The sequence below is a fragment of the Amphiura filiformis genome, chromosome 3, assembly GCF_039555335.1.
Source record: "Amphiura filiformis chromosome 3, Afil_fr2py, whole genome shotgun sequence".
Lineage (NCBI taxonomy): Eukaryota > Metazoa > Echinodermata > Ophiuroidea > Amphilepidida > Amphiuridae > Amphiura > Amphiura filiformis.
Window position 1 is genome coordinate 36,002,756 of NC_092630.1, and position 142,120 is coordinate 36,144,875.

General features: G+C 33.3%; 4 protein-coding genes and 6 non-coding genes across 12 annotated transcripts; 5 read left to right on the top strand and 5 right to left on the bottom strand.

The window, feature by feature from the left end:
* Positions 1-6,311: 6,311 nt before the first annotated feature.
* Positions 6,312-36,268, bottom strand: LOC140148432 (kelch repeat and BTB domain-containing protein 2-like). 3 transcript variants are annotated; one of them, XR_011858487.1, is made up of 5 exons: positions 36,091-36,268; positions 31,399-31,449; positions 30,272-30,408; positions 28,726-29,010; positions 19,852-20,231 (listed from the first exon to the last, which is right to left on the bottom strand). XR_011858487.1 is itself a non-coding variant. In XM_072170370.1 (2 exons), exon 2 carries the CDS (start codon positions 8,660-8,662, stop codon positions 6,854-6,856), a length of 1,809 nt encoding a protein of 602 aa, XP_072026471.1. In that variant the 5' UTR covers positions 8,663-9,067; positions 30,272-30,376; the 3' UTR covers positions 6,312-6,853. The 3 variants fall into 3 exon arrangements, 2 of the variants coding, with proteins under 2 accessions (XP_072026471.1, XP_072026470.1); XM_072170370.1 differs by lacking the exons at positions 19,852-20,231; positions 28,726-29,010; positions 31,399-31,449; positions 36,091-36,268 and adding an exon at positions 6,312-9,067 and having other exon boundaries at positions 30,272-30,376; XM_072170369.1 differs by lacking the exons at positions 28,726-29,010; positions 31,399-31,449; positions 36,091-36,268 and having other exon boundaries at positions 17,753-20,231; positions 30,272-30,368.
* On the bottom strand, positions 25,686-28,621 carry LOC140148433 (kelch repeat and BTB domain-containing protein 2-like). Its single transcript, XM_072170371.1, has one exon. It carries the CDS (start codon positions 28,618-28,620, stop codon positions 26,806-26,808), a length of 1,815 nt encoding a protein of 604 aa, XP_072026472.1. The 5' UTR covers position 28,621; the 3' UTR covers positions 25,686-26,805.
* Positions 36,269-36,277: 9 nt separating the features above from the next.
* LOC140148435 (protein UXT homolog) lies at positions 36,278-66,613 on the top strand. The gene is made up of 7 exons (XM_072170373.1): positions 36,278-36,341; positions 38,524-38,671; positions 39,778-39,859; positions 40,484-40,557; positions 41,239-41,346; positions 62,233-62,296; positions 66,487-66,613. The coding sequence occupies exons 2-7, from the start codon at positions 38,598-38,600 to the stop codon at positions 66,550-66,552; spliced, it is 468 nt and encodes a 155-aa protein (XP_072026474.1). The 5' UTR covers positions 36,278-36,341; positions 38,524-38,597; the 3' UTR covers positions 66,553-66,613.
* A 63-nt stretch (positions 66,614-66,676) lies between these two features.
* LOC140148434 (ankyrin repeat domain-containing protein 49-like) lies at positions 66,677-68,746 on the top strand. The gene has a single exon (XM_072170372.1). The coding sequence runs from the start codon at positions 66,678-66,680 to the stop codon at positions 67,299-67,301; it is 624 nt and encodes a 207-aa protein (XP_072026473.1). The 5' UTR covers position 66,677; the 3' UTR covers positions 67,302-68,746.
* Positions 68,747-76,672: 7,926 nt separating this feature from the next.
* Trnai-uau (transfer RNA isoleucine (anticodon UAU)) lies at positions 76,673-76,772 on the bottom strand. The gene is made up of 2 exons: positions 76,735-76,772; positions 76,673-76,708 (listed from the first exon to the last, which is right to left on the bottom strand). It is a non-coding gene; the product is annotated as a tRNA-Ile (tRNA).
* A 407-nt stretch (positions 76,773-77,179) lies between these two features.
* Trnan-guu (transfer RNA asparagine (anticodon GUU)) lies at positions 77,180-77,253 on the top strand. The gene has a single exon. It is a non-coding gene; the product is annotated as a tRNA-Asn (tRNA).
* A 494-nt stretch (positions 77,254-77,747) lies between these two features.
* On the bottom strand, positions 77,748-77,847 carry Trnai-uau (transfer RNA isoleucine (anticodon UAU)). The gene is made up of 2 exons: positions 77,810-77,847; positions 77,748-77,783 (listed from the first exon to the last, which is right to left on the bottom strand). It is a non-coding gene; the product is annotated as a tRNA-Ile (tRNA).
* A 436-nt stretch (positions 77,848-78,283) lies between these two features.
* Positions 78,284-78,357, top strand: Trnan-guu (transfer RNA asparagine (anticodon GUU)). The gene has a single exon. It is a non-coding gene; the product is annotated as a tRNA-Asn (tRNA).
* Positions 78,358-80,225: 1,868 nt separating this feature from the next.
* Trnan-guu (transfer RNA asparagine (anticodon GUU)) lies at positions 80,226-80,299 on the bottom strand. Its single transcript has one exon. It is a non-coding gene; the product is annotated as a tRNA-Asn (tRNA).
* A 428-nt stretch (positions 80,300-80,727) lies between these two features.
* On the top strand, positions 80,728-80,827 carry Trnai-uau (transfer RNA isoleucine (anticodon UAU)). The gene is made up of 2 exons: positions 80,728-80,765; positions 80,792-80,827. It is a non-coding gene; the product is annotated as a tRNA-Ile (tRNA).
* The last annotated feature ends 61,293 nt before the right edge of the window (positions 80,828-142,120 follow it).

Below are 142,120 nucleotides of genomic sequence, written 5' to 3' on the forward strand. Positions count from 1 at the left end.
TAATATCAAATAATTTTTGATTTTTTTAAATTCACGATACAATACAAATTTGATGGCTTTACCTCCCAGCTACACATACCTTATGTATCAAAGAAAATGACTCGCACATGCACAAAGTGTTTATGGGTATGCATGCGCATACACATGTTCATTTTTGATCAAATTCAGAACTGTGTCTGTAAATTTGTCCCTCAACATAGCATTAGATTTATTTCAAAAAAATAAGTATTATTTGATATCATCAGGACATTCCTTATATTCAGAATGCAATTTGGTATGTCTGATATGCTCTCAGGTCCCACAAAAATACTGTGCAAAAGTTGCTATCCAATTAAAAACAAAATATCGCTTTAAATTCCAAGAGGAAGCATGGCTTCATTTGAAAACTGCCAGGGTAAAGTAGCATTAATCAAGATTGCAGTGAATCACCGATCTAGTGAAAATCGGCACAGCTGGTTCCCAACATATCACAGCCTCATCAAAAACAACTTCAAAGCTTTCCAACCAACTTGTAATTCCAAACCACATGCAGAGCTTTGCCCAAACTGGGCAGATTGCGTGGCTGGTTGAACAAATTCATCAGGATCGGTAGAATAAAGTCAATCAAAAGGTTCTTATTTCTGATCCAATAAATTGCACTTACTGTGTATATTTGGATAACCAACTCTGTTGTATCTTTCTCAACACTGAATGAAGATTGCTACTGTGAACTGGTCATCCAATCACCTATTGATTTCTTGGTGATTGATTTGGTATTGCCAGTTGATTTTTTTCCTGTTGGATGTTTTGATGGATTTTTTGACACAGGAAGTAGCAGTTCATCAAAAATGTGAGAAAGTTGATATTGACCTTCATCTCTGTTCATAGTGGTGCCCCTTCTCTTCCTTATCTCTATAGCCTCCTTGACCCAACATATATATCTGTCTTGCTCTGTGCCTATGACCTCTGCCTCCCCCCAACATGCCCAACAATGACATGGTTCCTTCTGGATCAGAAATAAGAACCTTTTGATTGAGATTGCATGGCTGATTTTATGTGTTCTATACATGTACATACACTTAAACTAAACATAGAAAACTGTCTAAACCTCTAAAGAAAAGAGTAACATTAGGCAAAAAATAGTGTCTCAAAGTTTGTGACAATTCTAAAATCTAATGGGGAAGGAATGCTGTGTTCCCCTTTTTTAATATATTATTTTGTCTCTATCTCAAAGTAAGTCAAAATAAGATTGAGACATTTGAAATACACATACACACAGCGTTCGAAATAGTGCCGGTCAGCCGGCCATTGGCCTGTAACTTTTTGGCCTGGCCAGTAACTTTTCTGACTGGCATCTAGTTGCCGGCCGGTAACTTTTTAAAGTCAAGCCCGGCTGGCATGTAACTTTTGAGGCATATTTCGAACACTGATACACAAAATGAAATACTTCCACAAACTCATAGTGTTGATGGCTCAAACCAAAAATTATAGACACGACAAAAATAAACAGGCATAGCAGCTTTGAGACATAAATTTTGAGGGCCTTAACTTGACAATAATATCACCAGTACACATTAAGGCAGTACAATATTAGCAAAAATGTGACCCAATCTGATCCACTCAGGCCAAAGTCGGAAATTTTGAAAATTGAGTTACAACCATTAATACTAACTTGCTCAGTCCATACACTTACACATGTTGAATCCCCAGGTCTCTTGAATTACAATTGGTTGCAAAGTTATGAACCTTTACCATTTTTTTATGATTTTTATTTTTTTTTCTCCTCACTTTTTTCCTATATCTCAGTTTTATTATAACCGCCTTTAGCCTGATTGGATCAGATCTGGTCACAAATAAACTTGTGGTTAGGATTTACCTAAAAAGATAGCAATTCATAAATATATATCCTCTCTATGACAACAAATTTTTACTAATTTGAACACTTATGAAGTTACACAAAAAACCCTTGGGTGCTGTGCAATAATTCCTGGGTCGGGTAAATGAGGGAGGGGGCAAAGATTTTTTACCCAGCCAAGAAGGGGGGCGGGCATTAAATTTTTGGCAAGCCAATGGGAAGGGAGGCAATTTTTGGAACACATTTATGGAGCACATTTTAAATAACACTCTAAAAAGGAAAACAGTACAGACACGTTCAAATACGCACAATTTCCTGCTCGCTATGCGCGCATCACATATCTAGACCATTTAGAGTTTGCAAATTGGGAACCAAAAATTTGGCCTGTGCAAAGGGAAGGGAGTCAGAGAATTTATGGCAGGCTGACAGAGGCTGGCAAATAATTTTTGGCAGGCTGATAGGGGGCAAGCAATTTTTGGCCCACCATTTTGTACTTTACCCCCCCCCTCATAACTATTCCACAGCCCCTTAGCTAGACCAACAAATTGCTTGATTGTCCATGGATCCATCCAAGGGGTATTTTGAAATACTTTTTTAAAGGTCATAGCCAAAACATGTACATAATTATATACACCTAATTAGCTTTAAAAATTGCCCAAATAGGTGTGATTTGGGATATTTCTCTACTGTATCACTTCATGTTTGTTTTAAAACAGTTTAACTTATCAGAATGTTAAAAATTTTGAAAGGAAAAAAATGTAGAAATTCACAACATTAAGGTCAAAGTCTTTTGTACAGTATAAATGTCTAACCCTAATTTCCAGAATACTAGGACAATTGGATGAGGACAATCATATAAGTTTTGCCTTACTGTACAAATCACCAACTGTTATAACAGGAGCACTTACATTATGGTGGTATATAGCTCTGCATAAATTGAGCATTCATATCAAAATTGGCATTATTGGCTCTAAACAGAGCTAATATATATCTAACCTTAGAATATCTTTTGTCTGTACGTTGTGCTTTATCATGTTTATAAATCCTGCAGCATGCTAGTGCAATATAAAACAACTTTTATATTATGCAAGTTACAATGTAACATACAATTTCAGTTACTGACAATTCTCTTTTTCCTCGTGATTATTTCCACCAAGTTTAGTCAAATCACAGCAATTAACAATTTGACCACCAGATGACCTTTGAACTTGGGAGGACTTGGTTGTTTTTGGCGCCCTCTACGGAGGCGCGCCACAATATAGGCATGACTTTGTGAAAAGCTTCTAATTTCACTCTTGCTAGATTGACTTCACAATTGTTTTGCTAAAATTATGCCCAGCTCAGAAATAAAACCACAATTTGCTTGGATTTTATTTAATTATTGTTTTCTGATATGCACGGGATAAAATGGTGAGCGTATATTCTTTGTTTAAAATGCAAAATTAGGATTTATAAAAACACCAAATAAATCCTGACCTTTGTATGCATTCAACCAGTTTACTGTGTGCCTTAGAACCCGATAGACGGTGACATTTGACCATACACTAGGATCCACAACATGCTCATCTATCATGGGAACAGTTCTTAAACCCTAATACATTTGTACATTCATCCTTTGTACACAAACTCATACTCTGCAACTTGAGGTCAAATTTTGCACTATGATTATGTAATTGAGGTTATTGGACTATGCCATTGGGATGAGACTCTTGTGGTCCATAGTGATAAGATCAATTAACAAGGCTTTTGTTTGTTAATTACCATAGAATCTAGCTACTACCTCCATGATTGGATTAAGTAAATAACTAAATCCTGTTATCTACCCGGCCAGCAATGTTTGCTTATCTTAATTATTGTAACAAACTGTAGTATACTAAATAAGACAGAAAAGGCAAACAGACATAAATTTAGAGTTTTAAATTAGAGAGTTGACAGGAAGTTGTAAGAGTTAAATTGTTATGGATATGATTGGTGTAAGCGCCGAAAATGTTGAATGTCAGATCAAAGTCATCCGAGGTGAATTAAGTAATGTCAATCACAAATTGTTACAGGTCATTTGAGGTGGACTAAGTTTATATTTGGATTGTCAGAACACCTTCCCCAATCAAACACATTTCTCTTGCATTTGATCATCTTCTACTCTTCCCTAGAAAAATCATTATAATACCAAATCTACACACCATGGAATTCACCATATCACGTCCAAGTTCACATTGGGCGCCACATTCTTTTTTTAAAGGAATTTTTATTTGATATATCTCTAACACCAAGTTTGATCACTAGCAGATTCGTACTTTTGGAATGGCATCTATCTCACAAAACTTAAGCAAATTATCTCCTACACATTTACACATATATACTCAAAGAAGTTTTTGAGACTGCATAGTCTCTTTCAAAAACAGGAAAAATATATGAAAATGCAGATCAAAAATATCAAAATCACAAAACTTATAAAGCAAGGCTTGATGTTACCGTACTGACGTGAGTATAGTCCCACCTTCGAGTTATTTATTTTTTCGGCTTTGGAGTGTCCCAGGACTTAGACCTAAAAAAAAAAAAATTCAAGATGTTTTGTATTTTTAATATGAAAATTGATAATTTGTATTCATGTCATACTCTATTAATGATTTCAAAATGCATTCAAATTCAATGCATTTCAACTGGGTATATTTATGTATAAGTATAAAACTGGTTTACTTCCTCAATCATTTGATAATTTATTTACAGAATTGGAAAGTATTCACAAATATGATACGAGAAACAAGACTGATTACAGACTCGAAATACACAAAATTAAATCTGTATTAACTTTGGGACCGAAACTTTGGAACTCGTTCCCCCATGATATTAAAGCGGCTCGAAATTTAAATTCTTTTAAAAAGCGCTTGTCGTCTTTTCTCATGGAGAAAAATCTAAGCATATAATATATCTTTGTTGTAAATTATGTATCAGTATTTGGTACATGTATATAATTGGTTTAGGATTTGTTTGAACTATTTTTCTTATCACATCCGTAATTTTGACTTATTGATCAAATGATTTATTTTTGTGAGTTATTTTCCTACATTACCTTGCTTTTGTTGCTTGAGACATCTGTTTGTGTGTGTGTGTAAATGTATGTATCTGTATTTGAGTGTAATTCTTAATTTCTGTAATTCTAGTATTATATTAATTCGCCTAATATTTCTTTTAAGGTGGTGTAACGCTCAATTCAGGCTTTTGCCTTTTGTTACATCTCCGCCATCTTTTTTAAATTCTTTTTTGCCGTTTTGTTAAATTTACTTGCATGTATTTTGATATGATGGAAATAAATAAAATATGTATGTATGTAAAATATGTAAATCATTAATAGAGTATGACATGAATACAAATTATCAATTTTCATATTAAAAATACAAAACATCTTGATTTTTTTAAATTTTTTTTTTTAGGTCAACCATGAATGATCCTAGCATTTAGGTCTAGGTCCAGGGACACTACAAAACCGAAAAAAATAAAAACTTTAAAAAACTTTTTTTTAATTGAGTATAGTCCCACCCCCAATTTTGAAAAATGTTCACCCAAAAACGGGGTGGGACTATACTCACGTCAGTACGGTAATTGTTTTTCCTACTAAAACAATAACCAAAAGAAAATTTACACACCTGAATCAAAGTTCACACTACTAGCTTATATGTGGCAGGTGGTGGATGACATGATCGAGCCGGCAACTTGTGAAACCGCCTGGCCGTATGGCATTTTCAATATACTTGGTTAGTTTTGTGGGGTTCATTATCGAACCCCAACGGTTTTAGCTTGTATTTATATTATTTATTAACATAGGCCCATTTGTTTGTGATATTTCAAGCGTTTTAAAATTTCAAAATAATCCCATTCAATTACACGGTTGACAATGAAAATTTACTGAATTTAGAGAATGCAATGCGGCCACCACCTGATATGTGGGTGTTATTAAAATTAAAGCCATTGTTGCATTACCTGAGATCAATTTTACAAAGATTTTCTAACAAATATTCACCCATTTTTTCAAGCATATTTGATCCATTTTTATACATGCATAATGCATTCAGGCCAAGATTTTGGGTCAAATATAACACCAATTTGTGATGAAACCTGGGCTAAATAAAACTAAGTTGGTTTCCTGTATGCTGCCTGCATTTTGTTTTTGGGATAAACTTTAAAGCAGTTTGGTTTTTTCATTTGAGAAATCTAGATAAAATTATATTTTCAAGCAAAAATTACAACAGATTTTTTCTCATTGAATACATATTGCTTACAAGCAATATGGCATCACTAAATATCCCAAAATATCATAAAACTATCAATGAAGATGTATGTAAGATTTGAATATTGATAGTTTTATGTATATACATGTATTCTGCAAGTAATATGAGGCATTTTGTCATATCCTAACTCTAAACATAAAAAATGCATTTCACATTTATGTTTTCAGACAAACTACAGGAAACACACATTAACAATTATATTTATGAACACAAAGCCAAAATTATACATATGGTGTAGAATTATCATTTTTGCTTTGAAGTACAGTTAAAGTAGAATTGTTTGCAGAACATTATAATTTTCACACTTTTCATGCTCGACACAGCTACAGCTATTTTCCATTCACTTTTAGATGAATTGTTTTAAGTCTCTGAAGTTCCAAATTGCAATAACAATGGGCTTTGTGAAAATTTATAGATAGGTCAGTAACTTCAGAAGTTGTTAGTCAAGTGCTTTTCCACCCAATTGCATGATTTACATTCTAAATTCAGGTTGAAGCACCTAAATATCTTGCATTGGGCGCTTTATTTTTAATCCTTAGCTCCTGGGGAGCTAATTTGCAGCGTCTTGGCAATGACATATTTTGGCAACACTGACCCTACATTCATCTGCCAGAAATGCTTGTGGCAGAGATATGTCAAACTACAAGTAAAATCTTACCAAAAATGTCTGTGTGAAAGACACACAGTAGGAAACCTTACAGAGACATCTCACACACTGCTACCTACATCAACCTTATTTTGGTAGCTTTTGGTGGTCTCCCTTCACATGGGAGTCACACTTGCACGGCATTTCCATCATCCCTAATTTGCGTTTGTCAAATGTAAATTCTTCTGAATTCCAATGTCTCAGTTCTCTTTGGATATTTTTATGAATGTCATCATCTTCTACTGCCTCAGCAACAACTATTGTAGGACTATCACTGTCAAAGTCACTGATACACCTGTGTATTTGATCTGGTTCTTGATCTTCGCCCTTGGTGACTGAATAGCATACATTATTATGCACACTAAAATATGAATCTTCATCCAAATTTCCACTAACAGAAACATCTACCCATTTATTGTTTGCTTGTTTATAAAGTACAACTTTGAAAACCATCATTTTGGTATCGCCAACTTGATGATTGGGGCATTCTACTTCTTCTTCACCATTGATCAATATACATGTATCTCCATCGATGGGAGATGCAGATGTTGGGTAAAGAGACATGTTATCTGCAGCAAGTTCCCATGTTTTGCTGGGTATATGATACCTTTCAATCATGCTTTTTTCTGTAATAAGATTCCAAGTTGAACCAATTACATATATATAGTCATCCAAGTGAAATATGATCGGTTTGTACAATACTTTGGGCATTGGAGGAAGCAAAATCCATTCATTCTTCTCGGAATTGTACCTGAAGAAATTGTTTTCAGCAATCCACTTCATATGGTTTACTTCCTTTACAGGAGGATCATCATCATCAAAATACACATCACTCGCGCCACCAGCAGCATATAGATGACCTTGCTCACAAACCAATAAGTCAATACCATTTTCGGGTTCATCTGATTCCAAGTAAAGAATTCTATTAGGAATATCAGCAAATTTAGTAAGTTTGTAACATGCTCTTTCAGTACTGCATGCTACAGAGAAGCCTGGCTGATCATCGTCATCTACATATAAGTTGTTGGCTGTAATAGTATTTCTAGTACCAAACAAATCTAGATGATTCTTGATTAATGATGCAGTTTCCTTGGCAACACTTAATTTGACAACCTCATCCACCATTTCCTTACACTCTGGTATGGCCATTAACTCATCACCAAGGATATGCTGGAGTCTGTCAACTGGCACCAAACCAAGACGTATCTTCTTCAGGAGATCAACAGCATGGGCCTTACGCTGCTCCCAATCATACTTCAGCCACACCACTGTTCCTTGCAGAATCTGTTCCTCTGCCAGGACATCTGTCTCTATTTCTTCATCACTTAAGATTTCCATCATGACACTTGCAGAGGAAATCTCCAAAAAGTCCTTTGATTTAACACAATTCAGGAAGTTCTGGATAACATGGCTTCTGTACATTTGTGCAACATCTGAAAGACTGTTATAGTTGCTAGAAATTGACCAGATCTCAAAACAGTCTTCTATTGTAAGCAAATCTTTGACATCTTTCAGGTACTCAGCACATAACTCTATAGCTTTCGTCAAAACCATGTAACAAGCCATTTTGAAAATACCTAGCACTGTTCTTACTGAGAGAGTGAAGTGCCCTGTATAAGCAAATTCCAAGATTTGGGCAAAGCTTTCTTTAGTTCCAGGAACATTTACTTCACTCATTGTACTCTCTTGAAACCCTGATGAGAACATTCCTTGAAAGTAGTCACTTGCACAGGTTAGAACTGCTTTATGAGCAGGAAATTTTTGGTGTCCAACAATGATGGTGACATCACAGAAGGCAGCCTGTTGCCTTAACTGGTTAAGTCCTGATGAGAGATGAGACAAGTGGGATGGGTCTCCCATTTGTTTTACACAATGACCTTGCTCCATTCTTGCCATCTTATTATCAGCGAAGACACATGCAAGAAATTATCAAATAAAAATATGGCAAAGAAAGATCACAATGTAGAATGTATGTCATCTACATGTACATTAGCTTACATTTATATGCAACAATACATGAATGTACTTGAATAGGTATGTGTAGTTGTACTAATCACTTTTCTTACGATGATTTTGTTTCAACTACTTCAATGTTCTGCTCTGGTGGAATAATTTCAAAGGCCTTTTCTTTTTGTTAGATGTAGTGGTTTTACACGGCAGTTTAACGTTATCTGTGTTTAGTTCATCTAATAAGCCTGCATCTGTGTCTTCTTCATCTGAACTATCTTCTTTTGATGAGGAGAGTGAATCTTCTGTTTCACTTTCTGATGAGCTATCACTTTGTTCTTGGATGGCAATATTCTGTAAACAAATAGAGAGAAAAGTACAAAATTAGTTAAATGATAGTTTCATGGTCAAAATACTCACGCATATCAAAATGTGTACTCATAACATTGGCGGCACCAGGGGAAAATCATTTGTATTTGATTAATATTGATATATTTTATAGTACAGAGAAGTTTATCCAATGATGGAGACCAACAGACCATATTATTTCATTCAAGATACACCTTTAGGTTGCTATATTAATTATAACTTCAGAATGTGTTTGCCTTGTAATAAGTCTGATGGAATGACCCCAGTGTTCGAAATATGCCTCAAAAAGTTACAGGCCAGCCAGGCTTGACCTTAAAAAGTTATCGGCCAGCTGGGCCGGCAACTAGATGCCAGTCAGAAAAGTTACCAGCCAGGCCAAAAAGTTACAGGCCAATGGCCGGCTGACCGGCCCTATTTCGAACGCTGAATGACCCGCCTTACATTTACATGTAGCAGAGGTTCTTGTTTGCAAAGGGGTATCTTGTTCCCATACAACCTTGTGGACCATTGTTTTGTTGCACAGTTACAAAATTGGTAAATAACAATTGGAGACATGTGAGTAGATGGCTCAAAGTTCTTTATATACTTTAATCAGGGTCTGTGCTTTAATACTCGCAAACTTATAAACCTGCATGTTTTGAAAATATATGAAAATAGACCTGTTGTTAATAGCAGTTGTCAGTGAGTTGTGTGAAACTCATATCAAAGCAATTGAAAGTATAAAGGTTCTAAGCTTAACTTCAAAGTTAAGGAAATACTCGACATGATTTTTCTCATTGTTTATGAGTTTTTTGTATCATATTTTTCTCAATATCATCCTGGTGTTTTTGGAGTTTGTTTGAGCCCAGTGATATGTGTGGTGTGAATTAGGTATGCGAGTGTGTGTGTGAGTATATATTGTGCAGGTGTGAGTGGCTGTTTTCTGTGGTGGTTGGGTGTTGTATGGGTTCAGAGATGAAGGGACCATGTGTGCTGGCATGCCGTTGTGTGTGCATTGGGTACCGGGTGCGTGCGCTCATGCACCCTTCACCTGTGTACCCCTTTTCCACCCACACTGACTCCCGGAGCCGATTCACACCTGCATGCTGATGTTTTAATATGTGGCAATATCCATTTTTGCTTTATATGTGCAATATTTTTTCATCTTTTATCTTGCATTATTTGAATTTAAATTTGTTGTTTATATATTTTGTATTTGTAATTTAGTAATATTTTGATGTCTTTGAATTTTGTAAAAATTGCTCAATTTGGCCTTAGGGCCACGATGCTTTTTCTAATAAAATGAAATGAAATGAAAAATGAAATGAAATTTGACGCTCTAAGTGTATGTATTTCTGATGAAACAGTGAGAAAACAATCCATTTGTGTTACCAAAATGGGAATTGTGGGTACATATACACCAAGAACCGGAAGTTCAGAATGGATATGTTATAAATATATACTCTACTTCCTCACTACCATTCGTGGATTTGATAGCTCAGTAGGATAAAATACACCTTTTAACAAATTTTGTTTTCTTCCTTTTTTATTAGTCCTCAAAAAGAAACAATGTCAAAATAAAACCTTTAAAACAAATTGTCCATATTTCACATAACGTTTTCAACTAAAAAAAAAGCCAAACAACTGCAGACCCCTAACAGAGTTTTTAATATTCTTCAACTTTTTTTAGCTAAAGTAACAAGTTTCTAAAAGAATTAACAAATTAACAAATATTTTGGGGTTTATAACAACAATTTAATTATAATGATGCACCATCTACTGAGCACTTAACTTATTCTCATTCATGACAAGAGCCCATGACATTTTAGATCAAAAAGTTCTCAATGCAAAATTCCAAGAAAAACTTGCTTGTTTTCCATCCAATTTCAGCAATCCAATCTGTTGCCTTTCAGAATGGTGAATGCCAATTGATCCTTTGGGCATGCTGGATGGTATGATGTCATCGGAAGAGGATGATGCTCTCTGGATTAATTGGTCATAAATGTGACTAAGTTGGAATGCTCCCTCATCACCGTTCATGAGACTCTCCTTCTGCATATTAAACCAGAGGGTGTTACTATCTTCCAATGACATCATACCATCCAACAAATATCAATTGGTATTCACCATTGAGAAATGCATCAGATTGGATTGCCGAATTGTCCAGAAAATAAGTGAGTTTTTTTTTGGAATTTTTCTATGAAAAGTATTTAATCTAACTTCGGAATTCTTGATGATATCTCTTGAATAACCTAATACATGTACATTCTTTTCCTAACTTAAGCAAATGTCAGATCTTACAAGTTACATCTTCCAGAACCCCCCTCCCACTCCTTCAAATCTTTTTCGCAATCAAATTTGGAATCACATATTGCAAACATTTCTACAACTTTCTACACAGCTAAATACCAGGGATCTTCTATATGATCCACTGGACATCCCTTTCATTTGTGCTGCAGTGCCAAAGCCACCTGTGACAGAACAAAAATATGTTGGGACCCACCCCAATCAATCAAACTGATGATTTACTGCAAACAGATTAACACAACACGAGTCGAGAGGCATGGGGTTTGGATTAAAAATGTTAAAAAACTTGAGCTTTGCCCCCACACAGGTAAAACAAAAAATCCTGAAAACACATTTAGGGAATGGGTTATCAATGTTTGCACAATATTTTTCTGGGCCCTGAGAGCACATCAGACATATCAAATTGCATTCTGCATACTAGGAATGTCCTTTTAATATCAAATAATTTTTTTAATTTGCGATATAATACAAATTTTATTGCAAACAAATTATTAAAACTTGATATTTTTGTATATTTTAAATATTTAACAGTCCTTTAAGGGAAGGGGTATGAACGTTTGGACAGTATTTATTGTGGGACATTAGAGACATCAGACATATCGAATTGCATTCTGAATACGAAGAATGTCCTTCTGATATCAAATAATTTTGATTTTTTGAAATTCGCAATGTAATACACATTTTATGGCAAATAATTAAAAATTGATATTTTTGGTATTTAACAGTACTTGAAGTAAACTTTATAAATCTGATGATTTATACTTAAAGTGTATGAAGTTGGGATGAAAAGCCGACTGATCAATTGAAAATTTTGACCTTTCGTATTGAAGATTTTCCCAAAACACAAAAAAAAATAGGTCTTTTTGGGAAAAAAATCCATATCTTCAATATTAAAGTTTAACACAGTGCAACAAGTTAAAAAAGGTCAAAATTTTCAATTGATCGTCGGTTTTTCCTCCCAGCTACATACACTTTAAGAATATATCATTAGATTTATAAAATTTATTTCGAGGACTGTTATATATCAAAAATTTGAAAAATATCAAATTTTAATAATTTGTCATAAAATTTGTATTATATCGTGAATTTCAAAAAATGAAAATTATTTGATATCAGAAAGACATGCTTCAGTATTCAGAATGCAATTCGACACGCCTGAGGTGCTCTCATGTCCCACAAAAAATACTGTCGAAACGTCATAAACGCTCATTCTAAATCCCTTAAAAGTAAACTTGATAAATCTAATGAAATGTACTTAAAGTATATATTGTAGGGATGTAAAGCCATCCATCATTTGAAAAAGACCTAAAATTGCTAGATTTATAAAGTTTAAGGGCTGTTAAATATTAAAAAAATAAGAAATATCCAATTTTAATAATTTGCCATAAAATTTGTATTATATTACGAATTTAAAAACAAAATTGATATCACCAGGACATTCCTCATAATTATTTGGAATGCAATTTGGTGTGTCTAATGTGCTCTCAGGTCCTATAAAAATATTTTGCAAAGGTTGCTGTCCGATACGGGCAATCCCTTAAACAAAATATCTCTTTTAATTTCAAGTGCAAGCATGGCTTCGTTTGAAAACCATGCCAAGGTAAAGTACCGTTAATCATGATGAGGGCACGGTGGCTGTGAGGGCACGGTGGCTCAGTGGTTACGGCCTTGGACTCATAATCTGAGAGCTTGCTCGACGTATGCGTGGGTTCGATTCCCGTCCCACCACCGTGTTGCGCCCTTGGGCAAGGCGCTTTGCCTCGCTTGCCTCACCCCACCCAGGTGCAATGGGAAGCTGTTAGGGGTAGTCACAGTCGTTGTACTGATGGACCCTGCGCCACTTGTAGGCTGCAAACGTGGTTCCGACATATTCTAATGACGGCGGAATAAATGTAAAGCGCTTAGAGGCTGTTTACGGCATAAAGCGCTATATAAATGTCTACATTTAATGTCTACATTTATGATTGCATTGAACCACTCATCTTGTGATCTAGTTGTGGACCTTCTAGGACACACTGTATAACTGGTCCGATTGCATGGCTGATTTTATACATTTTATACACGTATATACACATTTTAAACAAAAACATAGAAAACTCTGTCTAAACCTCTAAATACTAGTAGTAACATTAGGCCAAAAATAGTGTCTCAAATCTTACAAAAGTGAACATTTTAAATTCCAATGCAGAATGCAGTTTGTCCCATATGTTATTTTGTCTGCAACTAAAAGTCGGTCAAAATAAGCTTGAGATGCTCATAAACATTTATATACATACCATACACATAATGAAATACTTCCAAGTGTTGATCATACAATTCTTTCAAGAAATTATACATACCACAAAACAAGCTGTAGTAGCTTTGATACATAAGTTTTGGGGGCCTTAAAGCCATGTTATAACATTTCCATGAAAATGGAAAATGTTAGCTTTTACAGAAAATGTTAGCTTTTACTGTCAGATATAACTCCTTTTAATTTTGAGTCGGACAACTGAGGTAAAGCAAAGAAAACTGAAATTTACTACCAGCGCAGATGTCACCAAAGCATGTAACTCCTTCGGTTGTGCTACTGCACGGGCCTTTGATGTGTGTGTACCACCCCGCACGCTGTGTAAGTACTGTGATGTGAACATCGTGTGCGCAAGTTCGACTAGTATTTCCACTGTAATAATAAAACGACGGTTCTGGCGTTTTATTCAAAATCGCAAATATTGACAAAACTAAAGCACCTAAAGTCTTGATCTTGCAGGGCATGTTAGTTTAATAAAGTATAATACAATCGTGTAAAAAACAGAATTTTGAAAAATATTGAGGGCGTCCTGACTCCTGCTCAGCCAATGTTATAATATGGCTTTAACTAGACAATAATATTAGTACACATTATGTGTTTTAAAACAGTAGAAGTGTGAAGAAACTGTTTAACAAACTTATTACCCTAAGACCGAGAAACCGAAGAAGCACAAAGACGCAAAAATTGCAATTCATGTTGGCAATCAAACAAGACAAAACTGCCTTCAAAAGTTAAAATATTAAAATATTTTAACTTTTGAAGGCAGTTGAGTGCTTTGACTTTTAAGGCACTACCTTGCAGAACTGACTGTACCTGAATAAATAACTTTAGCTATTGTCAATTGACATGAGAAATTTTTATACAACACATGATTCTGATTTATCTATTTATTTTGTAACCCTGCCCAATTGCCCCCAATGGGAGCGGTGGGTGGGAAAATCTTTTAGATGTTGTCTTGTTAGATTTCGATGCCCCAAAACCTGTGACATGCAGCGACTCTCATTGGTTCCTGGGTCAATCGCCACAACGCTGGCATGACAACGAATGACCTCTGACCCGGTAAGCAATTGGAATCGTCAATTTCTCAGCAAGGGCAAATTGAGTTTAACTTGTTACAATACAATAAATTAGGGGTTCATTCATAGGATTGAGGGCATGATCGTTGTTTATGCCCGAGGCGTGAGCCGAGGGCATAAATCAACAATCATGCCCGAAATCCTATGAATGCACCCCGTTCATACATACCCAACATTCTGAACATTGTTAGCAATCCAAAACAAATGAAAAAAATAAGGTTTACAAGTTTAAATAACATTTTCATACCGTTTTCCTTCAAAAATTGGGAGAAAATGAGTAGGCCTACTTGCAGGAAGCAGCTCGTGAGGTCAACGGCCGGGAGTCAACGCGTTCATCTCTTGCGCTCCGCGTGTGATGGGCGCGGTGACATGCGCGTGTATGCAACACTAGCAAATCGTGGATCGCGTTAATTGGGTTCCAACGCTGCGTGGCGCAGCTTGTTTATGCCTGCCTACTGGTCATAAACGGTATTTATGACCAGCAAAAAAGGGGGCAAATCCAATCAGAAACGTCGTTATATCGTGAGTATGTATGAACAGAATTTATTGTATTGTAACAAGTTAGCACATCATTAAACTTTATTTGGATGTCAACAATTTTGAAAGGGAAAATAATTCTAGAAAATTCCCAACATTAGGGTCATATTATTTTGTACAGTATAAACTTTTTTCCTGATTTTCCAGAATAGGGTCAGTCAGATGAGAACAATCAAACTATTATTTTGCCTAACTGCACATATCACCAAATGTTATTGGCCCATTGCACAGATCCGTCATCTTGCTATGCGCAAAATGTGCATTTCACACGCTTTACTAGCAATGCGCCAGAAGGTTTTTGCAAAGCGTACGCTGTAATTAAACTTATTAAAGCATGCTTTTGACAGGCGTATTATACACACAGCACACACTTTGCGGGTAGGACCACGTTTTGAGATGACTGTGCGATCAGCAAATAACAAGGGCACTTAAATATACAGTATGGTGCTAAGCCGTGCCTGAATTAAGCATTCACAGGTAAAAATTTATAATATTTGCTCTAAACAGAGCTGTAACATCTAACCTTAAACTATCTCAGTTTTGTCTGTATGTTGTGCTTTATCATGTTTATAAATACTGCAGCATACTTGTGCAATTTAAAACCACTTTTGTATTGTGCAAGTTAACATCAGTCACTGACAATTCTCTTCATCCCAAGGCATAATTAGCCAGAGGGGTATCCAGGTGTCATTTGGACGCCCTGTTTTCAATTTGGACACCCTAAAATTCTGATTTTTATAATGGAGTGAATAGGAAGTGGACACCCTGATTTTGTAGAATAAGGTATTGTTGACCATTTTGAACACCCTAAAGACACCCCTCTGGCTAATGCCTTGCTTCATCCTCCTGTTTATTTCCACCAAGTTAAGTCAAATCGTAGCAATTAACAATTTGATGACTTTTGAAGTTGGAGCACTTGGTTGTTTTCTAACATATCTCCAACACCAAGTTTGAGTTCACTCTACTAGGAATTTCAATTGAATGAACACAGCTTTCAACAGCTATACACGACCCAACCACATATCGCATATTTTAAACTAAAACGCGAATGCACAAATTTGGATAAAATGCAATCTAATCATGAGTGTGTTGGCATGGTTGGATTCACTTCCATGTTACGCATGCAGTCGCACCTAAATTGTTCAGTAAGAGACTATGCAGTCTCAAAAATATCTGTTTGTATGAAATTGTATGTTATAATTTGGTTTAAGTTTTGTACATGTGACTACTAGTGAAAAAAAGTGTCACTACTACACTAGAAATTTCAATTGAATGAACACAGCCTGACATAGTGTGATTATTTTTTTTTGCATACACTGCGCAATGTACGCCAGCATGAATGCAGATCGTTAATATCGAAATGATAATACTTATAAAGCAAAGCTTTGTTATTTTTCATATTTCTATAACCTGAAGAAAGTTTACACACCTGAAAGTTCACACTACATGCAGTACTAGCACCAGTAAGAACATTATTATGAGTGTTAATTTACAGCCCTTGTTGCATTTTAAACAGTTATCCATTTTACAAGATTTCCTTAGGCCCCCCCAAAAAAAGGTTCGTCTCAAAGCTGGCGCGCATTTGTAAAATCGCGCGATTCAAAAAAAAAAAAAAGAAATGCGGAAATTTTTTTTATTTCAAAACTTTTTTTTTTTTTTCCCGAAAAATTCGGCGAAAATCAGATTTTTTTTCTCAAAATAAAAATATCAAAAAACATCGAACATCGCACAGTGCATCTCCTGGATCAAGAATTTAAAACAGCCTAACTAAAAAGTCACCTACGATGACACTGTTGTAGTCTGAACGACACACCTGCATGCGTATTTAAATCATACTATTTTTAAGACCGATCCTACAATAAAAATCTTAATTGTACACCATGTACTCGAGTACTCGCTGAATATTCATCAACATTTTTAATGTTGTCATTTTACGTCTTGAGGCAATATGAATGACTATGACGCACGATGACGTTTGTTTAATTTAAATATTAAATACATGGCGAGTATCAATCCTCCCACCCGAAGTCATCATGGATTCAGCGGCAGCATCATCCGAGTTTGTGATCTTGAAAATCAAATTATCCGGGAAAAATAAAGAGAAAGGATGGTTTTTACACAAAACCAAAACTACGAACACACTAAAAGATGTTGCTTTAGAAATACTTAACGGCGAGAATCCATGTGCTCCGATAGCTTGTGTGTTGGAAATGATGGGTATAGACAACACTGGCACTGCTGAATTCGACAGCCACCACACTAATTTTCAATTTTGACACACCATAAAAATATCAAGTTGGAAAAAAAAAAAAATCGCATTTCGCATTTGTTTTCAGATCACTCGTCAGCTTTGAGACAAACCTTTTTTTTTTTTTGCCTTACAAATATTAACCCATTTTCCTAGCAAATGTCCTTCCCAATTAAGTACCGGAAGTATTGAGTCACATGCTTTTCCACCCAATTGGGTTATTTATAGTGCCGACGACAGCACTATGTTCTAAATTCAGGTAAAAGCACCCAAATATCTAGTATTGGGCTTTTTTTTTTAAATCCTAAAAATTGGGCTACTTGGGAGTCATTCACCGTGGTCTGGTGAGTTAATTCGCAGCGTCTTGGCAATGAAATTTTTGGGTAACACCGACCCTACATTGTTTCACCCCACCCCCAGAAATACTTGCGGCAAGTAACTACAAGTAAAATCTGACCAAAAATTTCTGTGTGAAAGACAATAGGAAACCTTCAGAGAAATCTCACATACTGCTATCTACATCAACATTATTTTGGTTTTTTTCCTTCACATGGGAGTCACACTTGCATGGTATTTCCATCATCCCTAGTTTGCGTTTGTCAAATGTAAATTCAACTGAATATTGGTCTCTTTTATCTCTTTTGTGGCCCAGTTCCCTTTGGATATTCTTATAAATGTCATTTTCTACATGTACTGCCTCGGCAATGTCTATTGCCGGACTATCACTGTCAAAGTCACAGATACACCTGCGGATTTGATCTGGTTTTTGATCTTTGCCTTCGTTGATTATATAGCATACATTATTATGCACACTAAAAGATGAATCTCTATCCATATTTCCATTGACAGAAACATCTAACCATTTATTGTTTGCTGGCTTATAAATACCAACTTTGAAAACTGGCACCGTATCAAACACTTGATGATTGGGGTCTTCTACTTCGTCGTAACCACTGATCAATATACATGTGCATGTATCTCCATTTATGGCAGCTGCATAGGAGGCATAAAGTGACAAGTTATCTACAGTAAGTTCCCATGTGTTGCTGGGTATATGATACCTTTCAATCATGCTTGTGTCAATTACATATATATAGTCATCCAAGTCATACATGATTGGGTAGAACAATACTTTGGGCATTGGAGGAAGCAAAATCCATTCATTTTTCTCAGAATTGTACCTGAAGAAATTGTTTTCAGCAACCCACTTCCGGTGGTGTTCTTCTTCTTCAGGAGTATCATCATCAATAATATACGTATTACTTGAGCCACCGGCAGCATATAGATGACCTTCATCACATACCAGTAAGGCAATACCACTAAATCTGTCAGTTGATTCCAAATAAGGAATTTTATTAGGAATATCAGCAAACTTAGTAAGTTTGTAACATGCTCTTTCAGTACTGCATGCTACAGAGAAGAATGCCGGATCTTCGTCATCTACATATAATTCAGCTGCAATAGTATTTCTAGTACCAAACAAATCTAGATGATTCTTGATTAATGATGCAGTATCCTTGGCAACACTCAACTTGACAACCTCCTCCACCATTTCCTTACAATCTGGCATGGCCATTAACTCATCACCAAGGATATGCTGGAGTCTGTCAACTGGCACCAAACCAAGGCGTATCTTCTTCAGAAGATCAACAGCATGGGCCTTACGCTGCTCCCAATCATATTTCAGCCACATGACTGTTCCTTGCAGAATCTGTTCCTCTGTAAGGGCATCTGTCTCTATTTCTTCATCACTTAAGATCTCCATCATGGCACTTGCAGAGGAATTCTCCAGAAAGTCCTTTGATTTAACAAAATTCAGAAAGTTCTGGATAACATGGCTTTTGTACATTTGTGCAACATCTGAAAGACTGTTATGATTGATAGTAATTGACCAGATCTCAAAACAGTCTTCTATTGTAAGCAAATCTTTGATATCTTTCAGGTACTCTGCACATAACTCTATAGCTTTTGTCAAAACCATGTAACAAGCCATTTTGAGAATACCTATGACTGTTCTTACTGAGAGATTGAAGTGCCCTGTATAAGCAAAGTCCAAGATTTGGGCAAAGCTTTCTTCAGTTCCAGGAACATTTACTTCACTCTTTGTACTCTCTTGAAACCCTGATGAGAACATTCCTTGAAAGTAGTCACTTGCACAGCTTAGAACTGCTTTGTGAGCAGGAAATCTTTGGTGTCCAACAATGATGGTGACATCACAGAAGGCAGCCTGATGCCTTAACTGGTTAAGTCCCGATGAGAGATAAGACAAGTGGGATGGGTCTCCCATTTGTTTTACACACTGGTCTTTTACTATTCTTGCCATCTTATTATCAGCAAAGACCCATGCAAGAAATCATTAAATAAAAATAAAGTGGCAATGAACAAAGATCACAATGTGGAATGTATGTCATCTACATGTACATTACATTGTAGCTTACATTTCTATATGCAACAATACATAAATGTACTTGAATAGGTATGTAGTTGTACTGATCACTTTTCTTCACTGTTCTGCTCTGCTAGAATAAGTTCAATCACAGGTCTTTTCTTTTTGTTAGATGTAGTGGTTTTACACGGCAGTTTGATGTTATCTGTGTTTAGTTCATCTAATAAGCCTGCATCTGTGTCTTCTTCATCTGATCATCTTTTGACGAGGAGAGCGAATCTTTCACTTCCTAATGAGCTATCACTTTGTTCTTGGATGGCAATATTCTGTGAAATAGAGAGAAAAGTACAAAATTAGTTAAATGATAGTTTTATGGTCAAAATACTCACTCATATCAAACATTGGAGACACCAGGGAAAATCATTTGTATTTGATTATTATTGATATATGTGACATGATCAAGAGGAAGGAGTCGCACGTCGCTAATATTGTTTTTGAGATATTGGCAAAAACAGCGTTCAAATTCTTTTGTTTTATATTGTTTTCACCCATTGATAAATAGCTCATAACTCGGTAATCAGATGTCCGATTTTGATGGAGCAAAAAAACTTCTAATTGAAAATTGCCGACATGTGATTCATTCCCCTTGATCATGTCACATATTTTATAGTACAGATAAGTTTATCCTCACCAATGACGGAGACCGTATTATTTCATTCAAGATGCACCTTTAGGTTGCTATATAAATTATAACTTCAGAATGTGTTTGCCTTGTGAAAATTCTGATAGAATGACCCTCCTTACATTTACATGTTGCGGAGGTTCTTGTTTACTATGCAGTGTTTTGTTTTTAAGTTCCATAACAACTGTGTGGGCCATTGTTTTGTTGCAGTTACAAAATTGGTAAATAACAATTGGAGACATGTGAGTAGATGGCTAAAAGTTCTTTATATACTTTAATCAGGGTCTGTGCTTTAATACTCACAAACTTATAAACCTGTACATTGTGAAAATATATGAAAATAGACCTGTTGTTAATAGCAGTTGTCAGTGAGTTGTGTGAAACTCATATCAAAGCAATTGAAAATAAAAAGTTCTAAGCTTAACTTAAGTTAAGGAAATGAAAATGATTTTTCTCATTGTTGATGAGTTTTTTGTATCATATTTTTCTCAATATCATCCTGAAATTTGACGCTCTAAGTCTATGTGGTCACATGTCATAAGTTGGGTATGCAAAAAGGGAGGAGGGATTACACTTTTCTGAAAATTGTGATACAAATTTGATTGGCTTCCTGCAACCCCATATATCCTACAGCAGTGGTTCATACCTCATTTTAAGCCTAATTTTATACTCTTTCAATCTACTGAAGCATATAATAATAAATTATTCAGTAAAAAAATCACAGCAGTTGAAATGAAAAATACCAGGGGTGGAGGAGCAGGCGGATGTGGAGCAGGCGGATGCGGGAGTGTGCAATAGGGCCTATGTGAAAACTCACATGTCAGCATGTCAAAACTACTGGTTACTTTTTCAAATCTAGTGAGGGTATGATGTACTGACAGCTTTGAATATTGAATTTGTACAACTAAAACAATTACTGCCTACTTAAGGTGGTACTACACCCCCTGATAAATTTTGTGACTAATTTTGCATTTTTCTCAAAAAGTAACTACAAAATTACTACATTTTGTGTACACACTGGTAACAAAAGTTATGTATTGGGGCAAGGAATCCAATATACTTTACAGAAATTTCAGTGATTCAAGACAAGGGGTTCATTATATAAAAGAAATGAGGTACATTCTAGCGGTACCTCTTTTATCATAAATAAAGTATACCGCTTGTCTTGAGTCACTGAAATTCCAGTGTAGTAACTTGATTCTTACATGTAATACCCCTAAATTTACATAACTTTTGTTACCAATGATGTGTTATTATTTTCTGAGAAAAATGCAAAAATAGTCACAAATTTATCAAGGGGTGTAGTACCACCTTAAATGGAAATATGTCCCATCGTTTTCATTTTTAATGAGATCCTAGTTGAATTTCAGTATTTTTAGCAACATGCTATGTACATTTCTCTTCTTGATATTCATTTCCATAATAATAGAATAACCGTCTCGCTAATTACTTGTAAAAAGGTCATTGACCTTCACAATTATGTAATTAACATACGTATAATTATTGAAATAGTTCATTTGAAGCATTTTTGTATTGAGACCATAATCCTCTAAATCTGATAACATTCTTGCATAAAATGAAAAATTTACGGTCATTTTTGTAATTGAGGTCCGATTTGAGAAAAATGCATTTGAAAATTGAGATTTACATAGACACCTGTGTATTAAATAATTAGTAATTAAGCATTATCTCAAAAATTAAGCATGTGATAAGGTTATAAATGGTGTTAATTATTAGAGGTTTCCAATATATACAACATATCAAAAAATACATTTTTTTGTCATTTTTGACCATGTAATGGAAATTGTACCCAACTTATGACATGCAACCATGTATTTCTGATGAAACAGTGAGAAAACAATCCATTTGTGTTACCAAAATGGGAATTGTGGGTACATATCAAAGATGTTTTACTTTAGTAAAACCTAGATACGCTGATGCCTATACTGATGCACAACAGTGAACGTAACCGTTCCGGCTGAAATCCAGAAATGATGTCATTTGTTCTGGTGCTGCCACTTCCGGTAACGGGAGAAGAACATGCCTTTTGCAAATAAAATGGCCGAGTCGTCCCGGCCCCATGCCAGCGAAGAGACAGCTTATTTAGCCAATGTGAACATGGGGTCATCGGTTATAATATTTTCCTATCATATTGGACTAACACGTCAGCTACATGGTATTTCACGATATAACAGTAATAAAAAGAAAACTGCAAACGTTCGTTCGTCGGATGTTTGATTTAAGTGACCAGCTCTAATGGCGTCATGATGTAAACAACGTCCGGGTCATTAGGTAAACCCAAATATGGAAACCTCCAAACCTATGCAAATTAGGTGTTCGACGAATCAAAATACGATCAGCCCACCTCCAAACTTATGCAAACAAGAGTTCAGGCGGTTACGTGAACATGTAACTAATGCGACTCTTGTGTATACCGACCTCTGTGGTACATATACATCAAGACCCGGGAGTTCAGAATGGATATGTTATAAATATATACTCTACTTCCTCACTACCATTTGTGGATTTGATAGCTCAGTCGGATAAAACACACCTTTTAATACATTTTGTTTTCTTCCTTTTTTATTAGTCCTCAAAAAGAAGACAAACAATGTCAAAATAAAACCTTTAAAAAAAAGCCAAACAACTGCAGACCCCTAACAGAGTTTTCAATATTCTTCAACTTTTTTTAGCTACAGTAACAAGTTTCTAAAAGAATTAACAAATTAACAAATATGTTTGGGGTTTATAACAACAATTTAATTATAATGATGCATCCATCTACTGTACAAAAACATATTCTCATTCATGACAAGAGCCCATGACATTTTAAATCAAAAAGTTTTCATTGTAAAATTTTAAAAAAAACCTCACTTGTTTTCCATCCAACTGCGACGATCCGATCTGTTACCTTTCTCAATGGTGAATGCCAATCAATCCTTTGTTGGATGTTATAGACGAATCCAATTTCACGCATTCCTAAACTTCAATGGCAGCCATAGCTGGGTCCCCCCCTTAGGTCTATTCCACCTAAAATGTGAAACGATGTGGCCTTGGCGGGGATATTAAACTGTATTCCATCATCCGTGTTACACATAGACAAAAGAATGATGAAAGTTTACAACACAATACAATTCAACATCAATTTTAAGCTGATTTAATCCACCTAATTGGGCAGTAACAACACCAGTTTTGTCCAGACCGGACCCAGTATTGGCCGACTGAATTCTGACCATCACTTGGCTTGTTTGATTCATCTATATAACATCATCAGAAGATAATGACACCCTTTGGATTAATTGTCATAAATGTGACTAAGGTCGAATGCTCCCGCATCACTGTTCATGAGACTCTCACTCATATTTGGCATATTAATCCAGAGGGCGTTACTATCTTCCAATGACATCATAACTATCCAACAAAGGATCGATTGGCAAAGGTACATGTAACAGTTTGGATTGCTGAACTGTCTGGAAAACAAGTGAGTTTTGTCTTGGAATTTTACTATGAAAACATTTTAATCTAACTTCTGCATTTCCTCATGAATCTATTCAATAACCTAACACATTCTTTTCCTAACTTAAAGCAAATGTCAGATCTTACAAGTTATAATTACATCTTATACAGCATTCCAGAACCCCATCCCCATATCTTTTTTGCAGAGCTCACAATCAAATTTGGAATCACATATTGCAAACATTTCTACACATCACAATACCAGGGATCTTGTATATGATCTACTAGACATCCCTTTCATTTGTGCTGCAGTCCCAAAACCAACTGTGACAAAACAATAGGCATATTCGATATACCCAATTGCCTTGAAAAATGTCCAAGATGAAAGTTATATTCCGGACTGAAACTATCAGACATTATTTTTAACATTAATAACATCACAAATTTGCAACAAACCCAAATTGTGAAAAAATCACCCCCGGGCAGACTTTTGGCTATTTCTCCATTTACGATCCTGCCCAAAAGTGTCTCCTTTTGACATGACACATGTCATATTAAAAGTTTGCAAATTGGGAACCCAAAAATTTAGCATGTGCAAAGGGAATGGGGGCGGGCAATGATTTTTTTGGCAGGCAGGGGTGGGCAAATAATTTTTGGCAAGCTGAGGGGGGGGCAAGCAGCAAGAAATTTTTGTTTTGTTTGGCATGTCATTTGGGACTTAACCACCCCCACCTACTCATAATTATTCCACAGCCCCTTGGACCAACAAACAAATTGTTTGATTGTCAAGAGATCCACCCAACAGGGTGTTGTTTTTTTTAATACTATTTTAAAGTTCATAGCCAAAACATGTACATGTATGGACCTAATTAGCTTAATAAATTGCCCAAAGAGGTGTGAATTGAGATATTTCTCTACTGTATCACTTCATGTGTGTTCTAAAACAGTTTAGAAGTGTGAAGAAAACTGTTTAACAAACTTATTACCCTAAGACCGAGAAACCAAAGAAGCACAAAGATGCAAAAATTGCAATTCACATTGGCAATCAAACAAGACAACCATTTTAAATATTTTAATTTTTGAAGGCAGTTGAGTGCTCTTTTAAGGCACATTTTTTGTGCCTTGCAGAACTGACTGTACTGAATAAATAACTTAAGCTATTGTCAGTTGACATCAGAATTTTTATACAACACATAATTCTGATTTATCTATTTATTTTGTAACCCTGCCCAATTGCCCCCCAATGGGAGTGGTGGGTGGGAATTTTTTTTTAGATGTTGTCTTGTTTGATTTCAAACCAACAATGATTTGATCACCAAGATCATGCCCCAAAACCAGGGCATGTGACGACTCTCATTGTTCTACTAGGAATTTCATTGAATGAACACAGCTTTCAACAACTATACATGACCCAACCACAATCATATATTGCGTATTTCAAACTACAATGCGAATGCACAAACTTTGATAAAATACTAACCAATCATGAGTGCGTTGGCATGGTTGGATTCACTTCCACGTTACGCATGCAGTCGCACCTAAATTGTTCAGTAAGAGAGTATGTATATACATTGTATATATGCAGTCTCAAAAATATCTGTTTGTATGAAATTGTATGTTATAATTTGGTTTAAGTTTTGTAAAATACATGTGACTACTAGTGAAAAGAAGTGTCACTACTACACTAGAACTTTCAATTGAATGAACACAGCCTGATATAGCGTAATATTTTTTTTTTTTCATACACTGCGCAATGTACACCAGCATGAATGCAGATCCTTAATATCAAAATGATAATACTTATAAAGCAAAGCATTATGTTGTTTTTCATATTTTTATACCCTAAAGAAAGTTTACACATCTGAAAGTTCACACTAGTACTAGCACTAGTAAGTACATTATTATCTGTGTTAATTTACAGCCCTTGTTGCATTACCAGATATCCATTTTACAAGATTTCCTAACAAATATTAACCCATTATTCCTAGCACATTTCCTTCCCAATTAAGTACCTGAAGTATTTAGTCACATGCTTTTCCACCCAATTGGGTTATTTATGTTCTAAATTCAGGTAAAAGCACCCAAATATTTAGTATTGGGCACTTTTTTTTAAATCCTAAAAATTGGGCTACTTGGGAATCATTCACTGCGGTCTGGCGAGTTAATTCGCAGCGTCTTGGCAATGAAATTTTTGGGTAACACCGACCCTACATTGTTTCACCCCACCCCCAGAAATACTTTGTTTTTCGTATTTTTATACCCTAAAGAAAGTTAACACATCTGAAAGTTCACACTAGTACTAGCACTAGGAAGTACATTATTATCTGTGTTAATTTACAGCCCTTGTTGCATTACCAGATATCCATTTTACAAGATTTCCTAACAAATATTAACCCATTATTCCTAGCACATTTCCTTCCCAATTAAGTACCTGAAGTATTTAGTCACATGCTTTTCCACCCAATTGGGTTATTTATGTTCTAAATTCAGGTAAAATCACCCAAATATTTAGTATTGGGCACTTTTTTTTAAATCCTAAAAATTGGGCTACTTGGGAATCATTCACTGCGGTCTGGCGAGTTAATTCGCAGCGTCTTGGCAATGAAATTTGTGGGTAACACCGACCCTACATTGTTTCACCCCACCCCCAGAAATACTTGCGGCAAGTAACTACAAGTAAAATCTAACCAAAAATTTCTGTGTGAAAGTCATACAATGGGAAACCTTCAGAGAAATCTCACATACTGCTGTCTACATCAACCTTATTTTGGGTTGTTTCCCTTCACGTGAGAGTCACACTTGCATGGCATTTCCATCATCCCTAGTTTGCGTTTGTCAAATGTAAATTCAGCTGAATATTGGTCTACCAGATCTCTTTTGTGGCCCAGTTCCCTTTGGATATTCTTATAAATGTCATTTTCTACATGTACTGCCTCAGCAATGACTATTGCTGGACTATCACTGTCAAAGTCACAGATACATCTGTGTATTTGATCTTGATCTTGATCTCTGCCATTGGTGATTAGATAGCATACATTATTATGCACATTAAAATATGAACCTCTACCCATATTTCCATTAACAGAAACATCTAACCATTTATTGTTTGCTTGCTTATAAATACCAACTTTGAAAACTGGCACCATATTGGGGTCTTCTTCTTCGTCATTGTAACCACTGATCAATATACATGTGCATGTATCTCCATTTATGGCAGCTGCATATGTGGCATAAAGTGACAAGTTATCTACAGTAAGTTCCCATGTGTTGCTGGGTATATGATACCTTTCAATCATGCTTTTGTCAGTACTACAACAACTAGATGAACCAATTACATATATATAGTCATCCAAGTCATACATGATTGGGTAGAACAATACTTTGGGCATTGGAGGAAGCAAAAACCATTCATTTTTCTCAGAATTGTACCTGAAGAAATTGTTTTCAGCAACCCACTTCCGGTGGTGTTCTTCTTCTTCAGGAGTATCATCATCAATAATAAACGTATCACTTGAGCCACCGGCAGCATATAGATGACCTTCATCACATACTAGTAAGGCAATACCACTAAGTCTTTCAGTATCATCTGATTCCAAATAAGGAATTTTATTTGGAATATCAGCAAACTTAGTAAGTTTGTAACATGCTCTTTCAGTACTGCATGCTACAGAGAAGAATGCCGGATCTTCGTCATCTACATATAATTTGGCTGTAATAGTATTTCTAGTACCAAACAAATCTAGATGATTCTTGATTAATGATGCAGTTTCCTTGGCAACACTTAATTTGACAACCTCATCCACCATTTCCTTACACTCTGGTATGGCCATTAACTCATCACCAAGGATATGCTGGAGTCTGTCAACTGGCACCAAACCAAGACGTATCTTCTTCAGGAGATCAACAGCATGGGCCTTACGCTGCTCCCAATCATACTTCAGCCACATCACTGTTCCTTGCAGAATCTGTTCCTCTGTCAGGGTGTCTGTCTCTATTTCTTCATCACTTAAGATCTCCATCATGGCACTTGAAGAGGAATTCTCCAGAAAGTCCTTTGATTTAACACAATTCAGGAAGTTCTGGATAACATGACTTCTGTACATTTGTGCAACATCTGAAAGACTGTTATGATTGATAGTAATTGACCAGATCTCAAAACAGTCTTCTATTGTAAGCAAATCTTTGACATCTTTCAGGTACTCAGCACATAACTCTATAGCTTTTGTCAAAACCATGTAACAAGCCATTTTGAGAATACCTAGGACTGTTCTTACTGAAAGAGTGAAGTGCCCTGTATAAGCAAAGTCCAAGATTTGGGCAAAGCTTTCTCCAGTTCCAGGAACATTTACTTCACTCATTGTACTCTCTTGAAACCCTGATGAGAACATTCCTTGAAAGTAATCACTTGCACAGCTTAGAACTGCTTTGTGAGCAGGAAATCTCTGGTCTCCAACAATGATGGTGACATCACAGAAGGCAGCCTGATGCCTTAACTGGTTAAGTCCTGATGAGAGATGAGACAAGTGGGATGAGTCTCCCATTTGTTTTAAACACTGGTCTTCTACCATTCTTGCCATCTTATTATCAGGAAAGACACATGCAAGAAATCATCAAATAAAATAATGGCAAAGAACAAAGATCACAATGTGGAATGTATGTCATCTACATGTACATTAGCTTACATTTCTATATGCAACAATACATGAATGTACTTGAATAGGTATGTGTAGTTGTACTGATCACTTTTCTTCACTGTTCTGCTCTGCTGGAATAACTTCAATCACAGGTCTTTTCTTTTTGTTAGATGTAGTGGTTTTATATGGCAGTTTAATGTTATCTGTGTTCAGTTCATCTAATAAGCCTGCACCTGTGTCTTCTTCGTCAGAACTGTCCTCTTTTGATGAGGAGAGTAAATCTTCTGCTTCACTTTCTGATGAGCTACCACTTTGTTCTTGGATGGCAATATTCTGTGAACAAATGGTAAGAAAAGTACAAAATTAGTTAAATGATAGTTTCATGGTGAAATTACTGAAACATGTCAAAATGGGTGAGCTGCTCAAAGCATGCTCGACACATGAGGGAAATCAAGGTATTTCTTTATTTGATTATTATTTGAAGTTTACTAATCTCTATCTATTTAGTACAGAGAAGATTACCCTACCAAATGATGAATTTTAATATACTTAAGTCTGTTATAAGTCATTTATAAGTATAATTAAGTACGGTCTCCTTTCTACAGTGATCCTCCGTCACACATGTAAAATGCAGTATTGTAATGTCTGTGCACCTGTTGGGTTGGTTGGCTAATCGCTGTCAGTTGATGACAAGTAAACTATTGTATTTGCACTATTATATCACTCATACATAAATTCTAGACAGTTCATTGGTTGATTACCATTTGCCATTTTTACTATCACCCTCTCTGTGTGATAGTCTTTACTATCATAGTGCTCTGCCGTAGTGCGCCTGCGCTAAGCCGTGCGCTGACTCTTGGACTCGCCGATTTAGTTATGGGAGTGGTCCCCAAAATGTGAAGTATATCACGGCAAAACATGGTGTTATGTTGATGAAAAAATGTATTTCCTACATGAAATAGTATTTTAGTAATAGAATTTATGCATGAGTGATATAAAACAAATATTAACTGTCTTAAATTTGTGTAATGGTCGAAATATAATCACTCGGTGAAAGATGTATTGTTCCATTCCACTCGCCGTTCCGGCTCGTGAAATGGAACAATCCATCTTTCACCTCGTGATTATATTTCGACCATCACACTCATAGACAGTTAATATTTGTATACTGTATTGACTGTTATCACTTGTCTTGGTCACCTGACACCTTTGCCCAAGTGCAGAGAAGAGTGGATACTTGTTCCATCCTGTTATGATGACCACACTTTCCTGTACATGTGCCTTTCAACTGCGCATCTCTTAACTCTAACTCTCTTTCTGCTTTTGTTGAAGGGAAGGGAAAGAAGGAATGAAGAAGAAGATGAACAGAAAAGTTGTTTGCTTCAGTCTGGCTAAGAACCACTGAACCCTCAGGTATAGAGAGCAAGACAAGGCATAGCAAGCCACAAGTGTGACCCAGACTTGCCCAACGTTTTTGTGTGTACATGTATACAAGGCTCAGATGATTGCGCAATCAAATCACATGGGATACTTGTACTTGCAGTCCTTCCTGCTGTATGGTTTTGTAGTATTGGGGTTCATTTAATTTACTAACCATTTCAATAACTGGTCCATCACATCCATCTACATTCTCAATGTCTAGATTTTCAGTAGGTTCTGTCGACAGTCTTTCTTGCAGACACTGATTAGCCTCCTGGAGTTTGGGAAGGAAATTTTTCACCTTGCTCAGAACTGAAAAAGAAGATATGTGTGCATATCTGATTATTTTACCAATTTGTTTGTTTGACACAGACACTTTTAAAGAAAATCTAATTTCTATGTTTATGTTTGTAGGATTTACAATGTGACAGTTTTCAAACCCAAGAGTTTTCAAGCAGACTGCAATATTTCTCTATAGCTACAAAAGATAATTAAAATAAACAATCTAAAAAAACGTTATAATTAACATACATGTAAGATTGAAAGCAAAACTTTTTAGCTTTGAAAATGAATCTAAGCAATCAATCACATGAGGGTCATTAAAAAAGTTCTGCCTCCACCATCATACATGTATACCCTAATATCTCAGCTTCTGCAAGTAGCAGCCCATTCATATTTTCCATGATTATAACCAATGGTCTTATCTAGCCTGTGAGAAAATTTTGTTTTAATATCTTTTTCTGTTTGTTGTAAACGAAGTAAAGATGAAACCAGGATTCAGGACCGCAGAAATTGAGAAAAATTGTACATGTATATCTACAAAAAAAGCTGCAAATTGAAGTTACTATAAAATATGATTTGGTCACTTCAGATGGCTTAAATTGACGCTGACATTTAAGGAAACATATTGATAATTATGTAAAATGACAAAAACAACTAAAAGACCACTCCAACAAAAAAACACTCGACCAAATGACCACTCCAACAAAAAACACTGATTTGTAGGTAGCAAAGAAAAGATTAGAGCAGATAAGAAATGTAATCAAATTTAATTTTTCCTAAATTATGACCAATAGACATTAGAAAAAAGGGCTATCTGGATGCTACCATTTACAAAACCCAAAGTTATAAGCAGGGAGGTACATTTTGCAGAACTTATGAAATGACCCTCGTACATTACTTCTCTATCTCTACACATTAATGCCAGTGAACAAAGTTCAACATAGTGAGTGTAATCAATATACCAGAGTATCTACACTCAAGAACCGTGTAGTGTGTACATGGAATTAGAATAGTGCTTACCTGATGATGGTGGAAGTCTTTTAGGTTTGGTTCTTGTGACTAACAAGGTATCTGAAGGTTTAATAACAAAAAAGTGCTCACATAAATAAAGTAATGTATACATGTATAGGGTTAGTGGTGATTCCTTGAAAATGACTGTCTTAATGATGCATGTTGGCTACGAAACAATGAAATGCCACCTTCATTGACAGTCAAAAAATTTGAATTTCTGCAGAACATATGGTACTTTATCCCAGCTCTGCATACTCTATACCCTAGAGTATAGAGTATGCAGCAAATAGCATCAAGTTGACTTGATATGAACAGAGTCTCTCTTGTTTACATTTCAGAACATGACTTTCTACACCAGTTGTAAGCAAATTAATTGTCCTAACTTTTGGAATTGGATAATACCAAACAAAATATAAATTAACATTGAAGAAAATTGATCCCTAACTTCTGTTTTGCAGAGCCTTGCTAAGTGAGTAAATGTAAGGGGTTAACATAGCCACTGGCTCGCTGGCCCTGGTCAGTAGTTTTCTCGTTGGGCCAGGAGATTTTCCATCTGGATGGCCCAGTGAGCCAGTTTGGAAATTGGGATTTTGGCATAATTATGAATGACATGTTACAATATTAGAAACACAATGAAGTAGAATCTGGGCCAGTGGATTTGCCCTGGTCAGCTGGAAACCTTAGCAGCTGGCCTTTACTGGCCTTGGCCAGCTGATTACTGTACTGCTCCTATATGTCTACCCCTGAAATGTATACACAAAGTCATCCTGGTACAAATAAGTGTTAACAGTAGGCCTGCTAAGAATACGTGATTTTGGAGGCCAAAAACGCACCCCGATTTTCAAAAAAACGCAAATATCCGTGATTTTCCGCCAAAAACACAAAATCTAAAAATAAAAATTATTTTTTTGGCAATTTTTTTTAGCATGGATTTGGAGAGTCCCTGGACCTAACATCAAGCGCTACCATCATTAAAAAAAATAATTTAAAAAAAATAAAGAAAATTAAAAAATAAAAAAATAAAAAAAAAATAAAAAATTGTGTTTTTAAAAAATATTTTTGCGGATTTAGAGAGTCCCTTGACCTAGAGTGAAGTACTGCAATCATTTGTGGTTGATTTTTAAAAAATTGGAAAAAAGTTACCCAAAAATTACAAGTTTGTATCCAAATGGGACCGATTTGTAACTTGTGTTCACTCCATAGTCTATTGAAGATATAAAAATGGTTTTGTACACAAGTCTATATCTTATATAGATTTTGAAGTGAACACAAGTTACAAATTGGTCCCATTTGGATACAAACTTGTAATTTTTTGGTAACTTTTTTCCAATATCCTGCCTAAGACCCTGACCCCACCCGTTCTTACTCGTGCTCCGGCTCCGTGCTCGCAGAAAATATTCCAAACAGCAGTTCATGTTCCCAGAAAGGAAATTATTTCGTACCAAGACCGCCTGAAACGATACCAGCGAATGAGACGTTTCTAGATGATTTCAAGAACACCACCGCGCATGTGTAAGACCTTTTTAGCCTACGTCTCATGTCCTACTATCGGATCGTTGAAACAAGAAACCTTATCACAAATTCACTCACCTTCCTACATGTACATCAGACAGGGTCTAATTCTGCATAAAACCGGGCAACGTTATTTCTATAGATCTGCTGCGCATTCAAATTGCACTGTATTGCATCGTAATTTCATTTGTGTCTATGCTAATTATGTTTACACAACATGAACTCACGTGTTTTCAAGCAAATTCGCCGATAATAGGTGATCAAAAGCGATCGGAATGTTACAAAAGTACAGATCGCATTCAGCTTACTTCATATGAGATGATCTTTGGAAAAATACGGCATAATTTGTCTTGGTGTTTGCGGAATGCCATGCAGTAAAATATTAATACGCTATGCGGCAATTCATGATTGACAACTAACAATCGGCGTGTCCTTCAGATCCTCCACTGTCAATTTCTTATCCACTCACTAATCCTCACAAAAGCTTTGTGTTGATTACGTAATGTGTGGAGGCAAATTGCAATAAGTACAATGAAATAATGAGTAGGGCGGGCTCGAGGCGGGTTTCTTCTTCATCTTACGTAACAGTATTGTTCTCAAAAAAACCGGAAGCTTGTCGTTTGGAGCTCTAGCTGAAAAACAGCAAGATCATGTAAGATAGTAAATGTAAACCTGTATTTTAGCTAGAGTATCTCGAGCTAATGTACATCACCAGTTGATATAAAACTCAAAACTTCCTGTGTTATTCCTCAAAAAAACATGTAAACTTCATTAATAAAAAATTGAAATCCTAGTATGACCCGTTATCGAAAATTTTGTTTGATAAACGTCAACAAAAGGTAATTTTTCTCACGAGCAGAACACACATGTGCAAAATGGCGGCTCTAATGCTGGTTTCGTACTATCATGTCGCTTGCCGCTGATCGGCATGACGCATGAGTAGTGCAGCTAAACGGACATAAACCAAGGCTTACGATTGGCTGATACGTCATTGCATGTGTATAAAATTAGTCTCGGGTCAGCCGCCAGACTGTATGTGGCTATCATGGGTTTGTTAGGATTGACGAGCGTCAGGCCGACACAATCTGGTTGTGTAGGAGACTTTCATCGTGACACCCACGTTGGAACCCAGTACAGAAGAAATATTCATTAACGGGACTGAAGCAATGTGGCCATTTCTATGTTTGTACCGGGCAAGAACCGGGCATTTTTCGACACGGAGATTCACAAATTCGTTCAAAGGTACCGGTAAGCAAAGGGTTGGGGATCGCATTTTAAACTTTTATAGACTAAACTGTTTCGGAGTTAAGGGTCGCAAAAAGTAGACCATTTTGGGGGCTGTATTTGGTGTACATGTACATGTCACGTTTTGAACAGAGTAAAAAACGACCATTACTTAATACATGTAGTTGCGAGAGAGACTCGCTTAAATCGCTTTACCACGCAGCAATACTTCGTATTAATTACATGCGTGAGCCACGCATAGCTCATACCTATCAAAGTATACCAAACGACACTTTTTGCCTTTCATCGTAAAGTTTCTGGTGTCCAAATTTCAAATTGTTGTATCATCGAGCTACTATAAATAGAAGGAGATTCCACAGAAAAATCCTAATCCACTCAATAGGGTTAAGGGGTACTACACCCCTGGCCAATTTTGTGCCTATTTTTTGCATTTTTCTCAAAAATTATAGCATATTGGTGACAAGTAAGATATGTATATTATAGGGGCAAGGACCACAACTACTGCACTGAAAATTCAGCAAGTCAAGGCAAGTAGTTATTGATTTATTGATCAAATATTGGTTTTCCCTCATTTTTGACTGTAACTCCACAACTGTTGTCTGTGCTGAAATTAAATTTCCAGTGCAGTAGTTGTAGTCCTTGCCCCTATAATATACATATCTTGTCACCAATGCCGTATAATTTTTGAGAAAAATGCAAAAATAGGCACAAAATTTGGCAGGGGTGTAGTACCCCCTTAAGCCGATTACGCTATTCAACGAGAGTCATCACTTGAATGGATTTAATCAGTGCAGTCCCTCAAACACGGCCTTTGATGTTTATGATCGTTATGCGACAATATCGATCATCTATTTCAAAACTTAATTTAAACCGACCCCCCAGGTGACCGGTACCGGAAATGGATGGTATTAGTGCCCTTTTGCATCGGTCACATGATCTTCGATTGCGTCATTGTGTTTCCGAGTTCAAGTTGATTTACTAGCGAAAACCTGATCGAATTCCCTCATTTCCTTCCAAAGTTATGGTGAATTTTATATGTATTTTTTCTGATTGTGATTAGTAATACTGGCGGGTGTCTGCGGGACTTTTAAACCAGTGGAAATGATTTGGAAAGGGTTTCCAAGACTGGCAATGTTGTTTCTACGATCCGCCAAGCTTGGCCATAATAAATATTGGCGTTATAAAATTACCGGAAGTAAATTGTTTTCCTTTGTTTATGGTCATGGCCAATGCTTCGTGGGTAAAAATGACGTCATTTTGCTTAGAAGTCATGATAACGGTGGTTCATAACTGGCCAAGCTCATAGATAAGAAGATTAGCAAATCGATAGTGCACCATTCATACCTGATTGCTCAGTATCGACTCATAACGATCATATACTATAGACATAGTACAAAGGGAACTGGGTTCGTGGATTCTCCTTAAAAATAGCTCGATGGTTGTATTTTCCTATTCCTGGGGATTAAGCCTCCAGCATACTTTCCTGCCGCTTGCCGCTGCGACAAGCGGCAGGGCGTTTCAACCAATGACAAGCCTTTATTGTGTTAGTTTGTCTGCAATGTGCGTGCGCCACGCCACTCAGCGGCAGGGTAGTATGAAACCAGCATGGTTGAAGGAGGCTCTCCATGATAAAGCAATGTGGGCATACCTATCATAGACATGCACAACTTTTTGGCCCCCCCCCCACCCCTTCTATAACTTTTTGGGCCCCCTTTGAAGACCTAAAACTTTTGACCCCCCCGACAATGCAAGCCCCCCCCAAGTATTTATGAACATCCCTTACTCAAGTTCATGAGAGAAGATTAAGAGTTCAGGGTTTACAATGTTTACAAAAATACAATGTCCATGTACATGTTAGTCATGCTCATGTACATGTATTATAACTTTAAGCTTAACTAGTTTATATTACTACCATACCAAAGTTCTAAATTAAACATAGCCTACCTAAACTTGCCGATGTTTTCCCCACATCTAACAGATCCTTAGAATGTGTCTGTGTGTTTGTGTAGTTCGTTTCTGCCATAACACTGATACTATTTGAACTGTAGTGATCTAATTCGTACAAAAAACAAAAACTACCACTCTGCTGAATTCTGCAACCAACGTGTTTTACAGACAGCCCTGCTCCCGTCGCAGAAACAGCTCGTCATTTAGAGCAGAAAAATATCAGTGATGAAACCACACATTTGAATCAGGTAAAAAGCAGAAAGTAATACCTTGTTTCTGGTATTGCTGATTAATAATATTTTATACTGAGATGCAATTGTCAATATTTACATTTACTTCGTTCTTGTGTTTAAAGTTCACTGTTGTGTATGGATGCATGATGAACATTCAATTTCAACATTCATGCATTCCATTTATTGTACATTGTTTAAATTTAAGCTTTCTTCATGAGACATGAAGACATGATTTGTCTCAATCTAGATAGCGGAACTCAGTCTCCAATGGTAGTCATTTATCAATTGACCATCATTTATGACTATCATTTGGAGACTGAGTTCTTACAAGATACATATTTGCCAGTGCCGTATTATTACGCTGACTTTCGATTCGGCGAGGAGGCGATTTCGACCTCCTGGTTTGTTTACAAACAGAGAGGTAGACAAAAAACCGCTCCACTTGTCCAAACACTCAAGTATCAGAAGGATGGTCCACAATAGCGTGATTCACGTAACCTGAATAGGGATTAAAAAGCTGTCACGTAGAACCATGTGCTTTGTCCAATTTGCCATCAAGATTTCATATGGAAACAGTTCAGACCCAGTACACGATCATGTCAGAAATTAATATTTTGTTCTGGGTCTGATTATTCGGACTACATATTTGCCATACTGCATGTGCAGTTGCGCACCAAAATGGCAATATGAACCTCGCACCAATCGATCCGTGTTCAACGTATATTTTATTGCTTGGAAAAATAGGTAACCCTGAAAATAGGGACCCACATTTTATGATTTTTCCCAATTTTTTTTATTGTATTCTTTATTTTTTTTCTCATTCATTTGACACCACCTCGGGGATCTTACTATGCATTGCCTCAAGTTCGGTAGTGACGTCAGCATGGTCAGTGCGAAAACAATATGTTTCATTAACCAATGATCCTATACAGATATATGCGACCACTGACTTTTTTGTTCCTTATGACCAGAGGAAAAGTTTGACATATATCCCATGACTCTCTATGATATTTGGTTAAAAAGATAGCTAGGATTACATGTAAGTGCATAAAGTAGAATAAAGTGACTATATCTCATTAACCAATGTCCTACAGATATATGCAACCACTGACTTTTTTGTTCCTTAAAGGGGGGTAACCCTATTGGTTTTGGATATGGATTGTCTTTAAAATTACATAATAATATCAAATATTGCCTTCTTTATGCTGCTTTTTGAAAAAACGAGAGCATTTTCAGCGTAAATGTGAATAAATAGCCAAATTTGCAATCCAATACCTTGATATGCGTGAATTGCATTCTGGGCAGACAAGCAACAAGACATGACGACAATGTATGCCCGGCCCGTATTGAACGGAAAATATTTGTTTTTAACTCTTTTTCGTACCGTTTCAGAAAAAAAGGAAACAAAACATATTTCCCCTTGCAACATGTACATTTCAAATGAATATAAAAAAGTTTGGGTTAAGAGAGGAAAAAAAACCCTTCCACCACCGGATTTTGAACTGGATACCCCTCGGGTAAAAACATAATGCGCTAACCAATTGAGCCATTTAGCCCACTGAGATCTGCACGGAATTTTTTTAACTATATAGGCCTACGGCGCGCCGTCTCCTCAGGTCATAAGGAACAAAAAAGTCTGTGGTCGCATAGGATCATTGGTTAATGAGATATAGTCACCTTTTTGTACTTGAGAATGAAAGATCCAACTATGACAAAACGGTTTTCAGTTTTGGCTTTCATTACTCAAGGGCATATATATATACAATGATGTGGTTTGATGGCAAATTTGACTTCACCTTTTATAACTAGAATAAAGTACCACAATAGACTTCAAATGAGATTTTTGGGTTATAAAGGACTATAATGGCACCATACTTTCCAAAGACATGTTTTCTGTGGTAGAAGTTTCGACTAGCATGTACAACAGATTCTCAGGATAGATCAAATCAGTGTATTTGTGTTACTATCATGCAAATCAAAGCATTTAGTGAGTCAAGGCAACAATAAAGCGCTTTTTTCTTTCATGCCAAGTTTCTTTGAGAGCTTTAATAATCTTATTTTCCCATCGCTCCAATGTGATATGGAATCTATTATAGGAGGTATAACGTTTTTGTAATTACACAAAATGTAATGTAAATTTATTCCAACACTGAGCTAAAGTAGGCATAATAGTCCTTCTAATTATCCTTATTTTCAGCATAATCTGAACTAGCAATATACTCCCAACACCTGCGCATAGGGTCGTCATCAGAAGAATGTAACCTTACCAGAATGGCCAAAGATGTCAGTGCCAAGGTTACAGAATATGAAAAATTTGTCAATGAAGTTCTTCGCAGAGATTTAAAGTAAGTTCCTTTCTTTACAGCAAGCAGGTATTAAAGCTACAATGTACAATCTTTTTGAAGTTTGGTTAATTTTTTTCAAACCTGATTTTTTGGCATATTTGTAATGTTTACTCATGTTCCAACTTGCACCTGATTGGATTCAGTTCATTGTATTTTTAGGACAACAGAGCAAGTTTGAATTAAAGTCATAATTAATCTTCCATAAAAGTAATAGAACACCACAGTTAACTCCATGAGAACTACCTGCCTATTGGTCAAAAAGAAGTTTTCATTATTAATTGGACCAATCAGCAACATTGTTACAATAATTTTACCATGCTGAAAAAATTGGGATGAATTATTTGAAAAACTCCATTCTGATTGGTGATTAAAATGAAGATATTATGTAATTGACCAATCAGAGGTGCTGTTAGATCGTCGGGTAGTGCTCAGGGGGTTAAGAGGAGTAAGTTTTCTATCATCTTACCTCATTAGTCAAAGTGGTTTAAAATGACCAGAAAACTTTCATGACAGTTGTTTATAATAATTATGTTACAATATTTGGCAAAGAATAACCAAATAAAAATTTTAGAATACCTTATTCACATCAATCATAATGTGACAAATAGACATGTTTTTTGTGTGAATTTCTTTGTTTAAGGATTTCTTTGTTTAAAGATTAAACAAAATGTTGCTCCAAGAATGAAACAAATCGATGCATAGAGGCTGAGACATGATATATTAAAATTAGCATCCACAAGATATATGAATCAAAGTAAAACTGTTACAAAACTTATTCATAGTCACCAAAGAATTATTATATGGATAACTCTTTAAAACTTTGAATAACAAGATGATCTTTCAGCCCATGACTACTCTTCTCAAATGAGGTGCAAACACTCATCCTTTAAAGCCATAATATACGAGGGTCATTCAATAAGTTTTGCTTCAGTTCAGTGAATGGTAGCTCACAGCTAAAAGCTGAATTGATGTCAATTACAATTAATAAAAACAACGAACAAAATTGCATGATAATGACATACATGTACATTTAAAATATCAAAAAACATTTTCATTCAATAATCTGTATTCATGTTCTTGCTTTAATACCACTTATTTACCACCAGGAATGTTCTAGATACACGTGATGAGATTTATGGCAAGATAGCTGAATACTTGGAATTAAAAACAGTGATTGAAAAAATACAGGTAAGGGTCGACTCTTTATGATAAAATACATCTGTCTATATTTAGGATATACAGGGGTGAACATAACTGGTACCTTAATTCTTGTGTGCACTGTATGTAAGTTTCCAGTCAGAGAAGCAAATGGTAAATGGCAGGTGGATTGGTAGCTATGTAAGATGCCATTTGAACTGGTGTACATGAAAGTACCCAGTCCTGGTTATGCCGTGACAAAAGGAAACTTATGTATCAACTGACTTGATCCAAGTCATCTTAGTCATGTCTATGTAATGCATTGATGCAGTGATCAAATGTTCTCTTTGCAGGCTTTGAGTTTTGAGGAGTGCGAGTGCAATCACACTCCTCAGCACTCCTGAAATGATCATAAGGAGTGCGATTTATCACACTATCACACTCCTCAATCTTTAAGCTAACATCACATTTAAGCATAATCACACTCCTCATTTACAAAATAGCACTCCTCACAAGTTTGAGGAGTGCTATTTATCACACTCCTTAATTTTTTTAAACTAAGGCCTGTCTTTGGTAAGACCAAATCTGTAAAGTGTATACAATATTGAAACAAAATAATATTGATTCAGACGTTTGTTGACCTTTTTAATTGTTTGTTGTTGTTTTTCTACCAAGGATTCTGAACTGGGCAGTGGTGAGCTGAAAACTAAAATAGACTTGGGTTGCAACTTTTATGTGCAGGCTAAAGTGTAAGTTAACAGTAATCAAATCTTGATTTATTTTTGTTGATTATTATTAGATATGTATACTGGTGTGTAACATGGAAACCAAGATATAAAATTTGTGTTTGATTGTGGGATGATATTTTTACTGTCACTGTGAAAAGTGAAACCAGATGCTGCCAAAAATAGTGATGAACTACTGGTTTTTGCATAAAAATGGGTGCAATTATACAGTGATGTGACTTTTCTTGATTTCAGGGATTTGTTATCGGCTAATTTCCCCAGTTTCCTAAGAATCTCTGTTGACATGTTACGTTATGTACAACAAGATTCCGTTTCTTGTTATTTTTTCCAGAAAATAGGATGGTATTGTAATAACATAAGACAATGGTAATCAAAACCTCAAAAATTAACGATAAATTTCCATATATCAGTGGGAAGAAATTATTGTGTGTTGTCAGTGAACATGAACAGGAATCCTCCTCCTTCAATACAAGGACAATTTCTCCAAACTCCAACAGCAAATTCCAACAAAATCATCAGATCAAGCACATGTACTACTTATTTACTATTTCAAATGATATAATTTGCATTCAAAATAGTATTGATTTTTTATTTTTAATATTTCTTGAAAATGACACCTGTGTTGAAAACAATGATTTTGATGCAGCCTGTTTTAATATCAGGTGTTTTACATTGTTTCTGTAGCCCTGATGCATCCAAGATCTTTGTACAAGTTGGTTTTGGTTTCTTTGTGGAGTTTACTCTAGCAGAAGCTCTCAAGTTCATTGACAAGAAAGTGAAACATCTGACAGAGTAAGTGCTAAGTAATATTTTATTTGAAACAAGAACATAACATGAAGGGCATAGTATGGCTGGGGACTTGGGGGAAACCAACAGCTATACTGAATTTGAAGGAACAGAGTCCCTCATGGACATGGGGATCAGGAACAACAGGCTATTCCAGTTGAAATGCATACACCTCCTATGGAAGACATGACCTTAATCTCCTGCTTAGGGAGTGTAAATTTCAAATGGGGTTAACATGAATGGGTGACTCCATTTGAAATCTGCACTCTCATGTTTTCCACAGGGGCTGTATGGATTTCATTTGGAATGGACCAATGCCTCCTCACATGTGAGGTAGTACTTTAGATATATATTTTTTTAATAGCACTTTATTGGTGCAGCAATACCGGCGTGGTGGCCTAGTGGTTAGAGCGTCCGCCTCACGATCGGGAGGTCGCGAGTTCAAATCCCGGCCGGGCCATACCAAAGGCTTTAAAAATGGTACCTACTGCCTTCTTGCCAGGCGTTCGGCATTGAAAGAATGAAGTGGGGAAAGTTAAAGACATGGCTACCAGTGGACTAACCCCCTGCTGTAGCTTTTCTGCTTGCAGACATGTGGCCTAGGCTAGGGTTATGAAACGGAGATAGGCACCGCCCAATGGGCCGAAAGGCTTCGGAAGGATTTAACTTTTTTAAACTTTTTATTGGTGCAGCAATGCATGTGTTAAGAAACATCACCAGACTTTATAAACCTTTACTTTGTAGGTACATATAAATTCAAACCCTATTTTTAAAGACTACTGACAAATTAACCGGCCTGCAAATTAACACAAACGACCACAAAATGAAAGGTTGGAAAAAAATTTACATGGAAATAAAAAGCAACATGCTGAAATTAATTCATTAATTTGTAACAAATAAAAATGTTAAATGGTGGTATATATATACAGCGCCTTTCATGTGCAGCATGTAGCAAAGCGCTAAATTTATTCAGCTGTCTTTAGAATATGTCTGCTACCATGCAATGCCCAAGGCATGCTCGTACCTTTGGGCGGCACTCAATGGACAATATTCCTAACAGCTCCTCATTTCACCCCTGAGTAGAGAGAGGCAAGTGAGGTAAAGCACCTTGCCCAAGAGCACAACATGTCGAACACAATGGCACCGCTGTGGCTCGAACTCGCAATCCACTGATTACAAGGCAGAGCCTGTACCACTGCACCAATGTGCCCACAAATGATATATCACATGGAATACAACAACCACACATAAATGAAATGTTGAAATTTATGCATTACTTTGTAAGGATATATCACATGGAATGCAACATCACACATAAATGAAATGTTGAAATTTATGCATTACTTTGTAAGGATATATCACATGGAATGCAACATCACACATAAATGAAATGTTGAAATTCATGCATTACTTTGTAATGATATATCATATTGAATGTGACACCACACATTTTGATATGCTTTCCTAATTTGGTTAGTTATTTCATTGGAAAGAAAATACACAGTTATACAAACATTTTATGTGTAACGGCATACAACACCCATTGGAATAAATCCTCAAACTGATATGTTTTAAGGAGAATACACGAGAAACTGTTGATTCTTGAATAATAATCCACGAGGCGGAGCCGAGTGGATTAATATCAAGAATCAACAGTTTCGAGTGTATTCTCTGACTTAAACCATTGCTTTATACTAACAATAGGCCTATTATTACTCTCTATAACTGTGGATTCTTACAAACACCAATCTACAAATGTTAGGATTGATTTAAAATGTTTGTTACACAAATTGAATAAACGTGGATTCGTAAAACCTCTCAAAGTGATTAGACAATCAATAGCTGTTTATACCCACTTCTAATGTATGTAGTACTGCATAAGATGCGTGTAATAGGTCTCTATTTGCATAACAATTGCCAAAATGGTCACGGGTTCATCTCTGGTCATAGCAGATCATTGGCATTGCAGTGTTGCACCTAAAGGAAGCTAAACCTGTTTTGCATTATGTGTGCTATACACACCATTTTATTAGAGATGATGGATGTCCTATCTTTATAATGAATTATTATATTTGCCATACGGAAATTATATAATAGTGGATCAAACATATTCAGAAGAAATGAGGATATCAGTATAATGATGATGCTCTACTCCGTGAATCGAGTGAATCGAGAGTTTGGTTTAGGAACAACCATTGAAATGCATCCCGTAAATCACGATAATTTGGATAATTTTGCGATGGAATCATTCAGAGGATATATTGTTAATTGTGTTTGAAAAAGGATCTAAAATAGGATTCTAATTTTAGCCGAACACAGGGAAGTCCTTTTCAAATTTGTAAACAGTGTAAAGGAAGACTTCGTTTTATTTTGTTGACCCTATGAACTATTTTACCTATATCCCTGAACTTGAAATCCGATCAATGTAGGCTATACCCAGAACGGTAACATTATAACATTTAATTATCGAACTAGGCCTACTGAAGGATCCAAGTAAATATTCAAGCATGCCAAAATACCATCTGATGAAAAAATACAGCTTGTACGAAAAACAAATACAAATTAAACTGAAAATAGACCAACTGTGAATTTTATCATAATCAAACATGCTCAAAAACAAACAATGAAATAAACAAATACAAAGGCCTAAATGCATTAATTCAAAATGTATTAATTCAAAATGTAGGCATATACTATGCAGCAATATTTCCCAAATAAAAAAAAACATAAAAAAAATATAAAGCAGATACAAAGAAAAGAAAAAGAAAAAAAAAACATAAAGGAAAAGAAATGACAAAAGATAAATATTTTTTATTAAAAATAATAGAAAAAGGAAAGAACAATATACTAGCAAATCGTACCAGAATAACATATTTATGACACAAATAAAAGTATAATGGCCGAATTGCAGGCAAAATGCAAAATTTGTGACGATAAAAAACAAAAAAAAAAAAATAGAAAAAAAAAACCAGACAAAAGATCAAATATTTGTAATTAAAAGAAAAAAAAGTACATAGGCCTACCTATAAATCTTGGTGGAATAATAGATTTATGACACAAATGAAAGTACAATGGCGAGTTGCACTCAAAATGCCAAATTTGCTTTGTTATTTTACATACAAATAGCTCTGTATTATATAATTTTGGAAAAACGTATAAGCTCAGCGCTTTATACATATCAAATATTGTATTCATTATATTTTTTACTGTGTAAAATGGTTTTATAATTTTCAAATGTCGTCCTTTTTTTATTTGTTCATGATAATGTTCTGATTTCTATCATTTAGGCCTAATTTAGAAACAGTCATAATTCTATTCAATAAACTGTAGATTACATGTTTTGTACGAATCCACACTTCTCTGTACGAATCCACACTTAACTGTAGATTCGTGCAGAAAAGTGTTGATTCGTAGAAAATAATCTACAGTTTATTGAATAGACTGACGTCACAGCAATGGTTTAAGTGACAAGAGCCCTCAATGTTTTAAAGTGATATAAAATTGACTTCTTTACCTGTGTAGTGAGCCATCTTGTGTTTGGTCTGTGACAATGTTAATGTTTCATTGAGGACAGCACAATATATCTGGCTTTTTACTTGTGTTTTTTCTATACCCTTCTATGACTGTTCACCACAAATGGGCTGTAAAGTCAGCATCTTCACTTTTTGTGATATTAGACAGTTATATTTCCTTCTAAATAATGATAATATTGATATTGTATGTCCATGTTGCTTACTAGAAAGATAACTATTTCAGATTTCTATTGTTCTTTGCAAAGTTCAATGGACTATATCTCAGAACTAATTCTGTCAATATTACATCTCCTCTGTGTTGACTATATTTTGGTTACCATTGTTTGTGTTGCTTAAAATATGTTTATATGTATAAAATATGTGCTGTGCATCGTACCACTAATCTCATTTCAGCACCTTGTAATTTTTTTAACCTTATTATGACGACCTAATTTCTAGCACAAGGGACATGCAGTAGCCACACAACCATATTGGCACCAGGAATTTTTTCATGGGGGAAGGGGGCAAACTGTATTTCATGGGGACTGGATCCCTTGGCAATTTCTCGATATAATTTCATTACATAGGGATTGTAGATTTTAAGACCAAAGGGGTCATTTTATTTGGAAGGTCAACCTTCAAATGTGGGGGTTACTAATTCTTTTTCCATTATCAAATAGGGGGGATTATAATTTTATTTCACAAAATATAAGGGGTATAAAATTATCCAGGGGTTTGTAACTAAATATCTTTTAAAATATTGACCAAAATCACATTAAAGTCAAAGTTTTGCCCTTGCAAATGTATTCACATTTCTTACACTGGAATACTATTATTGGCTATATCTCAAAATCAATATAAGTGACAAAGCACTCATTTAGCTTGATCACCTCACATATGTCAATTGTCATTCTATAATCAGGGTTGCCAAACCCGCGATTTGGTAGCCCAATTGGGCGACTTTTGAAGATTTTTCCCGCGACATTTGACAATTTCCGGATCCCATAGAAACCAATGGTTAAGAAAAAAATTGGGCGACTTTTCAACATTGGCTCCTGCGACTTCCGCTCGTTTCCTGCCCCATAGAAACCAATGGTAAAGTGAAAAATTGGGTGACTTTTCGATTATTTGACCCGCGATTCGGGCTGAAATCTTTTGGCAACCCTGTAGTCAATTTGAACTGACATGTGTACAGCTGTACACCAGGGTTGCCAAACCCGCGATTGTGTCGCCCAATTGGGCGATTTTCGACTTCCGTCCCGCGACAAAGAAAGTGCTCCCGCGATTTCGCGACATTTGGGCTACTTTGAAAATCTCATCCGCGAAATGTATTAAATGTTGGGCGATTTGTGACCAAGCCGACTTCAAAACTAATTTTTGATCATGATTGCCATTCAACAAAATGACATTCAACAAAAGCACCAAACAACTAATTCAATAAACAAAAGTTACAAAACACTCTGTGATAAGTGTGCTTCCCCGATGACAATGGCACGCACAGGGAGGGGGCTGGTTAATCGCGTCTCATGTTGTTGCTAAAGAGCACTTGAGATAGAGGATTATCCTTAAAATATTCCCATCTAAATACTCACAAGTGGCTTAAGATGACTTTAGTAGCTTCTACGGTCCGCGGGGTGCCAAGTTTCTACTTCAACGTAAGTTTTTGTTTTTTTTCCGTTGTCAGTTCTTTTGAAATAAAAATGTACAAACACCTACCGCACATTTTCTTTTGAAACGGCATGATGATCAAAAGCGAAGACAATATAACTGTAGGCCTACAAATCATGCCGAACATGTCAAAAATTAAAATAAGTATACCAGTCATTATCCACGGACAGTCGGACCAGGCCGTTTTGGGTTTGATTAAAAATAGCATTAAAAAAAAAAAATTTGTTAGTTTGTTTATAATTTGTTTCAGCATTTCCCAAAAATTAAAAAGGTAGTGCAGAACCCTGTCAAAAGTCAACTTTTTATTTTCCTTGCAGTTTATTTTTTTCTTTAATTTTTCAAGATGTTTGTTAGTTTTTCATTATTTCAGCATTTCCCCAAAATGTCACAAAAGGGTGTGTTTTCTTGCAGTTTAATTTTTTTTTCAGTTTCGTTAGTTTATAATTTATTTCAATATTTCCACAAAAATTCACAAATATTTTTTTTTTTTTACAGTAGGCCTAGGCTGAAACAAAAAAATCAGGTTTTGTTAGTTTATTTGTTGGGTAATTTATTTCAGCATTAAAACAAATAGGAAGAAAGTGGTGTAGAACCGTAGACCCCCCGCCATCTTTTAATTTTTCTTTTCTTTTTCTTTTTTAAAATTTTTTGTTAGTTTTTTATAATTTATTTCAGCTTTTCCTAAAATTCCAACATAAATGGGGTGTAGAACCCCCTCAAATCGATTTTAAATTTTTCTTCCACTTTTTTTTTATTTTATTTTTTTTTTCAGTTTTTCAGTTTTTGTTGTTTTTTAGAATTTATTTCAGCATTTTCCAAAAATTTCAAAATAAAGTGGGGGTGTAGAACCCCCCTAAATCGACTTTAAAGTTTTGGGCGATTTTTTGGCTATTTGGGCGACATTTCACGGCGTATACCCGCGACTTGGGCTAAAAAGTTTTGGCAACCCTGCTGTACACTGCCTAAGGGGAATTTCGAAGGATAGTCAACAGCAAGTAGCTTTTTGTGCATTGATCCATTCTGTTTTGTCTTGGTTTGTTTTATTCTCTCGGTTGGGTTTTTTCCATCCAGTTTACCTACCCATTTCTCATGTCTGTCAAAGGGGACACCCTTGCAAAATCCCTATTGGTTTGTACAGAGTCTTCCAGTTCCAGTCAATTTTCTCTGCATAGAAAAACCAATGGAGAAACCAATTTGCTTTTCCTTTTGTAATTATTGGGAGTTTATTCCCCTGATAAGAAAATCAAACTTTTTGAATTGTGTCACCAAGAGGTATTTATTTAATGACATGTTTTGTGTATAAGTGTCCCCTTCATGTCTGAGGGCACCAGATGGAACAACCGAATACCAGCAAAAACAACCAATGGGATGAATTGATCTATCGCGAGTATCATCATACCAATGGGCCTTTGAGCATTACTCCACAATGACCTTTTCATTAACCTTACCTTGCCTTATCTTACCTTAGTATGTCTTCGTTGTTCCATCAATGTCTGTTATTAAACTGGTCACTATTAATTGCAAGACAAGGCACTTATCTGATTTTATTGATTATGCTGTCAATCAATATAGCACTGACAAGATACAACCTTTATTCATATCACCTTAGGCCAAAAAAAAAACATGTTTGTTTCCTGTAGTAGGTCAAAAAAGGCAAATGCGAAATGCGGCCTTTATATCTATTTTTTTTATAATCCATGTCTTCAAATTAAAAAAAAAAATACCTTTTTTGCTGCAAATTGGAATGGAAATTTACAGTAGGTCTCTCCGACACAAAAAAGAAATCATATTTCTTCATATTCAAGAATATTTATGATCCCCTTTCAACCTGCAGATTAAAAAAATATTTAAAAAATGTGTGATGTTTTCTCCAGTAGTTTTTCACGTTTGTTTGTGTGATGTGTAAATGTTTACTCCAGTAGTGTGTTATATTGTTTTTTGTGATTTTTTTAACGGTTTTTTTTCAAAAGTGAAAAAAAAATCTAAATGCTCAAAAAAGTCGTCAAAAATGAAATGCTTGCGCTACAGGAAACATACTTTTTTTTTTTTGCCTTATAGCAGGTGTTGTGTTGTAATATTGGATAATTACGAACTTGCAATTTGTTACACCAACGCAAACTGAAACCGATAGAAAAATGATAACAGCACAATTAGTGTAAGGGGTTATAATTTTTAATGCGCTGGGTGTTTGCAATGTGTTCAACATCTCTATATGAGACACAATCTGATCCTGTCAGACCAAAGTTGACAATTTAATGAAATTTGAAATATAAGCATAACAAACAACTAAAAGGAGCAAAAAAAAGAGAAAATCTCGAGTGGTTACACTATAATAGATTTATATTTAAATTGATTCTGGGAATTATATTGTGGAATCACAGTGGTGGTGTGCAACAGAGATAATTTGAATTCAATGTGATGTTGAATGGAAGCTTTTATCTTTATCAATGGACTGATGTATCAAATAAAATTATGATCAAAACATCACATTCACTAGAAATCCTCTCAAGAGAGTATTTTGAATTCAATGTGATGTTGAATAGAAGTTGACATTATGGAGCAGAATCTTGGGGGAATTGATACCTGCATCTTTTGAGTTTTTATTTTTTTCAATGGTCAAACAAGGACAAATTGTGATCAAAACATGAATAGAAACACTTAAGAGGTTTGCAGTTTTCAACTTTTATTTTACGCAATCAAAAAAACAGACAAATACTTATTAGATACATTACTACAAGTAAAGATTAAATAAAACGATTATGGATTGGACGGAATGATCGAAAGGTCAAGAAGGCCAGCATTGACCACCCCCTTTATAAGACAGAAAAGCAAAATAAACAGTCTTTGAGTTTTAAAAGGTTGAGGAGTGTGATAAATAACACTCCTCAAAGTGCTATTTTGTGAATGAGGAGTGTGATTATGCTTAAATGAGATGTAAGATTAAGGAGTATGATAAATCGCACTCCTTGTGATTATTTAATGAGAGCGGACGAGTGTGACCACACTCGCACTCCTCAAAACTCAAAGCCTGAATAAAAGACTAGATCACACAAGACACATAAAAAGATGAGAAAAGATGCAATTTGTATTTTTTCAAATGTTTTCCAATGATTCAGCTTCTTTGACATTTTCGTTTAGGGAGTTCTACAAGATTGGGCCTGTGGTTCTGACTGCTTGCAATGGAGCCTTTTTATTTCTTTTTTTATTGTAATTGTTGCTGTATCTTGTGTGATAGCTATGGATATCAGAGCGTTTTGTAAAGAAGTTATTAAACAAGTTTGGTACAAAATGTTATTGATTAAGACAATATTTGTACATACACCTAGTTCTAATTTGTAGGTTTATTTAGAAAATCATATTTATGAAAATGGTCCAGAATGACTATGACAGTAGCTATTTGATATGGTTCTTGCAGCCCATTTTTTATACTTCTGCACTCAGGGCTGTCAACTTTTTGGAATTGCTTTGTTTGAGACAGGTGCGTACCGGGATTTGCTGACTACAATGTTCATTTTGACCCGTGATTATTTGAGCCACGGCCCTCGAGAATCTGAAAAGCGGGGGGACAAATTATTTTGAGGGTGCGTGAGATTTTACTCATTTTCCAGCTTTTTGCGTGAGATTTACTACCTTGGCGTGAGATTACTACCTTGGCGTGAGACCGTGAGAAAGTGACCCAATGTGTGAGACTCACGGCCAATGCGTGAGAGTTGACAGCCCTGCTGCACTCATGGAACAGTGTCCTAAATAAGCCCTATCGTAGTGCAATTTGAACCTCAAAATTCCCCTGTTGCTATTATACAACTTTTAAAGTGTGGTGCAAAATTGCAATTCCACATTTCACTGACTTTATGTGTTTGACAGACACTTCAATATAAAAATAAATTGGAAAGAACGAGAAAAGAGACGATAATTTGGGATATCAGGTCATTAGTTTATTTTTCATTTGGTGTATACAATCCAGTATCATACGGTGTTTTGCCCAGTTATCTTTCTTATTTGACAAGAAATCACAGACAAGACATGGCCAGTTGTCACGGTTCTTGATTATTTCGTCGGTCGCAACACATAGTGGCGTAGAGTGATTTTCAAAATTTTCCGTTTCACATAGTGGCGTATAGGTTTAGAGCTAGCTATTATCCTATAATATTTATTCCTTGTTAACTATTAAAGATATATATAGTTTAATAGTTTGAACCTTAAACTTCAATTACAAATGGAATCGGGTCACTGAGAGATAACAGTGGAGGAGTATCGACTCCGTTATTAGTAGCATATCCTTCAAAATTGTTTTGATCAGAAACGTATTTTGTCCTTCACGTACGCCACTATGTGTTGCGACCGACGATTTGTATTTTATGTTTTGTGTACCATAACAAGTTCTTTAGTGAGAAGGGTAGGGTAATTTAACTATGGCATTGAAATGACCCCATTATTGGCTCATAGTTTAGGGTCTGTGAAGACACAGTTCATATCCAATATGCCAGGTTATTGACTTTTGAAAATGTTGAGTATTAAATGCTCATACTCTGCAACTTGAGGTCAAATGTTTGAGCTCCACCCCCCCCCTCCCCACCAAAGTATTTATGAACACTCCCTCATGGTTGTTACATGGGTGTTATGCTGCTGGGGATGAGGCTATTTTAGCTCCTAATGCATAAGATGTTTTCCTTAGTAACAGTGTCTGTTCATCTTTGGAAATGACAGGGGATATCTACGGTAGTAATTGAAGTTCTATCAATAGAAATGTAATTGTAAACATGTACTTTTAGAAATATGATACTTGGAAATTTAATTGGATGATTAGATGCTTTTTTTGTTTGATCAACCAAGATGCAGAAAACATAATCTAAGGCTTTACCGTTTTTCTTACAGAGAGAAATGTCAAATGTCCATTTATTTATTACATGTAGGTATAATGATCAAATATTATCTGCTTTTGATAAACTCCTTTATCACTGTTTGTCCAACACACTTTCTACACCATGGGGCTTTTGGAATTCTGAAAATCAGTAAAAAGGGTGGGGTTACAATTTTGTGGTATAAAGGGTGGGTTTCTAAAATCTATGGGAGCAATATAAAGCGTGGTAAAGCTACTGTCCAAATGAAAAAAATATATTATAAGGCAAAAAAAGATAGGTTTGTCTCAAAGCTCGTGCGCGCATTTGTAAAATCGCGCAATTTGAAAACAAAATGCAGAATTTTTTTTATTTCAACAAATTTTTTTTTATTTCAACAAAAAAAAAAGTTTTAAATTTTTTCCGGAAAAATTCGGTGAAAATACCAAGTCGGGAATAAACGACAAAAAAAAAAAAATCGCATTTCGCATTTGTTTTCAAACCACCTGTGAGCTTTGAGACAAAACGTTGTTTTGGGGGGGTTTTTTGCTTAATAAAGTAATTTGATGATCTCTTCAAAAACATTATTTTCTTCGTAAATTTTGAATGAAAATTTATGCAGAAATGAATTTGCCGATGTATCCTATCATAGCATGAGATCACAACAATAACCTTACTCATTGTGCATTGGGCTATTCCAGTTGAACACACTTCCTATGGAAGACATCCCACATAGGGGATGTAGATTTTAAATGGAGTCACCCATTTATTTAACCCCATTTGAAATTCACATGTGTGGAAGATCAAGGCCATAATCTTCAATGGATTCATGGATGGATTTCAACTGAAAATAGCCCATTGTGTTTTGGCCAAGATGATTGTGAATTCAGTTAAAAATTAATGTGTTTTCCCAAATTATCATCTTACCTGACTGATGACTGATTTGTTACCATGACTACTAAGTAGATATTTGCTTGAAAATCCTCAAATCTATGCTTGTATTCATATTATATCTTTTAGGAGAGCTTCGGCAATTCAACGTTAACCCTGTTTTTGATTGCAACAGAAGATTACTGCACCGTAACACTATTAACCAAAATACTATCATTTCCAATGACACAGTTCAGTATATTTCATTCAAAAAAATTGACCTCATGCTTTTTGGGTATGAGTTTTTGTACCTAATACAAAGCATGTCATTCAAAACACATTGGGGTTTCATAACTTTCACCAGACACATTGGAATATTTCAGATCCGGGTGTAAATTGAAGTTATTCTCATGGAATTTGATTATAGCTTCCTGTATTTTAGGGGCTGTGCAATAATTATGAGCCTTAGAAGAGGGTATCATTTCCGTGCGGTGTGCCAAAATATTGCTTGTCTGCACCCCTTGGTATGCCAGAAATTGCTTTTCCCCACATTTTAACAAAAATTTCTAGTCCCACCAAACATCCTTGCCTGAGATGCCCCCTCTTTCCTTTGCAAACCCTTTTTGGTGTACATAACGATGAAATGACTTTGAGAGCATATTATTGTAAAGGTACAAGATAACACTTGTTCAGAGTGGAGGGGAATGTGACAGGCCCTCTCTGACATTACAAAATCCACCAGAGGCATGCAAGCCTGCTCAAATGCCGCTTGAGGAGGTGGAACCAGTTCTAGTACATGATAAAATATGCAGCAAAATTTCTGCCCCCCCTCAACCTACCAAATCTGTTGCCCCCCCCATCAGCTTGCACAAAAATGACTTGCCTTCAATTTGACCCTCTCTTTGGTGCATACTTAGGGGCTGTGCAATAATTAGCGCCCCCCCCCCTGGGTAGAATTTCCGAACAGCCCGCCAAAAATCACTTGCCCCCCTCTCAGCCTGCCAAAATCGCTTACCCCACTCGGCCCACCAACAAATCTTTGCCCCCCCTTTTCCACATGCCAAATTTTTTGGATTCCAATTTGCAAGCCTTATGGTCTACATATATGATGCGATCCTAAGCCTTTTTAGAGCGTTTTATTTAAAAGGCGCCCCATGAATGTGTGCCAAAAATTGCTTCCCCCCTCTCGGGTGGCCAAAAATTGCTCCCCCCTGTTGGCTCGCCAAAATTTCTTGCCCCCCAGTTTTACCCTCCCCTGGGCACATAATTATTTATTGTACAGCCCCTTATGACACAGCCCTTTATTATGTTTGTATATATGTGACAGGTCAGCCATCACATACATTAAGGGCTGGGGTATGAACGTTTGGACAGTATTTATTGTGGGACATTAGAGCACATCAGACATATCGAATCGCATTCTGAATACGAAGAATGTCATTCTGATATCAAATAATTTTGATTTTGTGAAATTCGCAATTTAATACGCATTTTATGGCAAATCATTAAAATTGATATTTTTGATATTTAACAGTACTTGAAGTAAACTTTATAAATCTGATGATTTATACTTAAAGTGTATGTAGGTGGGATGAAAAGCCGACGATCAATTGAAAATTTTGACCTTTTCGTATTGAAGATATCGATTTTTTTTCCCAAAACACCAAAAAAAATTAGGTCTTTTTGGGAAAAAAATCCATATCTTCAATACGAAACGTCAAAATTTTCAATTGACCGTCGGTTTTTCCTCCTGCTACATACACTTTAAGAATATGTCATTAGATTTATATAATTTACTTCGAGGACTGTTATATATCAAAAATTTGAAAAATATCAAATTTTTATAATTTGTCATAAAATTTGTATTATATTGTGATTTTCAAAAAATGAAAATTATTTGATATCAGAAAGACATGCTTCAGTATTCAGAATGCAATTCGATAGGTCTGAGGTGCTCTCATGTCCCACAAAAATACTGTCAAAACGCATAATAAACGCTCATTTTAGATCCCTTAATTTGATTGACCATTTATAACAAAAACAGCAAATCAATAAAGTTCAATTTAATTTGACTGAGTGGTTCCACAAAGCAGTGCTATGTTATAGCAAAATTTCAAGAGTGAAATAGGTACTAACAGGTAACACTACTTAAGGTACCACATACTGTGTGCAGGCTTCGAATTATGCAACAAAATCAAGACTTTAATGTAATTAGGCTCAAATTGTATAGCATATTCAACCCATCGTTGGACGTTTTCCCAACAAATCCAGGCTGCATGATCGCCTGGTAGGCTGAATTTGTTTTAAAAACGTCCAGCGATGGGTTGAATATGCTATAGGATTCCTGATCTGATAAAAAAGGCCTACATGCACATCTTAGTCATGTTCAGACGTTCAATGATAACATGTTGAATACATATGGTAGTAATAAACTTCAATTTTATGATTAGCTTATAGTTAGTGCCTGTGTTAATAACCCTTACTGAACCAGATCTCACTAAATCTCACTATTAAAACCACTGCTCGTGCACACATTGCATGTGACTTGATGACGCAATCCGCCTAAGTCATATATACCCAGGGAATCGTCAACGTCACCTGTGTGGCTACATGCTTGGGTCTTCTGCGTGGCATGCGAGGGGTCCGAGGTTCGAATCCTGGGGGTGCCAAGTGATTTCTTTCTTCATCTTCTCTCCATTTTCGTTTCTTCTTTCCCTTCCGATAGCAAAAAAACCTTGTGTTCAGTTAGGGTTATGTAGCATGTTTTTCCTAGATTTAGGCCTTAATAACCCTTATTGAACCAGATTAAAACCACTGCTCGTGCATGCATTGCACGTGACTTGATGACGCAATCAGCCTAAGTCATATATACCCAGGGAATCGTTGGCCGGGCCAATGTCACCTGTGTGGCTACATGCTGGGGATCTTCTGTGTGGCATGCGAGGGGTCCGAGGTTCGAATCCCGGGGGTGCCAAGTGACTTTCTTCATCTTCTCTCCTTTTTCGTTTCTTCTTTCCCTTCCAATAGCAAAAAAACCTTGTGTTCAGTTAGGGTTAACAAGTTAACTTCAAGTTACTAAACATAAGATTTCTTATGGTAAGACATAAACTACCAGTGGTTGTCATTGATAGTGCCCGTGTGGACAAGCTTATCTTCGAAGTTGTAGTTTAAAAAGCCTTATTATACGATTTCAGTCAAATTTGAATTCGGCTCCTCTTTGTCAAATATTATAAAATATTATTAATAACAAATGTCAGGAGAGTTTTCTGGTCATTTTAAGCCAAAGTCCAAGGTAAAATGCAAGAAAACTCATAAAGACCTGGTTACAGTCGGTTCTGATCAGGGTAACAAGCCCGAATGTTGGCTACACTTGACTCTCCTGTAAAAATTGCCCCGACCAGCTATCTACTGCGACCCCTTCGTTCACCAGGTCACTTGTACCTGGCCGACGATTCGTCAGCGTTATCTCCTAGATTTCAGCTGTTAATGCCTAGATATGCTTGACATAAAAAAAAAATTTAATCAATGATAAGGCACCGTCTGCGGGCGTCTGAACATGACCAATGTGTGCAGGCTTCAATTTATGCGATAAAATTAAGACTTTAACGAATTTAGGCTCCAATTGTAGGATTCCTGATCTGATAAAAAGGGTCTATTATATATATGCTTGATCATGGTCTGAATTCACCTCAAAACTTCTGCTTCAATGAATGTTTACAGCTGACATCTTTAATGTAAGTTGTGGTATTGGTAATTAATTGAGCTTTGATTCTTGCATGCAGTTGGACTTTTACCTTTTATACCTTTTATTGGACTCAATGTTAAGTGATCAGACCCATGGTCACAAGGTTGTGGGTTCGAGTCACATCACAGCCAACATGTTGTGTCCTGGGCAAGGCACTTAACCCTCTTTGCATCACTTCACCCAGGTGTAAATGGGTGTCCTCTGGGGTATATTGCTTATGGCTTATATGGCCTATGCTGGAAAGGCAACAGTCTTATTATATTAGGGAAGAGTAGGGATCTCCTAGCAACATTATACTCAGAGTTATAATCCATAATTGCTTCTGTACCATACATTGCATTTCACCCTGATGTGGCAGTGGCACTACGCATTTCATTGGGCGCAGCTTCAACTAGCTGGCATTTGATCAAACACTGGCGTACACATGCACACACTTAAAGATGCCACATGAATGTGGAACGAAACAGCTGCCTCAACGTGCAGACATTACTGCCACATCAGGGTGAAAAATGGTATAGGGAGAGATGGGTACTCCTCCTGCGAACACTGCCAAGAACTTTTATATTTGACTAAATTTGTAATGATCCAATCAGTAATCAAATTACCACTTTCAGTTTGTGTAAGACTTCTAAACTGTACATTAAAAGATTGAACTTCAATTTTGCTGATTGCAATTGTGTTGTAAACTATTAATTTGAGTCGGCATGTGTTTACACTATCTGTAAATTTACATGTAAAATCATCTTCAGGGAAGTTGTTCTTCATTTTAATGAATACAGCTACCAACAACTGGACGCGATATATTTCAATATATGATCTTGGATACTTAATGAAAATACTAACCAATCACGAGTGAGTTGGCATGGTTGGATTTACTTTTGCAAAAATATAAAATACAACTCTAAAATTACAATAAACCTTTAAGCTATGGTAAAAACTGAATTTAAAAGCATAAAAATAGCACTTTTTAGCCAAATATCATTGTTGTCCTATGGGTCATGACTGATCTGTTGTGACCCTTTTGATGATGTTGTTCCAACTCCAACTGCCTGTCCAATGCAAGACAGGAAGCATTTGTAAAGGATAATCCAGTGCATTCTTTGATCCCATCTGTCCAACGGATCTTCGGTCTGCCTCTTCTGCAGTCCTTCAACTTAACCCTGAATTATTATCTTCTCCAAGTTGTCACCATTTCTTCTTGAGATGTTACCAAAGTACTGCAATTTGTTGCGATCAATCTTCTGGCACACTGAACATTTGACGTGCTCACCAAGTTGACTTATGACAAATTCATTTGTTTTGTGATCTTTCTATGAAATTCTCAGCATCTTTCGCCAGCACCACATTTCAAAGGCTTGACTCCTGGATCTGTCTCCGGCAGCCCATGTTTCAGAGCCATATATAGCAATTGGAAAGACCAGGGCATTCATGATGCTTAATTTTGGTTGCTCTAGAAACTCCTCTGTCTTTCCAAATGTAGGTAAGAGCAATAGCAGATGTTCTTGCCATGGCCAGGCACAATAGAGCCAAATATACAGTGGTATTAAATAACAAGGTACAACATATTTAAAATTAAAAAAACATCAGTTCAAGCTCATACTAGTTAGGTAAAATAAGCAAGTTTATGGTTCAAAGAATACACAAAACAAAAAAGCAACAACAACAATATTTTCATTATCACAGCAAAAAAAAAGTTTTTTAAAAGACAATGAACATCTGTGTACGTGCAAAAAAAACCAAGGAAGATTAAAAGATTTTAAAATGTCACACTAATGCTCTTTAAGATTACAAGGCCAGTTGGCATGGTAAACAAGCGAAATTGGAAAGATTAACTTAGCAAGCAAATAACAACATGAATGTTGCAGATTTAAAGTAATATTGCCAACCCATGGGGTTTAGTATGTTCAAGGGTATTAGACTGCAACCCTTTGTTTCTGTTTCATTATTTTGTTTACTGTATACACAAGTGTATTAGAATCGAAAACCCACTGAAAAGAGTTACCAGCAAAAGTCATAAAATTATAGAGTGGAAAACAAAAGTGATAAGCAACTTGTCTATAGCGTAAACCTTTGGCAGAAATATAATTCTTACGCATATGACCAGGCCAACAGAACCAGGTGGTGGTCGCCGTGCATTCTCTAAATTCAGTAAATTTTCATCGTCAACCGTGTAATTGAATGGGATTATTTTGAAATTTTAAAACGCTTGAAATATCACAAACACATAGGCCTATGTTAATAAATAATATAAATACAAGCTAAAACCGTTGGGGTTAGATAATGAACCCCACAAAACTAACAGTATATGGAAAATGCCATACGGCCGGGCGGTTTCACAAGTTGCCGGCTCGATCATGCCATTCGCCGCCTGTACAGAACTATGGATAAACTAAAAATGTCACGGTTTTTGACGCAAAAGCAGGTCTTCAACTCTAATTCACCTAATATGTTATTGCACTCACAAAGGGCTATTCCAGTTGAAATCCATACACCCCCTATTGATGAGGTTGCCTAAATGGGCAATTCCATTTGATATCTACACCCCCTGTATGGGAGATTAAGGTCATGTCTTCCATAGGGGTGTGGATTTCAACTGGCATAGCCCACTGTAACTACAAAAACAATTATAGCTTATTACACAGCAGTCACGTTTTACACATCCTTTTCCTTGACTTCCTGTTGTGATTCCTGTATTCTTTGAAATGTGTGAATTGATTTACAAGAATTTCTTCATAATAAGGAACACCTTCATACAAACAGCTCCATTGTGTTGAAACTTATTAAAGTGAATTGTAAATGTTTTTGCAAGGGAAAATGATTAGGTCTATATGAATGAGTGGAAGGCAGTGACTATATTATTATCAAAAACAATTTCTGTAACAATATCAGAATGTTTGCTTTCCAATTATAAAGATGTTGTCACTGCTGAATCTAATGAAACTATAGGTTACTCTATAAACATTAAGATCAAATACCTGCTACTTATGAGCTACTACACCCCTGATAAATTTTGTGACTAATTTTGCATTTTCTCAAAAATAACTACACACTGGTAACAAAAGTTAAGTATATTATAGAGGCAAGGGATCCAATTCACTGAAATTTCAGTGATTCAAGACAAGTGGTTCATTATATATGTTTTAGAAATGAGGTACATTCTAGCAGTACCTCTTTTCTTATCATAAATAATGTACTGCTTGTCTTGAGTCACTGAAATGCCAGTGTAGTAACTGGATTCCTTGCCCCTATAATATACATAACTTTTGTTACCAGTGTGTTATTATTTTATGAAAAAAATGCAAAATAGTCACCAATTTATCAAGAGGTGTAGTACCACATTAATATAGCAAGAACTGTTATATAGCTAAGAAGAGAGAGAGAGAGTAATAACACCAGAAAAGTGTGTACAAACAAGTTGTAGCTATATACTGTTGTTATGTGGACAATTGTTTTGTTTATTATTGAAGGAATACAATAATACAAGGCTGCTATTACAACTAAATTTATTTTCAATGTCCTATTTTAGCTATTTTTAATAAAGCAAAATGCACTGATGACGCATTCAGTAAAAAACATTTTCTCCTTTACTAGGGATTGGGACCATCAGGCATGAGAATTGTCAGTTTTAAAACTGAATTCAGTTTTTGTTTAGTCAAAATTTCCGCATTTCCGCAACTTTTTAAATGTCAGCCTGTTTTTTGTACTTTTTGTCCAATTTCATGGGCATCTTCAGTTTTTTAGTTTTTTATAAGATAGTACAGTCTCATGTCTGGACCATTCGTTTGATAATGAGGAGTGGAATTTTTGTTCCTCATTAAAAATATATATTTTTGTGTCCTTGGCATTTGAAAATGGCCACCATCGTTATAACATGGAAGTTTTGTCGTTAACAATAACATTGGCCTATTATAATATAATAGTGTTTGCTTTTAGGGAAATGTCCTGGTGAAACAACATTATTGTATTTTTTAAAGCTTTCCACTTAGTTGATGTTGAAATGAAACAAAAGCGCATTCTAGAAGCATTCAATTTGGTTGTGTCTAAATTCAGTGCTATAGGCTGGACACATTGAAACAAGAGATAATTCAATTTATCTTATTGCTGCATGTGGGTCAGCATCGCATTGTTAAAAACAGACCCAGGGGGTGCTCAGTACATATGACCATACAGGAAGGTGTCGCAAACATTGGTCGCATCTACTAATTGGTGTATCTATCAATGACACCTTATTTTTGGGCAAATTGGTTTTTAGTCAGATTTAGTTCAGATTTAGTTCAGATTTGGACATTTTCTTGACTATTGAAACTATTTCTTGACAATTTAAATAAAGAAATAGTTAAGGAATGTCAAGAAATAGTCAAGAAAATGTCCAAATCTTGAATAAATCTGAACAAATGAATTTTGTTATGAATGAGTCATTTTTTCTCTCAATTGTTTCGAAAAATAGATTGATTTTGCTGAAAATTTGGGATTTAGGTATATAATTGTTGATAAATTCTCTAGGGAAACTGATATATCCATGGCAGGTCGATTTCAGATTTTCTAGCAGCATTTCCCTTCCAAAATGATCATGTGAGTAGGCCTACCCCAGGGTAAACAGAGTCTTTATTGATTTGTGTTTCATAAGTATGTCAGGTTGCAAGGTTTCAATTTGATTTTTTTAATATTGCTCCCAAACGTAATCAGTCAGCAAATGGTGACAATAAGAGAACAATGCCTTTGTCATTTATTTCAATAGCAAAGTAAGCAGCAGGTAGAATCAGTAAATGTCAAAAGTTAATTGTTTTCACGACACCTGTTCGTGCTGCACACGTCTCAAAATGTTTGTTTAATTGTTCGTTTAATATTGATGTTTAGCTTGGGTTTTGCTGAAGGGGTGACATGTGTACAGATGATGATGATTGCTACTAAATGACCAGCAAATACAGTCCAACCTCTTTTATCCGGCCATGATGGGACCAAGCATTGTCTGGATAAGTGAAAAATCCGGATAAGTGAATTGCATGTAATTCTGCATTGACTGGCCAAGTACTGAAACTGGGACAACAAAAGATAGTTTCAACATGGGGTAATAACACTAATAGATGGCATTTGAATGCTTTATGCAACATAGATATGTCATTTTAGTCATTCAGAGCATGGAATTAAGGTGTCAAATTATCAAAAACATGTTTTCCAGTGAAGATTTCAAAGCCGGATAACAGAGAGATCCGGATAAAAGAGGTCCAGATAAGAGAGGTTGGACTGTATCACAAAATGACTTTTATGAATTTACCTTCATCTCGTCATAGTGGTGCCCTATATTCTGATATAATCACCTCCATAATCTTGTTATTGTCTGGTACGCTCTGAAATCAATCTTTCTCTCATCATAGCATATACAAAATATATTTGTAAGGGACCAAACCAAAAGACTACTGATATCCTATAAACTAAACTGTAGTTTTCAGCACAGTTCTTCAGCGGTCTGCCAATTTGGCGCAGTTTATGACGTATACGGAAGTGGGGTTCTGATTGGCTAATTGAATCCCGTCATCATCGCATCGGCACCTCACTTGCTGGTCAAGCTGCGTAGCATCGCGTGACCTAGTTCTTTTTACATGGTAATCATACAGAGCAGATGGACACCACTGAAGTAATTTGCTGAATAGTATAGTTTCATCAAAGATGGAAAGGATTACAAATGTTTATTACATTTCTCCTATGCTCTTGAAACAGATCCATGTTATTTTGACACACTTCCATGTTTATTACAAATGGGAAGGAAGCGGTCATCTGTAAAACAAAACTAGTTTCGTTTATAGGACTTCATCAATCTTATTGGTTGTTCCCTAATGGCTCAAATGTTTTTGTTTTCTGATGTTCGGATGCAACACATTACTAAGTAGCTTGCTTCAAGTTTTAAACTATAAACATTATATTTTTTGAACTTGTGAAAGAAGTTTAGTGTCCCCAGCAAATAAGTTCATAATGAGAACTTTGAATGGGCTGTGGGTGTATGGGTGTGTTTCTGTCTGTCTGTCTGTCTACTCTGTCTCTCTCTTCATGTATGTAATTGTGTATGTTGTATGTCTCGCTATATCACTCATTTGTATTTCTTTCTTCTAGCAATACCCAATTGAATATGTCTGGTTTCCAGTTCTAACATATTGCGTTTCTCAGAAGTTCTGAGAAATATCAACTTGTGACAGATCACTAGAATGCATAACCTTAGATACTTAATGTAAAAAGTTTGACTTCATTTGTTATTATTTTTCAGATCCACTGATAAATTAACCAAGAATTCAGCTCAAATTAAAGCTCACATCAAGCTGGTTTACGAGGTAAGTTTTTAAAGCAATATAAAGAATGCAGCAGTAGAGTAGCTTAGAGCCATGTTGTAACATTTCTATAAAAATAGATTAGTATTTATTTTCCATAAAATGTCAGCTTTTGCTGTCAGATATGTACCCTTTTAATTTTGAGCCGAACAGGTGAGGTAAAGCAATAAATTTGGAATTTGCTTAACAAATGACCTATAATTTTGCTTGATTGTGGCATATAATTCACAAAGTGAGAAAAAAATAAGCAAAAATAGATCATTTTATAAGATTTTGTGATGTTAAGAATTCAATTACATTTTTTGGATTAAGAAAATACATTGAAATGTTATGTGAATACCATTGTTCAAACACAACATGGTTTGCATGGGGTATTCTTAGTAATGTAAATTGTTAACAGTGGCGTACCGTGGCCGCTCCTATCCCGGGGGGGGGCTGAAGAAAATTCAATTTTGCCGCCCCTTCCTCAACAGCCCGAAAAGTGGTGGTTTGAAAAAGTGAAGAGCTAGCGCCCGAAAAGCAACAAATTTTGATGTATAGTACAAATTTTTTTCAATTTTTTATACTTTTCAAATTTTTTGCCCTTTTTTCTTTACTAATTCTTTTTGCCGCCCCCTTTTCTTCCGCCATCCCTTCGTTTACCGCCCCTTCTTCTTCCGCCGCCCCTTCGTTTTGGCGCACCCTGCTTTTACCCGAGAGGGGGCTGGCGCCAAAGCCCCCCAAATATGCGCATGGTTAAAAGTTTAATTTATTATGCCAAACTGATTAAAATGCATTAACCTATAACATCAAAGAAACATCTAAGCTTTTTAATCTAAATTTAATTTAAGTACTCAATTTGAGCCAAATGCATTAACCTATATCATCAGAGAAATGTGTAAACAAATTCAAATATTAATGCAAAGTGAGCAGAAAGCATTAACCTATATTGTCATAGAAACATTTAAATAAATCACACAAGTGTTCTTTTTGTCAACTTTTAAATGTAAACAACCAAAACAAAGCAAAAAGGACAAAACAAAGCAAAACATATGAAAAAATTATGAACAAGGCTTGCACTCAAACGCTCACTCACAAAAAGAGAGATCAAACCAGTGGCATAGCTAGGGGTTGTGGCGCCCAAGGCTAGGAATACATAATGGCACCCCCTCCGAATTTTTGAAACAATTGACTTTCATCGCTTGGAGGGTCCCCCCCCCAGTGTCGCTACGCCACTGAATCAAACATCAATAAGTATAAATTAAGAAGAACTAGGTGTCAAGGTCAATTGTCCATTTTTTAAATGAAGACCTAAGTTGTTGTTTTTTTGGCAATTTTATATTCAACCTTTTAATTTGACCAAGGACAAAAAGGCATTGAAATTGGGTACTAATTGCTGACATTTACATTTGTAAATATACAATGTAGAACTTGAAACCCCGGGCTTGAAACACAGAAAAAAAAATTAATACAGGTATCATGTTCAGAAATGTCAAATTTGGAAAATGTGAAATCTGTGCCAGTCATTCTATTTATATATAAACAAAGTTTGTTCCACAATGAGGAGATTTTCCTTAATCACACAACATGCGGAGAATAGTTTCAGGGAATTCATCACAGAAATAACAATTTGGGGCTCAGCTCTGCCAATTTTATGAAGAAAGTAATTTGTACATATAGCTCTGTGAAAATATAGTTTAACATATGTGACCATCCAGGTCAAAACACTCGTAAAGTCGGCCCCTGGTCAAATTTGTTTTCTTCCGTGTTTAGAAAATATATATCATAAGCTTTACAATGATATATCATTTGACTTCAAACGATATCCAGAAGCGGAGTTATAACTTGTTAAACTTTACTCCTTCAGTAAAAGGGTACATTATTTTGAGATGGATGGTCACATATTAGCCTACGTCATCAGTTGAAGCATCCAAAGAGAGTAAAAGGCTTTGCATGACTACCATTTTGAACAACAAAAGCTTAAAAAGGAAATAAAGAAATGATTTGTCATGGTCAACTTGTGAGCATGATGTATTATATGAGAGAGGACCATTATCTAAGCTGTTTGTCCAGCTGTGTGTGAAATTGACGAAATGCTTTTCCACTCAATTTGATAACTATCCCATTGCAATAGGTCAGATTATCATCGGCTAAAAAAGTTTATTGTTTCTAATGGGATGGAAATGTGAGACATTATGTACAGTCAAGTAAATGTAAGCTAGTACCTGTGATCAAAATTCAGTAGCTTAAGTTACAATTGAATACCTGAGTGGAAGAAGGGCCCAACTCCAATTTTTTACAAAATGAGTTAGGCCCAGCATTTTATTGCCAGCAGGCTGTTCTTCCTTGTGCATGAAAGATGAGCCAAAATCCACTCTCTAAATAGTCTTCCACGTACAATTAATCATGGTTTTCATGGTAGAAAGGCCCAACTCTATGGAGTTGGACTCTTCTTCCAATTGGGTTCTTCCAATTGGGTTAAAGAGGAATTTTCTTCATCCATGAAATCTGCTTTTCACTGCAATAAACTTTCTTGCTAACATATTACATGCTTCTACTTGTGCAATTAATGGATAATTATAAAATTTCTGAAGCTATTTATAACACATCTGCTTACGGAACTGGCACTTGCAGTATATTAGTGGAAGAAGGGCCCAACTCCAGCTCGTATTAAAACCTGTACAGTTGCCATGGAAACACATATAATTTCGAATGTATGTGATATTGTATGTTCATATATTAAAGGTCCCCTGAAGATGAAAACATTCTGTCTATAAAACATTTCCAAATATTAAGTTTTTTCTTAAGGGATCTGGAATGAGCATTTCGACAGTATTTTTTTTTTTAAATACTGTCCCAACGTTCATACCCCACCCCTTAATATCTCAAAAACAGTTTTGATGGGAGTTGGGCCCTTCTTCCACTCAGGTATTCAATTGAATACCTGAGTGGAAGAAGGGCCCAACTCCATTTTTTTACAAAAATGAGTTTGACCCAACATTCTATTGCCAACAGACTGTTCTTCCTTGTGTGTGAAAGATGAGTCAAAATCCACTCTCCAAATAGTCTTCCATGTACACTTAATCATGGTTTTATGGAAGAAAGGCCCAACTCCATGGAGTTGGGCCCTTCTTCCACAAATATTGGAATATAAGAGAAATTTTGTTCACCCATGAAATCTGCTTTTCACTACAATAAACTTTCTTGCTAACATATTACATGCTTCTACTTGTGCAATTAATGGATAATTATCAAATTTCTGTGGCTATTTATACCATATCTGCTCACGGAACGGGCACTTGCAGTATATTAGTGGAAGAAGGCCCAACTCCAGCTCGTATTAAGACCTGTACCGTTGCCATGGAAACATCATATTTAATTTCGAATGTATGTAGTATTGTATGTTCATGTATTAAAGGTCCTCTGAAGATGAAAACATTCTGTCTATAAAACTTTTCCAAATATTAAGTTTTTTCTTAATATCTCAAAAACAGTTTTGATGGAGTTGGGCCCTTCTTCCACTCAGGTATTCAATTCTATTCTGTTTTTTATAAATTCTTTTTCAATCCCAACAATTATGCACCATCTTTTGTGGATGAAATTAAGATTACTGCTATTGTGCTGTTCCAGTTGAACTCCATACACCCCCTGTGGAAGACATGACATTAATCTTCCACACAGGAGGTATAGATTTCAAATGGAGCCACCCATTCAAGTAACCCCGTTTGAAATTCACGCTCCCTATTATGTGGAAGATTAAGTCTTCCATAGGGGGTATATGATTTCAACTGGAATAGCCCAATACCAGAGCTGAGAAGATGCATGATGTTGTGTTATTTAACTTAAAGATATTTTTAGAAATTCTTTGAATTGTTTATTATTTTTTATCCCCTGGCTTTTTTTTAGCCTAGGAGGAGGATATTGCTATAGTGTATTCTTTCTGTGTATAATTTATGTGTATTATATTAGTCGGAGTTTGTAAGGTATTCCTTATTCTTCCATATCTTGCCAATGGTGGCATGTGTGTAATCTATAGAATGAGATAGATCATTTTTTGATGTGTCGGAAGTGTAAGGCCTATTCAATTTCTGTTATGAAACTTGGTGAAAATGATCAGCAATACTGCTATTTTTTGTAAAGAAATGTGTAAAATAATAAAATTATAGTATCTTAAGGATTATAATGATACAATCTTGTTTTGTCTATTTGCACAGGGTCTACGAGAGCTCCAGAACCTCCAGAAGGATGCACCAGATGACAGTGGTAGAATTGTGTGGTAGATGATCATCAAATCAATAACTGCCAATCTGCAACTCTGAAAGATAAACAGTTTTCAAGTCAACTGTGAATGTGAACTCTTTCACTCAGTTTATATCAGCCCGAAAAAATATAAAAGCTTAAAAATATGGCTGGGTTATATACCAGAGACCCTTACAAGCAAGGTTATGAATCCAATTCAGATGAAGAAGACATTGGAGAAACACTTGACGAGATTGAGGGTAATCCTAACAAGAAGATCTTATGGGCTGCGGAACACAATGAGTTAGACATTGCCAAGGAGTTGCTGGAAGAAGACCCTGAATTGGTGAAAAGTGTCGATGAGGATTTGTACACTCCTCTGCACCGTGCATCCTATAACGGTCACCTCATGATGGTGGAACTGCTTCTTACCCACAATGCATCAGTGCATGCTAGAACTGCAGATGGGTGGCAGCCAATACACAGTGCGTGCAAATGGAACAATCCTGCCGTAGCTTCTCTTCTGCTACAGAATGGTAGCGATATCAATTCACAGACAAATGGTGGACAGACACCTCTACATCTAGCGGCATCCAATGGAAAAGCCAAGGAGACTTTAGAGCTGTTATTGTTGAATAGAAATATAGACCCAGATATCTTGAATGCGGCTAATGAGAAGGCCTCAGATATTGTGACACGTGTCGGACCACTGGGTTATCTATTTGAGATGGTTGAGGATCACATGAAACCAAGTAGTTCATTTTCAAAGACTGGAAAATTGGAACATTGACCATGTTATTTTAAAATACATCAGGAAGAAAGTGTGAGACATCATAATCTGTTTATTTTATACAGATGATCTTGACTCCGCTTTCCACTTGTGGAGCTTCATGTAATGATTGCTTTTTATTATACGACTATAGATTTGTGTGTCAATGCAGTGAACCATGCACACAACACACATTGTTTATTTCATGGCACCAAGTATCACAAATATGTGACCGTACACGACGAATGAGCCGTAAATTCATCCCCGGTCAATTTTGTTTTATTTCGTGTTTAGAAAATATATATCATAAGCTTTAAATTGGTATATCATTTGACTTCAAACGATATGCAGAAGCGGGGTTATGGTTTGTTTAACTTTGCTCCTTTAATAAAATGGTGGCTTTTTTCGTTTCTACATGTGTCTCTTTTTCCACATTGCTGGTAATAAATATCAAACAGTCATAATTGGTGGTCATTTCAAATCATCCCCAAGTCAACGAGGTTCAGGAATTTCCTCTCATTGTTAATTCGTGGTTATACATACCTAGATAAAATACAATGATTTGTAACCCACCACTTGAACAGGATTTAGCCAAAGCAAACAAATACCAGAGCTATTAAGAATTCTATAGACATCTAAGCTTATTATCCTCATCAACAATAGGATTATTGATTGGTTTAGAATGAGATACATGTCACGCCAACTTGAGGTACCAATGAATATGACCTTCATGCACATTTTACACTGTAACTCAGAATATAATTTAGGACATTTACGGCTCATTCGTGCTGTACAGTAACATATAGTGTGTTAGCCCCTGATAGGGACTATAGTCTTATTATGGTTAGACTGACTTAGTTCCTTCCTGGAAGGTAATAGCCATATTGCATAATAATAGATACAACTCGGAGGTTAATCCATCTCCTTGGTTATGCAATACACTTAAATTGTATTGTGGGAAGCAATTTTGGTCAAATTGACTTCCAGTGTAGAAACCCAGGACCTACATTTTTCCAAATGGATTGAAGAAACCATTACAGAAAGACATATAACCTTTACATAGCCTTGGCCAATCCAACCACTAAAACAAGAACAAATCAATATAATCAAAGGTTGGTTAAAAGTCTAATAAATTTCATAAGAAAGAATAATCTGTTTTAGTCTGTCTGGTTTGTTATGTATTTCTTTACAAGTTTTTAAGGGCTTTTTAAAACTTCTGCTTTCTTTCCATTTGCAACATTGTTTTTGGTGGATATATTATTACAACAATTTATCAGCCACAATATTAATTTTCATATACTTTTATAGATGAGTTGACCTCAATGTTTATCAAGGACAGGGACTGGTATATCGATATACTTGAGCGAACTAGATACAGCCACTACAATAATTGAATAGCCTTATTTTGATGTGGTGGGAATTTTTAAAAGCACAGGCACTGAACAAAATATGATGCGTGCACATACTGCCAGGCAAAAACAATGGAAATTGTGATGATGCGTGCCCATACTGCCAGGCATTGACTCACAAGTCAACCAACACTTGCACAATCGCTACCTTTCACTCTTTAGGTCCCAGGTTCAAAACCAGCCCGGAAAACCAGGCCGGTGAAACCTTATATTATTTTTTACTGGGTTCTTCATTAGCGCTATTCCATTTACAATACACACCCCTGAATATAATTGACCTAGTGAAGAAACCATTAAGAGAATTACTAGAGTTTAACAAAGTAGACACCAGATAGATAAATCAGAATAATACTGTGTTGGCAATTTTAATGGCATTCGGGCCCTTACACTTACAAACACACAATTTTTGTAAGTGACAAACCCAATTTTCATTTAGTAAGAATCACTTCTTCACAAAACACGATTTTTGTATTTTACATGCCTCACTAATTCCAACCCTCATCACGTAATGCTACTTTATTTATAACAGAATTCACAACGTAGGGTAGTTGGAGACTTCATAATTATGGCAGATACATTATGGGGATGTTCGCATCTAATTGTCACTCGCACATAATGATATTTAGCACGTTTTTCACTAAATATTGAACCAAGCTTCTAATAAAAGTTTTTATCTGTAGCGTAACAATAGCAGAATTGATATTTAATTGTATAGCTATACCTGAAATGAGCCTTAAGTTGTGCTCTGAATTGGACTTATTTTTCATTAAAGAAGAAACCAAACTCTAAAAGCTTTAAAAATTGTATTAAATTTGTAACTTCCTGCGTCATAAGATGTGCTCTGAACTGGACTTAATTTCAGATAATATAGAGCCAAGTATAATTCATTCTCTCTCGTTCCCCTTTACAAGACGTCTCTCTCCCCTCTCTTGTTACTCTTTTAACCCTTTATAATAACTCCTCTCTTTCCTTTTCTCCCTCTCGGTTTTCTTACTGCTCATTTTCTCGTTTCTCTATCTTAGCGCTTTAAGGGCTGGGGTATGAACGTTTGGACAGTATTTATTTTGGGACATTAGAGCACATCAGACATATCGAATTGCATTCTGAATACGAAGAATGTCATTCTGATATCAAATAATTTTGATTTTTGAAATTGCAATTTAATACACATTTTATGGCAAATCATTAAAAATTGATATTTTTGATATTTATCAGTACTTGAAGTAAACTTTATAAATCTGATGATTTATACTTTAAGTGTATGTAGGTGGGATGAAAAGCCGACGATCAATTGAAAATTTTGACCTTTCGTATAGAAGATATGGATTTTTTTCCCAAAACACCAAAAAAATTAGGTCTTTTTGGGAAAAAATCCATATCTTCAATATGAAAGGTAAAATTTTCAATTGACCGTCGGCTTTTCCTCCCTGCTACATACACTTTAAGAATATATCATTAGATTTATATAATTTACTTCGAGAACTGTTATGTATCAAAAATTTGAAAAATATCAATTTTTTATAATTTGTCATAAAATTTGTATTATATTATGATTTTCAAAAAATGAAAATTATTTGATATCAGAAAGACATGCTTGCTTCGTATTCAGAATGCAATTCGATAGGTCTGAGGTGCTCTCATGTCCCACAAAAAATACTGTCGAAAAGCAATAAACGCTCATTTTAGATCCCTTAAGCTGATCATACTACGCAATATTAGTTGCCTTTTAACTATAGAATAAGGTTTTTCTCCATCTTTTTAACGAACTTTTGAGTCGATAAATTCTTAAAGCTTCATTCACTCTATCGTGTCATTATTTTATCATTTTCTCTCTCCCTCTCCATTTTGCAACTTGTTTCCTTGATTCTCTATTATTTGAAAAGAACAATCGTTATGATCGTTGTTGCCCGTATAAAAATTATTACTGACCTGAAAGAAAGAAAGAAAGGAAAAACAATAGACACACAAAGGAAACTATTATTGAACAGCAATACTGAACTCCGAGGACAATAAAAAATACATAATTCGGTTTCCTGTGTCGCCCACCTCTCATTTTTTCGTCAGCTTGATAAATATATGAAAAGGATTACTACTTTCAAATTGAAATTTGATATGATCATTTATATGCAACCAACAGTTGGTATACTAGTCTCAGATGTGTAGTGATTTAAAGAATGATTACTTTCAAATTACAATTTTCAAAAGCCAATTTTAGCGATATTCCAAGATTGATTTCATTCTTAAAATGCTAAAGACGACTGCTACCTGAAAATCGAAATTTCTGCTGTTTGCGCACGTGGGATTGATTCAACACTTTCAGAAAGAAAAAAAAAAGCTCGGGGGAAAAAGATTCCAAGGTGTTTTTTTTTATTTTTTTCAGTTTCTGTAAGTCAAACCAGAAATATAAGTTTTCTCTTTCATTTAATGACATAAAATTTGAAAATATTGTAAGGGACACTTGACATGCTTGAGGTTTTGACTTTTAAACCCTACATTTTGGTCAAAAATGTGCTCGGATAGGTAGTTTTCAACAGATTTATCACATTCGCCTTGCTATAACATTGAATTGCGTTATCTGTTTAACTAATGTAAAGAAGTGTTTTTAGGAGGAAGTGTTAGTTTTCGTTCGATACAAAATATTTTCTAATTGGATGAAGGGAACACTTGAGGTTTTGGCAAAAAAACAATCACAGATGTCTATTTTCCACTAGATCTCACACAGCTCTTATGATGCTATGCATTCAACCGTGTAGTATAACACAGACTGCGTGGAGGGGTCACATTTGATATGGAGAACATTGATATTGATATTTGATATGAAAAATGGAGGGGACATGTCCCCAGATTGACGCTCATGCTTGTAATTAATAATGCCACAAATAAATCTGATAAACTTCACGATCAAGGACCAACACCAACCTTCCAAGTTCAATCAAAATTATTCCACTCCTCTCCTAATGATGACAAATGAAAATCGAAGCAACACTGTACTTTTATTACACCTTTATCTTAACAGTTCTTCATGCTCGCCCTATTCCTTTTTAAAGGAATTTTTTTTATTATTTTAGGGCCGTTTTTTCATTACTTAAATTTAAAAATTTAGTCTATGGAGAGTGTACAGTATGCCAGTTTAGGGCGCTATAACCTTAAATTTTAGTAATATAATCTTTAAAATTACCTTATCCATTTATACCTGCAATGTTCCCAGTATGCACTGCATGTAGAAATATAATAAAAGTTGTCCTGCTCTTCTCCGAAAAATAGGTCCTAATCTTTTTGCCAAGAGTGAATGTGATGCAACAAAATTATCTTTTTGTCAACGCAGAGATACTTTCTCCCTTGAATGCATTTGGGTCAGTCCATGTCAAAACAGACTGAGTGTACACCCACCCTCTTGGATTATGCTCTCCTTTGGCTCAGGGGTACCTTTCATGGACCCCTAGGTGAGGTCACAAGAAAAAAATTCAAATTCAATTTCGTTTCCGAATGGCGGGCCATCTAAGTTTGGCGACCTTGACCAACATTGGGAATTTAAGGTGTCCAAATGACAAAGCGCTCTCTTTGAGAGGCATTTTCTTCTTAATTAAATCAGTTGTGACCCTCTTTTTGAATGTGGTCACTCACTGGCTGTGTCTGAAATGCCTAATGCCAAAAAAGATTGATTTCGGAATTTCGTTGGGATTTCAGAGGGGGTCAAAATCAGCACTTCGTACTGTTCAATCAAATTATCTTTGATTTTGAAGGACCCATGATAATGCCACAGTGCACTTATAGGTCCTAATTATGTTCAGAATGGATTAACCATGTGCCAATGTCTATGAGCAATTCAAAAAGAGAAATTTCTAGACCCCCTACAGAATTTTAGGCCCCCTAAAGTGGTTCAGCCACAAATGGCGCTTAAAATCAGCAAATTTTGACACCTAATAACTTTAGGTGTACACCAGATATGAATTTCTAGTCTTTTGCATCTGAAAGAATGTAGTCTAATGTTACTAGGAACATAAGATTTGTTTTGTATTTTTGTGTTTTGATACTTTCAAAAAGGTCGTTGACCTATGAACATTTTTCGTCATAGCGCCCTCCTGAAAGGTCTGACACATAACAAACTATACATATTTGGAATCCTCATGACCATACGAGTAATTTGATATATTACTTGACATAATTGGGAGCATTCTGAAATTTGACCCCCCTAACCTATACTTTGCATGTGCATCGTTGCCAGGAAGTGCATTTTTGACCCCTTATAAAATCCATACAGAGGATTAGAAAGTAGTTTTTCTTATTACTTGACTCAAGAGCAACTTGAAATATCAGGATAAATAATACAAATGGCTATAAAGTGATCAAAAATATAAAAAAATATCATACTAAAATTGGCATTTTGTACCGTATCCTGTATGCATGGTATGTTAGGCAAAAATGACTATTTTTGAAAGCGTCAACTTAATACTAAAACACAAAAAATACAAAACAAATCTTATGTTCCTAGTAACATTAAACTACATTCTTTCAGATGCAAAAGACTAGAAATTCATATCTGGTGTACACCTAAAGTTATTAGGGGTCAAAATTTGCCGACTTTAAGTGCCATTTGTGGCTGAACCACTTTAGGGGTGGCCTAAAATTTTGTAGGGGTCTAGAAATTTCTCTTTTTTTTTAATTGCTCATAGACATTAGCATATGGTTAATCCATTCTGAACATAATTAGGACCTATAAGTGCACTGTGACATTATCATGGGTCCTTCAAAATCAAGATAATTTGATTGAACAGTACGAAGTGCTGATTTTGACCCCTCTGAAATCCCAACGAAATTCCGAAATCTATCTTTTTGGCATTAGGTATTTCAGACACAGCCAGTGAGTGACCACATTCAAAAAGAGGATCACAACTGATTCAATTAAGAAGAAAGTGCCCCGCAAAGAGAGCACTTTGTCATTTGGACCCCTTAAATTCACAATTTTGGTCGAGGTCGCCAAACTTTGATTGCCCGCCATTCGCAAACGAAATGGAATTTGAATTTTTTTCTTGTGACCTCACCTAGGGATCCATGAAAGGTACCCCTGAGCCAAAGGAGAGCAAAATCCAAGAGGGTGGGTGTACACTCAATCTGTTTCGACATGGACTGACCCATTTATGTTTTTCTTCTTTTAAAACCACGGTGTACAACTTCCGACGATGATTTGATTTAGAACGAATCAGATTTCTATATATCGAGGGTTGAGAGCCAGAAAGCCGTAACTCACAAAGGAGTCTGGTTCTCCCTATCATGCATGTTTATTTACTTTCAGGTCTTGGAAACTTACCAGGATCTGTGGTTTATTCAACCGCGGTTTTCCCCCAAGGTTTGAAAAAAAACCGAAAGGAAGAAGACATGAAAATTAATCAACGCTGTATTCTTTATCAGTTCGTTATCATGAAATACTTCAAATCTAGATTGAAATCTACCATTGTATTCAATTCATTATACTGGCAGGTTTGCGGAAAGTGCATGTGTAAAGTATAAAACCTATAATTATTCGTAGGTCTATTGGTTCATTTTCTCTACTTTGATTCGCATTAAAAATACTCAAATACTCTTACTATTATAGCTTTAATTTATGAAACTCATTGAAAACAAACAAACAGAAAAATGCTTAAAATGAAAACGTATACACCATTAAAATATATAGCTAAAAGCCCGGCTCAAGAGCTTCTCAGAGAAGATGAGAAAGAAGCTGAGAGCTAGACTATTTTTACCATGATGCAGTCATGTCTACAGTAGAATATTCATCTCGACCTTTGCAGGACTTAACCCCATTAAAAGCTATTAAACCAAGATAACACTCATTGAAACAGCTCAACTGATTAAATCGGATCTTCTCTGGTTGTGCACAAGTGACTGTTTTCATGTGCGATATCGCAATAAAGCTGGTATTCATAGCTTCAGTTGGGTAACCGATTATAAAAAGAAAACGAAAGGAAACAATGTTATGTGTGGCTTTGTTCACGAAATCAGACAATGTCGTGCTTTTTGTAAACCAGCATTCTTGAAAATGAGCAACATAATGATTTTTGACTTAACACGGTTTAGAAATAATTTCTTCATATTTTTGGTGTTATCTGTCGTTTACATGTCCTTCCTAAAACACAAAAGTACGACCCTCTCCAAACACCTAAATTAGCTAAAAATTTAGGACATGTTACAAAACTTTATTTTCTAGAACCTATTTAGAATAATTTAAATGTAGCTTTTACCGGTTTTTTTGTGGCATCCTTCAGAAGTGAGCGGTCCGATACCAATATTTTCGGTCAAATCTCCATTCAAATAACACGGGGAGTTGGCTAGCTATGCCTTGCCCTCACTCATATTTTACAAAAGTACGACCATTTCTGAACATCTAACCTAGCTGTAATTTTAGGTCATGTTAGAGAAATATATTTGCTAGAAGTTTTGGAGAATAAATAAAATATTGGCTGGTTATTTTTCACACAGTGATGTTAACTAGGCAAGTGTCCATTCTCCCAACATACATCATTTGTAGGGTCACGCGCCAATGGTGAGAGCACTGTGTATTGTGTATAGGAAAACGGACAGTAACTGCAGTATGCTTCAGTATAACGGTCGGTCATTTTGTTTGCTTTGGGTATGAACGCATCGCCGGGTAGGCATGTATAATATTTAAAAACGTACGTATGTTCGAATAATGTAAAAATTTAAATGTAAAACTAAATAGAGAGAATCTCATTCATGTATTCCAAATCGATCTACGCAATAACGTGTTAAAACAAGCCTGGGACGAACTTCAGAAGATCCGGTGAAATATCGATAGAGGAAATTTCTCCAAAGGTTAAAACATTGACTTTGTGAAAATGTCATAATAAATGGAAGGTTTATCATTCAAGTACTATACTTTCAAGCCAAGAATTATTTATTTATGCTGTAATAAGAATAATATTTTGATATATATTAATTCGTCAGTTAATTTGTCATTCATTAATTTGTCATTAGAAGTAAAATATTTATTAGTCCAAAAATAATTTGTTATATGCTGAAATTAATTTGAAATACTATATTATATTGTTCTTTCAGCATTACAAACTGAATTGAATGACAACCCTTCCATTTATTATGACAAATTTTCTATTTGTCAAATGTGACCATGTTTTTTGACGAATTAATATTTTTTAGGTCTACAAAACTACATTATTGTGGGTACGGCGCTTTTTGGGTCAGTTGTTTCAGCAAAACAAAAATTGCAAGAAATGGAACACCAAAAGACAAAACTCCAAATTCACTATAAAAAAAAACATGTCAAATTATTCGCCTGTGTCTAAGGATCACAAAAATATAACACATTTGCGCGCAGGATATATAGCTAACCAAGTTACGAGGCTCAACAGGTCCAATGTCATCTTGCATGTTATACAGGGGTGAAAATTGTTGCTCTGATTTTTGTAAAAAATGGATGCAAACTGTTCATCAAGTTCAGGGGATAGTCGAAACTATTCTTTTCTGAAACATCTAAGTGAGGCGAACAATTTGACGTCAACTTTTACGAAAATTGGAGTAACAAGCAAATCGACCTGTGATATTTTGTGCCCCATATAACTATAGGTCGTATACGCACAAACATTACATTTCTGGAATCCGCGGGACCAGACGCACAATTTGAAAGTGTTATAGGGCCTACTATACTAGTAATCAAATTAATTGCTGCCCCTATTCGATCCTATGGGGTCATTTGGGGGTCTTTTTGAGGGTCATGGTCTCAAAATATTGCTTGACAGACAGCAGATTCGCGTTCAGCACACCTAAATTTACTTTCACGCAATTTTGCCGCTAAGAACACGATTTTTCCTAAATAGAACCAGTCTATTGGCGAGAAATGTATAAAGTAGGCTCTACATCGTGCTAACTGATTGTACCACTGGGGACTCATGAATTTTTACTCTCAATAAACAAAATAGCGTGGTAAACATTGTCTTAATAAAAATCAGATTCCCCAGGCGAGGCTCGAACTCGCAACCTCCGCATTTCTAAACAGCGAGGAGTGTACTGTTTATAAGTACAGCGCGCTGACCGATTGCGCCACTGGGGAGTCATGAGTATTTCAGCGGGAATTTGAATGAAGTCAGACAGACACGTGCCACTGTGCTCGATGAAATCAATTATTTTGTATTTAAAAAAAAATGCCAACATAATCATATCATTGAAGCGATAACAAAATCTTGTCCCTACTTCATCAATTATGAAGCGTCGCGCAGATAGTTTGCAATAAATGTATTTTCATACTCTATTTTCATGGAATTCACACCAAACTAGGTCTATGTAAAAATCCGCTCACTTGGTGTATAAACTAGTCAGTCTGTATTCCAAACTTTACAACAAGAAAAATGATCGATTGGTCTTTAGATTGGACCAAATGTCCTATTACATGGGGAGATTTACATCTTGGGAACCCTGTATAAACTAACAAAGTTTATAGTATGTGACGAAGTAATAACTGCCTCCGTGGCGCAATTGGTTAGCGCGTTCGGCTGTTAACCGAAAGGTTGGTGGTTCGAGCCCACCCGGGGGCGTTTCAAATGTTGTTTTTTGTTTTTAGGGGAATTTTTTGCTGATTGTTATGCTCTTCTCAACGATATCATGATATCAAGGTCATTGAATATTGTTTACCGTTTTCCGTTGCACCATATGTATCAACAATCCATAAAGAAAACTGAAATACCGAAAGTTTAGACAAATGTATATATTAAAAACAAACCAACCAGACAGTGTTACCCATTCAACCTAGAATATAGGAGCTTATAAGCACAACTGCTTTTGAAATCAGTGCTTTAAAAAAAACACATGCCAAAATTCTCAAATTTCTTAAATTGAGTCCTTATTTTTGGATGTGAATTCGTTTGCGACGTTAAGAAAATAGAACCAGTGTATAGAGAGAAATATATGGTATATTAGTACATCGCCATCGCGCTAACCGATTGCGCCATCGCACTGGGAACTCATGAATTTTTACTCTCAATAAACAAAACAGTCGTGGTAATTAATTAATTGTTTTAAAATAATCAGATTCCCCAGGCGAGGCTCGAACTCGCAACCTCCGCATTTCTAAACAGCGAGGGGTGTACTGTTTATAAGTACAGCGCGCTGACCGATTGCGCCACTGGGGAGTCATGAGTATTTCAGCGGGAATTTAAATGAAGTCAGACAGGCACGTGCCACGGTACTCGAAATAATGCCCTCGCAGTTCAGTTCAATTATTTTATTAAAAAAAACCAGCATAATCATATCATTGATGCGTAACGAAATCTTGTCCCTACTTCATCAATTATGAAGCGTCACGCATGCGCGCAGATAGTTTGCAATAAATGTATTTCCATACTCTATTTTCATGGAATTCGCATCAAACATAGGTCCATGTAAAAATCCGCTCACTTGATGTACGACGTATATAAACTAATGAGTCTGTGTTCCAAACTTTACAATAAGAAAAATGATCGATTGGTCTTTAGATTGGACCAAAATGTCCTATTACATGGGGAGATTTACATCTTGGGAACCCTGTATAAACGAAAAAAGTTTATAGTGTATGACGAAGCAATAACTGCCTCCGTGGCGCAATTGGTTAGCGCGTTCGGCTGTTAACCGAAAGGTTGGTGGTTCGAGCCCACCCGGGGGCGTTTCAAATGTTGTTTTTTGTTTTTAGGGGAATTTTTTGCTGATTGTTATGCTCTTCTCAACGATATCATGATATCAAGGTCATTGAATATTGTTCATTGTTTTCCGTTGCACCAGACATGCCAGATGTGCAACCAGATGTATCAACAATCCATAAAAAAAACTCAAATGCCGAAAAGTTTAGACAAAATATAAAACAAACCAACCAGACAGAGCAGGCGGCGGATGACATGATCGAGCCGGCAACTCGTGAAACCGCCCGGCCGTATGGCATTTTCCAATATACTCGGTTAGTTTTGTGGGGTTCATCGGTTTTAGCTTGCATTTATATTATTTATCAACATAGGCCTATTTGTTTGTGATATTTCAAGCGTTTTAAAATTTCAAAATAATCCCATTCAATTACACGGTTGACGATGAAAATTTACTGAATTTAGGAACTGCACGTCATACACCACCTGAGACAGAGTGACCCATTCCCACAAAACCTAGAATATGTATAGGAGCTTATATAAGCACAACCAACTGCTTTTGAAATGAATGCTTGAAAGAAAATACATGCCCTTCATGCGCGTATTTTTTTTTTTGGGGCTTTGGGGCGCCAGCCCCGGGGTCAAAGTAGGGGCGGCAAAAACGAAGGGCGGCGGAAGAAGAAGGGCGGCAAAAACAGGGGCGGCAAAAACGAAGGGGCGGCAAAATGAATTAGCAAAGAAAAAAGGCTACAAAATTGAAAAAGCATAAAAATTTTTAAAAAGGTTGCTTTTAGGGCGCTAGCGCCTAAAATCCTTTTTTTTTTTTTTTTTTTTTTTTTTTTTTTTTTTTGCTCTTCACTTTTTCAAACGACCGTGAAAAAAATTGGGTCAACCTTTTCGGGCTGTTAAGGAAGGGGCGGCAAAATTGTTTCTTCTTCAGCCCCCCGGGGTTGGGGCGGCCACGGTACGCCACTTCTTATTCCTGGATGTGTATTCGTTTGCGACGTTAAGATGCGTGCAAGCCCACCTTTTTAAGGTATAATGAGTTGTGCAGTTGAGCATTGTTTACTAATCTTTTTCTCTCTTTCTTCGTTTCAGGTTTTAACGGAGACGGAAATGTGAATCTTTCCTGGTGAATGCAAGATCTTTGCAGATTATACTTTAATTTTCAGATTAATGTCACGAGGCTGTCAACAGGATATTTAAATTGGAGTCCGACCTTTAAACAATATTGTGCATGACTTGTTCAGAAGACTTGTTTGTCAATTATTTGCGCATTTGTATCAGATGAACAAAAGTTTGTTGCTATTTTTGTTTAATATTCTTGTCCTCTATTCTTGGACACTTCTGTTATATTTCACATTAACCTTTAGCGACAAACGTGTTAGGGCAGACTCGTGACATTAATCTGAAAATTAAAGTACATCTTGCATACACCAGGAAAGTCTTGCATTCACCTACAAAGAAGGAGAAGTAGAGAACAAGATTAGAAAACGATGCTCAATGATAACTCATATGCCTCCTTAAAAAGGTGGGGGGCGGGGCTTGCACGTTCTCCTTAACGTCTCAAACGAATACACATCCAAAAATACGAAGGACTTTCGAAATTTAATAATTTTGGCATGTATTTTTTTAAACATTAAATTTATTTCAAAAGCAGTTGTCCTTATAAGCGAATATACATGTCCTAGGTTTTGTGGGAATGAGTTTATAATGTTTTATAATGTTGCATAAGAATGATAGAGCTGCAGACATTTGTCTAAAATGTATCAGCATTTTTGTTCTTTATACATCTGATGTGCACATCTGGTGCAAAGGAAAAGGAAGGAAAGAAAGAAGGAAAGAAGGAAAGAAAGAAAGAAAGAACCACCAAAAAGCAAAAGTAACATCATTTGTTACGCCCCCGGGTGGGCTTGAACCACCAACCTTTCGGTTAACAGCCGAACGCGCTAACCAATTGCGCCACGGAGGCAGACAGTATACTTTTGCTCAGATTATAAACTTCGATCGTTTAGGATTCCTTTACAGGGTTCCCAAGATCCAAATGTCCCCAAGGACATTTTGGTCCAATCTAAAGACCAATCGATCAGTCTTCTTTTTTAAAGTTTGGAACACAGGCTGATTATACTTATTCATAAAGACATTCAAGTTAGAGAGTTTTTATACAGGCCTATTTTGATTTGAACTAGAGTATGAAAATATATTTATTGATACAGAGGCGCGACGCTTCATAATTAATTCCATGTATTCACAATGATGAAGCAGGGACAATATTGCGTTATCAATGATATGATTTAGGTACTTTTTCAATAACTGAACTGAATTGCGAGGGATGGCATTATATCGAGGTGGCATACGCCTGTGTGACTTCATTTAAATTCCCGCAGTGATACTCATGACTCCCCAGTGGCGCAATCGGTCAGCGCGCTGTACTTATAAACAGTACACTCCTCGCTGTTTAGAAATGCGGAGGTTGCGAGTTCGAGCCTCGCCTGGGGAATCTGATATTTTGGTGTGTTTTTTTCTTTGAAATTGATAACCATGATTTTTTCATTTGGTTAATAGTTGTGGTTAAATGAGGTCTCCGGCAGTTTGCATGCACTACAATCATGCAAATCATGTTGTAATATTTGGCAGATGAATATAGGGCATATAGGCTATGGAGGCATTTTAACAATGCCCTCGTTTTAGTAGAAAAAGGTCTTTGAAATTTACACAAAAGGTCAAGTTCAAAATTACTCAGACCTGCATGTTCAAAACTCACACCATCGTGATCCTCAGGTAATAAGGATTCAGAAACAGTATACTTTGACATGACGTTTGGTTATGGAGTGATTGGCAAAAAAGTAACATTTGACGTCATAGGTTCAATTTTGTCCCGCTGCATGGGCCGCGGGCGAAAATGAAATTTGCTCTGATTGTGATGAAACTGGTCTCAAATTATTTCTCTTGTTGCAAGAAATCAGAAAAGGAATAGTTTTAACCATTTTGGGTGCTTTCTTATCCAGGTAACTTAACAATTTGTCAAGGTCAAATTGAATCAAAAGAACTAACGAACGTAACAAAACATCCTACATAGCGCAAAGTATTTTTTTTTTCTGATTTATCATGAAAAGACCAATAATTTGGGACCATTTAAAAAAAACACCTGGAGCATCTTCCAATTAGACCTATGACGTCACGATGTTACATTTTTGCTCGTAACTGCATAACTGTACATCGTACATAATATCAAAATATACTTTTTCTAAATCCTTATGACTAGAGGAACACATTGCTTGAATTTTTAGCCAAGTCCGAGAAATTTTGAACTTGACCTCTGTGTACAGTTCAATGACCTTTTCCCACCAAATAAGGGTGCTGTTTAAAGGCCTCCATAGCCTGTAATGATCAGCACCATATGTAGGCCTACTGTATCTCTGCCAAATGCAGCAAATTTAACATGATTTGCACGATTATTACGGGAATTTATTGGACTATATGCATTCAGTATGAATTCCGAGTATTCGACGAATAGGGCCTAGGCCTATATTTAGAATATTTGATGTAACACAAAGGTATGGAGTGATCATGAGGAGGGCTACATCCAACAGTGGATTGACATAGCCTAGATAGATAGATCTACGTTATTTAATCTAGTCTCGTTCTATTTCCAGCAATGTTTAAAGGAGGATTTCGTGATCCTAGCATCCTCTTTTTATGACATTTTTCAGTAGATATCCACGAAAAAGCTTATTTCCAAAATTTCAGTTGATTCCGATTTTGCGTTTGCGAGTTATGCATGATTATGTGTATTACACTGCTCCATAGACAATGTGTTGTAATTTCGTTCTGGTGCACCAGAACGAAATTCAAATTTGGCGATATTTTTGCTAAACGAATTAATCTGCAAGAAATATTTGGTACATAAACATTATGTAGCCAGAGGTATCCAGTGGTGTAAAAATCTCAACTTTTTTTGGGAAAAGTGGGGGGATGAGGCTGTGGATCACGAAATGCCCCTTTAAGTTCTAACTAATCTTTGATGACGTAAAATCGATGATATATCACGTAGAATATCTGGTAGAAATCGCGATCAAAAAATCAAAATTATTTGATATCAGAAGGACATGCTTCGTATTCAGAATGCGATTCGGTATATCTGATGTGTTCTCATGTCCCACAAAAATACTTCATACCCCACCCCTAAACACTGGAAATGGAATGGGAATAGATTAAGGAGCTTTAAGGGGTGGGGTATGAACGTTTGGACAGTATTTATTGTGGGACATTAGAGCACATCAGACATATCGAATTGCATTCTGAATACGAAGAATGTCCTTCTAATATCAAATAATTTTGATTTTTTTTGAAATTCGCAATGTAATACACATTTTGATATTTAACAGTACTCGAAGTAAACTTTATAAATCTGATGATTTATATTTGAAGTGTATGTAGGTGGGATGAAACGCCGACGATCAATTGAAAATTTTGACCTTTCGTATTTAAGATATGGATTTTTTTCCCCAAAACACACAAAAAAAATAGGTATTTTTGGGAAATATATCTTCAATATGAAAGGTCAAAATGTTCAATTGATCGTCGGCTTTTCCTCCCAGCTACATACACTTTAAGAATATATCATTAAATTTATAAAATTTACTTCGGGGACTGTTAATATCAAAAATGTGAAAAATATCAAATTTGATTAATTTGTCATAAAATTTGTATTATATCGTAAATTTCATAAAATGAAAATTAGTTGATATCAGGAAGACATTCTTCGTATTCAGAATGCAATTCGATATGTCTGATGTGCTCTCATGTCCCACAAAAAGTACTGTCGAAACGCTCAAAACGCTCATACCAGTTCCCTTATAAGTAGCCAAGTTTTGATTTACAAATAGGGGACTTAACTATAAGATCGACAGTGACAGAGATGAGCATATTTTGTTCCGGTTTTACTAAGACATTTGAACAATTTTATATTTCAGACAATTTTAGTCCCGAGGGTGGGGGGAGGGCCCATCTGGTCCAATGGTAAATCCGACTCTCTTTTCTTTTTGACAGCGGGGTGGACTTTGGTGAAAATTTGATAGGATGGACTTTTCGATTCAACGTTTTGTCCTCAAACATGTCAAATTATGAATTATAGATACGATTTCAAATAACAACCTGATTCATTGAGTACAAACAATTGTTGATGCTATTTGTGTGTATTATAGAAGTTGTGGTTTTCACTAAGATATCTAAGATATTAATAAATGGATGAATAAAGTAGTAACAATACTACATTGTGAAGACTTAATTGGCAACATCTTATTCCTGGAACGATATTGAGGGTCACCTTGTCCAACAATCAAGCAGCTGTATAGCTGAATAGCACCAAATATTTTTAAAATATCTTGTCCAGCATTACGTGTTGCAAAGGCTCTTTCTGTCATGTCTTTGCTGTCTTTGATACAAATGTCAACACTCTGAGCACTGCAACATATTAAGTTGTGTGACATTTGAAAGACATTGAATTTGTGTTTTAAAACTTTTAACCAATCAGAGTGCTTGATTTGTGCACTATGACTAAACAGTGCATAGTGCATTCTTTAAATATATATATATAGAAATGGATCACATGCTTTTACTAAACATTTCGAACAATAATGCAAACGGATGCACCGGGGAATGCACCCATGATTGCCAACCATAATATCCTTGGACCGTACCCATACCCAGGTTATATGAGCAACCTAACGGGGTTCAAATGTTGGGAGGGTTGACAATTATTATACCTGCGGTTCACAAACTATTTCTATATGCATCCAGCTCTATATGAAAATAAGATTTTCGAGAAACATGAGGAATGTGGTGATGATGACAAGTACACTCATAGAAATGACTTGTTCGCCTTGTTGGCGCAATTCAAAAGGAGTAAGTTTGGACAACTCAAAAATAGTGTAAAAGTTGCCAAAACAAAATTCATTTTAGTTATCCGAACTTAAAAATGCTGAAAAAGCTCAAAAGTTCCGTCAACTAATCAACTTTGTTGGCATTACTTAAAAGTTGATGTAAGTCGTTGTGTCAACTTTTAAGTAATGCCAACTTCTGAATTCAAGTTCAGGGAACTTAGAAAAATAAACAAGGTTCAAAGAAACAATTAGTTGAGTTATTGTAACTCAACATGTAAGTTGATGTAACTCGTTCATATTAAGTTACTGGTACTTATTGTTTTGAGTTATTCCAATTTGGTACTTTGTTACTTAATTCACGTCATTGGATCATTTTCTGCACAATTAGCAGTATTCAAATATTTATTTTTGTAATCAGTGCACAATTTTGTATACTATAGCACACCTCTAGAAAATTATGCTAACCTAGGCTAGTTTCATTTTCTGAGTTGTAACAACTCAATAAAGTACGCGTTGGCATTACTCGGAAAGTTGACGCAACGACTTTCATCAACTTACTGAGTGATGCCAACGAACAATTTCTATGAGTGTAACCGTACGGGAGTCGCTTACTAACATTTATATTGACTTTATCGAAAGGCATAGAAATATTTCAAGCACGGATTTTTAATTCACACTGCACGCATATTTAACATCACTGCACGAACGTGATTAGGACTCTAATATATTTTCCGACAGATAAATATAGCACGGAATCGTTGTCTTACATTGCAAATATCCCGTTCTATATCTGTACAAAAAAACCCGAAACAAAATGACTGCAGCCTGGCCTATATAAAAGAAACCGTTTAAAAGTTAATAACGTGTGTTTACGTAGCCATGAGGGTAACATTGTACCGCCATGTAAATAGGCCATCAAAATAAATGCAATTGCGCTCAAGTTTATAAACGCGTTTATCAAACCTTTTACTAGCTCTGTTATCAACGTAGGTGTTAACCTATAGGTTTCGCAACCTTTCGTGAAACCAACCCTATTTCGTGAGGTCGACTCTATGTTTTTCCCGTATATGCCTGGATTTCCGACGCGAGCAGCCGTCGCGCTATTATCCTTTTCTACAGTTTCCTAATTTGAATCGTAAAATAAACAAGTACGATCTCATCCGCTCAGTTAAAGTCAATTCGAAAATCAAACGAACTTGGTATTACATTGTAATTACTACATTTCTGAATCAAAGACAAATTTACTGATGTTGCAAATTGTGTGCAGGTGAGAAATTTTTGAAATTGTATTATTGACAGAATGAGACAGGTTATATCAGCAGTCTTTTGTTTTGTTTTGTTCATTTGACCAAAGAGAGCCATATGTACACTTATTTGAGCAAATAATCGTATTTTTTACAGGTGTGCAACGATTAATACTCTCCTTATTGTGTTTATACACGCACTTCATTGATAACTTAATAACCAAGCGGCATTATTCAATTACAACTTTGAGCGGTGTGGCAGGTTTGTCGCGTCAAATATTTGATCACTGAATGGGCTATTCCAGTTGAAATCCACACTACCTCTGTGGAAGATTTTGGCAATATATTCCACAGGGAGAGTATGTTTTTCAAATGTAATTGGTCAGGGTTAATCATTTTGAAACCCATACTCCCTCTGTATTATGGCTTTACCTATATCTTCCACAACTGGAGTAAGTATTTCAAATTGAAGTTACCCAATTCTCTATTCTATTCAAAACTTATACCCCCTCTGTGGCAGACTTTAGCTAAATCTTCCACAGGAGGAGTGTGGATTTTAAATGGAATATAGCCCAATGTTCTTGTGACAGTGCACCTGCGTTGTATTTTGGATAGCGTAGCGCGTAAATAACGTAATATACACGTGACGTAATGTAATGTTCATGTAACATTAGTCTAAAGTACGATCTTATAATATGAAATTGATTAATTTTTTTTCAAACCTGATATTTTGGCATATTAGTAATGCTTACACATGTCCCAACTTGAACCTAAATGGACTCAGCCAAACTTGTTGTGTTTGTATGTCAACAGAGCACAAGTTCGACATAAAGTCATATGACTTTATGTCCTCCCATAGAACTGTATGTTAAACGGCCAAAATAACCAGTAAGGTTTCTTTCACTTTGTTATTTCAGCTCAAACTGGACAGAAACCCTACGCGACAATTATTACTAGTATTATTTCAGCATTTCGAGTATAGAATAACAAATTAAAAATTTGAAGGAAATCGTATAAAGGCTTTAATGTATTTAGCGAAACTTAACAGTAACATAGCGTAATCTAATTTAATGCATTCTACATGTATTATGAACATATACAGTGTGTTTGATAATAAACTTGTGTTATAACCAACTCTTTGATGTACACTTTGCTCTGATAAGTTGTAATAGAATTCATCATTACACCTCTGGGCAAGTTTGCTATTGAAGTGCGTTTACCACTTCCCGGGTGCTCTGCATGCAGGGGCGTAGGTTTCTTTTTGACATAAGGTTGGAAAATTTTTCTTGAAGTATAGGCCTAGTGAATCCAGCAGTTTTTGGTGACAGAATATGTTTATGGTACAAATGATCGCGATCAATTTTGCCATATTGAAGCTAAGATGGTAAAATAAAGTGGAACAAATTGAGCACAAAATTAGCACTTAAGCTAAAATAACCAAATATGAGGTTAATTTGATCAGAAACCCACATCACATGTATCAACATTGGGAAATGATTGTATGGACCATCCCCCCTTATCAAAATATTGGGGGTGGGGGTCATCTCCCCTCGCGGGATCTACGCCTACTGTGCTGTGCTATGTTGTATACAGCTCACGATGCGTATCATTTGTTTGGTGTACAAAACAATTAACAAACTTCAAGCGATATGATGTGGCATGATTTAATATACAGACTCCCGGCCCCCAAGGCCCCCTAAATGCAACCAACGGCTGATACTATTATAACATTATATATATTATGTATACAGTATTATGTAGTAATACATTTTGAATGTTTTGTTAACTATTATTATATTGTATATATTATGAATACAGTATATAGTAATACATTTTGAATGTTTTGTTAATTTAGAACAATATAACTGGGACACGAACTTTAATGATCACCGGCAAATCTATGATTATAGGATTTACAGACTCCGACAAATCTAAGATTTTAAGATTTAAATATTCATTTCGTAAGAAAGAATGTAATTATCGTACTGATACCAATTTGATCCCTTTTATTTTTTTCAAGGCTTCTGATCCTGCAGTACTGTGTATGATACCTTAGACGATCTCGTGCCTACTTATGCTACAAAGATCAACTCTTGAAATTAATCACAATGTTTTTGTGTTCATAGGCTCGCTTTGAACACATAATTTTGAATTCAAAATCTTCGGTAAATCGTTTTCTGATCTCAGGGGAAAATGCGGGAAATCTATAAGAAAGCAGTCCTTGTTAATGTTATAAACTCTAAGTTTATGCGATGATTGAATACATATTTGCTGAATATTGTTAAATGGGGGTAACCTTATTGGTTTAGGATATGGATTATCTTCAAATTTTCATACAATGTTAAATATTGTCCCCTTTATGCATCTATGTGAGAAAACGTAATGTGAATAAGCATTCGATCGAGTGCATGCATGTCCCGATGGAAATAGTTTCGCCATATCATGCAGTTAGCCCTAGTTAAAGCAAAATATTATAAGATTTTGTGAAAGCTCTTGCCCTGAAGATTACAAAACTGAATTTTTTGTTACAATCGGACATTCGGTTCTTATAAGATATGACGGCCTGTCAAAATTGCACGACACCAAGAAGTTGGCAACAACTTTCTTTTTCTTTTCTTTATTTTTGATAAGTCCAATTGCCAGATAATTGTCTAATATTAAATATGCAAAGTTAAGTTTTCAATTCAGATATAATTAAAAGAGCTATGGTCATGGTACATGGGCCAGTACACACAAGATGCAACAAAATCACGGTTGCGTTGGGCAAATTTCAATTTGCATTAAACTAATAAGGGCCACTTACAAGATACAAGATAAGATACAAGATAATTATAATTCACAACAAATCACACAAGTATAAATTTTAAAAACAGATAAACAAAAGCAATATCAAACAAACGAATTATGGAGGGGATGTCCAGAAGGCCATTTAGACACGCTGATTATGCAAATGGAAAGTTGCCAAACGCAACCGCAGGTTTGTTGCATTATGTGTATACTACCCATGTGCTATAAGTTTCAACAGGCCTACCATACATATTCTAATTGTATCTAAAAACTTTACTTTGCATAATTCACGCATAAAATTAGAAAATTACCTGCCAACAGTGTAGGCCAAAAATAAATAAAATAAAATTTCTAACCTGATTTTTGAAATTATTATTTGTAATGTTTACAATGGTCCCGACTTACACCTGAATGGAAATGGAATCAGCCAAATACGTTCGGTTGGTTTATATCCAGCGGGGTTTTGTCACTTTAACTTATTAATTCGGTTTAAAACGGGCAGAAACCATTCCTGGCAGTTCTAGCATTTTGTGTCAAGAATGAGTGGATTGGGTTGTTAAAAATGTATACCCCCCCCCCCCCAATAATCATAATCCTGGTATAGGCCTATTATCATGTACAGGATGTATCAAAATGTATGGTACAAAATGGTCACATTTCTTTGCACCGCGCCGTTTAGAAATATTAATATGGTGTGTGTGCCTGTTTGGTAACAATTCTTACATTACAAGCACGAGATGCGACGTAAGTCAAAAAGGCGCAAAATTACGCTTGCGGAAATGTGCGAACTACGCCACCTCTACGCGGTATACGCAGTACGCGCATTTACGCAGTACGCGCATTTACGCGTGCGTGTTACAATGATCGTTGTCTGGGTGTCAGGAGGCATAACAACTGTAAATAAACAAATAAATTTGTCACAGAAGTTTCCGCCCGAGTTTCCGGGAGAAGTTTCACATGCCTCATGATCGATCCTCTCGTTTTATATGGCAAAACAATTCAGAAAGGACAGTGAAAGAAGTTTGCATGGATCTTTATCTGCCCAACTTCGTGGATTAAGTATAACTGTTACTACTGAATCATTTTTTGAGCTTTCATACAAGCTTATTGGAAGAATCCTGCTCTGTTTCCAAATCGTGGATCATACACACTGTACAGCTAGCCTATATCGTCATCGAATTACAAGATTGAATGCCCACGGATGATTGCGGAAGATGTTTCTGCAACCATGCAAGTATATTTTGTACTTCATGAACTTTTCGGGCGGTTTGCGAGGACGGAGGAGTGTCATGTTGACCACTCTTTTTTTTCTCGAATGGATGACAGTTTTCAGATGTCTGTGCGTCCATCCAAGCCAATGAAGCCGGGTAAGTACCGAAAATTATTCACTTCATTGCTTCATCCAGTGCAGTTAATTATATTACTTTATCAGAGAGAAAAGCCTGAAAAATTTCTTTCTTTAAAATCTATGAAACCATTTTTTGTTTCATTACGCCTAGGCCTGTTTACTTTTCAAGCCTTTTCATTATGAATTAACTACGCCCATGATGAGTCAAGCATGATTTTGAATATTATATTTAGAATTTATTGCAAAATAAGTTAACCATAACCAGCCTTCAGAAGAAATGTAATGCTATAAAGCTCTATAATATGCCAACATGTAAATTTTGGCGCTCCAACTTCCAAGTGTAGCCTATACAAATGGGGCATTTATGAGTGCAAGTCAGAAGTAATTTTATTTTCAGACGAACATCCTGATATAACGAGCATGCTATCTTCTGTAGATAGTAAGTGAGCAAGTTCGTCAAAAATCGTCTTTTTTGCATTTCACAAATTGGCCTATAACTAATCACAACTTCAAGAACGTTGTATCAGGTATAGCTATCTTCAGTAGATAGCACGAATAAATTTACACAAATTAACATCATACAAAGCTCTTTGTTTTTACTGAAGTTTAGTGCAAGACAATTCCTTTGCTATTGTTTGTTGTGTATATCATTTTTTATTGAACATTCTATTATGTAACTATTATACGTGCCATAAATATTGAAACACTAGAATTCGCGGTTCTTTCTTGCAAAGATGTCCATTCCAATTTGGGTTTAACATAAATTGTTTAGATCCCTAACTAACATGACTAACCCAGGGATTTTTTTTATTTACTTATTTAAATACAATTTCTGTTTAAAACAATGTATTATAACGATTTATTAATTTATTTTGTTGTGTTTTTTTTATACTTATTTCGTTATTATTTATTTATTTATTTATTTATTTATTTATTTATTTATTTATTTATTTATTTATTTATTTACTTATTTATTTATTTATTTATTTATTTATTTATTTATTTATTTATTTATTTATTTATTTATTTATTTATTTATTTATATTTTTTATTTATTTATTACAATATCGGTTTTAAAATGAGTTATCTGTTTCAAGATTGATTATCTTATTTATGTATTTTTTTTTCATTTATTTCGTTATTTATGTATTTAGTTTTGTTTATTACAATTTGCATTTAAAATGCGTTATGAAGATTTATTTATTTACTTCGTTTTTAATTTATTTCGTTATTTTAATTTTACGGTATTTAGTTAGGTTTTTTATTTATTTTAATTTGTTTATGTGTTACTAAGACTTTGTTTATTTATTTGGGCCAAACTACGGTAAAATTGCAACAATTCATTCTGGGCTAAAATAGTCTGAAACTGACTGAGAAATTTGCGCTCAATAGCCGTCACAAATTATATTCTCCCCCCCCCCTAATTTTAATGCTTCTGCCACCACTGTTTAAAATACACAAATGCAAGTTTTCATGACTTTCTGAAATAAATGATATTTATTTTTAAAAGAGTTAATCGGGTAAGTTTAGGCTATGGCTACCAGATAGAAACTCTCAATACGAGGATGTTAACATCTTTATACAGCAGAAGAAACATGATTACAATTGTTGTAATCACCAAGGTAAGTTTATGTAAGTATTGTTCTTTCTAACAAGTAGGATATGTTTTTAGTTTCAGAATTGGACGTTGCGTTGGTTCTCGTTAATACATTATAGCTCTACTTCGTATCACACTATATTAGGTCATCCCATTATGAACAGAAAGACATTATCATTGGTTGTTTGTAACTGTATGCGTTCATTTGTAAAAAAAAGATTCTCAAAAATACAAATACTTTTCTTATTACTCTTAATCTTATTGTTGTTGCTGTTGTTGTTATTATGTGCTGTTGCTGTTGATGTTGTTGTTTTGGATTTGGTTTGCTTTTTTGTTGTTATTATTACGGTGGTGGTATTTTTGGGATTTTTCTTTTTTCTTTTTTTTGTCTTCTTTTTTTTTTGCGGCGGTTAAAATGGGACGACTGAAAAACTGCAAGTATCCATTTTAGCAGGCCTACAATGGACTGAGATTACAAAAGACCAAGATGTTATTGTTATATAAATGTCCTTCTCATGACATAATCTATAACCTATAGGCCTACTCTTTACTAGTACCCTGTGAATGTCATGTTCACAACTTAAGTACACCTTTAATATCTTAAATAATTACATTTGGTTTGTTGTACTATCACAAAAGAACCATTTTATTCTCAGCTCAAGTTATTTAGGTAATCTGTTATGTAAAATGACACTTTGTATCAATTTGTTACAAGATAATTGTTGTTCTTAAATCAGTAATATAAGCGAAATTTAATGTTTCCAGGAGAAATCCATTTCAAGGTGCTAACTTTTTGATACAGTCTAAAGTCCGCTTTCGGACCAGTTGGTACTCGGTATAATTTGCTCTGAGGTTAAATGAAAGACCTCCCTCAAACATTAGACTTTGCTCAACTATGTTATATTTCTCTTTCATTTAAAAAGTAGAAATTGTATAATATTCACGATAAATGTAAATTCAAATTCTTAAGTATATACTTCATATTTTATGGAATGCAAATTCTTTTTACACCTGTTAAAAAATGGTGTTTTCAAACTGTTTCATGCAATGTTGTTCAATTTCAACGAATATGATCTTTTGAGTGTCTTATTATTGTTCTAATGCATATTGACTTTGATTGATTTTGTATATTTCTCTAAATATCAAAATGTGTTTTTGTGGTATTATATTGGTGGAAAGTAGTTTTATAAATTTAAGGTAAAAACTCTTCAGTGTATTTCATTTTCATGTATTTCAATTTCTTGTATGAATATGATCTTACATCTTTAGTATCAGTCCATTTTTGACTTAAATGATTTGTGACGTATCAATAAATGTTGTTGGGTTTTTAGTTTGTTGACAATAGTTTGATGTGTAATGTAGCCTTAAGCTGAAGTATATTTGATCTTGTAAATTGTTTGTATGAAATAGTTATATCGTGTAAGATTTCTTTGCATGTATTTGATTTGATGTTATTAACTTTTTAGTATCAGTCCATTTTTGACTTAAATGATTTGTTATATATCACTAAATGTTGTTGAGTTTTTAGTTTGTTGAAAATAGTTTGATGTGTAATGCAGCCTTAAGCTGAAGTATATTTGATCTTGTAAATTGTTTGTATGAAATAGTTATATCGTGTAAAATTTCGTTGCATGTATTTGATTTGATGTTACTAACTTTTCTTTCTCTTATTCTCTCCTCCACTTAAACACTGCCTTACGGGCCTAACGATACACGACACCACGAGTAGGCATTGCCTACTTCTAGCGGTTTTTCTTTGCTCTGTTCACCCCTGCGCGACTTGCAGGGTATAATTTATGTAAAATACCGTGAGTTGAGAAATGCAATGTTCTTAGATCACAAACTTGTTTCAAATTTATGTTAACGTTTAAAATTGACAAAAATTCAAGTACCAAAAATCACTTTTACCAGAATCAGAAATAATAATGTCACTAAAGGAAAAAGATCCGAAATTTTATGTAATATCATTTGAGCATTTGTACATTTGAAAGACTTTTAATACAATTGACTTAATCAATTAAATCCCACTCTGCTTATTAAGAACCATTTTATTCTCAGCTCAAGTTATTTAGGTAATCTGCTATGTAAAATGACACTTTGTATCAATTAGTTACAAGATAATTGTTGTTCTTAAATCAGTAATATAAGCGAAATTTAATGTTTCCAGGAGAAATCCATTTCAAGGTGCTAACTTTTTGATACAGTCTAAAGTCCGCTTTCGGACCAGTTGGTACTCGGTATAATTTGCTCTGAGGTTAAATGAAAGACCTCCCTCAAACATTAGACTTTGCTCAACTATGTTATATTTCTCTTTCATTTAAAAAGTAGAAATTGTATAATATTCACGATAAATGTAAATTCAAATTCTTAAGTATATACTTCATATTTTATGTAATGCAAATTGTTTTTACACCTGTTAAGAAATGGTGTTTTCAAACTGTTTCATGCAATGTTGTTCAATTTCAACGAATATGATCTTTTGAGTGTCTTATTATTGTTCTAATGCATATTGACTTTGATTGATTTTGTATATTTCTCTAAATATCAAAATGTTTGATGTGTAATGGAGCCTTAAGCTGAAGTATATTTGATACCAGAATCAGAAATAATAATGTCACTAAAGGAAAAAGATCGGAAATTTTATGTAATATCATTTGAGCATTTGTACATTTGAAAGACTTTTAATACAATTGACTTAATCAATTAAATCCCACTCTGCTTATTAAGAACAATTTTATTCTCAGCTCAAGTTATTTAGGTAATCTGTTATGTAAAATGACACTTTGTATCAATTAGTTACAAGATAATTGTTGTTCTTAAATCAGTAATATAAGCGAAATTTAATGTTTCCAGGAGAAATCCATTTCAAGGTGCTAACTTTTTGATACAGTCTAAAGTCCGCTTTCGGACCAGTTGGTACTCGGTATAATTTGCTCTGAGGTTAAATGAAAGACCTCCCTAGGAAACATTAGACTTTGCTCAACTAAATTGTTTGTATGAAATAGTTATATCGTGTAAGATTTCTTTGCATGTATTTGATTTGATGTTACTAACTTTTCTTTCTCTTATTCTCTTCTCCACTTAAACACTGCCTTACGGGGCCTAACGATACACGACACCACGAGTAGTCATTGCCTACTTCTAGCGGTTTTTCTTTGCTCTGTTCACCCCCTGCGCGACTTGCAGGGGTATAATTTATGTAAAAATACCGTGAGTTGAGAAATACAATGTTCTTAGATCACAAACTTGTTTCAAATTAATGTTAACGTTTAAAATTGACAAAAATACAAGTACCAAAAATCACTTTTACCAGAATCAGAAATAATAATGTCACTAAAGGAAAAAGATCGGAAATTTTATGTAATATCATTTGAGCATTTTGTACATTTGAAAGACTTTTAATACAATTGACTTAATCAATTAAATCCCACTCTGCTTATTAAGAACCATTTTATTCTCAGCTGAAGTTATTTAGGTAATCTGTTATGTAAAATGACACTTTGTATCAATTAGTTACAAGATAATTGTTGTTCTTAAATCAGTAATATAAGCGAAATTTAATGTTTCCAGGAGAAATCCATTTTAAGGTGCTAACTTTTTGATATAGTCTAAAGTCCGCTTTCGGACCAGTTGGTTCTCGGTATAATTTGCTCTGAGTTTAAATGAAAGACCTCCCTAGGAAACATTAGACTTTGCTCAACTATGTTATATTTCTCTTTCATTTAAAAAGTAGAAATTGTATAATATTCACGATCAATGTAAATTAAGTTTTTACCTTAAATTTATAAAACTACTTTCCACCAATATAATACTAAAAAAACACATTTTGAAAAAATAACAGATAGTTCCTCTTAAGTATATACTTCATATTTTATGTAATGCAAATTCCTTTTACACCTGTTAAGATATGGTGTTTTCAAACTGTTTCATGCAATGTTGTTCAATTTCAACGAATATGATCTTTTGAGTGTCTTATTATTGTTCTAATGCATATTAACTTTGATTGATTTTGTATATTTCTCTAAATATCAAAATGTGTTTTTGTAGTATTATATTGGTGGAAAGTAGTTTTATAAATTTAAGGTAAAAACTCTTCAGTGTATTTCATTTTCATGTATTTCAATTTCTGGTATAAATATGATCTTACATCTTTAGTATCAGTCCATTTTTGACTTAAATGATTTGTTACGTATCACTAAATGTTGTTGAGTTTTTAGTTTGTTGACAATAGTTTGATGTGTAATGCAGCCTTAAGCTGAAGTATATTTGATCTTGTAAATTGTTTGTATGAAATAGTTATATCGTGTAAGATTTCTTTGCATGTATTTGATTTGATGTTATTAACTTTTTAGTATCAGTCCATTTTTGACTTAAATGATTTGTTATGTATCACTAAATGTTGTTGAGTTTTTAGTTTGTTGACAATAGTTTGATGTGTAATGCAGCCTTAAGCTGAAGTATATTTGATCTTGTAAATTGTTTGTATGAAATAGTTATATCGTGTAAGATTTCTTTGCATGTATTTGATTTGATGTTATTAACTTTTTAGTATCAGTCCATTTTTGACTTAAATTATTTGTTATGTATCACTAAATGTGGTTGATTTTTTAGTTTGTTGACAATAGTTTGATGTGTAATGCAGCCTTAAGCTGAAGTATATTTGATCTTGTTAATTGTTTGTATGAAATAGTTATATCGTGTAAGATTTCTTTGCATGTATTTGATTTGATGTTACTAACTTTTCTTTCTCTTATTCTCTCCTCCCCTTAAACACTGCCTTACGGGGCCTAACGATACACGACACCACGAGTAGGCATTGCCTACTTCTAGCGGTTTTTCTTTGCTCTGTTTACCCCCCTGCGCGACTTGCAGGGTATAATTTATGTAAAAATACCGTGAGTTGAGAAATGCAATGTTCTTAGATCACAAACTTGTTTCAAATTTATATTAACGTTTAAAATTGACAAAAATACAAGTACCAAAAATCACTTTTACCAGAATCAGAAATAATAATGTCACTAAAGGAAAAAGATCCGAAATTTTATGTAATATCATTTGAGCATTTGTACATTTGAAAGAACTTAATACAATTGACTTAATCAATTAAATCCCACTCTGCTTATTAAGAACCATTTTATTCTCAGCTCAAGTTATTTAGGTAATCTGTTATGTAAAATGACACTTTGTATCAATTAGTTACAAGATAATTGTTGTTCTTAAATCAGTAATATAAGCGAAATGTAATGTTTCCAGGAGAAATCCATTTCAAGGTGCTAACTTTTGATATAGTCTAAAGTCCGCTTTCGGACCAGTTGGTACTCGGTATAATTTGCTCTGAGGTTAAATGAAAGACCTCCCTAGGAAACATTAGACTTTGCTCAACTATGTTATATTTCTCTTTCATTTAAAAAGTAGAAATTGTATAATATTCACGATAAATGTCAATTCAAATTCTTAAGTATATACTTCATATTTTATGTAATGCGAATTCTTTTTACACCTGTTAAGAAATGGTGTTTTCAAACTGTTTCATGCAATGTTGTTCAATTTCAACGAATATGATCTTTTGAGTGTCTTATTATTGTTCTAATGCATATTGACTTTGATTATTTCTCTAAATATCAAAATGTGTTTTTGTGGTATTATATTGGTGGAAAGTAGTTTTATAAATTTAAGGTAAAAACTCTTCAGTGTATTTCATTTTCATGTATTTCAATTTCTTGTATGATTTTACATCTTTAGTATCAGTCCATTTTTGACTTAAATTATTTGTTACGTATCACTAAATGTTGTTGAGTTTTTAGTTTGTTGACAATAGTTTGATGTGTAATGCAGCCTTAAGCTGAAGTATATTTGACCTTGTAAATTGTTTGTATGAAATAGTTATATCGTGTAAGATTTCTTTGCATGTATTTGATTTGATGTTATTAACTTTTTAGTATCAGTCCATTTTTGACTTAAATGATTTGTTATGTATCACTAAATGTTGTTGAGTTTTTAGTTTGTTGACAATAGTTTGATGTGTAATGCAGCCTTAAGCTGAAGTATATTTGATCTTGTAAATTGTTTGTATGAAATAGTTATATCGTGTAAGATTTCTTTGCATGTATTTGATTTGATGTTATTAACTTTTTAGTATCAGTCCATTTTTGACTTAAATGATTTGTTATGTATCACTAAATGTTGTTGAGTTTTCAATTTGTTGAAAATAGTTTGATGTGTAATGCAGCCTTAAGCTGAAGTATATTTGATCTTGTAAATTGTTTGTATGAAATAGTTATATCGTGTAAGATTTCTTTGCATGTATTTGATTTGATGTTACTAACTTTTCTTTCTCTTATTCTCTCCTCCCCTTAAATACTGCCTTACGGGGCCTAACGATACACGACACCACGAGTAGGCATTGCCTACTTCTAGCGGTTTTTCTTTGCTCTGTTCACCCCCTGCGCGACTTGCAGGGGTATAATTTATGTAAAAATACCGTGAGTTGAGAAATGCAATGTTCTTAGATGACAAACTTGTTTCAAATTTATATTAACGTTTAAAATTGACAAAAATACAAGTACCAAAAATCACTTTTACCAGAATCAGAAATAATAATGTCACTAAAGGAAAAAGATCCGAAATTTTATGTAATATCATTTGAGCATTTGTACATTTGAAAGAACTTAATACAATTGACTTAATCAATTAAATCCCACTCTGCTTATTAAGAACCATTTTATTCTCAGCTCAAGTTATTTAGGTAATCTGTTATGTAAAATGACACTTTGTATCAATTAGTTACAAGATAATTGTTGTTCTTAAATCAGTAATATAAGCGAAATGTAATGTTTCCAGGAGAAATCCATTTCAAGGTGCTAACTTTTTGATATAGTCTAAAGTCCGCTTTCGGACCAGTTGGTACTCGGTATAATTTGCTCTGAGGTTAAATGAAAGACCTCCCTAGGAAACATTAGACTTTGCTCAACTATGTTATATTTCTCTTTCATTTAAAAAGTAGAAATTGTATAATATTCACGATAAATGTCAATTCAAATTCTTAAGTATATACTTCATATTTTATGTAATGCGAATTCTTTTTACACCTGTTAAGAAATGGTGTTTTCAAACTTTTTCATGCAATGTTGTTCAATTTCAACGAATATGATCTTTTGAGTGTCTCATTATTGTTCTAATGCATATTGACTTTGATTATTTCTCTAAATATCAAAATGTGTTTTTGTGGTATTATATTGGTGGAAAGTAGTTTTATAAATTTAAGGTAAAAACTCTTCAGTGTATTTCATTTTCATGTATTTCAATTTCTTGTATGATCTTACATCTTTAGTATCAGTCCATTTTTGACTTAAATGATTTGTTATGTATCACTAAATGTTGTTGAGTTTTTAGTTTGTTGACAATAGTTTGATGTGTAATGCAGCATTAAGCTGAAGTATATTTGATCTTGTAAATTGTTTGTATGAAATAGTTATATCGTGTAAGATTTCTTTGCATGTATTTGATTTGATGTTATTAACTTTTTAGTATCAGTCCATTTTTGACTTAAATGATTTGTTATGTATCACTAAATGTTGTTGAGTTTTTAGTTTGTTGACAATAGTTTGATGTGTAATGCAGCCTTAAGCTGAAGTATATTTGATCTTGTAAATTGTTTGTATGAAATAGTTATATCGTGTAAGATTTCTTTGCATGTATTTGATTTGATGTTATTAACTTTTTAGTATCAGTCCATTTTTGACTTAAATGATTTGTTATGTATCACTAAATGTTGTTGAGTTTTTAATTTGTTGAAAATAGTTTGATGTGTAATGCAGCCTTAAGCTGAAGTATATTTGATCTTGTAAATTGTTTGTATGAAATAGTTATATCGTGTAAGATTTCTTTGCATGTATTTGATTTGATGTTACTAACTTTTCTTTCTCTTATTCTCTCCTCCCCTTAAACACTGCCTTACGGGGCCTAACGATACACGACACCACGAGTAGGCATTGCCTACTTCTAGCGGTTTTTCTTTGCTCTGTTCACCCCCTGCGCGACTTGCAGGGGTATAATTTATGTAAAAATACCGTGAGTTGAGAAATGCAATGTTCTTAGATCACAAACTTGTTTCAAATTTATATTAACGTTTAAAATTGACAAAAATACAAGTACCAAAAATCACTTTTACCAGAATCAGAAATAATAATGTCACTAAAGGAAAAAGATCCGAAATTTTATGTAATATCATTTGAGCATTTGTACATTTGAAAGAACTTAATACAATTGACTTAATCAATTAAATCCCACTCTGCTTATTAAGAACCATTTTATTCTCAGCTCAAGTTATTTAGGTAATCTGTTATGTAAAATGACACTTTGTATCAATTAGTTACAAGATAATTGTTGTTCTTAAATCAGTAATATAAGCGAAATGTAATGTTTCCAGGAGAAATCCATTTCAAGGTGCTAACTTTTTGATATAGTCTAAAGTCCGCTTTCGGACCAGTTGGTACTCGGTATAATTTGCTCTGAGGTTAACTGAAAGACCTCCCTAGGAAACATTAGACTTTGCTCAACTATGTTATATTTCTCTTTCATTTAAAAAGTAGAAATTGTATAATATTCACGATAAATGTCAATTCAAATTCTTAAGTGTATACTTCATATTTTATGTAATGCGAATTCTTTTTACACCTGTTAAGAAATGGTGTTTTCAAACTGTTTCAGGCATTGTTGTTCAATTTCAACGAATATGATCTTTTGAGTGTCTCATTATTGTTCTAATGCATATTGACTTTGATTATTTCTCTAAATATCAAAATGGGTTTTTGTGGTATTATATTGGTGGAAAGTAGTTTTATAAATTTAAGGTAAAAACTCTTCAGTGTATTTCATTTTCATGTATTTCAATTTCTTGTATGATCTTACATCTTTAGTATCAGTCCATTTTTGACTTAAATGATTTGTTATGTATCACTAAATGTTGTTGAGTTTTTAGTTTGTTGAAAATAGTTTGATGTGTAATGCAGCCTTAAGCTGAAGTATATTTGATCTTGTAAATTGTTTGTATGAAATAGTTATATCGTGTAAGATTTCTTTGCATGTATTTGATTTGATGTTATTAACTTTTTAGTATCAGTCCATTTTTGACTTAAATGATTTGTTATGTATCACTAAATGTTGTTGAGTTTTTAATTTGTTGAAAATAGTTTGATGTGTAATGCAGCCTTAAGCTGAAGTATATTTGATCTTGTAAATTGTTTGTATGAAATAGTTATATCGTGTAAGATTTCTTTGCATGTATTTGATTTGATGTTACTAACTTTTCTTTCTCTTATTCTCTCCGCCCCTTAAACACTGCCTTACGGGGCCTAACGATACACGACACCACGAGTAGGCATTGCCTACTTCTAGCGGTTTTTCTTTGCTCTGTTCACCCCCTGCGCGACTTGCAGGGGTATAATTTATGTAAAAATACTGTGAGTTGAGAAATGCAATGTTCTTAGATCACAAACTTGTTTCAAATTTATATTAACGTTTAAAATTGACAAAAATACAAGTACCAAAAATCACTTTTACCAGAATCAGAAATAATAATGTCACTAAAGGAAAAAGATCCGAAATTTTATGTAATATCATTTGAGCATTTGTACATTTGAAAGAACTTAATACAATTGACTTAATCAATTAAATCCCACTCTGCTTATTAAGAACCATTTTATTCTCAGCTCAAGTTATTTAGGTAATCTGTTATGTAAAATGACACTTTGTATCAATTAGTTACAAGATAATTGTTGTTCTTAAATCAGTAATATAAGCGAAATGTAATGTTTCCAGGAGAAATCCATTTCAAGGTGCTAACTTTTTGATATAGTCTAAAGTCCGCTTTCGGACCAGTTGGTACTCGGTATAATTTGCTCTGAGGTTAAATGAAAGACCTCCCTAGGAAACATTAGACTTTGCTCAACTATGTTATATTTCTCTTTCATTTAAAAAGAAGAAATTGTATAATATTCACGATCAATGTCAATTCAAATTCAAAGTATATACTTCATATTTTATGTAATGCGAATTCTTTTTACACCTGTTAAGAAATGGTGTTTTCAAACTTTTTCATGCAATGTTGTGTATTTCATTTTCATGTATTTCAATTTCTTGTATGATCTTACATCTTTAGTATCAGTCCATTTTTGACTTAAATGATTTGTTATGTATCACTAAATGTTGTTGAGTTTTTAGTTTGTTGACAATAGTTTGATGTGTAATGCAGCCTTAAGCTGAAGTATATTTGATCTTGTAAATTGTTTGTATGAAATAGTTATATCGTGTAAGATTTCTTTGCATGTATTTGATTTGATGTTATTAACTTTTTAGTATCAGTCCATTTTTGACTTAAATGATTTGTTATGTATCACTAAATGTTGTTGAGTTTTTAGTTTGTTGACAATAGTTTGATGTGTAATGCAGCCTTAAGCTGAAGTATATTTGATCTTGTAAATTGTTTGTATGAAATAGTTATATCGTGTAAGATTTCTTTGCATGTATTTGATTTGATGTTATTAACTTTTTAGTATCAGTCCATTTTTGACTTAAATGATTTGTTATGTATCACTAAAATGTTGTTGAGTTTTTAATTTGTTGAAAATAGTTTGATGTGTAATGCAGCCTTAAGCTGAAGTATATTTGATCTTGTAAATTGTTTGTATGAAATAGTTATATCGTGTAAGATTTCTTTGCATGTATTTGATTTGATGTTACTAACTTTTCTTTCTCTTATTCTCTCCTCCCCTTAAACACTGCCTTACGGGGCCTAACGATACACGACACCACGAGTAGGCATTGCCTACTTCTAGCGGTTTTTCTTTGCTCTGTTCACCCCCTGCGCGACTTGCAGGGGTATAATTTATGTAAAAATACCGTGAGTTGAGAAATGCAATGTTCTTAGATCACAAACTTGTTTCAAATTTATATTAACGTTTAAAATTGACAAAAATACAAGTACCAAAAATCACTTTTACCAGAATCAGAAATAATAATGTCACTAAAGGAAAAAGATCCGAAATTTTATGTAATATCATTTGAGCATTTGTACATTTGAAAGAACTTAATACAATTGACTTAATCAATTAAATCCCACTCTGCTTATTAAGAACCATTTTATTCTCAGCTCAAGTTATTTAGGTAATCTGTTATGTAAAATGACACTTTGTATCAATTAGTTACAAGATAATTGTTGTTCTTAAATCAGTAATATAAGCGAAATGTAATGTTTCCAGGAGAAATCCATTTCAAGGTGCTAACTTTTTGATATAGTCTAAAGTCCGCTTTCGGACCAGTTGGTACTCGGTATAATTTGCTCTGAGGTTAAATGAAAGACCTCCCTAGGAAACATTAGACTTTGCTCAACTATGTTATATTTCTCTTTCATTTAAAAAGTAGAAATTGTATAATATTCACGATAAATGTCAATTCAAATTCTTAAGTATATACTTCATATTTTATGTAATGCGAATTCTTTTTACACCTGTTAAGAAATGGTGTTTTCAAACTGTTTCATGCAATGTTGTTCAATTTCAACGAATATGATCTTTTGAGTGTCTTATTATTGTTCTAATGCATATTGACTTTGATTATTTCTCTAAATATCAAAATGTGTTTTTGTGGTATTATATTGGTGGAAAGTAGTTTTATAAATTTAAGGTAAAAACTCTTCAGTGTATTTAATTTTCATGTATTTCAATTTCTTGTATGATCTTACATCTTTAGTATCAGTCCATTTTTGACTTAAATTATTTGTTACGTATCACTAAATGTTGTTGAGTTTTTAGTTTGTTGACAATAGTTTGATGTGTAATGCAGCCTTAAGCTGAAGTATATTTGATCTTGTAAATTGTTTGTATGAAATAGTTATATCGTGTAAGATTTCTTTGCATGTATTTGATTTGATGTTACTAACTTTTCTTTCTTTCTTATTCTCTCCTCCCTTAAACACTGCCTTACGGGGCCTAACGATACACGACACCACGAGTAGGCATTGCCTACTTCTAGCGGTTTTTCTTTGCTCTGTTCACCCCCTGCGCGACTTGCAGGGGTATAATTTATGTAAAAATACCGTGAGTTGAGAAATGCAATGTTCTTAGATCACAAACTTGTTTCAAATTTATATTAACGTTTAAAATTGACAAAAATACAAGTACCAAAAATCACTTTTACCAGAATCAGAAATAATAATGTCACTAAAGGAAAAAGATCCGAAATTTTATGTAATATCATTTGAGCATTTGTACATTTGAAAGAACTTAATACAATTGACTTAATCAATTAAATCCCACTCTGCTTATTAAGAACCATTTTATTCTCAGCTCAAGTTATTTAGGTAATCTGTTATGTAAAATGACACTTTGTATCAATTAGTTACAAGATAATTGTTGTTCTTAAATCAGTAATATAAGCGAGATTTAATGTTTCCAGGAGAAATCCATTTCAAGGTGCTAACTTTTTGATATAGTCTAAAGTCCGCTTTCGGACCAGTTGGTACTCGGTATAATTTGCTCTGAGGTTAAATGAAAGACCTCCCTAGGAAACATTAGACTTTGCTCAACTATGTTATATTTCTCTTTCATTTAAAAAGTAGAAATTGTATAATATTCACGATAAATGTCAATTCAAATTCTTAAGTATATACTTCATATTTTATGTAATGCGAATTCTTTTTACACCTGTTAAGAAATGGTGTTTTCAAACTTTTCATGCAATGTTGTTCAATTTCAACGAATATGATCTTTTGAGTGTCTCATTATTGTTCTAATGCATATTGACTTTGATTATTTCTCTAAATATCAAAATGTGTTTTTGTGGTATTATATTGGTGGAAAGTAGTTTTATAAATTTAAGGTAAAAACTCTTCAGTGTATTTCATTTTCATGTATTTCAATTTCTTGTATGATCTTACATCTTTAGTATCAGTCCATTTTTGACTTAAATGATTTGTTATGTATCACTAAATGTTGTTGAGTTTTTAGTTTGTTGACAATAGTTTGATGTGTAATGCAGCCTTAAGCTGAAGTATATTTGATCTTGTAAATTGTTTGTATGAAATAGTTATATCGTGTAAGATTTCTTTGCATGTATTTGATTTGATGTTATTAACTTTTTAGTATCAGTCCATTTTTGACTTAAATGATTTGTTATGTATCACTAAATGTTGTTGAGTTTTTAGTTTGTTGAAAATAGTTTGATTTGTAATGCAGCCTTAAGCTGAAGTATATTTGATCTTGTAAATTGTTTGTATGAAATAGTTATATCGTGTAAGATTTCTTTACATGTATTTGATTTGATGTTACTAACTTTTCTTTCTCTTATTCTCTCCTCCCCTTAAACACTGCCTTACGGGGCCTAACGATACACGACACCACGAGTAGGCATTGCCTACTTCTAGCGGTTTTTCTTTGCTCTGTTCACCCACTGCGCGACTTGCAGGGGTATAATTTATGTAAAAATACCGTGAGTTGGGAAATACAATGTTCTTAGATCACAAACTTGTTTCAAATTTATGTTAACGTTTAAAATTGACAAAAATACAAGTACCAAAAATCACTTTTACCAGAATCAGAAATAATAATGTCACTAAAGGAAAAAGATCCGAAATTTTATGTAATATCATTTGTACATTTGAAAGACTCTTAATACAACTGACTTAATCAATTAAATCCCACTCTGCTTATTAAGAACCACTTTATTCTTAGCTCAAGTTATTTAGGTAATCTGTTATGTAAAATGACACTTTGTATCAATTAGTTACAAGATAATTGTTGTTCTTAAATCAGTAATATAAGCGAAATTTAATGTTTCCAGGAGAAATCCATTTCAAGGTGCTAACTTTTTCTATAGTCTAAAGTCCGCTATCGGACCAGTTGGTATTCGGTATAATTTGCTCTGAGGTTAAATGAAAGACCTCCCTAGAAAACATTAGACTTTGCTCAACTATGTTATATTTCTCTTTCATTTAAAAAGTAGAAATTGTATAATATTCACGATCAATGTAAATTCAAATTCTTAGGTATATACTTCATATTTTATGTAATGCAAATTCTTTTTACACCTGTTAAGAAATGGTGTTTTCAAACTGTTTCATGCAATGTTGTTCAATTTCAACGAATATGATCTTTTGAGTGTCTTATTATTGTTCTAATGCATATTGACTTTGATTGATTTTGTATATTTCTCTAAATATCAAAATGTGTTTTTGTGGTATTATATTGGTGGAAAGTAGTTTTATAAATTTAAGGTAAAAACTTTTCAGTGTATTTCATTTTCATGTATTTCAATTTCTTGTATAAATATGATCTTACATCTTTAGTATCAGTCCATTTTTGACTTAAATGATTTGTTACGTATCACTAAATGTTGTTGAGTTTTTAGTTTGTTGACAATAGTTTGATGTGTAATGCAGCCTTAAGCTGAAGTATATTTGATCTTGTAAATTGTTTGTATGAAATAGTTATATCGTGTAAGATTTCTTTACATGTATTTGATTTGATGTTATTAACTTTTTAGTATCAGTCCATTTTTGACTTAAATGATTTGTTTTGTATCACTAAATGTTGTTGAGTTTTTAGTTTGTTGAAAATAGTTTGATTTGTAATGCAGCCTTAAGCTGAAGTATATTTGATCTTGTAAATTGTTTGTATGAAATAGTTATATCGTGTAAGATTTCTTTACATGTATTTGATTTGATGTTACTAACTTTTCTTTCTCTTATTCTCTCCTCCCCTTAAACACTGCCTTACGGGGCCTAACGATACACGACACCACGAGTAGGCATTGCCTACTTCTAGCGGTTTTTCTTTGCTCTGTTCACCCCTGCGCGACTTGCAGGGGTATAATTTATGTAAAAATACCGTGAGTTGGGAAATACAATGTTCTTAGATCACAAACTTGTTTCAAATTTATGTTAACGTTTAAAATTGACAAAATACGAGTACCAAAAATCACTTTTACCAGAATCAGAAATAATAATGTCACTAAAGGAAAAAGATCCGAAATTTTATGTAATATCATTTGTACATTTGAAAGACTCTTAATACAACTGACTTAATCAATTAAATCCCACTCTGCTTATTAAGAACCACTTTATTCTCAGCTCAAGTTATTTAGGTAATCTGTTATGTAAAATGACACTTTGTATCAATTAGTTACAAGATACTTGTTGTTCTTAAATCAGTAATATAAGCGAAATTTAATGTTTCCAGGAGAAATCCATTTCAAGGTGCTAACTTTTTTGATATAGTCTAAAGTCCGCTATCGGACCAGTTGGTATTCGGTATAATTTGCTCTGAGGTTAAATGAAAGACCTCCCTAGGAAACATTAGACTTTGCTCAACTATGTTATATTTCTCTTTCATTTAAAAAGTAGAAATTGTATAATATTCACGATCAATGTAAATTCAAATTCTTAGGTATATACTTCATATTTTATGTAATGCAAATTCTTTTTACACCTGTTAAGAAATGGTGTTTTCAAACTGTTTCATGCAATGTTGTTCAATTTCAACGAATATGATCTTTTGAGTGTCTTATTATTGTTCTAATGCATATTGACTATGATTGATTTTGTATATTTTTCTAAATATCAAAATGTGTTTTTGTGGTATTATATTGGTGGAAAGTAGTTTTATAAATTTAAGGTAAAAACTCTTCAGTGTATTTCATTTTCATGTATTTCAATTTCTTGTATAAATATGATCTTACATCTTTAGTATCAGTCCATTTTTGACTTAAATGATTTGTTACGTATCACTAAATGTTGTTGAGTTTTTAGTTTGTTGACAATAATTTGATGTATAATGCAGCCTTAAGCTGAAGTATATTTGATCTTGTAAATTGTTTGTATGAAATAGTTATATCGTGTAAGATTTCTTTGCATGTATTTGATTTGATGTTATTAACTTTTTAGTATCAGTCCATTTTTGACTTAAATGATTTGTTATGTATCACTAAATGTTGTTGAGTTTTTAGTTTGTTGAAAATAGTTTGATTTGTAATGCAGCCTTAAGCTGAAGTATATTTGATCTTGTAAATTGTTTGTATGAAATAGTTATATCGTGTAAGATTTCTTTACATGTATTTGATTTGATGTTACTAACTTTTCTTTCTCTTATTCTCTCCTCCCCTTAAACACTGCCTTACGGGGCCTAACGATACACGACACCACGAGTAGGCATTGCCTACTTCTAGCGGTTTTTCTTGCTCTGTTCACCCCCTGCGCGACCTGCAGGGGTATAATTTATGTAAAAATACCGTGAGTTGAGAAATACAATGTTCTTAGATCACAAACTTGTTTCAAATTTATGTTAACGTTTAAAATTGACAAAAATACAAGTACCAAAAATCACTTTTACCAGAATCAGAAATAATAATGTCACTAAAGGAAAAAGATCCGAAATTTTATGTAATATCATTTGTACATTTGAAAGACTCTTAATACAACTGACTTAATCAATTAAATCCCACTCTGCTTATTAAGAACCACTTTATTCTCAGCTCAAGTTATTTAGGTAATCTGTTATGTAAAATGACACTTTGTATCAATTAGTTACAAGATAATTGTTGTTCTTAAATCAGTAATATAAGCGAAATTTAATGTTTCCAGGAGAAATCCATTTCAAGGTGCTAACTTTTTGATATAGTCTAAAGTCCGCTATCGGACCAGTTGGTATTCGGTATAATTTGCTCTGAGGTTAAATGAAAGACCTCCCTAGGAAACATTAGACTTTGCTCAACTATGTTATATTTCTCTTTCATTTAAAAAGTAGAAATTGTATAATATTCACGATCAATGTAAATTCAAATTCTTAGGTATATACTTCATATTTTATGTAATGCAAATTCTTTTTACACCTGTTAAGAAATGGTGTTTTCAAACTGTTTCATGCAATGTTGTTCAATTTCAACGAATATGATCTTTTGAGTGTCTTATTATTGTTCTAATGCATATTGACTTTGATTGATTTTGTATATTTCTCTAAATATCAAAATGTGTTTTTGTGGTATTATATTGGTGGAAAGTAGTTTTATAAATTTAAGGTAAAAACTCTTCAGTGTATTTCATTTTCATGTATTTCAATTTCTTGTATAAATATGATCTTACATCTTTAGTATCAGTCCATTTTTGACTTAAATGATTTGTTACGTATCACTAAATGTTGTTGAGTTTTTAGTTTGTTGACAATAGTTTGATGTGTAATGCAGCCTTAAGCTGAAGTATATTTGATCTTGTAAATTGTTTGTATGAAATAGTTATATCGTGTAAGATTTCTTTGCATGTATTTGATTTGATGTTATTAACTTTTTAGTATCAGTCCATTTTTGACTTAAATGATTTGTTTTGTATCACTAAATGTTGTTGAGTTTTTAGTTTGTTGAAAATAGTTTGATTTGTAATGCAGCCTTAAGCTGAAGTATATTTGATCTTGTAAATTGTTTGTATGAAATAGTTATATCGTGTAAGATTTCTTTACATGTATTTGATTTGATGTTACTAACTTTTCTTTCTCTTATTCTCTCCTCCCTTAAACACTGCCTTACGGGGCCTAACGATACACGACACCACGAGTAGGCATTGCCTACTTCTAGCGGTTTTTCTTTGCTCTGTTCACCCCCTGCGCGACTTGCAGGGGTATAATTTATGTAAAAATACCGTGAGTTGGGAAATACAATGTTCTTAGATCACAAACTTGTTTCAAATTTATGTTAACGTTTAAAATTGACAAAAATACAAGTACCAAAAATCACTTTTACCAGAATCAGAAATAATAATGTCACTAAAGGAAAAAGATCCGAAATTTTATTAATATCATTTGTACATTTGAAAGACTCTTAATACAACTGACTTAATCAATTAAATCCCACTCTGCTTATTAAGAACCACTTTATTCTCAGCTCAAGTTATTTAGGTAATCTGTTATGTAAAATGACACTTTGTATCAATTAGTTACAAGATAATTGTTGTTCTTAAATCAGTAATATAAGCGAAATTTAATGTTTCCAGGAGAAATCCATTTCAAGGTGCTAACTTTTTGATATAGTCTAAAGTCCGCTATCGGACCAGTTGGTATTCGGTATAATTTGCTCTGAGGTTAAATGAAAGACCTCCCTAGGAAACATTAGACTTTGCTCAACTATGTTATATTTCTCTTTCATTTAAAAAGTAGAAATTGTATAATATTCACGATCAATGTAAATTCAAATTCTTAGGTATATACTTCATATTTTATGTAATGCAAATTCTTTTTACACCTGTTAAGAAATGGTGTTTTCAAACTGTTTCATGCAATGTTGTTCAATTTCAACGAATATGATCTTTTGAGTGTCTTATTATTGTTCTAATGCATATTGACTTTGATTGATTTTGTATATTTTTCTAAATATCAAAATGTGTTTTTGTGGTATTATATTGGTGGAAAGTAGTTTTATAAATTTAAGGTAAAAACTCTTCAGTGTATTTCATTTTCATGTATTTCAATTTCTTGTATAAATATGATCTTACATCTTTAGTATCAGTCCATTTTGACTTAAATGATTTGTTACGTATCACTAAATGTTGTTGAGTTTTTAGTTTGTTGACAATAATTTGATGTATAATGCAGCCTTAAGCTGAAGTATATTTGATCTTGTAAATTGTTTGTATGAAATAGTTATATCGTGTAAGATTTCTTTACATGTATTTGATTTGATGTTATTAACTTTTTAGTATCAGTCCATTTTGACTTAAATGATTTGTTATGTATCACTAAATGTTGTTGAGTTTTAGTTTGTTGAAAATAGTTTGATTTGTAATGCAGCCTTAAGCTGAAGTATATTTGATCTTGTAAATTGTTTGTATGAAATAGTTATATCGTGTAAGATTTCTTTACATGTATTTGATTTGATGTTACTAACTTTTCTTTCTCTTATTCTCTCCTCCTTAAACACTGCCTTACGGGGCCTAACGATACACGACACCACGAGTAGGCATTGCCTACTTCTAGCGGTTTTCTTTGCTCTGTTCACCCCTGCGCGACTTGCAGGGGTATAATTTATGTAAAAATACCGTGAGTTGAGAAATACAATGTTCTTAGATCACAAACTTGTTTCAAATTTATGTTAACGTTTAAAATTGACAAAAATACAAGTACCAAAAATCACTTTTACCAGAATCAGAAATAATAATGTCACTAAAGGAAAAAGATCCGAAATTTTATGTAATATCATTTGTACATTTGAAAGACTCTTAATACAACTGACTTAATCAATTAAATCCCACTCTGCTTATTAAGAACCACTTTATTCTCAGCTCAAGTTATTTAGGTAATCTGTTATGTAAAATGACACTTTGTATCAATTAGTTACAAGATAATTGTTGTTCTTAAATCAGTAATATAAGCGAAATTTAATGTTTCCAGGAGAAATCCATTTCAAGGTGCTAACTTTTTGATATAGTCTAAAGTCCGCTATCGGACCAGTTGGTATTCGGTATAATTTGCTCTGAGGTTAAATGAAAGACCTCCCTAGGAAACATTAGACTTTGCTCAACTATGTTATATTTCTCTTTCATTTAAAAAGTAGAAATTGTATAATATTCACGATCAATGTAAATTCAAATTCTTAGGTATATACTTCATATTTTATGTAATGCAAATTCTTTTTACACCTGTTAAGAAATGGTGTTTTCAAACTGTTTCATGCAATGTTGTTCAATTTCAACGAATATGATCTTTTGAGTGTCTTATTATTGTTCTAATGCATATTGACTTTGATTGATTTTGTATATTTTTCTAAATATCAAAATGTGTTTTTGTGGTATTATATTGGTGGAAAGTAGTTTTATAAATTTAAGGTAAAACTCTTCAGTGTATTTCATTTTCATGTATTTCAATTTCTTGTATAAATATGATCTTACATCTTTAGTATCAGTCCATTTTTGACTTAAATGATTTGTTACGTATCACTAAATGTTGTTGAGTTTTTTAGTTTGTTGACAATAATTTGATGTATAATGCAGCCTTAAGCTGAAGTATATTTGATCTTGTAAATTGTTTGTATGAAATAGTTATATCGTGTAAGATTTCTTTGCATGTATTTGATTTGATGTTATTAACTTTTTAGTATCAGTCCATTTTTGACTTAAATGATTTGTTATGTATCACTAAATGTTGTTGAGTTTTTAGTTTGTTGAAAATAGTTTGATTTGTAATGCAGCCTTAAGCTGAAGTATATTTGATCTTGTAAATTGTTTGTATGAAATAGTTATATCGTGTAAGATTTCTTTACATGTATTTGATTTGATGTTACTAACTTTTCTTTCTCTTATTCTCTCCTTCCCCTTAAACACTGCCTTACGGGGCCTAACGATACACGACACCACGAGTAGGCATTGCCTACTTCTAGCGGTTTTTCTTTGCTCTGTTCACCCCCTGCGCGACCTGCAGGGGTATAATTTATGTAAAAATACCGTGAGTTGAGAAATACAATGTTCTTAGATCACAAACTTGTTTCAAATTTATGTTAACGTTTAAAATTGACAAAAATACAAGTACCAAAAATCACTTTTACCAGAATCAGAAATAATAATGTCACTAAAGGAAAAAGATCCGAAATTTTATGTAATATCATTTGTACATTTGAAAGACTCTTAATACAACTGACTTAATCAATTAAATCCCACTCTGCTTATTAAGAACCACTTTATTCTCAGCTCAAGTTATTTAGGTAATCTGTTATGTAAAATGACACTTTGTATCAATTAGTTACAAGATAATTGTTGTTCTTAAATCAGTAATATAAGCGAAATTTAATGTTTCCAGGAGAAATCCATTTCAAGGTGCTAACTTTTTGATATAGTCTAAAGTCCGCTATCGGACCAGTTGGTACTCGGTATAATTTGCTCTGAGGTTAAATGAAAGACCCCTCTAGGAAACATTAGACTTTGCTCAACTATGTTATATTTCTCTTTCATTTAAAAAGTAGAAATTGTATAATATTCACGATCAATGTAAATTCAAATTCTTAAGTATATACTTCATATTTTATGTAATGCAAATTCTTTTTACACCTGTTAAGAAATGGTGTTTTCAAACTGTTTCATGCAATGTTGTTCAATTTCAACGAATATGATCTTTTGAGTGTCTTATTATTGGTCTAATGCATATTGACTTTGATTGATTTTGTATATTTTTTAAAGATCAAAATGTGTTTTATTGGTATTATATTGGTGGAAAGTAGTTTTATAAATTTAAGGTAAAAACTCTTCAGTGTATTTCATTTTCATGTATTTCAATTTCTTGTATAAATATGATCTTACATCTTTAGTATCAGTCCATTTTTGACTTAAATGATTTGTTACGTATCACTAAATGTTGTTGAGTTTTTAGTTTGTTGACAATAGTTTGATGTGTAATGCAGCCTTAAGCTGAAGTATATTTGATCTTGTAAATTGTTTGTATGAAATAGTTATATCGTGTAAGATTTCTTTGCATGTATTTGATTTGATGTTATTAACTTTTTAGTATCAGTCCATTTTTTGACTTAAATGATTTGTTATGTATCACTAAATGTTGTTGAGTTTTTAGTTTGTTGAAAATAGTTTGATTTGTAATGCAGCCTTAAGCTGAAGTATATTTGATCTTGTAAATTGTTTGTATGAAATAGTTATATCGTGTAAGATTTCTTTACATGTATTTGATTTGATGTTACTAACTTTTCTTTCTCTTATTCTCTCCTCCCCTTAAACACTGCCTTACGGGGCCTAACGATACACGACACCACGAGTAGGCATTGCCTACTTCTAGCGGTTTTCTTTTGCTCTGTTCACCCCCTGCGCGACTTGCAGAGGTATAATTTATGTAAAAATACCGTGAGTTGAGAAATACAATGTTCTTAGATCACAAACTTGTTTCAAATTTATGTTAACGTTTAAAATTGACAAAAATACAAGTACAAAAATCACTTTTACCAGAATCAGAAATAATAATGTCACTAAAGGAAAAAGATCCGAAATTTTATGTAATATCATTTGTACATTTGAAAGACTCTTAATACAACTGACTTAATCAATTAAATCCCACTCTGCTTATTAAGAACCACTTTATTCTCAGCTCAAGTTATTTAGGTAATCTGTTATGTAAAAATGACACTTTGTATCAATTAGTTACAAGATAATTGTTGTTCTTAAATCAGTAATATAAGCGAAATTTAATGTTTCCAGGAGAAATCCATTTCAAGGTGCTAACTTTTTGATATAGTCTAAAGTCCGCTATCGGACCAGTTGGTACTCGGTATAACTTGCTCTGAGGTTAAATGAAAGACCTCCCTAGGAAACATTAGACTTTGCTCAACTATATATATTTCTCTTTCATTTAAAAGTAGAAATTGTATAATATTCCTGATCAATGTAAATTCAAATTCTTAAGTATATACTTCATATTTTATGTAATGCAAATTCTTTTTACACCTGTTAAGAAATGGTGTTTTCAAACTGTTTCATGCAATGTTGTTCAATTTCAACGAATATGATCTTTTGAGTGTCTTATTATTGGTCTAATGCATATTGACTTTGATTGATTTTGTATATTTCTCTAAATATCAAAATGTGTTTTTGTGGTATTATATTGGTGGAAAGTAGTTTTATAAATTTAAGGTAAAAACTCTTCAGTGTATTTCATTTTCATGTATTTCAATTTCTTGTATAAATATGATCTTACATCTTTAGTATCAGTCCATTTTTTGACTTAAATGATTTGTTACGTATCACTAAATGTTGTTGAGTTTTAGTTTGTTGACAATAGTTTGATGTGTAATGCAGCCTTAAGCTGAAGTATATTTGATCTTGTAAATTGTTTGTATGAAATAGTTATATCGTGTAAGATTTCTTTGCATGTATTTGATTTGATGTTATTAACTTTTTAGTATCAGTCCATTTTTGACTTAAATGATTTGTTATGTATCACTAAATGTTGTTGAGTTTTTAGTTTATTTGAAAATAGTTTGATTTGTAATGCAGCCTTAAGCTGAAGTATATTTGATCTTCAAATTGTTTGTATGAAATAGTTATATCGATGTAAAGATTTCTTTTACATGTATTTGATTTGATGTTACTAACTTTTCTTTCTCTTATTCTCTCCTCCCCTTAAACACTGCCTTGGGGCCTAACGATACACGACACCACGAGTAGGCATTGCCTACTTCTAGCGGTTTTTCTTTGTGCTCTGTTCACCCCTGCGCGACTTGCAGGGGTATAATTTATGTAAAAAATACCGTGAGTTGAGAAATACAATGTTCTTAGATCACAAACTTGTTTCAAATTTATGTTAACGTTTAAAATTGACAAAAATACAAGTACCAAAAATCACTTTTACCAGAATCAGAAATAATAATGTCACTAAAGGAAAAAGATCCGAAATTTTATGTAATATCATTTGTACATTTGAAAGACTCTTAATACAACTGACTTAATCAATTAAATCCCACTCTGCTTATTAAGAACCACTTTATTCTCAGCTCAAGTTATTTGGGTAATCTGTTATGTAAAATGACACTTTGTATCAATTAGTTACAAGATAATTGTTGTTCTTAAATCAGTAATATAAGCGAAATTTAATGTTTCCAGGAGAAATCCATTTCAAGGTGCTAACTTTTTTATATAGTCTAAAGTCCGCTATCGGACCAGTTGGTATTCGGTATAATTTGCTCTGAGGTTAAATGAAAAACCTCCCTAGAAAAAATTAGAATTTCCTCAACTATGTTATATTTCTCTTTCATTTAAAAAGTAGAAATTGTATAATATTCACGATCAATGTAAATTCAAATTCTTAGGTATATACTTCATATTTTATGTAATGCAAATTCTTTTTACACCTGTTAAGAAATGGTGTTTTCAAACTGTTTCATGCAATGTTGTTCAATTTCAACGAATATGATCTTTTGAGTGTCTTATTATTGTTCTAATGCATATTGACTTTGATTGATTTTGTATATTTTTCTAAATATCAAAATGTGTTTTTGTGGTATTATATTGGTGGAAAGTAGTTTTATAAATTTAAGGTAAAAACTCTTCAGTGTATTTAATTTTCATGTATTTCAATTTCTTGTATAAATATGATCTTACATCTTTAGTATCAGTCCATTTTTGACTTAAATGATTTGTTACGTATCACTAAATGTTGTTGAGTTTTTAGTTTCTTGACAATAATTTGATGTGTAATGCAGCCTTAAGCTGAAGTATATTTGATCTTGTAAATTGTTTGTATGAAATAGTTATATCGTGTAAGATTTCTTTGCATGTATTTGATTTGATGTTATTAACTTTTAGTATCAGTCCATTTTGACTTAAATGATTTGTTATGTATCACTAAATGTTGTTGAGTTTTTTAGTTTGTTGAAAATAGTTTGATTTGTAATGCAGCCTTAAGCTGAGTATATTTGATCTTGTAAATTGTTTGTATGAAATAGTTATATCGTGTAAGATTTCTTTACATGTATTTGATTTGATGTTACTAACTTTTCTTTCTCTTATTCTCTCCTCCTTAAACACTGCCTTACGGGGCCTAACGATACACGGCACCACGAGTAGGCATTGCCTACTTCTAGCGGTTTTTCTTTGCTCTGTTTACCCCCTGCGCGACTTGCAGGGTATAATTTATGTAAAAATACCGTGAGTTGAGAAATACAATGTTCTTAGATCACAAACTTGTTTCAAATTTATGTTAACGTTTAAAATTGACAAAAATACAAGTAAAAAAAATCACTTTTACCAGAATCAGAAATAATAATGTCACTAAAGGAAAAGATCCGAAATTTTATGTAATATCATTTGTACATTTGAAAGACTCTTAATACAACTGACTTAATCAATTAAAGCCCACTCTGCTTATTAAGAACCACTTTATTCTCAGCTCAAGTTATTTAGGTAATCTGTTATGTAAAATGACACTTTGTATCAATTAGTTACAAGATAATTGTTGTTCTTAAATCAGTAATATAAGCGAAATTTAATGTTTCCAGGAGAAATCCATTTCAAGGTGCTAACTTTTTGATATAGTCTAAAGTCCGCTATCGGACCAGTTGGTACTCGGTATAATTTGCTCTGAGGTTAAATGAAAGACCTCCCTAGAAAACATTAGACTTTCCTCAACTATGTTATATTTCTCTTTCATTTAAAAAGTAGAAATTGTATAATATTCACGATCAATGTAAATTCAAATTCTTAGGTATATACTTCATATTTTATGTAATGCAAATTCTTTTTACACCTGTTAAGAAATGGTGTTTTCAAACTGTTTCATGCAATGTTGTTCAATTTCAACGAATATGATCTTTTGAGTGTCTTATTATTGTTCTAATGCATATTGACTTTGATTGATTTTGTATATTTCTCTAAATATCAAAATGTGTTTTTATGGTATTATATTGGTGGAAAGTAGTTTTTATAAATTTAAGGTAAAAACTTTTCAGTGTATTTCATTTTCATGTATTTCAATTTCTTGTATAAATATGATCTTACATCTTTAGTATCAGTCCATTTTTGACTTAAATGATTTGTTACGTATCACTAAATGTTGTTGAGTTTTTAGTTTGTTGACAATAGTTTGATGTGTAATGCAGCCTTAAGCTGAAGTATATTTGATCTTGTAAATTGTTTGTATGAAATAGTTATATCGTGTAAGATTTCTTTGCATGTATTTGATTTGATGTTATTAACTTTTTAGTATCAGTCCATTTTGACTTAAATGATTTGTTATGTATCACTAAATGTTGTTGAGTTTTAGTTTGTTGAAAATAGTTTGATTTGTAATGCAGCCTTAAGCTGAAGTATATATTTGATCTTGTAAATTGTTTGTATGAAATAGTTATATCGTGTAAGATTTCTTTACATGTATTTGATTTGATGTTACTAACTTTTCTTTCTCTTATTCTCCTCCCCTTAAACACCTGCCTTACGGGACTAACGATACACGACACCACGAGTAGCATTGCCTACTTCTAGCGGTTTTCTTTGCTCTGTTCACACCCCTGCGCGACTTGCAGGGGTATAATTTAATAAAAATACCGTGAGTTGAGAAATACAATGTTCTTAGATCACAAACTTGTTTCAAATTTATGTTAACGTTTAAAATTGACAAAAATACAAGTACCAAAAATCACTTTTACCAGAATCAGAAATAATAATGTCACTAAAGGAAAAAGATCCGAAATTTTATGTAATATCATTTGTACATTTGAAAGACTCTTAATACAACTGACTTAATCAATTAAATCCCACGCTGTTTATTAAGAACCACTTTATTCTCAGCTCAAGTTATTTAGGTAATCTGTTATGTAAAATGACACTTTGTATCAATTAGTTACAAGATAATTGTTGTTCTTAAATCAGTAATATAAGCGAAATTTAATGTTTCCAGGAGAAAGCCATTTCAAGGTGCTAACTTTTTGATATAGTCTAAAGTCCGCTATCGGACCAGTTGGTACTCGCTATAATTTGCTCTGAGGTTAAATGAAAGACCTCCCCTAGAAACATTAGACTTTGCTCAACTATGTTATATTTCTCTTTCATTTAAAAAAGTAGAAATTGTATAATATTCCTGATCAATGTAAATTCAAATTCTTAAGTATATACTTCATATTTTAGTGTAATGCAAATTCTTTTTACACCTGTTAAGAAATGGTGTTTTCAAACTGTTTCATGCAGTATGTTGTTCAATTTCAACGAATATGATCTTTTTGAGTGTCTTATTATTGGTCTCTAATGCATATTGACTTTGATTGATTTTGTATATGTCTCTAAATATCAAAATGTGTTTTTGTGGTATTATATTGGTGGAAAGTAGTTTTATAAATTTAAGGTAAAACCTCTTCAGTGTATTTCATTTTCATGTATTTCAATTTCTTGTATAAATATGATCTTACATCTTTAGTATCAAGTCCATTTTTGACTTAAATGATTTGTTACGTATCACTAAATGTTGTTGAGTTTTTAGTTTGTTGACAATAGTTTGATGTGTAATGCAGCCTTAAGCTGAAGTATATTTGATCTTGTAAATTGTTTGTCCAAAGTGAAATAAAGTTATATCGTGTAAGATTTCTTTTGCATGTATTTGATTTGATGTTATTAACTTTTTTAGTATCAGTCCATTTTTGACTTAAATGATTTGTTATGTATCACTAAATGTTGTTGAGTTTTTTAGTTTGTTGAAAATAGTTTGATTTGTAATGCAGCCTTAAGCTGAAGTATATTTGATCTTTTGTAAAATTGTTTGTATGGAAATAGTTATATCGTAAGATTTTTACATGTATTTGATTTGATGTTACTAACTTTTCTTTCTCTTATTCTCTCTCTCCCTTAAACACTGCCTTACGGGGCCTAACGATATACGACACCTCACGAGTAGGCATTGCCTACTTCTTAGCGGTTTTTTCTTTTTGTTTCTGTTCACCCTGCGCCGACTTGCAGGGTATAATTTATGTAAAAAATACCGTGAGTTGAGAAATACAATGTTCTTAGATCACAAACTTGTTTCAAATTTTATGTTAACGTTTAAAATTGACAAAAATCCAAGTACCAAAAACCACTTTTACCAGAATCAGAAATAATAATGTCACTAAAGGAAAAAGATCCGAAATTTTATGTAATATCATTTGTACATTTGAAAGACTCTTAATACAACTGACTTAATCAATTAAATCCCACTTCTGCTTATTAAGAACCACTTTTTATTCTCAGCTCAAGTTATTTAGGTAATCTGTTATATGTAAAATGACACTTTGTATCACCTAGTTACAAGATAATTGTTGTTCTTAAATCAGTAATATAAGCGAACAATTTAACAATGTTTCCAGGAGAAATTCATTTCAAGGTGCTAACTTTTGATATAGTCTAAAGTCCGCTATCGGACCAGTTGGTACTGTATGGTAATGTTGCCCTGAGGTTAAATGAAAGACCTTCCTAGAAAAAACATTAGACTTTCTCTCAACTATGTTATATTTCTTTCATTTAAAAAGTAGAAATTGTATAATATTCAACGATCAATGTAAATTCATAAATTCTTAGGTATATACTCTTATATTTTATGTAATGCAAATTCTTTACATCTGTTAAGAAATGGTGTTTTTCAAACTGTTTCATGCAATGTTGTTCAATTCTCAACAGAATATGATCTTTTGAGTGTCTTATTATTGTTCTAATGCATATTGACTTTGATTGATTTTGTATATTTCTAAATATCAAAATGTGTTTTTGTGGTATTATATTGGTGGAAAGTAGTTTTATAAATTTAAGGTAAAAACCTTTAGTGTGGTTTTATTTTCAATGTATTTCAATTTCTTGTATAAATATGATCTTATATCTTTAGTATCAGTCCATTTGACTTAAAAATGATTTGTTACGTATCACTAAATGTTGTTGAGTTTTTAGTTTGTTAGATAATAGTTTGATGTGTAATGCAGCCTTAAGTTGAAGTAGTATATTTGATCTTGTAAATTGCCTTGTATGAAATAGTTAGTATCGTGTAAGCATTTTCTTTTTGCATGTATTTGATTTGATGTTATTAACTTTTTAGTATCAGTCCATTTTTGATTTAAATGATTTAGTTATGTATCACTAAATGTTGTTGGAGTTTCTTTAGTTTGTTGAAAATAGCTTCTGATTTGTAATGCAGCCTTAAGCTGAAGTATATTTGATCTTGTAAATTGTTTCAGCGATGAAGCCAGTTATATCGTGTAAAGATTTCTTTACACATGTATTTGATTTGATGTTACTAACTTTTTCTTTTTCTCTTTATTCTCTCCTCCCCTTAAACACTGTCATTTACGGGCCTAACGATACATTTGATATATTAATGAGTAGGCATTGCCTACTTTCTAGCGGTTTTTGTCTTGTTCAATTCGTCTAAAAGCGAGACTCTGTAGGGGTAGGAATTTATGTAAAAATACTGTGAGTTGAGAAAGTTGTATTAATGTGTTCTTAGATCACAAACTTGTTTCAAATTTATGTGTTAACGTTTAAAATTGACAAAAAATATAAGTACTAAAAAAATCACTTTTACCGGTGAACTTCAGAAATAATAATGTCACTAGCGAAGGAAGTATCCGAAATAAGTAACATCATATGTACTATTTGAAAGACTCTTAATACAATTTGACTTTAACTAACAAATTCCACTTCGTTTATTTTTCGAGTAACCACTTTATTCTCAGCTCAAGTTATTTAGGTAATCTGTTATGCGGTAAATGACACTCTTTGTTACAAGATAATTGTTGTTCTAAATCAGTAATATAAGCGAAATTTAATGTTTGGTGGAGAAATCCATTTCAAGGTGCTAACTTTTGATATAGTCTAAAAAGTCCGCTATCGGACCACAGTTGGTAATTTCGGTATAATTTGCTCTGGAGGTTAAAATGAAAGACCTCCCTAGGGAAACACATTAGGACTCTTGCTCAATCTATGTTATATTTCTTCATTTAAAAGTAGAAATTGTATAATATTCACGATCAATGTAAATTCAAATTCTGTAAGTATATACTTCCAGTATTTTGGTATAATGCAAATTCTTTTTACACCTGTTAAGAAATGGTGTTTTCAAACTGTTTCATGTAATGTTGTTCAATTTCAACGAATATGATCTTTTGAGTGTCTTATTATTATTCTAATGCTATTGACTTTTGAATGATTTTGTATATTTCTCTTAAATATCAAAAATGTGTTTTTCTTGTGGTATTATATTGGTGGAAAGTAGTTTTATAAATTTGCTGCAGTAAAACTCTTTTCAGTGTATTTCATTTTCATGTATTTCTAATTTCTTGTATAAATATGATCTTTACATCTTTTTAGTATCAGTCCATTTTGAATTAAAATGATTTGTTACGTATCACTAAATGTTGTTGAGTTTTTTAGTTTGTTGGACAATAGTTTGATGTGTAAATGCAGTCTTTAAGCCAAAGTATAGTTTGATCTTGTAAATTGTTTGTAATGAAATAGTTATATCGTGTAAAGATTTCTTTGCATGTATTTGATTTGATGTTATTAACTTTTTAGTATCAGTCCATTTTTGACTTAAAATGATTTGTTATGTATCGTTTCAAATGTTGTTGAAAGTTTTAGCCTTTCCATAGAAAATAGTTTGATTTATAATGCAGCCTTAAGCTGAAGCTATATATTTTGATCTCTGTAAATTGTTTGTATGAAATAGTTATATCGTGTACAGATTCTTTATATGTATTTGATTTGATGTTACTAACTTTTTTCTTTCTTATTCTCTCCTCCTTAAACACTACCTTACGGGGTCTACCCGATGAAGACGACACCAATGAGTAGGTACTGCTGCCTTACTTTGAAGTATAAGGTTTTTTCTTTGCTTTGTTCACCCCCTGCGCGACTTGTGCAGGGTATAATTTATGTAAAAATACGTGAGTTGAGAAATACAATGTTCTTAGATCACAAACTTGTTTCAAATTTATGTTAATGTTTAAAATTGACAAAATAGGCAAGTACCAAAAATCACTTTTTACTTCAGAATCAGAAATAACAATGTCACCTAAAGGAAAAAGATCTCGAAATTTTATGTAATATCATTTGTACATTTTAAAGACTCTTAATACTAACTGACTTAATCAATTAAATTCTGCTGACAAGAACCACTTATTCTTAGCCTGCTATTTTAGGTAATCTGGCAAAATGACATTTTAATTTTCAAATTAGTTTACAAGATAATTACACCCCAAATCAGTAATATAAGCGAAATTTAATGTTTCAGGGAGAAATCCATTTCAAGGTGCTAATCTTTTTGAGATAGTCTAAAGTCCATGACGATTCAGTTATATTCGGTATAATTCTGTTCTGAGTGTTAAATGAAAGACCTCCTAGGAAATATTATTAGATTTTGCTTCAATTCATATATATTACATTTAAAAAGTAGAAATTGCACATCACATCAAATTCAAATTTAGGTATATACTTCTATATTTTATAATGCAATTTTTACAATTGTTGGTAAATGGTGTTTAAACTGTTTCATGCAATGTTGTTCAATTCCTCAACGAATACGATCTTTTGAGTGTCTTATGATATTCTAATGGAGATGACTTAATTGACTGTATATATTTTTCAAGATTTAAATGTGGTTTTTGTGGTATTATATTATGGGAAAGTAGTAGTTTTAGAGTAAATTTAAGGTAAACTCTTCAGTGTATTTAATTTTCATGTATTTCAATTTCTACAATAGATCTTTACATCTTTAGTAACAGTCCATTTTTGACTTCCCAAAATGATTTGTTACGCATCACTAAAATGTTGTTGAGTTTTTAGTTCTTGACAACAATTTGATGGGCGCAGCCTTAAGCCAGCTTTTAATAAACTTGATCTTGTAAATGCCAGGCTAGAAATAGTTATATCGTAAAGATTTTGTATGTATTTGATTTGATGTTACGTTAATTTTTATCAGTATCCATTTTTGACTTAAATGATTTGTTATGTATCACTAAACGTTGTTGAGTTTTAGTCGGTTAAAATAGTTTGATTTGTAATGCAGCCTTGTTGAAGTATATTTGATCTTGTAAATTGTTTGTAATGAAGCAATATATCGTAAAGATTTTCATATGTATTTACATCGATGTTACTAACTTTTTCTTTCTCTTTATTCTCTTCCTCCCTTAAAAATACGGGCCCAACGATATACACGACACCAATATAGGCATTTTACTTCAGCTAAGGTTTTTCTTCGTTTGTTCAATTTCTGCGCGAGACTTGGTAGGTATAATTCTATGCAATACCGTGAGTTGAGAACAGGAAAGCGTTTTCAGATCACAAACTTGTTTCAAATTATACAACAGTTGAAATTAAAAATATGGGTACCAAAAAACTACTTTTACCTGAACAGAAATAATAATGTCACTAAAGGAAAAAGATCCGAAATTATGTAATATCATCGGTATCGGAAAGACTTCCATCACAACTGTTTTAATCAATTAAATCCTAAGCGTATTAAGAACCAATTTATTCAGCTCAAGTTATTTAGTAATTGTTGCGTAAAATGACACTTTGTATCACTGGTTATGGGATAATTGTTGTTCTTAAATCAGTAATATAAGCGAAATTTAATGTTTCCAGGAGAAATCCATTTCAAGGTGTTAACTTTTTTGATATAGTTCTGAAAGTCCGCTATCGACCGAAGTTGGAAAATTGGTATATTCTGAGGTTAAAATTTCAGAAAGACCTCTAGGAAACATTAGACTTTCTCAACTATGTATTTTATTTAAAAAGAAAATTGTATAATATCTACGATCACAATGTAAATTCAAATTTGTATAACATATTTTATGTAATGCAAATTTTTACACCAGAAATGGTGGTTTTCAAACTGTTTCCATGCAATACCGTTGTTCAATTTCAACGAATATGATCTTGAGTGTCTTATTATTATTCCACGCATATTGATTTGATTGATTTTGTATATTTCAAATATCAAAATGTGTTTTTGCATATATTGGTAAGTAGTTTTATAATTTATGCAAAACTTTCATAGTATTTCATTTTCATGTACTACCCTTTGTATAAATATGATTCAAGATCTTAGTATCAGTCCATTTTGACTTGGGTAAAGATTTGTTGGCGTAATGTTGCTATTTTTAGTTTGTTGGACAATAGTTTGGATGTGTAATGCAGCCTCTTAAAGCCAAAGGATTTGATCTTGTAAATTGTTTCCATGAAAGAAGTTATATCGTGTGATTTCGGTAATGTATTTGATTTGATGTTATTAACTTTTTAGTATCAGTCCATTTTGACTTAAAATGATTTTGTTACTTTCTACTAAATGTTGTTGAGTTTTAGTTTGTTGGTGTTAGTTTGATTTAGTAATGCAGCCTTAAGTTGAAGTGATATTTGATCTTAAAATTGCTTCAGTGAAATAAAGTTATATCGTAAGATTTCTTTTGTTATTGCATTTGATTTGATGTTACTAATTTTTCTTCTTCAGGCCTCTTAAACACTGCCTTACGGGGCCTAACGATACATTTGATACCCACGAGCAGGCATTGCCTACTTGTGTTTTTTGTTTCATTCACTGCAGGTATAATTTGTGTAAAAATACCTGAGTTGGGAAATAATGTTCTTAGATCTAAACTTGTTTCAAATTATAAGAATGTTTAAATTGGATAAAAACATGGTACCAAAAAATCACTTTTACCAGAATCAGAAATAATAATGTCACTAAATGAAAAAAGATCCAAGAAATTTTATATAATACCATTGTACATTTGAAAGACTCCCACATAATCTCGACTTAATCAATTAAATCCCACTCATATTAAGAACCACTTTATTCTCAGCTCAAGATAGTAATTTGTTATGTAAAATGAACACTTTAAATAATGAAAGTTACAAGATAATTGTTGTTCTTAAATCAGTAATAAGCGAAATTTAATGTTTCCAGGAGAAATCCATTTCAAGGTGCTAACTTTATAGCTAAAGTCCGCTTAATGGGACCAATAGCTAGTATTTCCGGTATAATTTGCTCTGAGGTTAAAATGAAAGATCTCCCTTAGGGAAACATTGATTAGACTTGCTCAATCTTATGTTATATATTTTCGCATTAAAAGCAGAAATTGTATAATATTCGCGATCAATGTATATTCAAATTTTAGTATACTATATTTTATGTATCAAATTTTACACCTTTGTTACGAAAATTTGTGTTTTCAAACCGTTTCATGCAATGTTATTCGAATTTCAAACGAATATGACCTTGAGGTCTTATTATTGTTCTAATGCATATTGATTCTTGATTGATTTTGGTATATTTTTCAAATAATATCAAAAATGCAAGCTTGTGGTATTATATTGCGAAAGTAGTTTGTAAATTTAAGGTAAAAAACTCTTCAGTGTATTTGGCCTAAGGTTATGTATTTCACCCCTCTTGTATAAAACATGATCTTACATCTTTAGTATCAGTCCATTTTTTGGATTTTGAAATGACTTGGTTACGTATCACTAAATGTTGTTGAGTTTTTAGTTTGTTGACAATAATTTGATGTGTAATGCAGCCTTAAGTTGGAAGTGGTTATTGACTGTAAATTGTTTGTATGAAATAGTTATAACGTGGGTACTTTTTGCATGTATTTGATTGATATAATAATTTTTAGCATCAGTCCATTTTTGACTTAAATGATTTGTTGCGTATCACAAATGTTAAGCGAGTTTTTAGTTTGTTGAAAATAGTTTGATTTGTAATGCAGCTCTGTTGAAGTGGTAGGCTTGATCTTTGGTGATTGTTTGTACGAAATAGCGTTATAATGTGTATATTTTTTGCATGTATATTTGATTTTGATGTTACTAATTTTTCTTTCTTCTTATTCTCTCCTTAAACACTGCCTTACGGGGCCTTAACGATACACGAGATAATTGCTTGCGGCAGCATGCCTACTTGAAGCGGTTTTTTCTTGTTTGTTCACCCATCAGCCATGACTGGTAGGGTATAATTTATGTAAAATACCGTGATGGGGAAATACAATGTTCTTAGATCACAAACTTGTTTCAAATTTATGTTAATCGTTTGTACCGACAAAAATATAAGTACCAAAATCACTTTACTACAGAATCAGAAATAATAATGAAGTAAAAGATCTGAAATTTGCATAATATTTCAGTAATAGTTTGAAAGATTTTAATACAATTGACTTAATCAATTAACCACTGCTTATTAGAACCACTTATTTTGTAGCTGTTATTAAATTTGTTGTGTAAAGTTTAATTTTCAACAATTAATAGCAAGATAAATGTATTAATTTCAAATCAGTAATATAAGCGAAATGTTTCCTGGTGAGAAATCCACTTGGTGCTTAACTTGAGAGTAGCTCCAAAGTCCGTTATCGGACCAAAGTTGGTATTCTTTGGCATAATTTGCTCTGAGGGGTAAAAATGAAAGACTCTCTAGGAAACACATTAGGGATTTTGCTCTCAACTATGTTATATTTCTCTTTTCATTTAAAAAAGTAGAAATTGTATATATTCTTTTCATCAAATTCAAAATTTAAGTATATACTTCCAGATTTTATAATTTTTACACCTGTTAAGAAAATGGTGTTTTCAAACTGTTTCATGTCAATTTCAACGAAGACTTTTATATTCGTATTATTGGTCTAATGCATATTGATTTTGACTGATTTTTGTGGTTTCTAAATATCATGTGTTTCTTTTGTGGGTATGAGTATTGGTGGAAAGAATATAAATTTAAGGTAAAACTTTTCAGTGTATTTCCTCATTTTCATGTATTTCAATTTCTGCATAAATATGATCTATATCTTTAGTATCATCCATTTAATTTAAATTTATATGTATCACTAATGTTGTTGAGTTTTAGGTCGTTGATAATAGTTGATGTACGCAGCCTTGGCTGAAGTATATTTGATCTTAAATGTTTGTATGAAATAGTTAATGTAAAGATTTTTTGCAGATGATTTGATGTTATTAACTTTTTAGTATCATCTATTTTATCAAAATTGATTGTTGCATCACTGTTGAGTTTTAGTCTATGATTGAAGTATATTGATCTGTAACAGGCGAAGGAATATATCGTGTAAGATTTTTATATTTGATTTGATGTTACTAACTTTTTCTCTATTCTCTCTCCTTAAAACACTGTTTTACGGGGCTTAATGATACACGACAATTAATACGAGTAGGCATTGCCACCACTTTCTAGCGGTTTTTCTTTGTTTGTTCACCCCCCTGCGCCACTTGTAGGTAGTAATTCTATGTAAAACAATACCGTGAGTTGAGAAATACACCGGTTCTTTTAGATCACAAACTTGTTTCAATTAAGAAATGATTAAAAATACAAGTACCAAAAATCACTTTACCAGAACTAAATAATAATGTCATCAAAAGAAAAAGATCCGAAATTTTATGTAATATCATTTGCAGATTTGAGTACTCAATAAAGAATTGGATTTAATCATTAATTAAATCCTAATTCTGTTGCTTAAGAACCTATTCTCAGCTTCCATGCTTTAGGTAATCTGTTATAAAAATATATTTTGTATCAATTAGTTACAAGATAAATACAGCCCAAACCAGTAAATAGGTTGAAATGAATGTCAGAGAAATCCATTTCAAGGTGCTAACTTTTTGATATAGGTCTAAAGTCCGCTATCGACCAGTTGGTACTGGCATACTGGTTTGAGGTTAATGAAAGACCTTTAGGAAACATTAGACTTTGCTTCAACAAAAGGAAGATTATTTAAAAAGTACCATAATATTCTTCGATCAATGTAACCAAATTTCTAAGTATATATCATATTTTGGTGTATGTACCTTAATCTGTTAAGAAATAGCTAAACTGTTTATGTAAATGTTATTTAATTCAACGAATATGATCTTTGAGTGTCTTATTATTGGTCTAATGCATATTGATTTTGACTGATTTTGTATTATTTCTTAAATATCAAAAATGTGTGTTTTGTAGTATATTATATTGGTGGAAAGAAGTTTTATGAATTTGGTGTTAGGACAATAGTTTGATGTAATGCAGCCTTGTTGAAGTATATTTGATTTGTAAATTGTTTGTATGAAATATATATCGTATATTTGCGGCTATTTAATTTATACAATTTTTTAACAGTCCATTTTTGACTTAAATGATTTGTTGCACTTTTCACTAAATGTTGTTGAGTTTTTAGTTTGTTGTTAGTTTGATCTAGAATGCAGCCTTAAGCTGAAGATATTTGATCTTGTAAACGTTTGTATGAAAGAAGAAAGATTTTCGGTATGCGGCTTCTGATCGATGTTACTAACCTTTTCTTTCTTCTTATTCTTCTCCTCCCCAAACATTACCTTACGGGCCTAACGATACATTTACACTATAGGCGCTTCGCTCTACTTTAGCGGTTTTTTGTTACTTCAGCACGTAGTATAACTTTATGTAAAAAGCATCAGAGCGAGAAATATAATGTTCTTAGATCACAAACTTGTTTCAAATTTATGTTAACGTTTAAAATTGACAAAATATGAAGTACCAAAAAAAATCACTTTACCAGAATCAGAAATAATAATGTCACTAAAGGAAAAAAGATCCGAAATTTTATGGGTATTATTTGTTATTTAAAGACTTAATAGACAATTGACTTAATCTCTAAATTTAAATCACTCTGCTTATTAAGAACCACTTTATTTCGGCCTCGTTATTTTAGGTAATGTGTAAAATGACACTCTTTGTACTGTTAATTGAAGTTAAGACAATTGTTTTTAAATCAGTAATATATGAAATTTAATGTTTCAGGAGAAATCCATTTGCTGCGCTAACTTTTATATCGAAAGTCCGTTACCACCAGTTATATTCGGTATAATTGCTCTTGGAGGTTAAATGAAAGACCTTTAGGAAACATTAGACTTGCTCAACTATAAGAGATTTTTTCATTTAAAAAAGTAGAAATTGTATAATATTCACATCAATGTAAATTCGAATTTGTATATAATTTACATTTTATGTAATGCAAATTCTTTTTACACCTGTTAAAATGCAGGTTAAACTGTTTCATGCAATGTTGTCTAATTTCAACGAATATGACCTTGAGGCTCCATTATTGTTCTAATGTATATTGACTTTTGATTGATTTTGTATATTTTTCAACATCAAAATGTATGGTAGTTTATATTGGTAAAAGTAGAAGTTTATGGGAATTTAAGGTAAAACCTTCAGTATTTAATTTCATGTATTTTCAATTCTTGTATAAATATGATCTTACATCTTTAGCATCAGTCCATTTTTTGACTTAAAATGATTTGTTACGTATCAATAAATGTTGCTGAGTTTTTTGCTTCGACAATTTGATGCAATTTTAAGCTGGGGTATTTGATTCAAAATTGTTTGGTATGAAGAAGCAGGTATCTCGCAAGATTTCGTAAGGGTATTTGATTTGGATGTTATTAACTTTTATATCAGTCCATTTTTGACTTAAATGATTGTTATGTATCACTAAATGTTATGAGTTTTTTAGTTTGTTGGAAAATAGTTTGATTTGTAATGCAGCCTTAAGCTGAAGTATATTTGATCTTTGTAAATTGTTTGCATGTAGTTGAAGTTATATCGTGTAAGATTTTCTTTTACATGTATTTGATTTTGATGTTACTAATTTTTTCTTTTCTTCTTTATTCTTCTTCCTTAAACACTGCCTTTTACGGGGCCTAATGATATCGAGAGATAATTTGCCAGAGCAGGCATTGCCTACTTCTAGCGTATATTTTTTCTTGTCAATGTCTCTGGCAAAAGGACTGTAGGCATAATTTATAAAATAGAGTTGAGAAATACAATGTTCTTAGATCACAAACTTGTTTCTAAATTTATGTTACATCGCTTAAAATTGACAAAAATACAAGTACAAAATCACTTTACTAGAATCAGAAATAATAATGCTACTAAAGGAAAAAGATCCGAAATTTTATGTAATATCATTTGTACATTTGAAAGACTCTTTAATACAACTGACTTTAATCAATTAAAATCCACCTGCTTAATAAGGAACCACTTTATTCTCAGCTCAAGTTATTTAGGTAATCTGTTGCAAAATGACACTTTGTATCAACTATTACAGATAATTGTTCTAAACTGGGTAATATGTTGGAATTTAATGTCGCAGGAGAACCATTTCACAAAAATAACTTTTTGATATAGTCTAAAGTCTTATCGACCAGCTCGAGGTTACCAAAGACTTCCCAGAAAACATTAGATTCTCCTCAATCTATATATATATTTCTTTTCATTAAAAGTAGAAATTGTATAATATTCACGATCAATGTAAATTCAAATTTTAGGTATATATACTTCCATATTTTATGTAATGCAAATTCCTTACACCTGTTAAGAAATGGTGTTTTCTTAAAACTGTTTCAGTGGAAGTTGTTGTTCAACTCCAACGAATATGATCTTTTGAGTGTCTTATTATTGTTCTTAATGGCACATTCTTTGATTGATTTTGTATATTTCAAATATCAAAAATGTGTTTTTTGTGGTATTATATTGGTAAGTAGTTTTAAATTTATAGTAAAAACTTTTCAGTGTATTTCATTTTCTATGTATTTCAATTCTGCATAAACATGATCTATGTTCTTAGTAACTATTTTGACTTGAAATGATTTAATACGTATCACCAAATGTTGTTGAGTTTTTTAGTTTGTTGACAATAGTTTGATGTGTAATTTTAAAATTTTGGTTTAAAGTAATACTTGATCTTGTAAATTGTTTCTGTATGAAATAGTTGCAATGTGTAAGATTTCTTGGTAATGTATTTGATTGATGTTATTAACTTTTAGTATCAGTCCATTTGATTTAAAATGATTTGTTATGTATCAATATGAAAGCTTTTAGTTTGTTGGTGTTAGTTTATTTGAAATGCAGCCTGTTGAAGTGATGATTGATTCTAAATTGCTTGTACGAAATAGTTATATCGTAAAGATTTTCATACGTATTTGATTTGATGTTACTAACTTTTTCTTTCTCTTATTCTCCTCCCTTAAACACTGCCTACGGGGCTCAACGACACGATAATTCACGAGTAGGCATTGCCTTCACTTCTACAAGGTTTTTCTTTTGTTTCTCTTGTTCACCCTCTGCGCGACTGTAGGTATAACTTATGAAAAAATACCTCGTGAGCTGAGAAAATGGTTTTAGATCGCCAAACTTGTTTCAAATTTATAATTGCTTAAAATTGACAAAATACAAGTACCAAAAAATCACTTTTACTAGGAATCAAACAATGTCACCAGCGAAAAAAGATCCGAAATCTTATGTAATATCATTTGGTAACATTTGAAAGACTCTGACACAATTGACTTAATCAATTAAATCCCACCTTGCTTATTAAGAACCACTTGATCAGCCCACATTTAGTAATCTGTTATGCAAATGCACACTTTGTATCACCTTAGCAAGATAATTGTTGGTTCTTAAATCAGAAGAGTAAGGAAATTTAATGTTTCCCAGGAGAACCATTTCAAGGTGCTAACTTTTTGATATAGTCTGAAAAGTCCGGCCATTTGGGACTCAGTTGGTACTGGTATAATTTGTCGAGCAATGAAAAGACTCCTAGGAAACATTAGACTTTGCTCAACTATATATATTTCTTTCATTTAAAAAGTAGAAATTGTATAATATTCTGATCAAATTCAAATTTAAGTATATACTTAGGATATGTAATGCAAATTCTTTTTAATTTGTGCTAAGAAAATGGTAATAAACTGTTTCATGCAATGTTGTTCAATTAATGAATATGATCTTTGAGTGTCTTTATTATTGGTCTAATGCATATTGATTTTGATTGATTTGTATATTTCTAAATATCAAAATGTGTTTTGTGGTAATATATTGAGGAAAGTAGTTTTATAAATTTAAGGTAAAACTCTTCAGTGTATTTCATTTTCATGTATTTCAATTCTTTTGTATAAATATGATCTTACACTTAGTATCAGTCCATTTGACTTAAATGATTTGTTACGTATCACTAAAATGCTGTTGAGTTTTTTAGTTTGTTGACAATAGTTTGATGTAATGCATTCAAGCTGGAAGTATATATATTTTGATCTTGTAAATTGTTTGTATGAAATAGTTATATCGTGTAAGATTTTTGTATGTATTTATTTGGATGTTATTAACTTCAGTATCAGTCCATTTTTACACTTAAATGATTTGCATCACCAACAAGCAAGCGAGTTTTAGTTTGTTGAAAATAGTTGATTTGTATGCAGCCTGTTGAAGTTATATCGGATCTTGTAAATTGTTTGCATGAAATAGTTATATCGTGTAAGATTTTTTTACATGTATTTGATTTGACGTTACTAATTTTCTCTTATTCTCTCCTCCCTTAAACACTGCCTTACGGGCCTAACGATACACGACACCACGAGTAAAAATTGCCTACTTAGCGGTTTTTTTGTTTGGTTCACTCCCCAAGGACTTGTGCAGGGGGTATAATTCTATAAAACACGTGAGTTGAGAAATACAATGTTCTAGATCACAAACTTGTTTCAAATTCTATGTTAACGTTTAAAATTGATAAAAATACAAGTACCAAAAATCACTTTACCGTGAACTAAATAATAATGTCACCAAATGAAAAAGATCTCGAAATTTTATAATATCATTTGTACATTTGAAAGACTTCAATACAATCGACTTAATCAATTAAACCCACTCTCATTAAGAACCACTTTATTCTCAGCTCATTATTTAGGTAATCTTGTTATAAAATGACACTTTGTATCAATTAGTTACAAGACAATTGTTGTTCTTAAATCAGTAATATACGAAATTACGTTTCCAGGAGAAATCCATTTCAAGGTGCTAACTTTGATATAGGTCTAAGTCCGGCTATCGGACCAGTTGGTACTTTGGTATAATTTGCTCTGAGGTTAAATGAAAGACTCCTAGAAAATACTAGGATTTCCTCAATCTGTGTTATATTTCTTTTCATTTAAAAAAGAGAAAATTGTATCTACGATCAATGTAAATTCAAATTTTAGGTATATACTTATATTTTATGTAATGCAAATTTTTTTTTACACCTGTTAAGAAATGGTGTTTCAAAAACCGTTTCCAAAGTAATGTTGTTCAACTTCAACGAATATGATCTTGAGGTTCATGATATTGTTCTAATGCATATTGACTTTGATTGATTTTGTATATTTTCAAATATCAAAAATGTAAGCTTTTGTAGTATTATATTGCAAGTAGTTTTATAAATTTACAAAAACTTTTTCTAGTATTACTTTCATACACCCCTTGTATAAATATGATTCTACATCTTAGTATCAGTCCATTTTGACTTCCTAAATGATTTGGTTACGCACGGCTTAAATGTTGTTGAGTTTTTAGTTTGTTGACAATAGTTTGATGTAATGCAGCCTTAAGCCGAAGCATATTTGATCTTGTAAATTGTTTGTATGAAGCTAGGCGGTATCAAAGATTTCTTTTGCGGCTGCATTTGATTTGATAAGTTAACTTTGCATCAACTCATTTTTGACTTAAAATGATTTGTTACGTATCACTAAATGTTGTTGAGTTTTTAGTTTGAAAAGGTTTGATTTGTACTTAAAGCCTTAAGCTAAAGTATATTTGATCTTGTAATTAACAGAAAGAAATAGTTAGTATCGTAAGATTTTTACATGTATTTGATTTGATGTTACTAACTTTCTTTCTCTTTATTCTCCTCCTAAACACTGCCTTTACGGGCCTAACGATGTTACGATACCACGAGTAGGCATTGCCTACTTCTAAAGTGGTTTTTCTTTTTGTCGTTCTCACTTCTGGTATGACTTGCAGGTATAATTTGCAGGTAAAAATACGTGTTGAGGAAATACAATGTTCTTAGACTGCCAAAACTTGTTCTTAATCTCTTTAGTGTTAACGTTTAAAATTGACAAAAAATACAAGTACCAAAAACTCATTTTACCAGAATCAGAAATAATAATGTCACTAGCGAAAAGATCCGAAATTTTATAACATCATTTTGCACATTTGAAAGACTTATCATAATCTGACGAATTAATTAAATCCACTCTGTTTATTAAGAACCACTTATTCTCAGCTCAAGTTATTTAGGTAATCTGTTATGTAAAATGACACTTTAATTAATTACAAGATAACGTTGTTCTTAAATCAGTAATATAAGAAATTCTAATGTTTCATAGAGAACGAATAAGGTGCTAACTTTTTGATATAGTTCAAAGTCCGCTATCGGACCAGTTGGTACCGGTATAATTTGCTCGAGGTTAAATGAAAGACCTCCCTAGAAACATTAGACTTTGCTCAACTATGTTATATTTCTTTCATTTAAAAAGTAGAAATTGTATAATATTCCCGATCAATGTAAATTCAAATTCCAAGACATACTCATATTTTATGTAATGCAATTCTTTTTACACCTGTTAAGAAATGGTATTAAACTGTTTCATGCAATGTTGTTCAATTTCTCAACGAATATGGATTTTTGATGTCTTATTATTGCCCGCATTTATTATTGGAACTTTTGATTGATTTGTATATTTCTAAATATCAAATGTGTTTTTGTGGTATTATATTGGTGGAAAGTAGTTTATAAATTTAAGGTAAAAATCCTTCTCAGTGTATTTCTATTTTTCATGTATTCAATTTTTTGTATAAATATGATCTTACATCTTTAAAAATAAATTCATTTTGACTCTAAATGATTTGTTACGCATCACTAAATGTTGTTGAGTTTTTAGTTTGTTGGACAATAGTTTGATGTGTAATGCAGCTCAAGCTGAAGTATTTTGATTCCGTAAATTGCTTCAGGAAGGAAATAGTGTTATATCGTGGAAGATTTCTTTGCATGTATTTGATTTGATGTTATTAACTTTTTAGTATCAGTCCCTTTTTGCCTCAAATGCTTTGTTATGTATCACTAAACGTTGCTGAGCTTTTTAGTTTGTTGAAAATAGTACTTGATTTGTATTGTTTTCCTTGCTGAAGATGGATCTTGTAAATTGTTTGTATGAAATAGTTATATCGTAAGATTTCTTTACATGTATTTGATTTGATGTTACTACTTTCTTTCTTATTCTTCCTCCCTTAAACACTGCCTTACGGGCCTAACGATACACGACTAATTATTTATAGTAAGTACTGCCTACTTCAGCGGTTTTTCTTTTGTTTCTGTTCACTTCTGTGCTGGGGACTAGAGGTGCATAATTTATGTAAAAAAATACCGTGAGTTGAAATACAATGTTCTTAGATCACAAACTTGTTTCCAAATTTATGTTAACGTTTAAAATTGACAAAATACAAGTACCAAAAAATCACTTTACCAGAACCAGAAATAATAATGTCACTAAAGGAAAAAGATCCAGACTTTAGTAATATCATTTAACATTTGAAAGACTTCCTAATACAACTGATCAATCAATTAAATCCTACCTCTGTTTATTAAGAACCACTTTATTCTCAGCTCCAAGTTATTTAGGTAATCTGTTATAAAATGACACTTTGTTACAAGATAATTGTTGTTCTTAATCAGTAATATAAGGAAATTTAATGTTTCAGGAGAACCATTTCAAGGTGCTAACTTTTTGATATAGTCTAAAGTCCATCGACTAGTTAGTACTTGCATAATTTGCTCTGGAGGTTAAATGGAAAGACCTTAGGAAACATTAGACTTGCTCAACTATGTTATATTTCTTCTGTTTAAAAAGTAGAAATTGTGGTTAATATTCACGATCACAATTCAAATTCTAAGTATATAATTTATATTTGTAAATTTTTATAATCTGTTAAGAAATGGTGTTTTCTAAACTGTTTCATGCAATGTTGTTCAATTTCAACGAATATGATCTTTATGTCTTATTATTGGTCTAATGACATGATTCTTGATTGATTTTGTATATTTCAAATATCAAAATGCTTTTGTGGTATTATATTGGTGAGCAGTTTTTTATAAATTTAAGGTGTAAAACCTTCAGTGTATTTTCATTTTGCGTATTTCAATTTCTTGTACAAATATGATCTTACATCTTTAGCACTGGGGTCCATTTTTGACTTAAAATGATTTGTTACAATACCAGAACAGTTGTTGAGTTTTAGTTTGTTGATGACAGTTTGATGTAATGTTTGTTGAAGTATATTGATCTGCAAAATTGTTTGAATGAAAGAAGTTATATCGCAAGATTTTTGCATGTATTTGATTTGATGTTATTAACTTTAGTATCAGTCCATTTTTTTGACTTAAAAATGATTTATTATGTATCACTAAATGTTGAGTTTTAGTTTGTTGAAAATAGTTTGTTGATTTGTAATGCAGCCTTTTAAGTTGAAGTATATTTGATCTGTAAATTGTTTGTATGAAATAGTTATATCGTGTGTAAGTACTTTTTACATGTACTTGATTTGATGTTACTAACTTTTCTTTCTTTATTCTCTCTCTCCCCTTAAACATCTACTCTTATTAAATGAATGACACGACACCACGAGTAGTAAGTATTGGCTCTACTTTAGCGGTTTTTTCTTGTTTCTGTTCACCCCTGCGCGACTTGCAGGCATAATTTATGTAAAAATACCTCGTGAGTTGAGAATACAATGTTCTTAGATCACAAACTTGTTTCAAATTTATGTTAACGTTTAAATTGATAAAAATATAAGTACCAAAAAAATCACTTTTTACCAGAATCAGAAATAATACGCTACTAAAGGAAAAGATCCGAAATTTATGTAATATCATTTGGTACATTTGAAAGACTTCTACAACTGACTTAATCAATTAAATCCACTTGCTTATTAAGAAACCACTTAATATTCTCAGCCTGCTATTAGGTAATTCATATAAAAATGACACTTTGTATCGTTTAGTGGTGATAATTGTTGTTCCAAATCGTATATATAAGCGAAATTTCTAATGTCGAGGAGAAATCTATCATGCTAATCTCTTGAGTATAGTCTAAAGTTCATTATCGACCAGTTATATTCGGTAATTTGTCGAGGTTAAAATGAAAGACTCCTAGAAACATTAGACTTTGCTCAACTATGTTATATTTCTTTCATTTAAAAAAAGGAAATTGTATAATATTCACGATCAATGTAACCAAATTCTTAGGTATATACTTCATATTTTATGTAATGCAAATTTTTACACCTGTTAAGAAATGGTGTTTTCAAACTGTTTCATGCAATGTTGTTCAAGAATTCAACGAATATGATCTTTTGAGTGTCTTAATATTGTTCTTAATGCACATTGACTTGATTGATTTTATATTTTCTTAAAATATCAAAATGTGTGTTTTTGTGGTATTATATTGCGGAAAGTAGTTTTATAAATTTGGCTAAAAAACTCTTCAGTGTATTTAATTTTCATGTATTTTTAATTTCTTGGCAAATATGATCTTACATCTTAGTATCAGTCCATTTTTGACTTGCAGAAAATGATTTGTTACGTATCACTAAATGTTGTTGAGTTTTTTTAGTTTTTGACACAATAATTTGATGTAATGCAGCCTTGCTTGAAGTATATTTTGATCTTGTAAATTGTTTCCAGGAAGGAAATAGTTATATCGTGTAAGATTTTGCATGCATTTGATTTGATGTTATTAACTTTTGCATCAGTCCATTTTGACTTAAATGATTTGTTATGTATCACTAAATGTTGTTGAGTTTTAGTTTGTTGAAAATAGTTTGATTTGTAATGCAGCCTTTAAGCTGAAGTATATTTGATCTTGTAAATTGAAATAGTTATATCGTGCAAGATTATGTATTTGATTTGTTACTAACTTTTTTTCTCTTATTCTCCCTTAAATTATCGTCCTTACGGGGCCTTAACGATATACGACACCACGAGTAGGCATTGCCTTACTTCTAGCGGTTTTTCTTTTGTTCTGTTCACCCTCTGTGCGACTTGCAGGTATAATTTATGTAAAAATACCTTCGTGAGTTGAGAAATACAATGTTCTTAGATCACAAACTTGTTTCAACAAATTTATGTTAACGTTTAAAATTTCGATAAAAAATATACCAAAAATCACTTTACTATAGAACTGGTGAAATAATAATGTCACCTAAAGGAAAAGATCCAAATTTATGGGTTATCATTTGTATATTTGAAAGACTTTATTGGTTGTAATCTGACTTAATCAATTAAATCCCACTCTGCTTATTAAGAACCACCACTTTATTCTCAGCTCAATAGGTAATTCATGTAAAATGATACCAAATTAAATTAGTTACAAGACAATTGTTGTCTTTTAAATCAGTAACAGGCGAAATTTAATGTTTCCAGGAGAAAATCCATTTCAAGGTGCTAACTTTTTTGATATAGTCTAAAAAGTCCGCCATCGACCAGTTAGCCTGTATAATTTGCTTCCTGAGGTTAAAATGAAAGACCTGGTGGAAAACATTAGATCTTCAACTATATGTTATATTTCATTTAAAAAAGCAGAAATTGTATAATATTCACGATCAATGTAAATCCAAATTTGTATATACTCATATTTTATGTAATGCAAATTTTTACACCTAAGAAATGGTGTTTAAACTGTTTGCTTCTGTATGCAATGTTGTTCAATTCTCAACGAATATGATCTTTGAGTGTCTTATTATTGTTCTAATGCATATTGATTTTGGATTGATTTTTGTATATTTTCAAATATCAAAATGTGCTTTTGTGGTATTATATTGGTGGGAAAGTAGTTTTATAAATTTAAGGTAAAAACTTTTTCAGCAGTATTTCATTTTCATGTATTTTCTAATTTCGTATAAATAAGGATCTTTACATCTTTAGTATCAGTCCATTTTTTACAAGTTTCAGATTTGTTACGTATCAACAAAATGTTGTTGAGTTTTTAGTTTGTTAGACACAATAGCTGATGGTAAATTTGTTTTAAGCCGAAGTATATTATCTTGTAAATTGTTTGTATGAAAGAAATATATCGTAAGTATTTTCGTATATTGATTGATGTTATTAACTTTTTAGGGCATCAGTCCATCATTTTTGACTTAAAAATGATTTGTTATGTATCACCAACGTTGTTGAGTTTTGTTTGTTGGTATTGAGTTTGATTTGTAATGCGCAGCCTTGCCGGAAGTATATTTGATCCAAAATTGTCGGTATGAAATAGTTATATCGCAAGATTTCTTTACATGTATTTGATTTGATGTTATTAACTTTTCTTTTTTCTATTCTTCTCCCTAAACACCGCCTTACGGGGCCTAACGATACACGATACCACGAGTAGGCATTGCCTACTTAGCGGCTGTTTCTGTTCACTTCTGCGCGACTTGCAGGTATAATTTGTAAAAAATACCGAGTTGGGAAATACAACAATTTTAGATCACAAACTCAAATTATGTTTAACGTTTAAAATTGATACAAAAATACAAGTACTAAAAAATCACTTTACCAGAATCAGAAATAATACCAAAGGAAAAAGATCCGAAATTTCATATATATCATTTCGGTACATTTGGAGTATCTTAATACAACTGATTTAATCAATTAAATCCCACTCTCTGCTGCTAAGAACCACTTTATTCTCAGCTCAGTTATTAGTAATCTGTTATGTAAAATGACACTTTGTATCACTAGTTACAGATAATTGTTGTTCTAAATCTCAGTAATATATAGAAATTTAATGTTTCAGGAGAAACTATTTCAAGGTGCTAACTTTCTTTGATATATAGCCTAAAGTCTTATTATCGGACCGCTAGGCCTGTATAATTTGTTTTATGTTAAATGAAAGACTTCCCTTAGGAAAATACGACTTTTTAATTAACTATGTTATATTTTTCCATTTAAAAGAGAAATTGTATAATATTCATGATCAATGTATATTCAAATTCTAGGTATAGCCTATATTTGCGTAATGCAAATTCTTTTACACCCAGCAGAAATGGTGTTTTCTAAACTGTTTCATGCAATGTTGTTCAATTTCTTAACGAATAAAGATCTTTTGAGTGTCTTATTATTGTTCTAATGCATATTGATTTTGACTGGATTTTTGTATATTTCAAACATCAAAATGCTTTTTGTGGTATTATATAGTGAAAGTAGTTTTATAAATCTTCAAGGTAAACTTCAGTGTATTTCATTAGTATTTAATTTCTTTTGTATAACATGATCTTACATCTTTAGTATCAAATTATTTTTTGAATTTAAATGATTTGTTGTTATATCATCAAATGTTGTTGAGTTTTTTAGTTTTCCACATAATAATTTGATGTAATGCAGCCTAAGCTGAAGTATATTTGATCTTAAAATTTGTTTGTATGAGAAGTTATATCGTGTAAGATTTTCGTATGTATTTGATTTGACGTTATTAACTTTTTAGTATCAGTCCATTTTTGACTTAAATGATTTGTTACATCACTAAAACGTTGTTGAGTTTTTAGTTTGTTGAAATAGTTTGATTTGGTGTAACGCAGCCTTGTTTGAAAGTATCGATCTTGGTAAGATTTGTTTGTATGAAAGAAGTTATATCGCAGATTTTGCATGCATTGATTTGATATTAACTTTTCTTATTCTCCTCCTCAAACACTGCCTTACGGGGCCTAACGATACATTTGATAATCACGAGTAGGCATTTCGCCTATCAGCGTTTTCTTTTGGTTTGTCTACCCATCAAAAGCGACTCTGCAGGTATAATTTATGTAAAAATACCGTGAGTTAAAATACACGTTCTTAGATCACAAACTTGTTTCAAATCTATGTTAACGTTTAAATTGATAAAATATGGGCACCAAAAATCATTTACCATGAATCAGAAGTTAACATCAGCAGTGATCCAAATTATGTAATATCATTTGTACATTTGAAAGACTTAATACAACTGACTTAATCAATTAAATCCCCACTCTGCTTGTTAAGAACTACTTATTCTCAGCCCGGTTATTTAGGTAATCATATAAAATGACACTTTGTATCAATTAGTTACAAGATACTGTTGTTCTTAAATCATATAAGCGAAATTTCTAATGTTTCAGGAGAAATCCATTTCAAGGTGCTAACTTTGATATAGTCTAAAACTATCGCACCAGTTAGATTCGTATAATTTGTTTGGAGTGTAAAATGAAAGACCTAGAAACATTATAGACTTTGTCAACTATGTTATATTTCTTCATTTAAATTCAAATTTAGGTATATACTATATTTTCCATAATGCAAATTCTTTTTTACACCTGTTAAGAAACAGGCTTAAACTGTTTCATGCAATACACTTAATTTTAAACGAATATGACTTTTGAGTGTTCTTTTATTATTGTTCTAATGCATATTGATTTTGATTGATTTTGTATATTTCAAATATCAAATGTGTTTTTGTGGTATTATATTGGTGGAAAGTGAAGTTTATAAATTTAAGGTAAAACTTTTCAGTGTATTTCATTTTCTATGTATTTCTTAATTCTTCAAAGTACTGTGATTTTGCATCTTTAGTATCAGTCCATTTTTGACTTAAAAATGATTGTTACGTATCACTAAAAATGTTGCTGAGTTTTAGTTTGTTGACAATAGTTTGATGCGTAATGCAGCCTTAAGCTGGAAGTAGCATATTTGATCAAATTGTTTGTATGAAATAGTTATAATGTGCAAGATTTCTTTGCATGTATTTCTGATTTGGATGTTATTAACTTTTTAGTATCAGTCCATTTTGACTTAAATGATTTGTTATGTATCAAATGTTGTTGAGTTTTTAGTTTGTTAAAGAAGTTTGATTTGTAACAGCCTAAGCTGAAGTATATTTGATCTGTAAATTGTTTGGTATGAAATAAAGTTATATCGTGTAAGATTTTTACATGTATTTGATTTGATGTTACTAACTTTTTTCTTCTTTTATTCTCTCCTCCTCAAATACCGCTTCCACATGGGCTCTAACGATACACGACACCACGAGTAGGCATGCATTTCTAGCGTTTTTCTTGTTTGTTCACCTCTTGCGCGACTTGCAGGGGTATAACTTTATGTAAAAATACAGTGAGTTAAAATACAATGTTCTAGATCACAACTTGTTTCAAATTCTAGAGCATCGTTTAAAAATTGACAAAACATAAAATACTCAAAAAATCACTTTTACTATGAATCAGAAGCTAATAATGTCGTCACTAAAGGAAAAAGATCCGAAATTTTATATAATGATTATTTATATTTGAAAGACTCTTACTGATAATCTCGGATCAATCAATTAAATCCTGACTTGTTTTATTGCGCAAAAGGAACCACGGCCTCAGCCTGGCTATTTCAGGTAATCTGTTGCGTAAAAATGACACTTTGTACTGTCAATTAGTTGCCAAGATAATTGCTGTTCTTAAACTGTGTACAGTAAGCGAAATTAATGTTTCCAGGAGAAATCCATTTCAAGGTGCTAACTTTTTATATAGTCTAAAGTCCGCTATCGGACCAGTTGGTATTCGGTATAATTTGGTTTCGAGGTTAAAATGAAAGACTC

Excerpts from the sequence above, each read along its gene's own strand:
- LOC140148432 (XM_072170369.1), bottom strand. The coding sequence starts at position 19,842 with ATGGCAAGAATAGTAAAAGACCAGTGTGTAAAACAAATGGGAGACCCA.
- LOC140148433 (XM_072170371.1), bottom strand. The coding sequence starts at position 28,620 with ATGGCAAGAATGGTAGAAGACCAGTGTTTAAAACAAATGGGAGACTCA.
- LOC140148435 (XM_072170373.1), top strand. The coding sequence starts at position 38,598 with ATGGCCAAAGATGTCAGTGCCAAGGTTACAGAATATGAAAAATTTGTC. Across the intron at positions 38,672-39,777 it reads GTTCTTCGCAGAGATTTAAA|GAATGTTCTAGATACACGTG; the intron begins GTAAGTTCCTTT and ends ATTTACCACCAG. Across the intron at positions 62,297-66,486 it reads ACATCAAGCTGGTTTACGAG|GGTCTACGAGAGCTCCAGAA; the intron begins GTAAGTTTTTAA and ends CTATTTGCACAG.
- LOC140148434 (XM_072170372.1), top strand. The coding sequence starts at position 66,678 with ATGGCTGGGTTATATACCAGAGACCCTTACAAGCAAGGTTATGAATCC.